Here is a 124,358-nt window from a genome sequence, read left to right as displayed (position 1 = left end):
CAGCGTTGGGGTCCCAATTATAAATTTTATTACTATAGCGATTGCTATTTTAACAAAATTTTAAATTATCTTTCAAATTAAAACAGAGGCATTTGAAAAAAAAAATGTATAATAAAAATAAAATGAATATTTTAAATACATACTAACATTTATTTATAAAATTAAAATAGACTTAATCTACCAGATAATTTCGCAATTTCTCCCTTCGTCTTATATCGTGTCGAGTTTATTTGTAATTTGTGTTGCAAGAAGTGATTTCTTTTTCGCAATGATACTATGCTGTCCTATAACAAATTTTGCACCCTAAATTTCATCTACAACTATAATGTGTAAAAAATTGTTTGATAAAGTTATTGAGATCTGGTATGTATTTATATCTTTATTCATACGATTATAGTATGAAGTACTTTACAGAAGATTATTAGGTCACCTTTAGCTCTACTAAGGTGACCTAACTACGCACGAAAGGCGGTTTGGCTGTCTTAATATGTATTGTCATATATGTATAACTATATCTGTCATGAAATGAAATAGTCAACTGAATTTTTATATTCAGTGATTAAAAACATACTTAAAATATTTAATTTACTGAAGGAGATTGAATTTATTTAAATAAGATAAAAAAAAATTAACATCAATTTTATAAAAGTTTTCGGAGTATAATAGACAATACAAAATTCAAAAGTTAGTAGTTACCTACTAGTAGGTACATGTAGATAAATAAGTACATGTAAGTAAACACATGTCATGTAAATACATGTCATGTAAATACATGGGTATCGTAAGATGCGACTAAGGGAACTTAATGATTGAGGGATGGGCAGCAGTGCCTCTCTTGAAACATGCGGTTTTCAAGCTGCCTGCCAAGCGTAGCAACTACTGGCAAAACTCCTGTTATGACTAAAGCCTGTGTTTTGCAGTGGAGAGTTAACGGCTAATATAATGTTGATGAAGTAAATACATGTGTTTATTTACTTATACAAAGTACAGCAAGACTAGATTACAAAGTATAGCAAGGGCCCAAAACGAGAGCAAATCCCAACAATTGCAAAAACAACTATCAAAATCTGTTTAGAATTAACGAATACCATGTAACATACAAACATAAAAACAGGAAAATTAACAAACTCCTCTTCGAAGTCGTTTAAAAAAATCTCTGGCTATAGATAGCGACAAGTCACTGACATATATTGAGGTACCTACAAAAGCTTACCTCAACATCGTTATCAGATTGCGTGTCGTCATTCCACAAACAAGACTTACGTTGTGATGTATTGTCGTAAAAATGTGCTTATAAATACTATTATTTTAGCATATAAACTCGTTAATGACACGCGACTTTCTTTTCTATGAAAGTACTTTAGGGCAAGATATTAGAAGAAATTGGTGGAATTAATCAGTATTATGAAAGACATCATTGAAGTCATAATAAAATTATAAACTTCTTTGTTAATTTATGTATTAATGTAATATCAAATAATAGGGATATAAAAATTTATTGGACAACAACCTTAATAACAATTGGGTATTATGTTTCCTTGTTGTTGTTGAAAAATGTTCAGTTTAGCTTAAATGGTCGTTTTTGATTTCGATCCACCCTGTAGATATAGTTAGATGTTGACCTAATAAACGGTATTAAAAATATTAGGATCATGTACATTCTTATCATTAATAATCTGTGAACTACGCATGCAATATACATTTTGGTTGTTAAGGATTATCTATTAAGAACGCCTGATGCTACATGAGTCATGAGTGTTGATTGTCAAAGTAAATGAGAGCATGTTTTGAGACAGGATGTGGCATAGTTATAAAATACTAGTTTTTATCTGCAGCTTCGCCCGCAAGACCGGGATATGTTGGTTGAACGGTATCAAATGTTGTTCATGTTCTTTTTTGTTTCAAATGCTACGTGTATTTTTAACAATTTATTTTTATTTTTTGATGAAAACGGATAGACCAAGGTCGTGGTGATATCATAAATATATATTTAATTCGTACTTACAATTCTGATATGAGTCTGTTTATTATGTAAGTAGGTATTTGGACTTGTATTTAGATATGGAATTTCTACTAAGTGCTTAGTTAAAATAGATTAAAACTCGTATTTATTACTTACTTGTTATTCTTTGTTTGGATTCCTTTGTTTAATATTTAAAGGATTATTTTTTAAACTACGCAAATGTTTTATGATGAACTAAGGCAGGACGTAAAAATAGATATGCGGTCAACGTACATTCATACAGGGCATGTGTCATTGTCGCCTTATCACACAGGTGACTACATTAACAATGTTTACAGCAGATATCTTACAACAGTTGTTTCACTTTCATATTATGTCTACCCGTTAGTATTATCAAGAGCATGCTAAACGAATCACGCTATCATACAATATAGCAATATTAATTATACAGATCTAATCTTTCCGATTATCAGTTTGTTAAAGTGCTTATATTGGAGGATCAGTGGCGAATGCAATCTGTCAGATTTGTTTTGCCTTCAAAATGGGTAACACGAAAAGTAAGAAAGTGAAAATCACCTGTGAAACGATTGAGAGTAGGGAGAATGTGGAACGCATAAAGAAAATTAAAACTGAAGGAACAGATGCAAGTGGCCGTTATGCCGATAAACGTGCAGATCGAGGGACGAAACGAGAAAATGATAATGCAAGCAACGCGTCGACTGTGGAAGCTTTGGATTAATTTAAGATTGGACTAATGATTTGGTGATTGTGAAGTCTTCTATTATGTGAATATTTTAATTTTTATTAATATTTATTTAATATATAATTTAAGAAACATAAAAGTAAAGAAGACCTCAATGTTAGAAAAAGTGTTAAGATAGAAAAATATGTCGTAGAAATAAAATATTAAGGTTTATACTTCTGGTGTTTGAATTTTATTTAATATATATAAAATAAGGTGTTTTCATATTTTAATTAAAAATAAATTAGAAATCCTTATATGTGCTGAATACATCTTGACATATTTAATGTACTATGAAGTAGCAGTATAGTAGTAAAAAATACATCATGCTATTAAATAGGACTTGTACTATAGAACCTTGAGTAAAATTACATGGTATATGATACTAAATATACTTCAGCTATCTACAATTGCAATGTAATGTACATGAGAAAATGTGCATTAATTATCAATTAGGGCTCTAATACCATATTATTTATACGTCATAATTTAATAAGGCTAGTTCAGTAACAAATGTTTTGGTTTACTATGGTAAATTCTTTGCTTTGGTTGAGTCATTTATAATTTTTGAACGATTGAAAAGGAGGAAATTTTTAATTCATCTGTAGGTAATTGATTTAATATTATGCAATTCTGTAGCCAATTCTTAGTAGATTTTATTAATTTATTAGAATATCTACAGGGTTTACTTCGTTGTTGTTTTTATATAAATATTTATAACTATTAATGTTGTAGTTTTTTTCTTTTTGGAGATAAAATCTTTTTATTGCAAAATAAAATCTATTTTTAAACCCATGCACCCACGTAGTATTAATAATAAGACTTTGTACAAAAGTCGATTGCTTGGGTACCTTTGTACCATTCGTGTTTCTACCGTGAAGCAGTTGTGATTGCATGGCTGTGTTTCGGTTTGAAGGGTGGGATATGGCGTGAATTTACAGGGTACAGAGGAATAACACCTGATCCCTCAGGAATGGCAACACATGGGGGGTATCATGGGCAAAACAGTATACTTTGTTATGTCCATGGTACTGCTCATGTCTATAGGCGACGGTTACCACTTTCCATCAGGTGGGCCGTCAGCTTGTTTGCCATTCTAAGTTGTAGAAAAAAAATAGTTTTTAATTTATTGTCTTTATAAAAGATCACGTCGTTCATAAATAACTATGTATATCAAAATTTGTATTGTTGAATAAAATATGATTTCATATAAAGTATATACGTCAACATCATATGTAGCAGTATTTTTTGATAACAAATGCATCATGTTATATCTCAGTAATTTTCCAGAACTAAGATTATGCTGTATATATATAATAACACTATTAGAGCGTAGGCATCTGTGGTTATGTGAAATAAATGGGTTTCATAAAGTTGAACTATCATTAAGTCTTACAGCTCTAATAGAACCGCCCAGCGTTACTATGGTTACCATGGACATAACATGACTGAGGGCAATCATAATTCTCTTGTTATAAATCAGTTGTCGTCGAGACTAGAGTTGATATCGTGATTCTACCAACCACCCTGTGTTTTACAAACTGTAAAATTTCACTTTGTCTTTTTATAAAAATCGACTAGCTTTTGTGCTTCTAAATGTAAATAAAAATAATTTAATTCTAAACTGTCTATGTTTATGTAATAAACTTGATATTTATTTATTACTAGTAAATACTTTTTAATTTGCGTGTTAATAGAATTCTGTTCAAACTGGGTCAATGTATGGACAAAACTGTTGTCGAAAAAATTCAGTCCGCAAAGTGAGTTGAAAAATATTGTACGCTTACAATTTTTTTACTTATATATCTATAAATTCGATAGGGAAATGATTTTATATATATATATTTTAATATCTTAAATTGTTGAAATATTTTTTAAAGCTTCCATATATTTTTATTTCTATGATAATATAAGAAATACTTTTAACTTAGATTACCATTGAAATTAATAAAATTATGAAAAACATGATTTATATACATTACTTTTAGTATGTTATTCTATATTTGTTACATACCTAATTTAAAATTATTTTATCTTATAAACTTTACTTATTATTTCAGTAGTAAAAAAAGTAATAAAAATTGAAAATGGCAAGTTATTTGAATATTATTAGCGTGATTCTAATTATAAATAGCATAGGGTAAGTAAAAACATTATAGCTTTATGACTTGGTGGTGGCAATTTGAAAATCATCCATTACTAAATATGCCATTACTAATATATTTTATAATCGCATTGAGTAATTAAATATATTTACTTTAGAATATTTCAATTATATAAAAACTTTTACATTAATTGTTTTCACATATTTACCAGTAATAATAATATTATTAAAATTATTTGACGATAATAATATAACTAGTTACAATTATAATATATAAACAGATATTATAGTAAATCTAATACTAAACTTATGTTAGAAAAATAATGTCCAATAATAATTGAATCATTTATTATTTATAGTACAGATTTTTAAACCAAAATAAAATAAAACTGATTATAATATTCATTGATATGATAAATTAATAAATAGTGACCCATATTGTTTCAAAATAGTAAAAATGTACCAAGTCTATAGTCTAGTTTTATTACAATAGGTAATTAAGAATTAAACGCAATTCAATCAACATGGGGTGGTGTGACCGTGGGATATTATTAGTGGTAGAGATAACAAGAATTGTGGTAGTGTTTATTGATATGTACATCATCATCGTCATCATTACGTCAGCCGTCAACTGTCCTGTATAAGCCTCCCTCTATTAGGGGTTTTGCCAGTAGTTGCCAGGATGGGCAGCTGTGTTGCCAACCGCAGTTAGACTGTGATGTTTTAAGAGGGACACTACTGCCCATCCCTCCCTTCCCATTCTTAAACTTCCTTAGCTGTTTCTTATGACTCCCACTGCAAATAAAGGGATGGCCGATTTTGTATTGGGATCACACCGTATCTGTACATGTACAAAGTAAAATATATTGCGCCTACTCAAAAATAATGAAGAAAAGGCAATGGTACTGTACGAGATCAAGTTTATTCATTACCATTTATATAAAACATACGATATTACCATTTACTTTATTTATCATTTACCTCACTAAACTAGTGACATGCAATTAACTTATATCGCGTGAACGTGAGGTTAGTACATGGTTATTCATAGATGACATTGTAAACTGCACATACTTTCCCATGTCCTTTGTATTAATATTTAAGTATGAAATACTAATACACAAGTGTACTAATGACTAATAAATTTAAGTGTGACTATTTCTCCATAACTGCGTTGTATAAGTGTGATTATTAAACTAATTTGGTGTCATGTTATAATTGAATATTCTATTCCTCTAATTCATATAAGACCCACTTTAAAATTTAGCGTGTCCATTTAAATCTCGGATAACTCTCCAGTGATGATAAATACTCGTACATAGGAGGAGATTGATAGTAATTGGGATCAGCAATCTTTTTGCTAGCAATATACTCTATCAGGTCGACCTTCATACGGTCCCTCTCTGTAAACCATTGTGGTTAATTCCTACAGTATATACCGATAATGGAGGCAGGGTTGCCAGTTTATCATCAGTCGTAAAAAATAGAAGACTTACTCCCTTTAAATTTTTAGATTCAAATATGCTCGACGAAATATGATCACATCCATTGTTATATTAATTTTAATTATAATTATCAAAATTTTCTCCAACCATCTGTTTTAATAATTAGATAAAGAAATATCTAAACGATCTTTTAATAAAATCATAATATTTTGCTTCGTATTTCAGCAACGCGGTTGCCCGATCTAAAAATAGTAGAATGCCTGTCCAGCCTATCAAGTTGTACTACTTACCACCGTCACCACCATGTCGAGCTGTAATGATGACAGCGAAGGTCCTGGGTTTGGAGTTGGATTTAGTGCTCACCAATATTATGGAGGGTCAGCATATGACACCGGAATATATGAAGGTTTGGATTTTCATAAAATATATATTTTAGTTAAAGGGAATGCAAACTTTGTACTGTTTTTGTTTCGCAAGTAGTTTAAAAGGTTTTATTTAGTTTTTATTGAAGAGCATGAGTTTCTTAGTCAGTTTACTACCATTAGTCAAGAGGTAAATCTCATAAATAGTGTAGCAATTAAAAAAAACATGTGCCATTAGAGCAATGTATGAGTATCTTCTTTTCATTAATTAATTTTGACGCCAAATAGCTGTGCGTGCATTACTGTGTTTTAGTTTAAATGGTTAGAAACGCTGGGCCAGATTAACTATAGCGAAGCCCACAGGCAGGCAAGGCAATGCACGTCTTGCTCCTAAAATAACTGCAATAATTCTGTATATATAATAAATTGAAACACGTTAAGAAATTTACTGAAATATGACGATGTAATATAAAGAAAAATAAGAATAATATTGATTTTTATATTTTCAAAGATGAATCCCCAACACACTATACCAACTATGGAATGAGAAACGGCTTCATGTCCACGGTGTTGTAAAGGCGGGGGGAATAGATTGCTGGTAATGAGGTCTAACTATCCCCTTGTTAGCAATATACCCTATCAGGTAAGTATTGATTTTTTAATTATTTCGAGTGACTAAATCTATCATCTCTCACTAGAGCCCAGTCAGTATATACCGATAGCGCAGACGGGATCACTATTCCACTTTCACCCATTAAAAAAAATTTTTGAAGGCAAGAGTCATTTTAAGATTATTATTAATTATATGATCTAAAAATTGAAGTAGTTTTTAAGTTATTGCAGTGATTTGCAGATTGTGATTTTTATTTTTTCAGATGAATCCCCAACACACTATACCAACTATGGATGACAACGGCTTCATACTTTGGGAGAGGTAAGTATTGATTTTATTAGTTTTAATTATTTCGTGACTAAAAGTTTGAACTGTTTTGGAAAATTATTTGTAGAAATTGGTAATCGAGTTCTTTGCCTAATCGTCTTTTGATATAAGATGAACTTTTAAAAAGTATTATAAAGAGGATCCTTCAAGTGGTAAGATTCAGATTTATATAATTAAATATTAAAAAAAAATTCTAGTTCAATAACTATAGCATGACATTATTCAATAAAAATCTTTACTAATCGCCAAAGTAACCAGATGCACTCTTCTTAAAAAACTAACCTGAATTAACTTAAAACATTCAACATCTAACCTCTCTTTATGGGGGAGGCCTATGTTCAGCAGTGGACAGTTAATGAATGATATGGCCAGATTGGGAGTGATTACGGAAATAATTGTGAGTAGAGAAGAATGGAAGAGAAAAACAAATTACGCCGACTCCAAATAATAATTGGGATAAGGGTAGGAAGAAGAAGAAGATGATGATGATTATTCAATATAAAAAAAAATTACATAACATTTTATTTATCTAGGAAAAACTTTGGAAACTAATAACATGGACTGATATACTTATTTTTATGTATAACTAGCTATATCCCACGGCATCTCCTGCATAAAGTATTTTATGTACTAAGTTAGGGATAACCTACCCATGTACCAAATTTCATTCAAATCCGTTCAGCAGTTTTTACGTGAAAGAGTAACACATCCATCCATCTATTTATTCTCATAAACATTCATATTTATAATATTAACAGGATTTAAATTATTCATAATTTGAAAGTATATAACTATTAGATATTGTATATAACGAAGCAGGGTTGTGTCAGCCTGATTTTTTGACATAGTGATGTCAGTATTACTGACCTCACTTTATTTGTCTTGGTTCATCCTTTATTTATTTGTAACTATAACATACTATACGTTTCTTATTTGAACAATCTTTTTTCATTACTTTCCAATTACACTTAGGTATAGCTATCAGGCATCAGTACTGAAGTGTATCGGTCACTATTCGACTGAATATTCTGTTTTTATACTCTTTTATCTATGTTCGATTGCATGAATGCTTTTTCCGTTGAAAATAGAGGGCGCTAGTTTTGCAAATAATTCAAATGCGCGCTCGTGAACTCGCTCATAGTTTCACAACTTTGTATATTTATTCTATTTATTATATTACAACTTTCTAGAAATAACTAAGTATTACAAATTAAATGATTTATAAACATGTTGAACCTTAAAATTGTGCAATTGTTAATTTAATAATGTGTTCTAGTAAAAATACTGAACAGTCATTTGAATACCTTATTTTTCTTTTACATAAGTGAATACAGTTATAATTGTTTAGTATATTGTAAAACATTGATATTGATTAATTTGTTAGTTTCATACATTCAAATACTAAATATCTCTGTTTGTAGCTAAAGGAAATACAATCACTTATTTCATTAATTTAAATAGAAATAATAGTCAAATGAGAATTCTAATTTCTGTTTGTAGCAAAAGGAAATACAATCATTTAATTTATTTTCATCGCGAATTATCTTTATAATTTAATAGAAAATCAATTGCGTTTATGAAAATTGTAAATTGTACCTTATGCAATTGTATCTTTCTTAAATAAATATATTATTATTATTATTATAAAATATTTTACATTTATTTACAAAGACAATATCAAGTTAATTTTTCCTCGTTCACAGCTATAGATAATAACGCTTGCGCCGATATATGTGTATATTATTGGGAGGAAAGGGATTGTTAGTAATGGAGACTAAAAATCTCATTGCTAACAATATGCCCAACCAGGCCGACCTCCTCGTGGTTCCCCTGGAAACTATCATGGTTAATTTCTGATGAATTCATCATGATGGGCTAACTGGCCTGTTTTCATTCTCATCAATCACCAATCACTGGTGTTCCGCCAGTGTATCCCGTTAGCGCAGGTGTCCATTTTCACCCATTAAAAAAAATATGTATATTATTTAATACGCATTATTAAAAACAAATGCTATTTGTTTTAGTCGTGCAATAATGGCATATTTGGTCAATGCCTACGGCCGGGATGACTCTTTCTACCCCAAAAATCCTCGGCAAAGAGCTATTGTCGACCAACGGCTCAATTTTGATATCGGAACTTTGTTTTTAAGATATGTGAACCTTTATGTAAATATGAACTTTTTATATAATTAATATTTTTTATATTTTAATATCGGGCATACTTAACAGTTAATGTTGTTGATAAAGCAGCACTTAATTTTGCATGTTATAGCATGGTTCGTGTGACAGGTGACTTTTGACCATTGAAAGAATTATTAATACGTAATTTATAATTAATATAATAAACGTAAAATAAAAAATAGTTGTATTTACATGTTGATCATGAGAAAGTATGAATTACGTTTATTAGGGTGACTTCTGATATAAAAATATCACTCAATACATAGGTACTCTTCTACAACATCTAAAATATATGTGATTTTACGTATTATTTATTAACGATCCGGCCCGGTTTGCAAGGATAGGTAGATAGAAAGATAAGTTCATATTCTATATTAGTTTTAATAGGCAATTTTTTTGATATTTTGGGTTACATTATTGTAATTTTTATAAGAAAATCTATTTTTTTAATAAATAATTGTAATTTTTAAGTTTATCAATTACAAAAAAAATAATACTTACAGATTACAAATCTGTAACTTTGTATAGTTATATATTACTCGCTGGCTGGATTGAATGAAATTAGATACGCAAGTGAATAGTATAGTATAATTAAAGTACTTTTTTTACTAGATTAAGCAGGCAAAGCCACTATATATAATCTGTAAATAAAAAAAAATAAGCTTAGATACATTGCACATTATATATTTTTTAATCTTGTTTTGCAAATTTAAAAATATAAAAAAATAAGACCGCCTTTTATTGATAAATTGTACATTTTTTTATGTTCGTTATTTCATAACTATTTTTTTTTCTTATTTTGTCTGAAAGAATATGTTTATCTTGTTTGTTGTCAAATTTAAAGTTTGTTTAATTTGTTATCGGAAAATAAATATATATGAAACAGACTTTTCATTAAAAAAAATCAAATTACTAAAAGGCTCTATAGACTTACCCATTCAATGGATATATGCACATTTTAGTTTTATTTCACATCTAATTTTGGTATACATTATAAATTTTATCATTAATTATATATATTTTTTATCTTCTTTAAAACAAGATATTTTTTTAAGATAGTTTGCTTTCATTCAGGTACCGGTTCTGTTTAAAGGAGATGAAATGGAGCAAGAGAATATTGATAAAATGAATGAGGCACTTGGATGGCTAAATACAATGTTAGATGGGCGCGCTTTCGTTGCCGGTGATAACCTTACCATTGCTGATATCTCTATTATTGTAACTATTACTAATTTAGATGTAAGTATAAAATAAAATATTTTTTGAATTAATCAGGTAACATAATAATCACTTCTTTTATCTTAGGTATTACATGTTATATAACAAAAAGATCTTTGAATCTAAACTTTGAAAAAAAATTGAGAGCTAAAATTTAATCTATATTAAATTACAAAAGACTTGTTTTAAAATATTAATATAAATTATTATGTTTAAATATATTAATTATTTATTGTTATGGATGATTACTTTACCATATTATCATATCCAAAGTACCTTAAAGCTTGAAGATGAAGCTCTTTAACCAGTACGTGTTGCCGGTGATGACCTATGGTATCGTAACATGGCTCTACACGGGTGCCTGTACGTAAAGGTTTCGCTCAGTAACAGTGAGATAAAAAAAGGGTTATGTTCGAAAGTTTCTTTGCGTGGCAGAATCAGGAATGAGGATATTTGTAAAATAATCAAAGTGACCAACATAGCCCGAAGGATAAGCAAGCTGCAGTGGCAATGGGTTGGTCATAAAATATTCAAAAAGCACGAGACCTTCTACAATCTGATGTCAATGTCCTTCTTGAATGGTGTCATGATGCCGGATTGATATTAAATCCAATTAAAACACAACTTTTGATCATAAAATCACCCTATTTAAAATTTCGTCCTCTATATAAACCTATCATTGCTCACAACCACAAGTGTCTACATATAACTAATGAAAGGAACTTTTGCAGCTGCCCCGCTATAACGGTCAAAGACAGCCAAACATATCTTGGCTTAACTATAGATAGTAAGTTTAATTGGAGTAAACACATCGAAAAAATTTGTAACAAATTAAGACAATTTTTGGCTAATATAGTCATCCTTAGACACCGAATTCCCTTTAAGGTAAAATTGATGTTGTATAATTCATTGGTCGAATGTTCAATATGGGTTGTCAAGTATTTATTTAAATGATATTTTTAAATAAACGTAGAATTTTAAGAACTATTGTATCTCCCAAAATTAAGATGCAGTATTATGACGATGATACTGGTCTTTTTCGACATTGCAATATTTTACCTGTACATCTACAATTTAAATACACATTTCTTAAGAAAACTTTTTTAACAAAAAATATTGGAATGAAATTAATCATGCTGTATATACGAGGGCGGTCGCACGGAAGCAACTTTGTACCAATAGCGCTCGCGTAAATAACTGTTATGGTGAGCGTACGGCTGACTACCTGGTTCCTCGATTTATTAATGAACTACCCACCGATGTAAGAGATAACATTACTATTAGCAACATCAAGTGTAAATTAAAACGATACTTCTTGCATGGTTTTAATACAGTTTAAATAATTTTAATGTATTTAGTATTAATATAAACCTACGTGGTTTCCAAATGCTAATGGAACATAAATTCTGTAACTTGTATTTTTATTGATAACAAAAGAAAAAAAAAATATAGCTCGAAGCACCAACAGTCGATGGGGAAGATAGGTTTTTAAGTGGCGGCTCCATAAAGGCAAACACAGTGTAGGACTATACCTCACTAGATCGATAAAGATATAGTAGATGCAGGTGGCTCAGGATCGTTTCTTAAGGGAGTCTATGGGGGAGGCCTGTGTTAAGTAGTGGACTGATAATGGCTTAAATGATGACGATGATTATCATAATTATTTGTTTTTATGGATAGCGTATATATTTTAGGTATATATTTTTAAAATCGATGCATCATTAAATAAATAAATTATATATATTCTTCCTCATTCACCAATACATTATTTAGATAAGTCTAAGAACTTTGATCAATGAATCACCATAAAATATTCCATGCCAGGGAAAGTATATGGTGATTTGTGATAGAGATTCTTGGAATACACAATTCAGGCACTAGTCCTTCACAACTTTGTAGTTTCTATGGTATTAGCTTAGGTGTCCCATTATACGCAGAAAGCTGTAAAATAAATAAATAAACATTATTATTATTAATTAAAAGTGTTAATTTATTTTCAGGTATTTGGATATGATTTCAGTTCATATGAAAATGTGGTGAATTGGTTTGCAAGGGCAAAGAAGACCTTGGAGCCATATGGATATAATGAAATTGATCGAGCAGGAGGAGAGATCCTGAATTCGTTCTTGAAAAAGCAATAAAATATTTAGTATAAAACATAATAGTATTTTAAAAAGTTGGCGGGAATCATGGTCACAGTTATGAATAAATATATTTTCAACACGTGAATTTTTGTTTATTATCGATAGATTTTTAACAAGTTTATAGATAATATAAAAGTCAATAATAATAGTTATACGAGTATACAAGAAAGCTAAATAACATTATGCAATGTCGAAGGTCGGAATACGAAAATAATTATCATTTTAACTATAAGCCGTGCAGTCATTTTATCTGTTTCATTTTTCATTCCACGTTATTTGAGAAATGTATTTAGGTTTCATAAAAGTCTAGCATTAGATATCGCATTATTAAACGATATATGAAAGATTACACGCCTTGCTTAATATTACTCGAGGCGTACTGGCAATTTTTTAAAACACAATTATGATTGTATTTTAAAAATCTTTAAAAAACCAATCGTCTGATCCTTAAACTAAGATACCCTATGTTATAAGTAACCATGCAACGAATATCTGGGCATATAACCTACTATACCAAGACTTGAATCAAATCAAAAAAATAATTTTTTTAAATTGGGCTAACTGGGAGTCGATTCCGGGAACTTATATGGATAAAACAACATATTTTCCACTGCGCCATGGAGACCAACTGTATAAGTGTATAGTATACTTTGTAGTAAATAGTCCGTACTCTGTGATAGATGTCGTATGTATTTCAGTGAAACAATGTGGACAAACAATAGCTCTATAGTATAAAGTGACTTATATCCATGGGATAAGACAGATAAGGCAGGATGGTGTATCAATTACTTATATTCTCATTCTGATATTACATTAGCTTTTGCAAGATAAATAAATTAAGAATGTACACTTATTTTGTCCCTTTCTGTTGCCCTCTTATTGAAAATAATATTATAATGAGTAAGTAAAGAATAAAAATAATAACAACATAACAAAAATTACTAAGACAAATCTATTTAGCTGACTAAGGCAATAATATTCTCTATATAAGCATAAATATGATACGAATTTTAAAAGAAATATAATTATGATGCGGTATAGAAATGAACAAAACAAACTGAATTTAATTCTATTATTATAAAGTTTATTTATTATTATCTTGAAATCACTTCTTCTTTTTGTGTCTCTTGTAGTGTAGGTAAAGATAATGAGTGCTAAAGATTTAATTCTTTCATTTTCTTAACTCGTCTCATTTACAGGTTTTCAAAATCTCTTGTCTTTTTTCTTATTTCTATATTAGATATATGAAATGTATTACCTACTTGTATAAATGTATTTTATACTAAATAAATTTGTAAGTATTTTTTTATTTCTATTTTTAGATAATGAAAATAACAAACAAGTTGATCTATTTATTTTCGCAACGGATGCAAAGCGTTTTACACTCTTGGAATTCAAGGTTTCAACATTTCCGTTTACGCACTAAACAGTATAAAGCTACATGATTCCTGTTTTAAAATAGGTTAATCAAAGACTTATATGATACAGGATGATAGTAAGGTGTCAGTGAGCATCCGGTTGCACGAGTATGTAATGCTATTGAATAGTCAGGCATTTCGTTGTGACACAACAATGCGCCGGCGCACGCAGGCGGGTCGCGCAGACCGTTGTACGTTTTCAAAACAAACCGTTCGATTGTTATTCGAAAAATCTATCACAAAACGATTAAACAGTACATAGAATTCGCAAACAACGAACAAGTGTTGGAAATTGGAGGAACATTGTCGGTGGGCAAGTTTTCGTGAAACAATATCGCTAATGTACCTGTTTCGTACGTGATTAATCGAAGATGTAGTGTTGTGCTACAGTTGTTTTCATATTTATCTGTTGTTTTTACGTGTGAAACATGATGAAACCATTAGTAGGTATTTTCATCTTTAATGTATTGTCCTGTAAAGTTTTTTTTGGATAATTACTTTGTAGAGATTCACACTAAGAGTCAATCGAAAATTATTATACTCGGTGCAACTGTGTAAACACATTGTGACAACAAATTACATATAGGTACCTGAACATTGGGTCTGTTCTCTTAATCACCTATCACTAATGTTATTTTACATTTAGCCGGCCGATAAAATGTGCCTAATGATATAATGTTTAATTTAGAGTTAATTTCGATCTCACTGGTAAATATATTTAAACGTTTCACAAATAATTTTAAATATTCCAATTGAATCAAATATGTATGAATTTTTATTTTTAATTAAATACTTCCCGTGACTTTACCTAAGTTAGTTAGGGAATAAAGTTAGTTAATTTAGTATGTAACCTACTTGTCACCAAGTTTAATTCAAATTACTGCAACTGTTTAAGTGTGACTAATTAACAAACGTACAAACATCTGTACATCTTTACAAATTTTCACGTCTATATTAGTAAGATTAAATAAATTTATTATCTGAACATATACCATTGTTTCAGTTTTATGACATGATCATATTTGAACTCTTTAAAATAACAATAGCTATCTATACATATGATACCTACATAATTTTTTTCTTTTGTACGATTTTATAGGCAATTCATTTCATGAAATCAAAATAAAATTCACAGAACTATCCGGAATTGCTGATAACATTGTCGATCGTAATAAAACTTGTTCCATTTTCATTCTCGGGTTTCAGTTATGTAAAAGTATCGTATAGCAATAAAATTTGTATTTGTAATTAACAATAGACTGTTAATAAGTTGACATTTACGAGTATGTCACGTGGATATTACATAAAGTAAAAGTAAAAAAGGATGTTTAGGCGTTTGAGCATCGTCGCAGTAATGTCATTGTCTATCCCAAAGATTCTTGAGTTAGTCTAATCGATAACGAAAATTTAAAAAAAATATTCAATTTAAATTGACATATATGAAATTTGTGATACTTAAGCATCCGATTAATTCTTTAATGGAAATGGTAGACTCATGGACTTTCCTATTATGTCAGATATAAATATGTTTGGTGATGTGTAGGCATTTGACATGCCCATGTGTTACATTCTCCATAATAGTTTTTTTATGCAATTTAGAATGGTATACAAGCTGACGGCTCACCTGATGGAAAGTAGGAAACCGTCGCCTATAGACATGAGCAGTACCATGGACATAATAAAATTTCACCCATGATACCCCCCATGTGTTGCCATTCCTGAGTACTCAGATGTTATTCTTCTCTACCCTGTAAATTTACTGCCATACTTCAAACCGAAACACAGTCATGCAAACATTTGTTTCACGGTAGAAACACGAATGGGGCAGAGGTGCTCAAGCAAACGACTTTTGTACAAAGTCTCCCTCTAGTATAGCTTGTTGGTAATAACAGCACCCTATCTGGAATGCGATTGTGATCATATTTATTATTAAAATAAATAGATTTTATTTCGGAAAACTGGAAGCCATATTATCACATTTACACGAGGATACTAATCTTACATTTATGAATATTTAAAAGTCTTATCAATCTAATTTTAAGTTTTGCATTTTGTTATTTAACTATTGGTATAATAGCTACTTTAAATATTTAAACTAGTACATGTATATATATCTTATAACACTGAATCCATTCAGTGTTATAAGATATATATACATGTACGACCTAAAACGCGTTACAGGAAGTAAAGAGGAAAGCAGCTATGAATGTTGAGTAATTGAAATGATACTGTTATAAAATATTAGGATCATTACATTATTATACGACCGTCATAAAAATTTTAGACCCGATTTCGTTGCATATCATCTCTGGTTTGATAAAAAATAGTCCAGACTGTTCATTAGGATTAGATGTAATATATTATATTCATATTACAATGCATCAAGCTAGGTTTATTCGCTTATTTCGGAAACGAAATGAACTTATGTTAGTTCATTTCATGGATCTATATCATATGTAATGGATCGAAATATTTTTGATAAAAGAAAGTGCATCACTAATACCTATTATTGGGGTGAAAGAGATTGTATTGAAAGTATTGGGGTTTAAGAATTCCATTGCTAGTAATATACCTTATCAGATCAACTTCCACGTGGCACCCTCTGGAAACCATCATGATTAGTTCCTATGTATCATCACGATGGGTTAACTTTCTTATTTTAACTTTATTATCTTTCACTGGTGCCTTGATAACGTATATCGATATTGTAAGCGGAGTTACTATTTTTACGTTAAAGAAATATCTGTTACTAAGTCTGGTCATATTGTGTTAATTTTTGATAACTTTTTCATTATCCATATTGGACTACCGATGACATTGACCATAATATGGATTAAAGTAAAGGATAAATGATTATTTAGGTATTGAATGGAATATTCTTAAATTGTTTTCACGTGGCCACAAGCGTTATGTTAGTTTCATTGTCCTTACATTTATCATTCTTCGTATCGGGATTGTTATAGTGTATTATTGTGCAGCATCCTGTCATTAGACAATTACCTATGTATAAAACTGTAATTGGAACTGTGAGTAATTTGCATGCATCAAGGATTTGTTACAAATATGTATAACTAATTTATTGTTACAGCATTTAATAGTTATAATTGGGTTAGTTACAATGGCCAAAGGTATTCGTTTTCGACCGAATCCTAGCTCAGATATATCTGCAGAAGATACAAGTTTGCAAAAGGGAAACAGAACATTAGACCAGTCTGAGGAAAGTGGCCACGAAATTGAGACAGATATTGATAACACAGACAAAAAGTTTTTAGACGATGCAATGAGAACTATTTTAGATCCAAATTCAGTAATAATAAAGAATAATGATTTAGTAGATAGTTTCAAACAACAATTAGATGTATTAGAAAAAGAAAATATTACTTTGGAAGCTTTTATGGATGAAATGGATAAATTGAGTCTAGATGTATGTAAAACATCTCAAGAATCATTATGGGCATATGTTACTGACATCAATAACGAAATGAAAAAGAACAAAATGGTACATGTATATATGAATTTTATTAATACCATATTATTATTATATTATGCAGTTGAAAGAAAATAGATATTTGTATGTTTTTCAGATTCGTATTGCCGCAGAAGAGGATGAAATTAAGAAACAGTATTGGAATATAATAAAGAAAAAATATTTATATGAAACTCAATTCACATTTGATCCCAAATTAAAGAGAAAATTAAGAATTATAAAAGAAAGAGGTACTAACGTTCAAATGCCTCAAAGCAAGGTAATTTATAATAATAATTTTCTGACATTATGTTTTTAGTAGGTATATATATTTTCTTAGTTTAATAATATTCAGCCTATGGTACACGAATGTCAATTATAATAACAGCAATATAAGTTGTGATAAGAGAATGTAAAATTTATTACAAATGTTTACAAAACGGCAATGTGTCTGAGATTTTGTACCAATTATTATAGGTTTTTTTATCCACAAAGATCCATAAAGACTATGGAGTCTTTACAAGCTGACATGAGTCTATACGTATACGATTTTTTTAAATATTATAAATAGTAGCGTCCAGTGTACTATATGTATGTGATATACAAATAATTAAGTATTTAATAATATATTTTTTTATTACGTGGCAAAGCATGAAGAATATTGACAACATTACTTTGTGAGTTAAAATAAGAAAGAAAATTATGTCTAAAATATTTTCTAATTATTTTATAAATTGTTCATATCCCAGTGTAAATAACTTAATTTATGAGTATTTATTTTTATATAAATTGGAAAAATCATTAATTTATTTTTGTTTTTTCAGCAACGAGAAGAAATAGATATGATGCAGCGTATATGGAGTCGAGTGACCGTATGTGCATACAATGCAACGGTATGCAATACGGATGAATCTGTTAAAACTATGAACGGTCAGTTATAACTATCCTAAATGCTTTTTTTTAACTGAGATAATTATTCATTTATATATTACTTATTTATATACATTATATATTTATTTATATATATTATTTTTTATTATACAACAAAACTTGAACAAATAGCGAGTTTAATCTCGTATTGCATTTTCTACCAGCTAACCATTAAGTAAAAACAGAAAATATATGACCTGATTTATAAAAAAAAAGGGATTTTAAATTTAAAAATTATATTATTAAAAAATGTAAAATATAATGTAATGCAAAACTATGCGTTAATCACTTATATCTGAGTTATTTTATTATATTAATTTTGAACTTACAATAAATTTTAAAGGTGGTTTGTCTTATTATTAAACTATTAAATAATAATTTAATAATACTTAAATAATAACTTAATTTCATAATTATTTAATTCATTAAATAATCAAGTAAAACTATTTATTTTAATTACAGATGTTATTTCTATTTTCAAAACTAGTAACGATACAAAAGAATTATCGTATTATTGGAAAGCATACCGTGATACGACTGGAAAGAAAATTAGACCAGTCTTCAAAGACTATGTAACAAGAATGAATAAAGTAGCAGAATCAGAAAACTTCACTGATGCCGGCGACATGTGGAGATATGCATTCGAAGACGATAACTTTGTACAAACAATTAATAGAATATGGCATGAAATTAAACCTCTATATGATCAAATACACAAATATGTGAGAGCCAAATTAAAGCTTTACTACAAAAATGATTTGCTAGATAACAATAACACAATTCCAGCTCATTTACTAGGTATGTTATGAATTTTTCTTTCCATTCTATATTGTTCCTCTAACTTACAATCTTACGGTCTTGCAATATAAATAATGCATGATAAAGCAACTAGTAAGCAGACATAGCGGGATTAAGCGGTGAATTAGGTTTACCTAGCTTATCGGTTGCTCATATTAATTGCTAATTTCTTTAATTTGTCAAGTGCATTATAAATATTTCATTATATATATACACTACTGATATTTAAAGTAAAATAAAAAAAAAAAGAAATATACATTAAAACAAGTTATTTAAGTTATTATAGATAATGCTCAGGCTAGGGTAGGGTAGGCTGAGGTCCCTGCTGAGGTTTTCCCTAGAGAACGCAGTATGGGGTTTATCAAAAATTTAATTCAAGATAAGGATACTTCAGGGTCGGCAATGTGCACGTGACACCCCTAGTGCTGCATTCCTTCTTCCATAGGCTAAGGTAACCGTTTAGCATTAGACGGGCTGTATGCCTGTTTCCCAACTTCATGGTATAAAAATAAACAAAAATTCAATTAATGGGAGATCTGTATTCGGTGTTGGATAATGAATAAATTATAACGATGATGATATAATGCATTTATATGCATTTTACTTATATCTATATAAAATATAATACTTTCAGGTAATTTGTGGGCGCAAGAATGGCAAGCAATATACCCAAAAGTGGTAGCATACCCAAATCATATGAGACTTAAATTACAGAGCAATGAGAGTATGCATTCTAAGGATTTATTCGATATAGTTGACGAGTTTCATCAGTCACTGGGATTCGATAGCGCTAATGACTCCTACGAAAATATTAGAGACACAATGACCACTGCGAACTGTTTGCCTTCAAGTCACGATATGTGTGACGGAGTTAACTACAAGTAATTTTATTCTTTTGTTTAATATGCAATAGATTTATTTTTATGTAATATTTAATTTTAATATATATATATTGTATTAATATATATTATATTAATGTAATATTGTGTAAATTAAAAAATATATATATATTTCTCTATCCTATATATAGGAGATTTATATTAAATTTTATACCGATTGGTCAAGCTGTTAAATAGGCAACAGAGAAATGAACTTACTTTCACATTGATTTATAATATTTGTAAGGGTTCACTTTTCATTAAAATGCTTTTCGTATACTTTTATTGCATTCTAACGTTACGCCTGTCATGTTAGGAATACTTATACTATAGTAGTTAACTATACATATTTTTTGCATTTACGAATAAATTAAAACTGTTTATATTGTTGTTTTAAAAAAATAATACATTTTTCCAGGATAAAATGGTGTGGGGAGAAAGTCACTGACGTAGTGGTTGGTTTGTCACGAGCGGCTCGGCTTTTAGGTCACGTTCAATATTTTAAGCATTATCGGCACCTGCCTCCACTTTATAGAGATGGCCCAAATCCAGGTACGTATTGTTTATTTAGGGTATTTTAAAATTATTAATTTAATTGTGATTGTGATTGAATAATAAGGTAATTAAGCCTTATATTTAATATTATGTGAAACCCAGTGTACAACATTTTTAGAGAAACAAGCATAATTAAATTTATTGGTGTGTAGGTGCATATTTTCATTTATATTAATTAAATATCTTACAGTTGATTTCATCTTTTCTTTTCTGATTTTGTAGAAACGTGCCATAGAAAGCAATTGGAAACTTTAAAACAAAATATACTTAGGTAAAAATATAGTTCCATTATTTTCAATTTACAGCGTTCCATGATGCGATATCAGATATTGTTGCTATACAGTTGACTATTCCTGAGAGTCTCAAAAAACTCGGTTTGATCAATGAAACTGGACCGGAGGTGACTGTGAATCATCTACTTTGGATTGCTCTTGAAAAATTTCCGTTGATGGCATATGCCTATGTATTAGATAAATGGCGATGGGATGTGTTTGGTAATAATACTTTAGACAAGTGGAATCAACATTGGTGGGACCTCAGGTAATAAATATTTAAACAAGAAATAACGAAAAAATGATACACATATTTAGTGACTAGAAAGGACTTAAAAAAATACTGTTGTAAAATTTTTAAAATGGCAAAGAAAGTGATGCGTCACTAGGCCAGTCTATGATTAATTTATTTATGTCTATATCTATATATATAATAATTTTTATAGTCTATCTTTAGTATTTGTGAATAGATAGATTTTCTTTCTCATTTATATATTATTAGATATATACATTTATCACGCACCATATGTTTTACGTATATGACAGTAAGTACCGGTAAATGATTACTTCAGTTCAATGAACGCCTGAAATATTAAGAATGCTACGTGCGCGTGCGTCATATACCTACATTATAACTTTTTTTTATTACTAATTTAATATTTTTAATGGCTTATATATCACATAATATTTTTTAACGTAACTAAAATAATCTGTCGTTCAATCTTGTCCTTTACATATCATTTGCTTCTCCTTGATCTTGCACAGAAGTGCCTTGACCTACAATTTCATGCAAATTGATTAAGGCTATTAAAATTTTGTACAGTATTTAACTACCGTATATGATTTTGTACTTATTATTAATTTATCTAACATTTGATATACGAGTATAACTTAAAACTAGCGCAAAAAGCTTTCTCTTCTCGTAATTTTATTTCTCAACAACATATTTTTTTCATTTTTCCAGAATTAAAGAAACCGGAGTGTCTCCTCCTGTTCCTAGAAATGAACCTACATTATAACTTTTTTTTTATTACTAATTTAATATTTTTAATGGCTTAATATCACATAATATTTTTTAACGTAACTAAAATAATCTGTCGTTCAATCTTGTCCTTTAGAATCATTTGCTTCTCCTTGATCTTGCAGAATGAATGTCATTTCATGAAATACATTGGTCAAAATAATAGAACAAATTTTAATAGATTATTTAAACTATATATTTAAAATATTATGTGCATTGAACATTTATACTGACATTCTAAAGATAAAAAAAATTATTCGTTTGTAATGGATTAACTTAAGATTATTAAACCGATTTTAAAAAAATATTCTATCTATAAAAGGCTACATTATCCGCGAGTAACATAGGCTATTAATCATTCTCAAAAATTCTATTAACTCCTGTGAAACTGGGCGGATTGCTAATATCATAGCACGTAGCAATGTTATTATATTAAATCCACTTATTGATTAATATAGCTAAGTATTGAGTATATTACAATAAAAATAAAATATTTAAACGAGACAAAGAATTTAAAATTACAAACAGTCTGGATCGAATATTAAGTAATAATATTTATATTTTCTATTTGCTCAGTTACCTGATCTCTCATGTATTGGAATTTCAAATTATGTCCTCACTTTGCAAGCGAGCTAATCATACGGGACCTTTGCATCAATGTTCCATACACGGCGTGAAGGAAGCGGGAAAATTACTTAGGTAATCTATAAATAGATCTGTCCTTACAACTAAGGTTACAATATTAATAAACAAAATAATTTGAGTCAGGATGTTTTATAATCACTGTTAGCATATGCTTCGGTGACAATTTTGTATGTATTTTAACCATTCGACAAAGAAAGATGGGTAATGTATTACACATGTTTGTATGTTGATTTTTATTATAGCATATATATAGGTTAGGCTGTCATCATGATTATGACAACAGTCGAGATATATCTCTGACTACTCCATTAAGGATTAGAGTTGTGAGCATATACATTTTCTTTTTTATTGCATGATGGATTTAAACAAATGAGGATGTCGTCAGATTCCTCTTAATTGTAGGTATGCTTTATGTTCTATGACAACAGTATATACAATGGCGGTCATATACTATATAATCTTAGATTGTGTTTCACAAAAAAATTCAATGTGACAAATCCAACTATTTTGATTTAAAAACTAAGCAACTGAACAAATTGTGTTAAAATTTCTATGGGACCAATCAGTATGACCTTTCAGATAAGAAAAAAACAAATCGGTGAATAATTGACGGAGTTATGAGGTAACAGACATAAAAAATATATACAACCGAATTGAGAACCTCATTCTTTTGAAGTCGGTTAAAAAACTTATTTTACAATAATGTTTTTTGCTGCTTGATCAGGTCCTGTATCTGATGTATGTATAAGGTTTAGCCGCTGCTTGTTTAAGATTGATGTTATCGTACATTGCGCTTTATTAATTTAATTAATAAATTATTACCAGATATTGTTTTTTATCGGTTTCAAAAAGTATATATATATATATTCTTTATTGCACTTGAACAAAAGTACAGCGATTTGTTTAACAACTTGTTAGCAAAGGATTTATCTCTAAAAGTATATTGTTTTTGTTCCATTCATATATTATGTTACATGATGCCTCCGCTAGTTTTTCACCCGACATGTTGATAATTTTTTGCTAATTTTATCCTAAAAAGTTGTTTTTTTTTGGGGAACATTATAAAAGATAAAATGTTTCATAAATTAAATAGTAATAATTTTTGAGAGGTATCTGTAGTTGTGTCCTTGCAAAACATACAAAATGCACATTTATTACCAATTTATTATTGCGTAGATTCGCAGATAAAAACTAATTTTCACCGGTATCACTTATTCAGTACACACATAGATTAGTTTCTTAAAAACATATACAAGTGGCAGTTGACACTAGTCAGTGATAAGATATATAGCTAACTCTACAGTATTATGAATGAAAACTTAAATATTGAAATGGTTATAAGACTTACTGATGATTTTAAATTATTCTAGATATATACGTAATTAATGAGTATTTTTTAGATTGAACACTTTGTATCTATATAGTACATATTAAAATAAATATTTAATATTTACAGCGACGGAATGGCATTAGGAGCAAGCGAGGACTGGAGAACAGTACTAAAAATTATGACTGGTGAAACCGAACTATCCACAGATGGTATATTGGAATATTTTTCGTCCCTTCAAGAGTTTCTTAAAGAAGTAAATTCAAAATTAATCAGTGAAGAGTCCCAAGATATGGATCAGAGTGCACCTATTATTGTAGGGATGATTGTTTTGTTTTTGACTATATTAATTATTGTTTTATATTGTGTGAAAAAATATAATGTAGGCATTGGAGTGTTGGCAGTGTGTGGATTGAGTAAGAACGGTTCTTTAGATATTGTGACGAACGAGATACCTCAAGCTAAAAATAACGAAGTAGATGGTATTCACGAAGAAAAAGTTTGATTTAGTCGCTATTAGATGTCAAGACTTATTAAAGAAATAACTACGATAATTTTAATGCCAAGGAAAAATTCTTAAACGCGGGATAAAAATAGAATAGAAATAGTGGCAATTTGTGAAATAAATATAATTATACATCTATGAATTTTTTATGTACCTATATAGTTACATTTTTTTTTATAAATAGTATCATTTTAATATTATTTTATTCATTAAAACCGTTGTAGATATTTGGATTAGCGATACAATATATAAATAATATTTTTTTTAGAATCCTTACAAAACTTAAAGAAAGAAATATGTTTTGTAGAGAAGTTTTTTTATATGACCTTTTTTCTACCGATTTTTTACCATTAAACGAGTATTTGTATAGTTGTAATTTGGATTGAAGGGTGACTGTGAAATTATTGGATAATGCCATAGTTTTCAGGAATTGCAACATGGAAGGTACTATATATGTATACAATATATTTTGTTATGTCTGTAAGCCAATGAGGCTGTTCGTGTAGTTTGAAATTGGTAATGGTAATAATGTCCATAGACATGAATCGATGTTTATGAGCAATGGTTAAAACTTCTATAAGAAGTGCGATGTTTTTTATTTGAAAAAGAAGGAAGAAGGTTTTTAATTCGTCAGTTTTTATGTGTGTATTTTTTATATCTCTGTCAAGTTTTTAGATAACTTGGAATGGCAAACAAGCTGACAAGTAGAAAAATGTGACAACGCAGTTGACTACAAAAAATATTTGAACACTATTTGTTTAGAGACTGAGAGAAGTTTTTTCTACTAGTACTGTTTAACCAAGAAAAAAACCCATCAAATTTTATAGTGATAGAACCCAGCGATGAGCGATGAATAAAACACACACACACACACACACACACACACAAACACACAGCTGTCAAAAAATTTATATGATCAATATAAGTCTTATAAAATGCAAAAATAATCTAATATAATAATTTGGATTAGTCGATGAAATAAAACACACACACACACACACACACACACACAAAATCAACACACAGCTGTAGCCTTTTTGTCAAAACTTGGTGAAAACATTAATATTCATTTTATGTTTTATATGTTGTTTTATATTTGATGTAAATAATCAAATTGTATCATTTTATTTATTAAAAAATGCAAAAATAATCTAATATAATATAATTATTTAAATCGAACTCAGAATTGATGAAATAACCGACCATAGTCGAGGTGGCATTTGCTAGCTGGGCCCAGCCTGCGTGGCCTCCACGGGCCTGGCTTTTTTTTAATGGATGATAATGGAATGGTAAGCCCACTGCGCTAACGGTATACGCTGGCAGGGTATCAGTGAAGGATGATAGATGACAATGAAAAGGCACGTCAGTTAGCCTGTCGTGATGAATCCATTTGGAATAGAACACGATATGTTTCCAGGGGGAACCGCGAGGAGGTCAACCTGACAGGGTGTATTGCTAATAATGGGGCTACTAATCCCCATTTTTAATAATCGATTATCCCCCAAAGGCCTGGCTTGTGGGATTTGCGGTGCCGTTACCAACTGGTACAACTACTATCATCTAGTCTCGGGCCTCGGGCTTGTGGTCAGCCACTCGGACCCTTTCGGTCCAGTGCAACTCTGGAGAAAACTCATTGTACTAGAAAAAAAGAATTTCTATGACAATGGTTTATTTTTTAATCTGATTGCTTATATCAGATTTGTAAGAGTTACCTGCAAAGATACTTCTGACATATTTGTGTTTTCTGCAGTGATATGCCTTTGCCTGCATGAATATATTTTGTTCAAAAGCATAACATTTGAATCCTAAATATTAGGAATTACAGCAGATCAGGAGACTTCATATAATATTATTATTCGGTCAATATTCATGGTGCAGTTCATGTTTGTAGGCGACGGTTACTACATTTCATAGAATGAGCTATCAAGTTATTTGCTATTCAATTTTATATAAAAAAAGAAAAGAAACAGGCATGCATCAAACTGTATTTGCGTATAGTTACGGATATATACACAATTAGACATAATTTATCCTTTAAAGAAGCCGTTACCAATATTTAATCTCTGTCTACGCCTTCTTGAAATTACGCATGTGAATTTAAAATATGTTATCATATTAAACTGTTTAGATAATGTGTTACAGTAAGGTGCCACTTATGATTTATCTAGGACATAATTAAGTAGCTAATATGTCACGGCTTTCTGCTAAGGTAGTCTATTATAAAACCAACTCTTTAAGTAGACATATCTATTGTATAGGCTTAGATTATATAGATAGAGTGTCTTCATACAAATGCTTCGAGAAAATCAGGTCAACTTTTTCATACAATTTTGTGTGATAAATTGTTATGGGTAATTCCTTTATAACATCTATATGTATTTTGTTTTATATTGTTTTCATCTTTTTAATGTGTAAATACTGATTTTATTTATTAAATAATTATATATAGATACATCAAGAGACTTTGTGTGCGTAAGTATATAGATCATTGATAAAAAACGAGCCGGCTAGTTTGACAAAAAGTTGATCCGTTTTTGAAATTCTAGGCTCTGCCTATATAATATAAGCATATAGTTAAGTAAGAATATGTCTATATTATTGGATTTTATATTATAAAGGCTAGTGTGAAGACTTATATGAGAGATAATTTATAGCCCGTTATTTTAGTATGTGGCACTCTTGACCTTGGATCTCATCCTTGTGAATGTCTTACTATAGAAAAAAAGAAAGAGAACGTGTTCTTACTACTCGTATAATGTTGTTCGCACGTTCCGAGGATTCTCTAGGAAGTACTGCAAATATACTTAATCTGCTATAATTATCAAGAGTGATACTAATCTATACTATACGCAACTTAGTTCTGTAAAGTTTACAGTGCTATTCATGTCCATGAGCGATGATTAATACTTCCCATTATAGTGAAGTGCCGGATTGCTTATTATATCCACTAAGAATTACAAAAATTGATTGTAAAGGATACAAAAGAGCTATCAACGCCGATTCTAAAGCAATAATGTGATTTTTATAATCTGTTTTCTTAATTTTCAATTTAATTTTCAACTCAGATTTAAATAGCGTCTATTGAATTGACAACAAATTTCCATTATAACTGCAATTTATTACATACTACTATTTATAAGTTGTTAAAATTTATTTTTTACTATTTATTACTTATTAATACGTTTGTATATAAAATCTGAAAATAAGAAAATTAACAAGAATTAATACATGGCACTTCAGATCAACATTATATCTGGGTCATTATACTTAGTCACTATACATTAAATATAGTGGTCTTAATAATATATTTTAAGCATATGACCCTTTGAAGTTCTTATAGTAGAAACTGTATTAGTTTTCCTATTCTTAATATCAAACTATAATAGAACATGCTTTAAGATAGAGAATAAAATTAAATCGAAAATAATCGAGCTTATATTATTATTTACTTATTTCTCAGTAAACATAATCGCATAAAAGGTAAATTTTATAAATACGTATCCACTGATCACCTATACTAAACGACTATGGCATACAAGTAAATATCGAAGATTTTAAAAGAATTACATCTTTTAGGTATGAAATGCTAAAGTATTGGGGAATTGGGATTGTTAGTAATAACATCCAACAGACCTGTTACTAGCAATATACCCAAACAGGTCGACCTCAACGCGGTTCCCCCTGGAAACCATCGTGATTGATTTTTGATGGATTCATCACGATGGGCCAACTGACCTGATTCATCTTCACATATCATCCCTCACTGGTTCCCCGCTAGCGTATCCCGATGACACAGGCGGGGTTACCATTCCATTTTCATTCATTAAAAAAAATGCTAAAGTATTATGAAAAGATCAGAACGTTATTGTTTGTATATGTAACAAATAATAGCGATAGGTGCAAATTGCATGATAATTCGACTGAAACGAAATGTCACCATCAATGGTGATCATACACTGTTTTGTGTGAATAATAAAAGTATAATCCACACATCCGGTAAGTGACTTTTTTATATGACATCGGATGACAAACAAGCTAACAAGCTACCCGTTGGATAATGGTAAAAATTTTTTTAATGGATGAAAATTTAATTGTATACTATGGTTTATGCTCGCATAGTCTCAGGGAAAGATGATAGATGAACTTATAGTTAATTTGGCAAGAATTAACCATCTAGCGGTTTTCTTGTTATCAATTACACTATTTGCAATAGATCCACTAATTTGCGAAACTAATAATTATAAACAGGAGCAAAGATATTACAGAATCTATGACGGTGATAGTATGTAGTAATGTGAGACTAATTCTGAAAATTAAGGAATTATCACTTGCTATTTTAATGCCGTTCAACTGAAAAATCTGCTTGCCAGCAGTAATATGCATTGCAACAGAGGTGCCCATACACACTGCTTATTTTGAACAGGCAAAACAAGTTATAGAATGTAGTCCTTCCAATCCAATGTAGTAATTATCCAACATACTCGTAGCAATATGCTCTGTCAGATCATACTTTACGCAGTTTCCTCTGGAAATTGCAGTGGTTAATTCCTGGTGAATTCATCACCAAGGGCTAAGGATGCTCAATGGAAACCCACCAGCAGAAATCGAAGCAGCCACAAAAGTGCAGGCAAATTTGCTATTCTACTATAATCCTTTAAAAAAATCTACTGTCTTAATCACTCAAATCAAATTGTTTTAAATGTAGTTTTCTGTTAATGAAGTTTTTTAAGAGCTTGCTCAGTTGCGGCTTGTCGAAATGTTCAAGAGTTTAAGAGTAATAGGTCCGTATAAACTGTACACAATCGCTAGACCATCGTCGACGGTGACAAACGTCGGCGCATGCGCATCGACGTTGCGTTTATACGTTACACTTACAAATTACGAACTTGAACTGTGAAGATATGTGTAGTGATAATCGTTGGTTGTGAATTCCCTTAATAATTCTAAAAGGTAAGTAAATTCTTTTTTCATTATTTTATTTAAAAATATTTTAAAAATTTGGTGATTATCATATGTAAAAAATTATATATGTTGAAAATAGGAATTGTGGTTCTCTACAAAAATATAACTGTAATAGTATAAATAATAAATGGTAATAAATAAATAGTAATATCAAAAAATAAATTAGTTTAAAGGTAATCAAATTTATATATAAACTGGCTGATCCTGCAAACTTTACTTTGCTCCCTTTTTTCACTTTCTGGGTACTTAACATAAACTTTATTTAAAATTATCCTATATTTCAAGTTGAAGCAAATAATACACTTTTATAGATTTTAATTAAAATTGGATTAACGGTTTTGGAAATTAATGTGAATTAACGCTGTGACACAGGATTTTAATATATTAAATTTTATTAGTCACCTATATAGATGATATTTATAATGTACGTATATATATAAATAAAAAGCATTGCATGCGAAGTATTTGGCGTTCCATTGTTTCTACCTACCCTAATGGGAGACAGGCGTGATAAATATATATGCATGTATGTAAAAAAAAAAACAGATATATATTCAGAGAAAGCTAGAAACTAAGACACCTAGTCCTCGGTTACAACTCATTGCATTTCAATACTACGTAAGTGGACCTCATTAATATTCTAAAAGTAAATGACGAAGTTATGACAAGACTAACATATTTTTTACGCTTTCTCTTGACTAGTTTATGTTTTTTTTTGCGTCTATATGTCATTTACTTGTTAGACGATTAAAAATTTTGTAGGTAACGATTATTTATTTAATATAATAGAAAAAAAATTTATAAAAATTAAAATATGTTCTTGTATTGTATATATTTACATACACATGCAATTACAATCATAGATGAGGTAGCCAAAGGAATTGCCGAACTCATGCAAGTGTACATACATGGATTTTTTAATTTTTTTTTGGTCTTTGGGTTAAAAATGAAATTTACAAAATTCTGGCGATGATTAGATTTAAAATAACAACAACTAACATGTCAGCTATTAATCCAAAATATTTTCGTTCTTTATGACTGTTTTTGTTTATTTCTGTGAACGTTTTTTATCTATTTTTTTATCATTTGATTGAAACTTGATACATGGATCGTATCTTAGATTAAAAGAGAACTTTTTATCTTAATGTACGTAGAAAAAGCTATGACTACAATAAAGTGCAACTAGTAAATAATAGATACAAATTGCAAGCAATACATTTAAATATATTTAAGCTAACCGTATTTCTAAGTGAATGCCAAAATAAAATCTTAATTCAAATCTGAGGCCTCGGTTTCAGACAAAGTTATATGTAAGTAGATTGTAACCGTGTGACCGAGATACGTTAGTTAACCGGGATAAAATACGAGTATAACGTGTATACCGAATTTCATGATGAATGGTTAGGCCGTTAAGGGGACAAGAGTTAACATATAAGCTCATATATTTAGTACTTCTTTTCGCCTGCCATGTTTATAGTACTAGTAAGATAGGGTAAGGAAGTAAGACCTCTAAAATAAGAGTAAGCATAGTATTATTTTATCTTTATATATTTTATCTTTATATATATTATATTTACATAAAGATAAATATATAGTATTTGTAAACAACAGTCATTACGAATATGAAAGTTAACGTGTTGCAAATTTGTGTGGTAACAAGTTATTACTTAACAAGTCTTAATACGAGTTTACAATATTAAATTTTAGCGTAAAAATGTAAATTAGGTGCCAATAAAATTTATTCATTCAGCTGTTTATACATACCCCATATTTTCATTGAGTGCAGTCTTCAACTTAAGTCGGTATCGAAACTTTATGCTAATTTAAATGTTTGACTAACTCTCTGGCGATGTGCATAACGTCAACCATTCGATAGGATGGTTTCTTATAGTAGATCTGATTAATGAGCTGTTCTATTCTATGATTACCCCAATTCAATAATATTCAGTGATAGTAAATTCGTTCCTTGTTGGCAATAAAATTCTTTGTTACTTTTATATTTCAGGTTATATTTTATTCCCAGTATATGTATCATTTACATTTGTATATCCTACTTCTGACTCTAGTTATGAATTAGGATGGTTAGGGCGTTTTTTGAAAAATGATTCATAATAAAACTTATTATAAATAATATATTGAATTAAATATCTAATTATATTAAATAATGGGTAAGTATGATTAGGTAATAAAATAAAACAAGATTATGTATCTTGTTTTATAAAATTAGGTTCTACGTGTTAATTTTTATTGTGATTGTAGATTTGTTAATTTACAGTTTGTTCTTAGTCTTTCAGCAGTAAATATATATCTACATATACAGGGCAAGGAAAAGTAAAATAACATCCTGTTCGTGGACGTTCTATTTGTAAAACTTAGTACTTTTTTCCATAGAAATATGATTGTAATATAATTCCCTGTCAAATATTTGAAGATTTTTTCATATACATTAAGATTTATTTATGTATTTTTCTATAAAACAAGCCAAGAGTTGAACACAAAATCTAATTTGAATTGTTATTTATTCTTATGCGTAAAAAGATTTGTATAAAAGGTTTTGAGTAATTTTTAACAGATTTCAAAAAGGATGAGTCTCTTAAATTTATTCGATCCGGCCATAAGATAGCCTGCTAATGTTCTGTAGTAGTACAAATAAAAAAAATTATTAAATGTTTGTATGTTTACTTAGATACTGTTTCAATGATAATTCAAATAAACTAGGGTACTTTTCCATGAAGTTCTGTTTAGTTGAAACAAACTATAATGTACGAGTATAAACTTGTCAATTTGATTGTCACAAAAACTAAAATTAAGTATTGAGGAAGTAAAAGTTTGTAATTGCTAATTGAAATAAAATGTTCAATTCTTTTTTTATGAATAAGTATGTGAGGTCATTGGTAAAGCAGGTATCATATATGAAATTTTAGAGTATCTACGTATATATATATATATATATATATATATATATAATAATAATATAGCATTTTCAATTTAAACATGTATTAGTTTTGAAGTGAGATTTAACAAAAACAACTGTGAACACCGCATTAAATTTAATGTTCATATGTGTTTGTAAGGATAAGCAAGCTAAAGTGGCAATGGGCTGGTCACATAGCTCGAAGAATCGATAACCGATGGGGAAGAAAGATTCTTAAGTGGCGACCTCGTACGGGTAAACGCAGTGTAGGACGATCCTCCACTAGGTGGAGTACGACCTGAAATGCATTGCAGGGAGTCAGTGGATGCAGGTGGTTCCGGACTGTTCTTTATGGCAGTCTATAGGGGAGGCTTATGTCCAACAGTGGATGAATAATGGCTGAAATGATGATGTGTTTGTACAACAATATAAATATAATATAAACAAAAATATAAATATTTAGACAGATACAATTTTTAAATGTGTTGGCATCAATGGTCTTATCAAGGCCTTTCATATTAATTTTTCCTAATACTAACTGTACACTTAAGAAAAGTGTACAGTCATCGTCTAGTTACAATTTTATTATATTAGTAAGATACAATGTATCTATTTATATACGGATTTAATTATCACATTCTTGTGAAAAAGGCAATAAATGGACTGTCATAGATGGACTGTCCGCTTATTTGCCATTCTCCTTGTAAGTTTTTTGTACTTGATGGTCATAAAACTTACCCTATTTCTGTTACAATGTAGTCTAAAACCTAATAAGTAATTATATTATAATTTAAACTGGTTTAAAGTAAAACTAAGAACGTGCCTAGTAACACCATTTAACACTTAACAGAAACAATAAGTGTTTCTGTTAAGTAAAAGACACTTTACGTGTTTTTTTACAGATAGTACTAATATTTGTAAGGTTTATAAATAGATATATGGGAAGTGAAGTATCCTTATTTGTTAATACTTCTGATTGTTTGAGTAATTTGATTTTAATAAGTGTTTTTGTATTTAAACAATCTCCAAAATCAATAAATTGTCACTTGCTTCATGCTTCGGATAGCATGTACCTAAAGCTGTCCAGTAGGCCGTGTCAGAGAGCTTTAGTGTATAATAAATGCGGCCAAGAAACTTGTCACCAGGGGGCGATCAGGATGCAAGAAGGCTCTTGATTCTTTACTCGATACTATAAATAATATTATCTCTTTTAGAAATTTTTTATTCAACTTAGAATGGCAAACAAGCTGACGTCCTTCCTGATGGAAAGTGGTAATCGTCGCCTATAGACATGAGCAGTACCATGGACGTAACAGAGTATACTGTTTCGCCCATGAAACCCCCCTTGCATTGCTATTTCTGAGGACTCAGGTGTGATTCCTTTGTACCCTAAATTTACTGCCATAGCCCACTCTGCAAAGCGAAACACAGCCATACAAACACATTTGCTTCACGGTAGCAACACGAATGGGACAAAGGCGCCTAAGCTAACGACTTTTGTAAAAGTCACCCTCTGGTAATATATCAGATTATAAATTATTTTTACACTAGACTTATAATTTTTGTCGATGTCCATTGTCTATTAAAATTTTATATTCAAGAAGGTATGCGACTGAAATATAACTTCCGTGTTGTTAGTAGAGATGGGCAATCCATGGGTTAAAGTCTGGTGGGTAAAAACCGGTGTTTTTTTATATAAACCCCATAAACACCCAAATTTTTGAATGTTTATGATTTTGTACATTATATTCATCTCAGACGTCCATATACTGGACATAGACAATATTATTATGCAGAGAATAAAAAACTTTTAATTTGATTTTGAGTTTATTAAGAAAGAGATGAAAGTAAAATGTAAAACTACAGTCAATCACTGTCAGATTCAGAGTTATTACAAACGATGAATTGTATAGGTTCGATAATTTCAAACTGTTACTTCATTTACAAGTCAAATGAAAGCTTCTAAAATTTTCTTCATTAAACTGAATGTCCTCGCATTCAGCTTTATCTATCTAAGTTCCAATAACAAATGAATGAAATTTTTTCAGTTCTTTCAGTTGTAAGTCGATTTCTTTTGTTATTATATATGTGTTGGATACTAAAGGAACGTTCAGTAAAACAGGGAGCTGATAGAATTTTCGCTACTTTGCTTAACTCAAAACCACAAATATAACTCCACCATATTAGGGGCTCAATGCTATCTAATGAGCTCCATACAAATCCTCTGGCCCAAAAGTTTTCTTTAGCTTTATAACACGCCAAATCTGCCATTACATTTGACAAACTTAAGTGTTGGCTTAAATTGTAGATAAACTCCATACCCTTAAGTTCTTCCTCTTGAGTAAGTTCGACTCCTAGAGTCCTGGGAGAGAATATATGCTGCAAAATGTATTGGCCTCATTGCCATATTGCATCTTGAAGATACTGATGTTAGAATCTGCTGTTTGCTTTCTTCGCTCAATGTCGAAATCTCATTTAATGCAAAACGTATCTTAGCTTGTACATCTCTAAATGTAATGTATTATTAAACGATTCTGGTCGCTCTCTAAGTAAAATATGCTATACTGGTTCCAAAATACTTATACATTCCCCTGTCTTCGTCCAGAAATCATCACTTAGATATATTATCTTTAATATCTATATATAAATTACCACATCTTCTCTAACTGTTAATATTTGCAAAGCTATCTTATTTGCTTTCAAACTTTTTAACGAAGTAACATGACTTCCCCATCTTGTAGCACAAGGCAATTTTAGTGTTTGTGTAGAATCTTCACCCTGCCTTGATTTTATCAACAAGGAACTTAATCGTTGACTCCTTTTAACAGTTTTTATTATATTTATGGCTTGCATAATAAACACAGTTACTTATTGTATCTTTACAATATCTTGGCACAACAAGTTAAGGATATGTGCACAGCAACCGAGAGGAACAACATTTTTTTGAGTTTTGTTAATATTTTGTATAAAAATAAGTAAAAAACTTATTTGCTCCATACACTTTCATTACTTTTTCAACTTCTTGGCTAAGGTATTCACTAAAGTGAGGATTACTTTCTGTATTCAAACTTTTAACGATTTTGAGGTTTTGATATAAGAAAGTTTATTATTCCTTCATTTCTTAAATTAGACCAGTTATCGCATGAAGGTGTAAAACTACAAGCATTTAGTTCCTCATTTAACTCAAAACGCATTTCTCTATATATTTTATCTAAGTATTTTGTCGCTAAAGCTTTACGTGAAGGTATTTTAAATTTTGGTTGCAATTTTTCGAAAAATTGTATCCATAAAGGATGTTGCACCATCGATAATGGCGTCCTGTTACAAATATAGCTTTAATTCTGTTTTTATATGATCATCGGTGTCTTGAAACTCAGCATTTATTGTAGTGTTAGCAGACGACGAGGTTCTTATAAAAAATCATTTTCTCTATCTCTGACAGTCCAACATTTTGGTTTTGGACGAGCATCTATAAGTTTCATAGTCTTTTAATGTTTCTGGAGATTTTGGACAAGTGATAAGATGTTGAAGCATTTTGGCAGCATTACTGAATTTGTAGACCTTATTACAAAGCTTGCAAGAAACAGACTTGTTTTGTAAAGTACGGTAGTGCTCCCATATGCAAATCTTTATTTTTGAACCTAAAAAAATGAACGATGATTAGTTGGTCTATATATTCAACAATAGAGTGCCTATTTTTTTACAATGATTATTTCTTGTTATTTACAATAAATTTATTAAAAAAATAATAAAATAAATACAAAAAATCTTTGTAAAATTACATCTCCTCGGAGGATTAAACGCAGACGCTAGTTTATTATCGTATTGTTCTGTATTTTTCTCAGCAACTTCTTTAATTCGATTAGGTACTTACGCATATTATGTTAAAAATAAATATCTAGTACACATCTTAGGCTATCCACCATTATTATCCAATGACGACTCTCAGCTAACTATGCACTATCATCCAAAATAAACGTGTATGGAAATTTTTATCCCAGTCGGTTGAGGATTGAGGATAATTGCATCAACATACGAACATACCTACATACTTTTATTTACATAACGCAAGCTAAATAAAAGCTTGTAATAATACATCTAATTTTAAGTTAAAATTGTTAAGTGATCATGATATAATTGTATCATTCAAAAATCCACTTACCTTTAATTATTTCTTGTTAAGTATAAATATTATTTCAAATCTGCTCCGCTTAATATGCACTTTTTTACTGCTTTTCCTACCTAACACGTTTTTTGGAAGTCACGTTACCAGAGTCAGAGTAATAGTGAACACGTTTGACAGTGATTGTCGTCGCCTCATATTCAGCGTCGAAGAATAGGGGAATCCCCAGTCATAATGTATTGCATGCGTGGCGGTCTTACTTCAAATCCATAAACAAAGAGATAATTACAGAACTCGATACTAGATGGCGCTGTTTTTGTTTGAAGAAAGTTTGCGGGATAAAATACATAGAATTTCATCAATGACTTCCACAAAGAACAACATTTCTGTTTTTTCTAAGTCCGTATCTCTTCCGTATATTTATAAGCTAAGGTTTGTTATGCAACGTGATATTTGTCGCTGTCTTGCTAGCAGGGTTGACAGATATACGATTTAAATCGTTACTCATACTATTATTTGTCTATTTTTTAATGTACGATCGTAAAGATTATGATCGTAATTCGCACAAAAACATACGACTTTTTGGTTACCTAAAACATTTTTATTATGATCAATAACATGTCATCAGTCACATGCAACAATTTATTGGGGATTTCCCCTTCACATCTTTCAGTCCTGCTTGCTAGAATATAGGTAAGTCAGACACTGTTACTGACGATCGATATTTAAAGTGTATTGTTTTTGTTCTAAATATTTCATAAAAACGTTATTTAATACTTTGTGGATTATTAATTTAGTTGATAATCACTGGAAGTAAAATGGATGCTAATTTGAGAGATCAAGATCTTCGTATAAAACAGTTAATAAAAGAAAATCTACGTAAGTACTCTTTTTATACCTAGGTAAATAATATTATCTCTGTGTTCGAAGCATTTATTCTAATAAATTTAATTTAAAATTGTAGAAAGAAAAAAATGTCTGCCAAGCCTTAGCCTGATGGATCTCCAAATATATTTGTCGATAGTGAGACCCAGTGTCCAGATGATTTACCCATCGTCGTAAAGTAAAAGAAAATTTACTGAAAGAAGAAACAAACTGTTCTAAATGCTTAATTTATGGAGAAGAGGATAAAAGAAATGAGTATTTCGGACTGTTAGTGGCTCAAGAATTTAAATATATACGGCCATGTGTGCGAACGAGGTGTTATGAAGAAACAAAGTATCTATACAAACAACATGTTGATCAACTGCAACACGAAAACACTGAAAATTAATTACTGTCATTTTATTATATATAGATTTTTAAAATTTCCTGAAATATTATTAGTTAACGTTTTATTTAATATTGTAGAATTGATCAATACAATTTATAAAAATAATTTTTGTCGACTGTCCACTTGTCTATTAAAATTGGTTCTTATATGAAAGTAAGAAGGTAGTGCGACTGAAATATAACTTCCGTGTTGTTAGTAATTAAATTCTTTTTACCGTGTTTCTTGTAACGCTAACGTAGTAACAAATTCAACCTTCTATTTTTTTGTTTATAATTTATTTGCAAATAAATATATTAAAAAGTTTGTTGTTTACTAAAGGCAACCTACAGTCACAAGTCAGTGAGGTGAGAGTTTAATTCGACAACGGTTGACTGCACGGGACCTATTCGGGTTCCTAAGATCAAATCTTAATTCGAAGCTCTGAATTTTCAAAATTATATTTGGATTATTTAATAATGACTATCACTTGCTTCGTACTTTGGAAAGTATGTAAAAGCGTCATCTGATAAGCCAAGGCTTTCGAGTATTACTAAGGTAGCGTAGAAATACTTGACATTAGAGGGTAGCCATATTCATGTTGTACAATTAGGACTTGCATTCGAATATACGATATTTAATACCTTATTTTTCAGTAAAATTTTATAGATTATGGATTGAGTATTATTACAGAGTTAGCTCATAAAAGTGACTTCAATAAATCTTTAAAGTTTAGAACTCTTGAAAGAAGTAGTGACTCTAAGATACAAAAAAAATTAAACGCAAGAAAATAATAGGTTACATTTACATTCGCATTACTACATAACATGCATTATATGTATTGTATAAAAATAATATAATAATTAACATAATATATAAATAATTTATGTTTTTCAAATAGATATCTATATAATTATTTAAAAGTAGTGCAGATGAATAAATATTTATAAATACCTATTATAATACAAAAAATAATAAGAAATATAAATAAAAGAATACTAAAGCAAAGTTGGCAACGGGTAAGTATATTAAAATGTGATTAATTGAGGGAAACATTTTTACATCAAACAAAGTGGAGTTTTCTGTTGTTGTAAATTGTTGATGTATATTTATTTTCTTTATTATATAATGGAATGGTAACCCCGCCTACGCTATCGGTATACATTGGCGGGACACCAGTGAGGGATGATAGATGAGGATGAAGCACGTTAGTTAGCCCTCTGTTATCAACTTAAAAATAAATCAATCACGATGGTGTCCAGGGGGAACCACGAGGAGGTCGACCTGACAGGGTATATTGTTAACAATGGGCCTACTAATCCCTATTACTAACAATCCCTTCTCCCGATGGCTATTTATTAGGTTCCATAAAAGTCTACTCATGATTAGAAAGAAGGTATTTGTTAGAAATCTGGAAAGGAATCTTTTTCGCAAATACATAGGAAAATAATTAAAAGGGTTGTACACGACCTAAAAATAAGGATAATAGTTTGAAGAATGAAATGACAGAAATAAGTTAGTTGAGCTATTTAGGTACGATAAATCAAAAAGACGAGATGTAATGCAACTATGTATTTATCTCTTTGACGTTTATTTGAAATCATTGTGCTAAAGATTACATCATATTTTCATATGTACTTACGTACATAAGTATGTACCTATACCCATATATTCGTAAAGTAGCCTTTTATTTCGACGCAGTTGAATAAAACTTTTTCAATGCAGTCTCAGATATTCTCTGTCTGTTTGAATCGAACTTGTGACCTTAGTCTGCGTAGTGAACCTCTCGACTGTGACGGTTATTCAAAATTGATGTAAAATTTTAAATAAGTAGTTAATTAACTAAGTAAATAATTTTACCTCTCGAGGCTGGAAAATACATTTTGTAAATTAATTTCCATGGCGTGTTTATAGGTGCATTCATTATTTTGTTCTGTTTCTATCTCATGCTTTTGATTGCATAGGTTAAAATGCGTACAACAAATTCATACAGTAAAGTGTTACTCAAATATTTCTTGACTTAAAATTTTCGTTTTTTACATATTCAGTTCCGTCATAATTTTTTTTGTAGCATTCATTATGTATATAGAGGAAAATTGCCTATAAATGTAAAAGATAATGTAGAGGGTCACAGTGAAAAATAATATTCTTTAGAACAACAATATATATATAAAACGTGTAGATACAAGACAAGACAACCATTTGAATAGAAACAAAAACCGTGTAGAAAAATAATATCAACATATATATGTGGCCAGACTTAAATTGACAATATGGCCACAAAGAAGTTTCAATAGATAAATGAAGAACCTACTAAAAAATTTATCTATTTATACATTACGTAAAATCTTTAAAACAAAATTACTAATGGTTAATTAAAAATACTATGGTCTAAGAAAGGATCAGTTATCTAGTAATTTTATTTTATAGAACTTGCTGTAAGTTCTATAAAATAAAAGAAGGGCTATCGTTTTGTTTTTATTGTATTCCCATCGCAAGTTACATATCTAAAGAAAAGTTACCACTCTTCGCACCGGTAACAGTTGGAATAATTACAATAAAATATTTGTCATGATAAATTGTGGGCAAATTTGAAACTTTTTGTATCGCCTGTTATTAAAATAATTTTAGTGATTTTGTCGTAAAACGGAGCTATTATTATGATTCTACATAATTTTGTTGTGAATTACCCACACGATTGAAGTAACGGGTAACTATAACAGATTATTACTATTGCCATGTATTCATTGATTATCTACACGAGTATTTGGTAGGACCGTGTTATCAAGGTTGACCGTATAGTTCGTCTCTAAACATTTTGTAATTGAATACAAGTTTATACTGGTCTAATCATCATAAAAATGATTATAATGGTGAACAAAGTATCTGCGACCTTGCTTATACTTGGTAATGGGTACATTATTATTTTTTGTACCAACCATCTTCAGCAGCTTTGACAGCGCCAACCCACTCATAAGAGATTTTCGGGAAGTCAAATGAACTTAATAATCTCATCCACTACGTTGTATAGAAAAACAAAGATTCTGTGCAAATAAATTCTTTAAGATTTACTTATAAATTGTGTTGTTATAATATAAATTATAATAAAAACAATAAAATCAAGCAAGAAACAGACATAAACATAAGATAAAAAATGTACTTCTAGTTAAATTATAGATTTACAATTTGTAGGTATATTTTTATATATTATATCTACAGTTTCAGTAGTAGGCATAAACATAAAATTTACTAGTAGACTTTTAGAATTTCTTTTGAGATCCCCTGTGTATGAGGTGATATAAAAATACTTACAAAATAGACGACTAGTAGCAAGTAGCTCTTAAGTTGCTACATAGTCACACAGTAGGATGCTGTTAAAATACGACCTTCTCACCAACAGATGATTATCGTGTGTTGCAACATGCTTTATTACAATACAAATTAGTGAATTGTAGGTATATTTAGTAGCTTATAAATAATATACATACCAGCTATCAGTGGCTTTTTAATAAAAAAAAAATACATAAAAAGAAATACAAACAAAAGAGATTAAAATATTTTTTAACTACCCAGGAACTTGCCTTAAGCTAATAGCTAAAGAAGCTTGGGTATATCTACCCTATTCGTGTTTCTGCCGTGAATCAGATGTGTTTATTTAGCTATGCTAGGGTTTGAAGGGTGGGGTATAGCAGTTAAATTAGGGTACAGAGACGTACTACTTTAGTCCTGGGCAATGACATCGCATTACGGGTATTATGAGTAACACAAAACACTCTGTGATATTCATGGTATTGTTCTTGTTTATTAGCGACGGTTACCACTTTTCATCAGTTATATCGTTTACCATTTTGAATTGCATAAAAAAATGCTAAAATCATAAATAATCAGGATCATCTGCGTTTCACGAAAATACTGTTTTTAATATTAATCATATGTAACTGTATGTATGTATACCTACAATATGCCTTGTGGTCCTAGCATAGAATATGTCACCGTCTACTGACACGTGGCTGCCATGGTGGTAGGATAAGAGATGGTAAGGGAATTTAATAGTCGAGGGTTAGTCAAACAGTGTCCCTCTTAAAACATCACTAAAGCCTAATCGCGGTAGCCAAACTACATGTCAAGCGTGACCACTATTGGCAATACCCTCCTTTTGGGGGAGGCCTATGTCCCTCATTGGATAGTTAGTGACTGATATAATAATAAAATAACTATCTATATAGTCATCAATTCAAATGTGTATTCCATAGATGGATCTTGTATTCATAGTGAGATATTATGGCTCCCTGAACATTGCTTAACTTCCTTGATGGTCATCAACCAATGCGCTTGATAACGAGCTCTTGATTATGACAATGTATCTTATGGAACGTAATTACCGGCAGCAGTCACAAGAACACAGGTAATCATGGTATAATGGTTTAAAAAACAGAAACGTTGACCTTTGTTTTTTTATTATTATTTCGCAATCGACGGTTAGAATATTCGGAATGTCTTCATGCCAAAAGAAAACAGTATCTAAGGTTAATCGTTATTTTAAATTTCGAATAAATTGTGGAGTAGCCATTTAACGCACTGCCTTATCTTCCGAGAGTCGTAGGTTTGATCCCCAGACAATACCAACATACTATGTATTCATGAGTATTTAGGTATATTTCTATTATTCTGGATATTTTTTAGATATGTATTTTAATATCTATAAAAAAGTATTGTTTTATATCTAACAATTCTTTAGTGACTACGTAATAGCAACGTTGGTTTGTATTTAATTTATCTCTGTAATATTGATAATAGCACCAAAATAACTTTGAAAAAACATCAATTTTTCTTATAGAAACTGAAAAACTCCATAGGTATTCAAGAACGGCATGTATAATGATCAAATTATAATTATTGAAATTTAAATTTCATGTTTGTATATTCGACAGATTTAAAGGTATTATTAGATATTAAGGTAACAATATTGTATGTAAAGTTTATCTTACTAATTTAATAAAATTAATAATAACAATGAGATCAGTAGATGCCGAAACAACAATTTTAGGAAATTTGGCGTCTGTGTGTCTGTCTATTTGTATGTTTATTTCGATATTACGAAAAATTATCGTACAAAATTTAATTGGTTTTCCTACTTCTGAAATTTACACGTACGAAGCAATGGGGAAAAGCTAGTTTCTAAATATATTAGTGCGTCGGACTTTACAAATGATAAGGAAGTTAGGACACCAGTTTGTCTCGTCACAGTCTGATTTGTAAGATTATTTTGTAACATGTAACTTACTCGTTGTAAAAGTATCGACCGGATAACTGTAAAAAAGTGACATAGATATGACAACAAAAGAAACGTGTCAACGGACCAAGCTTCTCATTCTTAACATATTTCTTGCAAATATGTATGCCAAATTTTCAATGGCGCATTTTTTATTGTATTAAAATAGCGCCCGTTACGTAATTCGTTAGATAGGTTTCACCATTTTATTACCGAAAAACTTTTCAGGAGTAATGGTACATTCCTTAACTAATCCAGATCTTAAATAATTCAGACTTAATAAACCAAAGAGAGAATTCATATACAGTGTCGTTTTCTTGGAATTCCTATTCGATTTTCTGTCACGAATCAGTTGAAACTGCTTCCTTTTTCTGCACTAGTTACAGCAGTAAAGTAGTTTCTCTAAACTTTTTAAATTATTCATTATTAAACCACAGTAATGACACTGAATTTGTGTTTAACTTACAATATTGTGAGTAAAGTTTTTTATTCATTGTTTGCATCCAATTATTATGCACAAATAAAATAATTATCTGCATAAACCTGTCGGCTACTGTCACAGTCAGTATCCACTTAAAATTGCTAATATCGCTGAGCTTGGATAAAATAAATGTTTGTGCTCATATTTTTTTTTTTAAAAAGACGATTTATAAACTTCATTCCATTTTTTCTCCCTTTCCCTTGAAACTTGATCTTGCTGGTTATTCTATTTGTTTGAGTTATAGATTGTTTTAATTGCGTTTCTAATATGATCAATTATTTGTTATAGTAATATTTTGAGTATTTATTTATGAATGTATTTATTATATGTGATTATTTATTTATTTAACATATTATGTGCATATATAAGTTTAGTTATATGATTATAATATATAAATATATTAAATATTACTTTATATTTCTATAATTCAATAACGCACCGCCTATTTATTTCTTGGTTTGTTCAATGATTGATTGGTAGAGAACACCGTCCAGTGTTAAGTCCGTCAAATGTACTGTGTATTAAAGTTTAAATAAATAAATAATCCATTCATGTCTAAACGAGGCATCTTCAGGCAAATTATTACTCAAACTTCGCTGTTTGGATGCCGAACGGTTAAGACGCTTCGAACAACGATCCAATAAATTGCCTCAAGATAACTCGTTTACAGATGAAACACTTGTCGTAAAATGTGCGTGAACAAAATGATAGGCTGTAATTGATGGCTAATATGGAATGTTCTGGAACTTCTGGTAGTGATAGTTGTGATTAAACTTCGAATATTGCCAGTCACACACATACTAATGTCAACGAATTTAAACAAAATAATTTTAATCAAATAACCAGTGTAGTGTTGTCCACAAACTTATTTCTCTTTTTCTATAAATAAGTTTAAATTTTTATTTGTTTTTATGTGGCGGACATTTGCAATAACTAGTGGTAAATGCATTTAGATGATACACTGTGCTGTACAGATAGTAAGATATATTTAATGACCTATAATACTAGTGACCTTGTGTTCTCTATCATTCCATTGTTCCCCTACTGAATATACCCACATAGTAATTGCCGTGCATTGTGTCCTGTGGAACACAATTTGCACACAGTAGGTTCTGACAAACTCATTATATATTGTAAGATATAAAGGTAATTCATTTTTGTGCATTAAAATGCCTACACACTGTAAGATGAAAGCTTGCATGAAAACTTTATACATCTATAACGCTACACCATACATACATAAATGCAACCGATTACAATTTTTTCCTTCACCGTACACAAAAAAGTAACCACCATGTTTTTTTCTCTATCCAAAATCTCCTGTCAAAAAGAAAGGGTTGCCACACATCTATAAAAGAATAGATATCTACTGATATGTTATATAAACAATTTGTTTAACTATTTTTTTTTTACGTTTCATTGCATCAATTAAAAAAGTAATGATTATCATAATTATTTAGAGTAAAATCATACACAAAGCGGTCTTATCGCTAAGAAAAGAAAAAGGACATTAGTAGTAGGTGTCGCACGCATACGTATTCGTATGCAAATAGCACACATATATCTAAAGATAATGAAGAAAGAGGGCGATGAGAGTAAAATAGGAAAACAATTGATATATAAAAAAGTGTCTTTTGTCTTTTTCTCAATGTCCTCTACGCAAAGGTTGTCTGGAAGAGATTGCTTAGTGATAAGGCCGCCTTTTGTATCACTTCTCATTAATATTTACTGTATTTGTTATTTCTCTTTTTACTTGGTGCAATAAAGTGTAAAATAAATAAAATAAAATAAATAAAATAAGTGATGTGTTCAACAGTAGGTAGACGGCTGATATGATGATATATAAGTTTGACCATTTAAGTTATTCATACTATACAGTTAACATAGTCAGCTTGTGGGTCAACTACATACAAGCCTACTATGTACAAAGTTGAATATTGCAAAATAGTACACCCATGAAGCAAATCAGTATCGATCTGTGGTCAGTCTTTAACTATTTACATACATCAACTAAATTGTTGTTTTGACAGTTAACCCGAAACTTACTAGAGTTTTCGATTTTGTTTCGATTAATTGATCTTTTAGAAGGTCTTCGATTTTTTTATAGACAGCTCTTTGGTCTTTTCAAGACAGATCAACCTAAACATCCGTAAAAAATTTAATAGATTTTAATTGATCTATCCTATTTCATCTATGTATTATAAGTTTTGTATATTAAGGTTCTTTTTTCTAAATTGACATCTACTGTATAATTGTTTAGGATTCCTTTTTATAATTGCTCATTGTTTGTGTAGTTTCGATTTTTAGTCATAATTATACACATGAAAAGATCAAGATTGATTTTCATGAGATTGATCCTATTTAAACGATTTCCTTATGGATAAATCTAAATGTTTATCGATCTTATTCATTCAATAGATCGATATTTGCCCAAGGTTGCAATCCCTAAAACTTATTTCCTCGAGATTAGTTTTGATGTTTGTGTAATATACAAAAAAAATATTAATGTCTTCAAGATGAATATATATTACAATAACATAACATTACATACTGTTGCTAATGTGTAAATACTTCTCAATATCACGCGTAAATATAACGAATATATATATATATATATATAATATATATATATATATATATATATATATATAAGAAGCATGAAATTTTTTATAACATTCTGGTTATAAAAAAGTATACTACAGTGTTTTTATTTTTCTTTGCACACTTATATATATATATTTATACAGAGTTCTATTATCATTATTCCGGGGATGCTATTGAGACATTTAATATTTACATTTAATTATTTGCACCTGATGTATGAAATTTCCTTTGGCGATTTTGTCCAAATAAACGTGTTATTCTTTCAAAATAAAAATAAATCTTTGAAGTATAAATTTATCAGTTCAATCAAAACATTCAAATAGTAAAATTTAAGCAGACTTTTTGCATTTTTCTTTCTTTAAAATGATGGACTGTTCATATAAGTTTTCATCCCCTATTTCGCCCTCTCAAGGGACAGATTTACAAAAACCTTTAAATAATAACTTATTTATTTGTAAATGCTTGTATATATAAATTCATGATTCTAATTTTGAAAATGACGGGTTGGAAACCCATATAACCGTTCTTCCCTTATTTTATCCCTTTAGAGGTGTAATTACCAAAAATTCTTTCTTAGTGGATTACCTCATAAAAAGTATCAACTGCCAAATTTTAAATTTTTACCTCTGTGGTTTAGGCTGTGCGTTCATAAACCAGTCAGGACAATCAACTTTATATATAGATTGTAATTATGATTATTATGAACCTAAAAAAATAACAACAAAACAGTAAATAAAATTAATCAGTTTAATACGATGGATATTCTTGTTAGTGCGAACCACTTTTTGTAACTTTGGGATTTTCGTGAATTTATAAATAGCATCTTGAATAACATTTGTAAATAACGTAGAAGGAAAAATTAACAGCTGTAGTTTTTTTAGTTGCTTTTTCAGACATATTAGGTAATGGGGGAAGCCCAAAATATTATTTATTTCTAATTGGATTTGAAAATGAGGTTGGTAAATATTGAAACAGGCCTAGTTATGAACTTTGTTGGGCACAATAAGTAGAAGAGAGGAGGACAACATTTTTTACTTTATAAAAATAATCAATATTATTCAATCATTTTTTTTTTTGTTAATAGATGCATATTGTCTGTGTCATTATTATTTATGTATTGATATGTATTTATTTATTCGCCGTGTAGTCCCGGCATAGAATGAGCCGCCCCTTTTTTTCTCGTGGGTGTCATAAGAGGCGACTAAGGGAACTTAATAGTCGAGGCAAGGACAGTGTCTTTCTTAAAACATCACTAAATCCTAACTGCGATTCCCAACCCGCTTGCCAAGCGTGGCAACTACTGCCTCCCTTATGGGGGAGACATATGTTCAGCAGTGGACAGTATATATATATATATATATATATATATATATATATATATATATATATATATATATATATATATATATGTATTTATATAATTTTCTTAATACAGATTTATAGTGTGTTATGTCATTTTTATGGGATCAATAACTGATAAGAAGGAAGTCCAAAAATGAAATAAAAATTAACGATTCCTGTGAATTTTAGAAACACTTTTCACACCTTTATTTCTTCATATCGCGTTCATTTTCAGGATATTTACAATTGTACGGGCCCGGGCAGTGCAATCTGTAAACACAAAACACAGCGAGACGTTTGATAAAACTGTTATGGAAACAATTGTTCTTTGTCTCTTGTGACTATACTAACAGACATCAGAGTGTGGAATGTGTTAGTATATTTTAGTTGGAAATACGAATCATCTGGGGAAGAGAGGATTATTACTAATGGGGATTAGCAAGCCCCACTGTTAGTAATATGCCTTGTCAGTTTAAAATCCACGCGGCCCCTTATAGAAAACATTGTGGTTAATTCTTGAGGCATTTGTCATCCTTGTTTGGCATATTTTTTTATTTAATTATGTACTTTATTTGTGTGTAATCATATAAACATTTTTAAATATTTTTAATCACTTGTTAATATAATACATATGCATACATATAATATAGATATTGTTTATTGCGAGAATAACAAAATGTTAGTGTTAGTCGCCGTGTAGGTCCCCGCACAGAATGGACTAATTCTTCCTATGTCGTGGGTATCGTAACAGGCGACTAAGAGAAGGCGAGGGATGGGCAGCAGCATCCCTCTTAAATATCTCCAAAGCCTAATTTCGGTTGCTAACCCGCCTGCCAAGCATATGTTATCTATCTATCTATCTATTTGCAATTATTATTATCATCAAATTTACTATTTTTCGTATAAGGTTATGACTGTTTTGTATTTTGTGATTTCATTTTTTTATAGACTATATTAATAGAATGATAGCTCCGCTTGTGATATTGGTATATGCTAGCAAAACATCAGTGAGAGATGATAGTTGAGAATAAATTCAGGTTAGTTGACCTATTATAAAGACACCATTATGATTTAACCATGATGGTTGTTAGAGAGGATCCGACTGTGATCGATTTGAAAGGTACTCGTATATTTTTGGCTCACCATTCCACCATAATTCTTTTTCTTACAGTATGTACTGAATTAAATCTAACGGATAGAATTATGTATTATTATGTACAATAAAGACTTTACAATTACAAAATGCTAATAGCTGAAACTGTCAAATGCTACATCACTGTTAGTTTCAATTATTAAATTGTTAGCAATTTCGCTAAATAATTCACCTGTTGGTATTGTTTTTGAAGTATATATATACAATAATTATTGAAAGGTCACAGATTGACGGTAAGTCATTGTGCCTTGACCAATGAGTCAAGGTAACATGCATCCTATATCTCATTGAAACTTTTTCTATTTACCTTATTAATTTCCTGTCCTATTAATAACTTATTTATTGGTTTTAATAAAGAGGTGTATTATGTTTAAAGTATTATTCTAATATTTACAACTATGTAGTAACTATACTGACCGTAATAACGTTAAGACGGCCGCATATCTTATAGAACCGGCCAGCCATGGGCAAGAAAGATGTTCGAGTGAGGATCTTGGCATAAAGTAGGATTTTTCAACGTTTGTGATTATAAATATAATTAGACATTGTACCTACAGACTATCTTATAGATAGTCTTACTTATATTTCCATTAAATTTGAAATATGTCTGACAACTTGGTCGGAATATTAATAAGTATTGCGTTTAGAATCAAAAAGTAGATCACATAATATATATTATGTGTTGATAGACTTTTCTGGAAGATAGTCATACAAATTACTAATTACATTTGTTTTAAATATGTTACTGCATTTCTTAGCTGATCGAGGAAATATCATTTATAATACGGATTTGAGTGTCAAATAATTTATTTGTTGGCTGATTATAGACCTATTCTTAATATTCATTTATTAGGAGATTAAAGGATTTGTTGCAATCAAGTTCTTTGTGATGGAACCTTTGAACACTTCTATTTATTTGTAACACGGAAATCAATAGTACAAGGTCAACGTAATGACACTGCGTTAAGCATTAACTTTTTGTAGTCTGTCCGTTGTACAGACGTCCTCAGCTCGTCTGTCGTCACGTCACACAATGGATATGTAGGAATGACATACCTACCAATAATTAATTACTATAATTTATACCTATTTTTTATACTTCATTCTAACTAATGTCTCTGCAAGGTCTTTGGTACTTGACTGTAAAAGAGATAAGTTTTTCACCCGCATGAATGTATGTAGTTAGTATTCTTTACTTCCTCCTTAATAATTTTCTAATCAAATGGTTGGATGAATTTGTTGTAACAATAGTATAAGACAAAGTAAATATAAAATCGTAAATCAGCGTTTTGTTGTCTTTAATAAAAAAAAAAAAAAACTGCTTCTCTTAAATAGATTTTATTAACAAAAGAAGATATAAATAGTTTCTAAATTCAATTATTCATTAATTCGTATCCAAATTCATCAATTGATGAAATAAAATGTAATTTCCTGAATCACTGAAATGGATCGTTACCTGTATAGTTCATTGTGAGATTGGTAATCACAAGTACACAGACCATTCGTGTTCTATCTCAGTTGTTTATGTAGACATACCAATGTACATTAATCATAAAAAAATTAAACATGCCTTTAAAACATATAAAGATAAAATTCTCATGTAAATACACATAACAATATAAGAAGCAAAAAATATATTTTACGTGACTTAGCTCAAAACAACTATGCTTCTGTGTGATAAAATACTGTGTAGGGATAAAGTTAATTTTATCTAACAGCCAGTGATGATTACGTTAAGTACGTAGGCAATCATGATATGATTACAACGTCCGGCAGTAGTATATTCACCAATCAATTTTAAAAAGCTCCATTATTAGGCTAAATTAGTTCAGCTAATCCTGCAGATTATATTAAAAGAAATATTTGTTTCAGATTCTTGTGATGCAATTATGGCTGTCGACGGTAAACGAGATGAAAAATCACTTAATGTTACTAAAGGCAATAACTTAAATACAAATAATATAATTAGGAATAGTATAAGAAAAAGCAAAATGGAGAAAGTGCAAAATGAGAAACTGGGACAGGACGACACAGATAATTGGGAAGAACTAAATTTTGTTCAAAAAACTAAACGAATGATGTCTCTTATTACAGTAGAGCCAATTTTGGCATGCTATGTGATGCCGTCGGTTCTTTCTGCATTAGCTACGCAAAATTTGTACTTAGAGAAGGCCTGTAGAGTTAATTTGGCATATGAACACCATATATGTGATGCTTTAACTCGAAGAGAAACTCAAAATTACACATTCGAAGAAGAAGCTGTTCAAAAACTAGTAGCTTCAGTGGCAGGATGGAAAACAGTATTACAATCATTCCTGCCTTGTGGAATTTTAATATTTCTTGGCGCCTACAGTGATAGAGTGGGACAACGAAAATTTTGCATGCTCCTGCCAATTATTGGAGAATTTTTAACGAGTGTTGGTCTCATTGTGAATACTTATTTCTTTTATGAATTACCAGTAGAAGTGGCAGCAGTAACAGAAGCAATATTTCCAGCTTTAACAGGTGGCTGGTTTACTATGTTCATGGGAGTATTCAGTTATATCGCAGATGTAACTACAGAAGAACAAAGGACGTTAAGAATCGGAATAGTCAACCTATTTTACTCTTTAGGAGTACCAGTGGGTGCAGCTCTTAGTGGAATATTAGTGAGAAAAATTGGTTTATATGGTGTTTTTGCTTTAAGTGCATCTTTGTATCTTATAAGTTTTTTCTATGGATATTACAGAATCAAAGAAGTCAAGAAATCAACTGACATCGTAAGTATATCGAATGATTGACTTAGTAATATAATTATTAACATACCATCATTGGGTACGGGTTGATATAACATAGTTGTTCTTCTGTATACAATTTGTTAGAAATTGCACGAATTGCACCAATAGGGTTTTCACCGATATCATTTAACTAGCAAAGCCATTCAATTGAGTTTGGCATAATGACCTTCTATCGATATTACCCTCATATAGTTTCCTGAGGGTTAATACAAATTGATCACTAGCTTTCTGTTTAGCTTTTATGCATTTAAACCCTGGTTGACAGTAGTTGCTTCGATAGCATGGATATTAATATCAGCGTCTCGCAAGATTCTATGTTGTCCATAACTTTATTTATGCTATGTATGTATCAATAATTTCCTCGTTAAAGTTGAGAAGCATTGTTTTGCGGATCATATGACCGTGTGAATATCCCGCGTTATATCGTAGAGACTAACGATTAGCTTATGTCTGAAATCGAGAATACTCATGCTAGTCTCCGATTGGGGACGACTAAACTTAATCCGTTTAAGGTACAAATTTGCACGTTCACCGTTAAAAAATCTTATTTACTTCTAATTACTTATTTACTTATAATCTTATTCACTTTATAAACCGTTAAAAAGCTCAGTAATTCCAGAATGCATCCATTACTATTTTTAAATGTATTGAGACCATAGGTGCCGACATTTCGAGTTTTGTGATCATCTTGAAAACAGGGTAAAGCTGCAACTTTTTCAGTAAATTCTACTGCTTGTATAACGAATTGTGTTCTGAGGAATTGACCAAAATGATTCTTCCAACTAACTTTTATCATCGCACTGCTCGCCATCATCAGGGAAATTAATCCTCAGACGGTAGAACCTCAATGGTCACGTACAGTGCAGTTTTAGAGAAGTTTTTTGCCACGAATACTCAGGCTGTGGAATAAGCTTTTTGTCGAGATTTTCTCTAGAGACTACAGTATGGGGTACTTCAAAAAAAATGAATTAAGATTTCTTCAGGGTCGGTAACGCACACCTAACTCCCCTAGTGTTGCAGGCGTCTATAGAATACAATAACCAGGTTGTATGCTTGTTTGCCAACGTTGTCGTATATGAAAAGTAACCTAATTTGAAACTCGAAAGCGTAAAAGTTAAATACTTTAATGTGTTTACTTGTTTATATATATCAGCGAGCATTTAACTAGCTAAGCTGCCTTGTTGTGAATACAATTATATGCTTCATTGGAAAGGACAACAGGTTGTCTATATTTATAGCAATTATTGGATCGAGATGACAGTTGCGGTCCAATTCCTGCACCTAATTAAGAGATAAAATAACTTTGATGAGAGTTTGTCATTTTGTATCTAATTATGATAAAATATATTCATTGATGACCTTTGGCACTATGTGTTGAATAATCCTATTATGTATTAATTAATATTTAGCTTCTTGTTGACATTCCAGTTAACATTACAGTTGTTTTAACAAAATAGAAGATATTATAATATTTATATAGACAGCTACTTGAGAAGGTGAGTGAGTCTTTTCTAACACACAATATATAATATTTATATAGTTAGAGCCATTATGAACGACTCAATTGTGTCAATAAAATTGAAACAGGTAATTGAATACAATAAATAAGAATATTAGTCATTCAAAACTATAATAATGTGCCATTCATTTAATAGAATTACTAATTGTAATTTTTAGTATAATTAGTTTTTATATAATTAGTCAAGCCGAATCTAAGGTTAAGAACATAGATCGCAAGATAGAACTGCAACCGGGCTCACTGCGGTTGCAATTCTGCGACACCGCAGTTTTGTACATTTATATAATCACTGTGATTTCAATGCTAGTAAATATGATGGAAGATGATCACAACATGATTGGTATAGAGTATATAAATTTTTGTCACAGATAAATTTAAAGAAATTTGGTAATAATTTATTAATTAATTTCTGGTAATGGATCAGCTGACTGATCTATTTTGATCCTCACCTATCAATTATTTACTGTTGCCCTATTAGCGTATATGTACCTATTTATAGTGCAAAAACCATAAACCAATCGTGCTCGTTGCAGTTAAAAATTGCTTTATGCTTTGTGTTTTGAGTTTTAGTGGAAAGATATATGGTAATAAAATCTATATAAATAAAAACAACTTGTTGTGAAAACGGCTGTACTTATGTGCGTAATTACGTATTTCTTTTTTGTTGAGTTTGTAATTGTCAGAATAAAGTCTGTATGAAAGAAAATGATTGCAATATTGTACAAAACAGTAAACAATTGGGATTAAAAAATCTCCATGATGAGTGAGAGAAATTTGGTTTCATTTTTTTCATTACTATACTGGTACGAAGTCGGCGCGGGTCAGTCAGTTAATAATATGAGTAAATACGCAAGAATTAAAGTTTTGCGTAACACGAATGCATAAAATTAAACTGTAATAAACATTTATTAGTAGTACTTTTGCTGTTATAATTTTATGTCTATATAATGATTGTGATCTACTGATTTGGTTAATAAATCTTTAGGAACAATTATTATTGAAATAGTTATTTTTAATAATGCTTGCAAAATTTTGTGTCTTATCAATATTATAACATATTTTAACCATTGTTCAACTTAAAATTAAAAATATTATATATATAAAGTTTATATTTACAAATTTATGTCACATTAATTATTGAAAAGTATTCGGATTTAATAGGATTAATTTTATTTAAGATTAATTTTTACTATTTTTTTTTAATTCGTTATTGTACACACTAGTTATAAGAATATGACAGAGGTAATCAAAAGTACAAAGGCGAGGATGAATTAATATGTAGGTATAAAACGTAAAGTTAATCTATGTACAAATATAAAGTAGTACTTTAGTATTTTGTGTCAATAATGACATGGACATAGCATCTCTTACGCAATGTGCTAAATATGTTTATTATTACGTGGCGTAATAGATGTTAAATAATTTTTATATTTAATTTTCCATTTTAGTTCTTTTCAATTGCTTTTCAAATACTTATATTATATTTTGATCCTATATTACATACTTTGTAATTGTGATAAATATCTAGCACTATGGGAATGAGCACCTTAGTAAACGTAGAGTTCATTATTTAAATGAAATTTTGTAAGAAATGAATTGAAGACTGACATATTATACATTAGTTAATTTCAAACTATCCCATTGTTTACACATATTTTAAATACATTATCGGGATTTAAAGCGATTTATAAGCTTTTACAGGTAAATAGTACATACATAACTGCTTCTTTATTGGCGACGTTACGACCACGTCATGGTGCAATTTACATCGAGTTAAGTCCCGATTATGCATTTAAAATATGTTGCATTTTACTGAAGTTTATATTTAAATAAGTAGTATCGGTATTTCATAATTTAAAACTATCTTTTTTTTTGTCAACTTTGAAAAAGCCATCATGAACTTTATTAGATATTCATTTGATCATCAAATCTAGAACATTACGGTACTAACCTTCGCGTTCCATGTTTTATAGATTTTAAAGTCAGCTTTTATATACGGTCGATATAAGAGTAACATGATTAAAACATAGAAATAGCTTTTAAATGAATAAATAAAATAAATACAGCGCCATTGATTTTCAAATTAAATGGAGCTTGTATTATGGATTTTTCAGAAACTAAAGATTGCTTGTTGTGAAGCAAAATCTTGTAGGCACCCGCTTGTGTGTGTTAAATTATCAGAGGGAGATTTTGTACAAAATTCGTTTGCTTGGTTCTGTTCCATTTGTGTTTCTGCAGTGAAGAATTTGTTTTTTTTTTAATTGGTGATAATGGAGTGGTAACTCCACCCGCGCTAACAGTTTACGCTGGCGGGGCACCAGTGAAGGACGATAGGTGAGGATGAAGCAGGTCACTTAGCCCATCGTGACGAATTCAACAAGAATTTTTACAATGGTTTCCAGGGGGACCACGTGGAGGTCGACCTGATAGGGTATAATGTTAGTAATTGGAATAGTAGTCCGCATTACTAACAACCCCCCTTCCCCCTACTATCTATATATTAACATAATATACAGGTCCTAGCAACACCAGTTGCTGTCTTTTTTATAAATAGTTTGTATGAATCCCTTTCCATTCTCCAAGGTTACTTTTGTACTACAAGTAGGCACAAATTGGTTAGGTTCATACTTAGTGACCTTTAATATTGATACCTATGTGCCTCTCACATACTGTTATTCAGTTTCGTTATTGAAACCGAAGCGTATTATGTAACAGGTCATGATTCTTGACCAATAATTGTTGCTGTCAATGGCGAATCGATTGGATATATTAATTAATTGTATAATTACAATACTTTTTTTAAATATTGTTTATTGTTAAAGCGATAAAAAACTGTGTAGCTACTTTTTTAATGGATGATAATGGAATAGTATTTTCGTCTGCGCTTACGGTATATGAAGGTGAAAAGGCAGATCAGCCCACCATGATGAATATACCTGGAATTCAGCACGATAGTTTCTAAGGAGACCACGTAGATGTCGAGATCGACATCTACGTGGTCTCATTGTTACGTTGTTTACGTTGTCAGATGACAAGGTATATTGCTAGCAATGAGATTGGTAGTTCGCATTACTAACAATCCGTTCTCCACCCCCCCTCTCACGCTAGCTATTTATCACCATGATGTTTTAATGGTCTAATACTGAGATGAATTGAATATAGCTTCTTGATTCACTTGGAGAGATTGTTTATTATTATATATAATAAATACTAATTACATTTAAGAAGACTTGTAATTATAAGTTTACATAGTGTTTGATAAATTGATTCGTGTATATATAAGCACCATTTATATAGTGCCAGGTTCGGACGGGACGGGACAGCCGTGTAGGGCTGAGTTGGACAAGGATATCGCAAATCTGCAATGTGTACACGTATAATTAATATGTTGGAATACATTAATACCGTTTCCTTGACATGTGTATACCGCCGGAATACACAATACACATTTTGTATTCCGGCGTTATAATATTCATAAATTGAGAATTTACGATTTTCTTGTTTGTATACATCGACACTATCGACGTTCTATGAATGGTGCTTAGTCTTTAATATTGCTACAGACACATACGGAATAGGCAAATCAAAGTATAAAAGATTAGCCGAGTTAATAACGTCCCATTTGCAAAGCTCGGATTTTTTAATAGTTGAAGATTGTGTTTTTTCATATACATTTAAGATATAACTATACGTCGAACTTATTGAACTGTTATATCCTTTTGTATTTACTATTTAATTAGATAAGATGAATTATTTGTGTACTGTTTTTAGTTCGTGAAGGGTTATTTAGCGATGTCACATTTCGTCATAGTCGTAAAATACTGACGGATATGTATATCTAATGTTTGTCAGATCCGTCAGTATTCTACGACTATGACGATTTGAGCTCAGTTTAGTTATCAGCCTTTATCTATATACATATAAGTCTGAATCTGATAGTTTCTAACTTTGTAGCAAAATTAAGACTGAAACATTATTAACACAGTCCTGAGCCCATGAGGGACAATATAGTAGAGCGTAGTTATTATAATTTGGAATAACACTGTAGGTAAATCGCTAATCTGCCTAATTGACAACGAGACAAAAACCTTTCCTAAAATAAATTACAGAAAAAAGTATCCTCTTCACGCTATTCAAATACATTTTTTTAATGTACAAGAAATATGTTTGTTTTGAGTAGACCGCTAATGAAACGGCCGTGGAAACTATCCGCGCTATAATTATGAAACAGATGGCAAGTTCAATGACTAAATCAGGTTATTCGAGCGTGACTGCATAAAAAGTCCGTCAACTTGACCCAAATTGGTGTCACAGTCGGATGAAGGGAGAGCCTTCAAAATTAGTGCTTATTGGTTACGATATAAGCTACTATTTAAGGTATTGATTGCTTCTGTGATTAGAGTTTAATTTCGTGTGACTCGTCTGGGCAGATTATTTTTTCCCGACTAAAAGGTAATGTTTTCCGGGTTATACATTACTATGCATATTATGTATTCCACGGATATCGCAATGCGTAGTCTATTGAGCTTGACGGACAGTGATGAATTACATTTGTCTTAACTGTGGGTGCTAGGTAGGATAAAATATATGAAAATAATCTAAATACCTACTACATTACTAATACCAGCTTAATTTTATTTTATAAATTTATATAATTATATATATCTTTTATCATCGCCTCTTAGACCGGTACACATATAGGAGTATCAAACTTACAATCATTAGAAGGCAACGAGTGTGCTAAATCGCTACACTACTGAGTTTTGTTAATGTAACGGCCATACTTGTTTTATATAATAATAAAAATACGTCAATATAAAAAAATAAAAAAAAAACTACCGGATTTTTTGTCCAATTGCTCATTATTTATAAGTAATTCGACATAATATTTACCCGTATTTGAATGTGTTCGTTTTTATATTGTATACATTCATTTTCAGAAAACAACCAGTTGCTGCCAATGGCTGAAGGTATTCTTTGATGTACGGTATGTGAAGGAGACACTGATGGTAGCTTTCAAACAAGGCCCGAATAACAGAAGATTGCGAGTCATTATGCTGGTAGTCGTACTATGTGTCGTTATTGGACCTATTTACGGTATGTTCTTTACTGCTTGAATTATAATCACATTCTGTACATTTACTACTAATGACATGCTCTGGCTTTGCACGATTTTTTTTAATAAAATGAAATATATCCTATAGTTACTCGCAGATAATGTGGTTTTCTATAGATAAAGGATTTTTGAAATTGGTTAAGTATTTTTTGAGTTTATCCATTAGAAACAAAAAGTCGAATTTTTCTTCTTTATAATATTAGTTTTGACTAGTTTTTATCCTTGACTCTGTCTGCGTGATCGGATATATTGATTGACCAAGTTAAAAAGTAGCCTATGTTCTTGTAGGTACATTTTAAATAATACGCGTATATCAAATTTCGTGACGATTGAAAAACGATGAAACTTACTCAACAATTACAATATTAAGCTATTTTTATTCTAAAATTCATTCTAATCCATTCAGTAGTTTTACGTGAAAGTTTAAGAAACATGTCTTCATTCTCATAATCTTTCACGTTTATAATAGTATTCAATTCTATTCAATTCAATCATCTATTGCTATTTCATGTTTCAACAATATAGGTCTTAAGTTATTAAAGGTAAAGAATCAACATGAACCCTGGAAGGGCACAGCAATCACATTAATAAATATTTCATAAAGTACATAACAAAATTTTTATATTATATATATGTATAGTCGATTAACATAAAATAAAACATTATTACATTAAAACAAGGTACAAATACAATTAAATTTTCCCATTGAAAAATTTCTGTAGTGTATAGTATATAGTAATAAGATTAGTAAATATATTAAGGGTGAATTTTAAATTTTATTTATCTACACGTCAGACGTTTGCACCCTATTTATTTATAATAAAATAGACGTCAATAAAAGTGACTGATTACTTCATTTACTACTCTGTATGAAGTGAGTTTTAATAGGTTAACGGAAGGTTTGTATAAAAATGATTGTAAATGCATAGTTCATTGATTGTCAAAGTTTATTATTGTACCGATTTCCAGTATGTTCCACTTAAATTAACACGCAATGAACGGTAGCTAGCTCTATAGTTATTTTCGTACTGGCGCATTGCGGCCTTGCATCGAGTCGCTATACTCAGTTGCAGTTATGTCATTTATGGTCTTATGGAATTGCTTTCTCTAACAAGGTTTCACTTTCTATAGAACTTGTCACGCTTGTTCAGCGTCGATGAACTTCGTTCAGGATTAGTTAGTAGCTACTTATGTAGCTACGAAAAGTGTTTTGTAAATAATATATACAAAAACACACGTTTCTTGTACATATTTTTTCGTTTATGGTCTTGTAAAAAAATACTATTTTCATTCTGAAAATTGTTGCAAACAATAACTATGGTAAGTAGATATATAGTGATTGGACTATGTACACATTCTGAAGTAGGTACGTATGTATGGTATAGCAGAACGAATTAGATTATGAGGATAGTGATACGAAAAAAATTTAGGTTCTTATTGCAAACATACGATTCCAAGTATAAGTTTATATAATTCCAAATATTCAGAATTTTTTAAACTGAAATTATATTACGTATCTACTCCAATAAATTAAATGGCATTAGGTTTGTACATAATCTTAGTATATAGCTAAGATTTTAATAAGTCAAAAGAAATCTAAATTTTTCGGGATAAAATTAATGTGGAACTAATACAAAACGATATAGACCATAGGAAAATATTGGTTTGTATCAATTAATTCAATTAAAAATAACGATACATTGGTATTATTACAGACAATAGTAGTTAGAAAGGGAATGTCACAATCTTAAGTCAATAATAGAAAAACAAACCAGTATTTGTAAAGAGTGTCGTATACTACAGGAACCAACACGAAATTACTTTCGTGTTCTGGATAATAAAATCTAATAGTCTTCTTTAAAATCAGTTCTTAATAAACACATTAATTTTCAGGTGAGATGTCTGTGATGTACTTATTCACACGATATCGATTCAATTGGAACGAAGTTGATTTTAGCATGTTCTCTACTTACGCAATGTGTACATCATTAGTTGGTAAGTATAAATATCGGATATTTTATTTATTTATTATTGTTAGTTTTTATTTTATTAATACAACTATATGACTTAATTTCTTCTTAAACACTATAAATTGCTATACATTTTCTCTAATATTTCGAAAATATAGTTTTGAGTCACCTATATCTGTGGATTCCTTAATATTTGTATTGCCATTTCATCTTGTATAGCACATCGATTTATCACAGTATAAAGAACTAAAAATTTCTTACATTTATACTGAGTTTATTTATTTTAATTCTTAACTTCTGCAATTAGGTATATTGATTGTTAAAATTAAATATAATATCACACAGTAAAACTACATAGTCATTTTAAGCTCATGACTTGAAGCGTCCTCACACAGTTAGCAGACTAAGAAAATTGATAATACTTACATAGCCCTTCGTCACAATATCATAGCTTGTAAGCAATTATTTACTTTATTTGAAATACAGAAAATTAAGATTGGTAGTTAATGCTTTAATCCACTCAAGATTTGCTGGAAGAGAACTCTTACAGAGTTAAGCTCGCCTGTTGTATATTTTCATTTAATATAGATTTTAACTGTGTAATTTTTGTGTATAATAAAGTATAAATAAATTAATAAGATATATATTATTTTATTTATTCATTATTATTTTGTTCTCTCTAAAAATTATAAATGAATAATTTAAGAATGTCGAAGTAGTTTACTAAAAGTCAAATGCCACTTGAAGCTAATATTAGAAAATGACTAAGGTATTTAGTGCTTGCCTTGTATTAATTGGCTATTTTTCAATTAGTTGACGATTAGTCGCATTAGTCTACCTAGTGATGGGCGATTTAATAGAAAAATCGTTGTTCCTTAGTAAGTTTAAATATGATCTAATAGGTAAAAACGTCATATAGAGTTGGAGTATGCACGGAGATTATAAAGATTGAGTACCATAACATGATATTTAATTAGGTGCAGTTTAAAAAAAAATTGCATCGACAATCTCCAAATGACGTATCAGAAGTATTTCTATTATATAGTTTAAAAATATGTCTGTTAAAAATAGAAATTTTTAATATATATCGACTTTTTATTACGAGATAACAAACTCAACTTTTTAATTCAATATTATCAATTTAGTTTTATATTAAGTAACATTATTAAGGCTGATTAAAATAGTCTGTGTACGAGTGTAGGTACAACTGTACATATGGAGTCCTAGATGTATGTAAATATCTTAAATATATTTCTTCTATTAATATATGTCTTAAAAGTGAAAAAATAGGTCATCATGTAGTTTACTAAATATAAAAAAAAAGATAATATCAATCAATCGATCAAAGGAAGATTTTTTAGAATAGTTGTACCTATACTTAGATACCTTTGTCGTATTTCTTCCACCAAGCAGTTGTGAATTTACAGAGTAGGAAAATAACATAGTACGCAGGAATGGAAAAAGGTGAAGTGATAGGCTTTAAGTTATACACTGTGATGTAATATATAATCATCACCTATAGACGTCATAAGTAACTCATGATGTATGTAGATGATGATTCTCAATTTTCATCACATGGCCCATTATCCAATTTGCTATTCCATGTCACATAAAAAAATCACGGATTTAAATATGCCCCTTACGTAGGTAACCTACCTTTGCTTTTTTACCTTTAGGTAAAACTCTTAGATTATGTATATAGTGTTTCCATACAAATGCTTCGAGAAAAGTGGGTCATCTTTTTCATACAATTTTGTGTAATAAATAGTTATGACTGATTCCTTTATACCTTCTATATCTATAATTTCTGCATCTTCTTAATACGCGACAACTAATTTTATTTAATAAATAATACGTCAAGATAAATTATGCGCGTAAATATATATATATATAAAAAAAAATGAGTCAGCAAATTTTACAATTAGCTGACAAAATTTGGCCCGTTTTTAATATTCGATGGTGGGTCTATATAATCAAGGTACAAGGTAAAACTATAATATTAGATGCAATGTCAACATTGAAGGCAAGTAACTGGGTAACAAACGTAACGTTTATATCATTTCAGGAACTTTGTTTTCCGTTGGAGTCTTTAGTCATTTGTTAAAGTTTGACGACGCAATTATTGGAGTAATATCTTGCACAAGTAAAATTTTATCCGGATTTATGTATGCCTTTGCAACAAAAACTTGGCAAATCTATATTGGTAAGAAAATATAATAAGTAATAGATATATACACATGTGATACAAACCCCTATGCAAGTATATATTAACATTTTCCTTAATTATATACATACATTTATAATATAGTATATAGTGGTAGGGAGTATGCCAGCATATAAACTCCCAGATTCAAAAACACTTGAATGCAATGAAAAATTGCTTAGTTGGTCTAGATTGTATGAATAGTGGAAACACATATTTGACACTAAATATAAATTTTGCTAGGCTTAATTGTTATCCCATTTATTTATTCTTTATTAACCAAATTACAAAAAAAAAGTCTGGCAGAAAGACGGAATCAATACAATATAGCATTCCGTCACAGTCAACCATTGGCAAAACAGAAATGTAATTATGCGGTAAAATATAATTATTTAAGTATCAATTTTGAAAGACATTAAAGTAATAGTTATTTATCTAAACCTTATAAAAAGGAAAATTATATTGCATTATAAACTTAAAAGCAACCGATGTTATCTCACAATATAAAAATTTCTAATATTTTTTTTTTTTTATAGCTCCATTAGTTGAGATTTTTAATGGAACATCGTTTATAGCGATGAGGTCTATGGTGTCAAAATTGGTAGAGCGGGATGAATTAGGTAAGTACAGGTAACTCATTAAAATATACACATATATGTATAATAATCCATAGACATTACTAATGGTAATGAATGAGTATCATGAGCGTCAGTTTATTCTGTGCTATTTATGTGTATAGGCGATGGTACCTAACCATTTTACATTAGGCGGGTCGTCAGTTTCTTTGCCATAATTTTACTTGTGCGATTTTTTTACCGGATAAGGATGGAATAATGCACTCATGTATGCCTAACGTTATATAATATCGGGGGAATGAAGACAGTTTAGAATTCCTTAAACATCCATCATGGAATAACGCGTGGTGGTCGACCTGATAAGCTACATTTATCTATATTTACATAAAATGGTTACGTTACTATGAATTGTTATTAAAACATCGCCTATCTTTTTATTTCAGGCAAAGTGAATTCATTCTTTGGTTTAGCTGAAGCTATGATGCCGTTGGTGTATGCGCCCATGTACACAACAGTATACACGGCGACTATAAAAAGTTTCCCGGGAGCATTTTTCCTTCTCGGTGGAGGACTTACTGTACCAGCAGTTGTCATATTCTTGTTAGTATTTTTTCATAAATAATCAATTAAAACCAACTTAAGATATAAATACTCAACAAAGTAAAAATATTACATACCACAACAATAAACGGTGTAACTCCAACTCCGTATCAGGAATCCAAAATCCCAGCTTATAACTCTGATCATTTAGAAATGATTTGGCAATCATTTCTAAATGATCAGTTCTAAGCTGAGCTTGTTTGGTACTGCACAGGGCACGTAACCCAGAGAATTCCGATAAGCCATGTTGGAAGCCTTCGTGTGTAACAAAGGTCGCCTAGAAACTCTTGACACGAGCGGCCGACGCTCTCACAAAATTAGTAGTAGTAGTTCCTAGCGTAAGTTTTACAAAGTTTTACGTTACTGATAAGTGACAAAAAAGAGTTAAAAATATCAGTTAAATACGTATATTGGTAGGAACCAATTCTGACAATGGGGCCGATTGAGGCACCATTTCTCTAAATCTATCTATTAATCTACTATTTTAATTTGATGATTTCGCAAAATTATTGTTTTATGGACCACGGTAAACAAAAATAATAACAATTTTGACTTAAATCTATGACAAAATTAGTTCATATTTTGTCCTTTCAATAAGAATACTTTAATTTTAGACATAGGTTTTAGGAAAATACCACCTCAGAATCGATTCCAACATCACAATTATAAATTAAAGTTTAAAAATAAAAGTTATTTACATCAATTGATTAATATATAACCATAATTCAATTAAAATAGTCTACAAAATACGACCTTAAATCTTAATTAAGTAATTTTACAGAGGCACAAAATTAGCCCAGTTTATTTTGTTCATTACAGATGGTTGTATTTAGCAAACAAAAAACAAATCAACGCAGAAGCGGCTGCTGCCGTCAAGGAAAACATGGCTAGAACAGAGGAAAAACAAGAAAAAACAGGACTCGAGAATAAAGCTTTCGAAACTGATGAAACTACATCGAGTGACACAAAAAAAGTACAAGATACAAATCAGACACAGGTAATCAATGAAAAGGCAGACGATAACATAAATCAGTCTCAAATAGAAATGGGTTTTACTGAAAGCATGCTATGTACTAGTAAACTTTAGTATTAAAATTTAAACAAGTTAGATAGCCTTTGTAGGCTACCAACCTCTTTCAAACCTATATAGTGACAGAAAAATAAATAGTGACGTTCTTGACAATCTCCTTGTCTTAGCAATTTTTACGGAACTATATTTTGTATCGCGACTTATTATATCTGAATTTATTTACTGTAAATATTATTAATTATACAATCTCGTACTAAATCTTTCTTTCTTTCACTCCTTCTGAATGTATATATATAAATATCATCAAGCACACATCTACATTTCCACACTGGTGACTCCCTTTTGAACATTTTCATTCATCGATTTTTGGAAGAAAAAATGACGGAGAGCAGCACCGTTTCCACAGTACGAGACGACACGTCATCCGAGGTATTTAAAGTCGCAATTAAAGTTCCACCATTTTGGCCAGAAGAGCCAGAGATATGGTTTGCTCAAGTCGAGGGCCAATTTGCTATTTCAAAAATTACTAGCGATCTAACAAAATTTAATTATGTAATCGGACAACTCGACCATCAGTTTTCTAAAGAAGTTAAAGACATTATTATCAGTCCGCCAGCAGAGGGGAAGTATGAAAAGCTGAAATTGGAGTTGGTTAAGCGCCTCAGTGCATCCAAAGAGAAGAAGGTGAAACAATTGCTAATGCATGAGGAGCTAGGCGACCGCAAGCCTTCACAATTTTTAAGGCATTTGCAGAGCTTAGCCGGACCAAAGGTACCAGATGAATTTCTTCAAACAATTTGGACCAGCCGTCTTCCTGCTCATATTCAGACCATCCTTGTGGCACAACCTAATGCAGATTTAGATGTGTTAGCGGATCTAGCAGATAGAATTATGGATCTCGCACCACGTTCACCTCAAGTTGAAGCGACAGCTCGTGATGATGCAGCTGCAGGACCAAGTTCTAGCAATCATATGGCGAATGAAATAGCCGAGCTGCGCAGGCAAGTAAAGTCACTTACCATGCAACTAAATCGTCGCCAGCGCTCCAGATCTAGGAAGTGTCAACGTAGCCGATCAGCATCAAGGTCTCATTCTAATTATAAGAAATTTCCCGTTTGTTGGTATCACCATAAGTTTGGCAGTAAAGCTAACAATTGTATCAAGCCATGCGATTACAATCAGGAAAACTAACAAGGCAATCGATAGCGGCGACCAGCGATTGCCCAACCTCCTGTAGTCGCCTTTTCGTTATGGATCGGAATACAAAGACTCAGTTTCTCATCGACACCGGAAGCGATCTCTGCGTCTTTCCACGATCACTACTACGACAACGTCGGCCCAAGACCAATTATCAACTGCGTGCTGCTAATGGTAGCGTCATCGATACCTACGGTTACGCACATTTAAACCTAGACTTAGGACTACGTAGACAGTTTCCATGGCGTTTTGTAGTCGCTGATGTAACAAAGTGTATTATAGGTGTAGATTTTTTATCCTTTTACAATTTAATGGTTGACTGTCGCAATCAACGTTTAGTAGATAATACCACTACACTCACTGCTACAGCTTCACTTTCACATCCATCCAACACAATACAGTCTGTAAAAGTTTTGATAGGTGATTCTAAATTTCATAATATTTTAATTGATTTTCCTGAAATTACACGACCAGCAGGGGTACATAGGACTATTTCACACAACACAGTTCATTACATACGCACAACACCTGGCCCACCCGTACATTGCAATCCCCGGCGTCTTGCTCCGGACAAGTTGAAAATTGCCAAACAAGAGTTTGAGTCCATGTTAGCTAATGGCACAGCTAGGCCTTCAGAGAGTCCGTGGGGATCGCCATTACATTTAGCACCGAAAAAAGATAACGGTTGGCGTCCTTGCGGAGATTACCGTATGCTAAATGCACGGACGATTCCTGATAGGTATCCGATTAGACACATTCATGATTTTACTCATTCCATTTCTGGATGTAAAGTGTTTTCTACTATTGATCTTGTTAAAGCCTATAATCAAATACCCGTAAGTGTTCAGGACATACCGAAGACTGCCATTACAACCCCATTTGGTCTATACGAATTTCCGTATATGACCTTTGGTTTAAGAAATGCAGGTCAAACTTTTCAAAGATTTGTTGATGAGGTGACTAGGGGATTGGATTTCTGTTACTGTTATTTGGACGATTTCCTCATTTTCTCCAAATCTGAAGCTGAACATGAGCAGCATTTACGTATTGTCTTTGCCAGGATGAAAGAATACAACATTGTAATTAATACTGCAAAATCGGTCTTTGGCGTATCGGAAGTAACCTTTTTAGGCTATCGAATTTCCGAAAAAGGTACTAGGCCCCTGGATACTAAAGTGCAGGCGATCAAGGACTTTCCTCCACCAAAAGATGTAAGGCAGCTTAGAAGGTTTTTGGGCATGATAAATTTTTATAGGCGTTTTCTGCCTCATGCTGCCCAAATCCAGGCTCCAGTTAATTCTCTTTTGGCAGGTTCAGTTAAAGGCTCTAGTCCTATTAACTTAACTGGAGACACATTAAAAGCCTTTGAAGCCTGTAAAGAAAGTCTCTCGAATGCTGCACTGTTAGCTCATCCAGATTGTGAATGTAAGCTAGCTTTAGTCACAGACGCCTCCGATACTGCTATTGGTGCAGTACTTCAACAATTTAAGAATGGTGCATGGGAACCTTTAGCATTCTTTTCCCAGAAACTCAGCCCTTCTCAACAAAAGTACTCACCATATGACCGAGAGCTATTGGCAATATATGATGCAATAAAATACTTTCGTCATATGCTTGAGGCTAGACATTTTACAGTCTATACTGACCATAAACCGATCAGTTTCGCTTTCCATGAACGGAAAGCCAACTGTTCGCCTAGGCAGTATAGACATTTAGATTACATTTCCCAGTTTACCACTGACATTCGTCATATTTCGGGTAAAAATAATGTTGTGGCTGATACGTTATCACGTGTTAATGAATTGCAAAAACCAGTCAGTTTGAAAGCCATAGCTGAAGCACAGGAAACTGATCCTGAATTATCTAATTATCTAGACGAACCAAATTCTTTACGTCTAGAGAAACGAGAATTACCTGGGAGTTGTATCTCATTGTACTGTGATATCAGTACAACAACTCCTAGACCATTTGTTCCTAAAACCCTCAGAAAGGAAGTTTTTGACAGCCTTTATTCTCTGAGCCACCCCGGGTCTAACGCGTCTGCTAAAATGGTAGCTCAACGCTTTGTATGGCCCGGCATCAGAAAGGACTGCAGAGTGTGGGCTAAGTCTTGTCTAGCTTGTCAGCGATCTAAAGTAAGTCGTCACGTGTCTGCTCCGTTGGGCACTTACGACTTACCTCGAGCACGATTTAAGGTAGTGCATATTGACCTTGTCGGTCCCATGCCTCTGTCTCAGGGATATCGGTATTGTCTCACCGCCATCGACCGTTTTACAAGGTGGCCTGAAGCAATACCGATAACCGATATTTCAGCTGAAACTGTCGCCAAGGCTTTACTTTCAGGCTGGATTTCTAGATTTGGCTGTCCTGAGCAAATTGTTACGGACCGTGGCCGCCAATTTGAATCGGCGCTGTTCGAACAATTATCTCAGATTACAGGGTTCGAACACAAACGAACTACAGCCTACCATCCAGCGTCTAACGGCCTTGTTGAAAGATTTCACAGGCAGCTTAAGACTTCCATCATGTGTCATGCGAATAGTACTTGGACGGAATCTCTTCCGTGGGTACTATTGGGCATACGAAGTTCTTTTAAGGAAGACTTACAAGCTTCTTCAGCAGAACTTACCTATGGAGAACCTTTAAGGCTTCCAGGCGAATTTTTCGACCGCCATTTGGAAGGTTCTACTGATGTCACTGATTTTATGGCTCGTTTACGTTTATTCGCCAATAAAATCAAACCTGTTGCTGCTTCTCGTCATAGAAGTGACAAAATATTTATTTTCAAAGATCTTGCCACTACCAATTACGTTTTCCTTCGCGAAGACGCATTGCGTAGTTCTCTCCAACCAGCATATACAGGACCTTATCTTGTATTGCTCAGAGGTGACAAAACCTTTAAATTGCTAATCAAAGGTAAAGAAGTCACTGTTTCGATAGATAGGTTGAAACCTGCCTACATTTTAAACGATCACACTACACTTAACAACCAAGACACGAACAATCCTGTAGCTAGGACTACTCGTTCTGGACGTCGTGTCCGATTTCCAGATTTCTATCGCCCTTAACCAGGTCTCATGGGGGGGAGTGATGTAGGCTACCAACCTCTTTCAAACCTATATAGTGACAGAAAAATAAATAGTGACGTTCTTGACAATCTCCTTGTCTTAGCAATTTTTACGGAACTATATTTTGTATCGCGACTTATTATATCTGAATTTATTTACTGTAAATATTATTAATTATACAATCTCGTACTAAATCTTTCTTTTTTTCACTCCTTCTGAATGTATATATATAAATATCATCAAGCACACATCTCTACATTTCTACACCTTCATAAATTTTGTCAAGGATTATTTACGTATATTTTTTCTCCTCTAATTCTTGTAACTGACAGAGATAATTTCTAAGTTACGTTATGTTAGAGATTATGAAAAATGAATAAATTACTATAAAATACGTTCTAGACTAGATAAATAGAAAATATCAACTTTAATTTTTTTTTAAAATCAATATCTACAAAGCCAGTCGTAAAATAACTTGGGACGTGAACAGTAAAAAAAGTCGGTTAATAAATGAGTGAGAAAAAAATTGTAAAAACCCGAAATGTAAATACTATTGTTATATCAGATAGAAACTGCGATATGAAGCATTGTGATAATTATTTACTTCTAGCTATTTCCCACGGCTTTACCAGTGTGAATCAGTATATAAAATATCCTATATGCTTAGTTACGATATAACTTATCTGTGTATCGAATTTCATTTAAATGTGGTCAAGTTTTTACGTGAAAGAGTAACAAACAAACATTCATCCATCCATCTATCTTTCCTTGTAAACTTTCATATTACTATGTAGTAATATGAGTTTACTCAAATATTTTTCAACTTTTAATCCTATATATATGTAAGAATATATCTACATATATATTGTTTGTAGTGGACACTGAACTTTAGCTCAGTCTTATCTAAGTTGTCGAAAACAATCTACCATCGACTGTACACAGTAATCAATCAGTCGATTGTTTGATGAGGAATGAATAGGTAGTTGTCCATATTGTTGAAGGTTTAATACATTATTTAGATATTTATATGGTATCGAAACATTTTTAATTATATATGCAGATATACTTTTTAAGACTTAATTACGACATTGTTCAATTCACTATGAAACAGTCCGGGTCTTATGACGTTTATTCTACCGAATTCGCGATTTAATTGACACGAATTTTTTCATAGTAAATTATTCTGATATTTATGTTACATTGATATTAATGACGACTTATGAGTAATTAGTAATTAAATGTAAGAAAATTAATTAAGGACTGATATAAAATGTGATCAGAGTAAGGTTGCTGCTAAACTTATATATACTTTGAACACGTATAGAATCTAAAGAATAATAATAGAAAAAAATGTAATAGGTCTAGTGAATATTAAAAAAAAAATGATAAAAAACTAATTCTTTAAAGGACCTTTGATTGGATCACCTTGGTAGATCACAAGATATTTGTATTAAGGTGATCCAATCAAAGGCTGATTCAATACGCGGTTTTTGCAACCTTATTCTAATAATAAATAATATGTATGTTGAAAATGTGATACCAATAAATTGTGATTTGATTTAAAAATGTTTTAGTATAGATATTAAACGTAATTATATATAGTAATGTCGTAAGCCATAAACCATATAAATAAAACTCCTATATATTATATAAGTCATATAAAATTATTGCATAGTTATCAGTGTCGTTTAAACTACTTAACCAATTATTAAAATGATTTATTTTACGTCAAATAAAGTATTTAAATAACTCTAAGACCATCATCATCATATCAGCCGTTATTCATCCACTGCTAAATATAGGCATCCCCCATAGACTGTCAAGGAACGGTCCAGAACTACGTGCATCCATAGACTTCTTGCAAACTTTAAAATTTATTCTAAATATGAAAGTATAACATTAAAGTTTGTATATGGGTTTCTACTACAGGCTGTAATAAGGAACAGTCCTTGACCATCTGTTATTCACTTCTTCAATCTAATGGGGTAATACCCTTCGGTTCATAGATATCATAGCTATCCATGTAAAGACATTTAAAAATATATTCTGTGGGAGAGATATTCAGTGTATTATTAATGATGGTAGAAGTGATAATAAAAATAATAATAAGCTATTAGATATATACTCAAATATTATAAAATTATATTTTATAAAGACAAAATATTTAGTTGAAACAATAAAATTATTAATATATTAATTAGACATAGATATACTTCATTCTGCGTCGACCATTACATTATTATAGACGTAAGATTTTTATTGTGTATAATTTCCTACAAAAATAGTACTTAAGCAGTATTTATCAGTCTATGTGAGTAGGTAGGTACTTAGAAATTTGTTTTATTGTAAATAAATAGAGAATATAATACCTATTTATATTTTTATTTACTTGCTCCCTGTCACGTTACAATTAAAATAGAATGGCAGCTTTAATCGTCACATTAAGCGTATGGGTGGGCAAAGATCTCCCCCCAGTGGGTGTCTACTGATAGACAGCGTCATTGAGGCCGGCTCAGTAACCGAAGCAATGACGAGATGATATATTTTTGAGAAGGTGCTTTTTGTATAAAATCATGCAATAGATAGATAGAATTAATCGTCACAAAATCAATATGAACCAAAGAAAATAAACAGTTTCGATTGCAATCGGTTCAGTCGTTTAAAAATGTTATGTTCTCGCCACAATCAAAACCATAAAGGAAATATATATTTTGCTTTTTGTATAAAAAGCAGCAAAACCAAGCAAGCAAGCAAAGCAAGGAGTATATACTCCTAAAATAAAAAATGTTAAGGGTTTTTAGCAATTAAGAGCTTGGAATTTAACTTTTAATTCCTCAGTATGCTTATTAAGAGAAATGGCAAAAATTTAATAAATAATAAGAATAGAAAATAAATATGTTTATTACAATTTATTGATTGAGAGTAAACATTTGGAAGAATAATAAAAAAATATAATAACAATATAAATCAAAATAGTAATAATTTCACCTCCCTTAAATACACATTGCCAGTTCTATACATCTTCACGCTAAGTATCTTACGGGGTGGCAGAGAGTATCGAGTGCTATAGGTTTCGATCGACATGTTTGAACTAATAAAACACGCCCTTTCTTATAATAACACCGATACTTCCGTTTTAATTCGGACGTAAGTATATACTGCGTTATGCTTGCATACATACTAAAATTTAACAACTGTACAAGTTGGGGACAACTATGGAATTACACGTGGCCAACTGTACCTTTTGGCTTAAACTATATTTGTCGAATATGGTTTCCCTATCACACCATTCATTTTATTCCCAACATTCGCTCTTGTTTCTATATCAGTGTGTTTCCTACCCTCACTCAATCTGCGATCTAAGACATATAATTTCATCCACATGTTCTATCAAAACATTATTATACTACAATTCTCGCAATGATTTTGGAATTCACCCATTCAAAGATTAGTTATTATTTTCATTTTCTATTGCCCCCCTCAGCCCATGGAATCGTATTTCATTACAGTGACTAGGGTTCGTAGATCAGTTTCAAATGGAGCAACTAGGATTGCACCATCTCACAGGGACAGTTAACTACTAGATCCATACTTCCACATTTATACTACTCAATCTTTTGAGATATTTGTCCATATATAAGAGAACAATTTGGCTGACGGTATGCAAACCTATCTGACGCTAGTTATATTGCTACCCATCAGCACATATTCACTGTTACATATAAACTGTACAGCGGAAAATGGAGCACCTATGATCTCATATTTAGAAAGAATGCCCCAAAGTTTATTACATTTAACATTGTTAAAAAAAATCCAAATCCACGAAACCGTAATGTTGCGGAGGGAAATATTGCCAAATACATTAATTAAAATATCATAATATTGTATAAACAGTGTTTCAATGCAGCATGATAACATAAGACGATATACATAATATAATATGAGTAATATAAGTATACACCTTTATACCTTTTAAACGGTGCATAACACTTCATAGACATGATGTGGTATTTCCTTTCCATCAAAAGACATGTACATCGATTGATGGCTAGGTTGGACCTGAAAAGGAAATTAAGTGTACATGTAAACCAAATTTCACAGTGGTTATGATTATCCATATTATCCTCTTAGCGTCTTAATGGCTTAAAAAATCACTATGACAATACAAAATTGTTAGCAATGGGGTCCAATAGCCCTATCGCTAGTAATATTTTATTTTAAGCCATTAAAAAAATTATATTCATTCATTGTTATCTACTATCGCATAAAATAAAGTATATAGCTTTGGCGGTTTTAGAATCTTACATCATAAAGACATATTCATACCTTGCCTGGTGTCAATGAGCCCTGCTGACTAGCTCTGCCTATATATAAAACTTCTCCAGATGATGTTCTGCCACCTTCAATAGCATTAGGTGGCACTGTACCACAACTGCACTCTAGCCATTGCACATCTTCTGGACGAGCACATAACACCTGTAAAAATTGCATTTAAGAAAGGCAATTTAATATAATCATTTTTACAAATATTTTATTAAAAAATTCAGTCATGGTAGTGGACATTACATTGATGTTTTGTGTTGAACCAGATCCATGGAATAGAAGTGTCTTATACAATTTAGTTCCCTAAATTGCTTAATGTTGCTTACCGTATGGTAAATCTAAAAGAAAATATTTAAATTTATTAATTTAGGACAACTAAAACGTATTATATAATTTAAAACATTGTTTATCTGGACAGGTCTATTGCAAATTTTGCTTTTATGTGACCAGGAGAATATTTTTACAAGTAGTTGCTACCACAGATAAAAACATTTTTTATTTATTTATCAATAGCTCAGTAGTTATTCTATATTAATATTTAAGATATCAATATTTTTTAAGGGTTTATACATTATTTTGTTCCCTATTTCATATGAGCGTACTTTTTATTCTTCAACCCATTAGGGATTGGTGGGGGGAAAGGGATTGTTAGTAATGGAGACTGAGAATCCCATTGCTAGCAATATACCCAACCAAGTCGACCTCGCGGTTCTCCCTGAAAACTATCATGGTTAATTCCTGATGAATTCATCATGATGGGCTAACTGGCCTGTTTTCATTCTCATATAGCACCCATCACTGGTATTCCGCCAGCGTATATCGTTAGCGCAGGCGGGGTTACCATACCATTTCCACTCATCAAAAAATAAACCCCATTAGGGATTATCAAATACATATTTATGTATATTAGTAGATTGTGTTCGTAGGTATATCCGATACATTCTGAATCGATTATTTTAGTCGGTTTTTTTTTTGGGTTAAATCTATAAAGAAAAATTATTATTATGTTATTAGTAATGGATGATACATGATTTGAGTCAGAACGATAAGTAGCGGCCGACACTATTTTAAGAAATACAGTACATATAAAACAGGCGTATGAGTAATGTCATTATCTAATTGAGGTTTTTTTTTTTCGGAAACCAAAACAAATTGCAAAGTTCCACAGTTTAATTACAAGCATGAGATAATTAATAAGATCTATATTAATTAATAAAGTTCAATGAGCGATATAAAGGAATCAACCTTTATGAATGCTGAAAAAACATACTTCAACCGTTACTAAATTAATACGGAGCCAATACGAAGTAATATCGATTATAAAACGATTATCAAAATCGACTTAGAAAATTAGAGAAGATAAATAGATATATAACTTATTTGCATTACTTACAGCACATAAATAACAATAGACATAGACATGGACAAAAAAAGGGAAAAATATGAAAAAAAAAATAGGAAAATATATAAAAGTAACGTAATATTTATTTTCGTGTTTTACGTGCGTGTGTATTTACTGAGTAATATGCGATATTTTCCAATTCAGACAGTTGTTCAATAATATAATATAAAATAATGTCGTACCTCAATACATTGTACTGCGTTTTCTAGACCACCCCAAGGAACATAAGCGGCACCATGTGCAACGGCCAGTTTTCCAGGTATCAAATCCTCTGCATGCCAGGCTCTGATCACCCAAAGAGGGCTACAATCATAACCTTCATAACCTGCAACGACAGCTCTGTCCGAGAGTTCGGGCGCATCGCATGGAGTTGCTTGAATCCACTCGAACGCTAGAATGTTTATTTATCCTTATGGGTCCGATTCTCATACTCAAAAATTAACTAATCAAGTTTAAATGAACACCTTGCTAACTAGTACAAACAATTATGAGTCCGATTATTGAAATTGTTTGAAGTTCAGTTCACTTTAGATGTTATAATGAGTGACCTATGAGTCAAAGCATCTATAAAACAAAGAAATTTTATGCTATTTGAATCCACAGACATTATTATGCATTGCACTAAAATATAGTTGAAAATATTCAAAGGCTATTTTTTTACTTTGGTGAAAGTATTATAAAAGAAAAGCATGAATAGTAAAGATTAATGTAAAATATGCCAGTAAGTTAAAAAGGTGTTTAATAACTGCGCCTGAGCACAAAATACCAACAACAAAATACCATCGAAATATAAACATGGGTAGAGCACTTTAGAGACCTGATTAAAAGAGAATTTGAGTGTATATTTGTAAAAAAAAAAAAAACAAAATTAATTGCAATAAGAACAAACGATTTTTTTAATTAAGTATATTATCACGATTTAAAAATTATATAATTTACAATATTTAGCATTTCAATTTAGGTATATTTGAATAATTATAAACTATTATTTCAATAAAAATTATCAATATCGTACGCCTCAGGAAGGCAGAATTATGTTAAATAAGATCAGTGCATACTTACCCATAATATATATGAAAAATTATAATTAACACACACAAGAATGTACGTGTACGCTTCAAATTCTCGATTAGAACTGAAATATGTTTTAGCATAAAGCTGATCAACTTGTTTAATTATACAGATATTAGCGTCAATCGACTTTAGTATGACAAATTGTCATATAAATATAATTTATGGTTAACCACTAACTTGTGTACTAGATGGTTAACAATAAATATGAACACATATTTATTACTAGCGATCTGCTGTCTTCACACTGAATGCACATTATACACACACAAACCTCCCATAAAACAATATTTAAAAAATAGTCAAACACGTACCAAAATTAATTATATGGTTTAAAAGAAATAAGTGAAGAAACCGACAGACGCGGATAGACAATTTCATTTAATTTTACACCTATGACTAAAGATTACTTACTAGTATTTAATATTATTTAGCGTGCATAGCATTCTTCAAAAAATCTTTCCTCCCAACTTTTACATAAAACAGCCAATAACTCCATTTCTTACAAAGCTTCATCCTCGTCATCATCTCAGCCATTATCCGTCCACTGCTGAACATAGCCCTCTTTCATAGACTGTTATAAAGAATGGTCTTGAGCCACCTGCATTCATTGACTCCCTGCAATGCATTTGAGGTCGTCACTCCATCTAGTAGGGGATAGTCCTACACTGCTTTTGCTCTACAATGTTTGTTTATATTTAATTGTAACAAAATAAAACTTCATGCAATAATATTAATGTTATGACAGTTACAGTTTAGTTTTATTTTTTTTTTCGAACTAAGAATCTAGTTAAGTTATAAAATAGGTATATGAAGATAGAAATTTAAAAGGCTCTAATATACCTTTAGGAAAATAATTCTGTTTCACAGTAAGAACACTGATCTTGATATTACCTTGTATATATAATTTCAGGATTTCTTTTTATATAGGATTGTAATGTTGTGTTACAATTGTCACAAGTTTGTTTCTTAACAATTTCGTATCATAGATACCTACTTGTCAATTCATCATTAGCTTGCTTTCATCTCATTATTAGTATTGACACTGTGATGTTTGTGGGTACATCATTAATGTATGACATTTGTAAATGTGTACCTACCTCTCAATCGGGATTTGTCAGTCGGTTGCCGGCCTTAAAACGTATAGCTGATTAACTGTGTATATATTTGAAACGATATCCCTAAACAGTATATTTTGGCGACGAGGTATTGAACTCAAGCGTGCATTTAGTCATTTAGTGTAGTGGAAGTAAAATGGCTAGTAGTGGAAGCATGTTCGGCGGCAGTCTCAGCTTCGATCATAGAACGCAAGAATGGAGCATTTTTCAAAGCCGTTTTGTACAATATTGTGCAGCGAATGATATCGACGATAACACAGACAAGACAGGGATAAAACGCCGTGCGTTGTTACTCACGGCGCTGGCTGAAGATACCTACCGAATAGCGATCGATTTGACCTTCCCGACCTCTGTGGAGGTTATCGACTACAAAGCGTTGATTAAAATTTTAAATAATCATTTCAAAAGTAAAAAAAGTTCCTTTGGCGAGCGGCTCAAATTCAACTCGGCACAACAACGACCGGGTGAGGAGTTAGCGGAATGGGCAGCTCGAGTGCGGAATTTGGCTAAACATTGTGGGTACAAAACTGAACTGGAAACAATGCTTCGAGATCGTTTTGTTCTCGGTATGGTGCTTTCGAAGGAGAAAGAAAAGTTATTTGCTGAAAGTGTCGAAACTTTGACCTTTAACCAAGCTTTGGAGATCGCTCAAGGTGTGCAGTGTGCGCGGCAAGCATTGCAAGGGGTGGACATGGATGCAAGTGGAGGAGTGCTGGCGCAGCCGGTGTTCTCGTTGCGTACAGAGCGCAGTGAGCGCGGCGGCCGCAGCGGCGACGGTGGCGGCGGCGGCGGCGGGACCGGCGGCGGCGGCGCGCCGCGGCCTGGCTCGGCGCCTGCAGCAACGGCGCGATTTTCGTCGCGAAATGGTGCGAATCGATGTGATGTGTGTGGTTATAAAAATCATTCAAAAGATAAGTGTCGATATGCCGAGTTCACATGTAGGAAGTGCAATCAAAAGGGACATTTGTTACGGATGTGTAAATCGAACGTAAAAAGTAATTATTTTTTGGCTGTGGATGATGACGACACTGTTAAAGGTTATGATATGTTTAATATAGAATGCATTAATGGTGAGCCGATGCGGCAGGCAGTCGAGATTGATGGTTGCAAAATAATGAGCGAAGTCGATAGTGGTAGCGCTGTTTCTGTCTTGCCTTATAGTATATATCGGTCCGCGTTTGAAAAGAAAAATAAGCTTAAACCGTGTGAAGTTGTTTTGAATTGTTATAACGGGAGCAAAATCTCACCTGTAGGTTACATAATGACTTCAGTCACTTTTGAAGGTCGCATTAAACCAATTAAATTGTTTGTAATAAATACACAAAACAATCAACCAGCATTATTAGGCCGGGATTTCATTAGCGCATTTGATTTACATTTGTGTAGGGTCGGTTGCAATAATTTAAATGTTGAAAATATTAGTGATTTATTAAAAAAAAAGTTTAGTGATTTATTCAAAGATGAGTTAGGTACTTTTAACAAATATAAAATAAATTTAAAATTAAAATCAGACTCGCAATTAAAATTTTTTAAGCCTCGCCCGGTACCCCTTGCTCTTCGAACAAAAGTAGAAAATGAATTACAACGTCTTTTGGAATTAGGAATTTTAGAGAAAGTAGAATATTCTGATTTTGCCACTCCTATTGTACCCGTTCTTCGGTCAGATGGTAATATTAGAATATGTGGTGACTTTTCAGTGACATTAAATAAGGCTTTATATTCAGATAATTATCCATTGCCCCGCATTGAGGATTTGTTTGCTAAACTGCATGGAGGGGTTGAATTTTCTAAATTAGATCTTTCTAGAGCCTACAATCAATTAGTACTAGACGATTCAAAAAAATTTACATGTATAAATACACACAAAGGTTTGTTTATATACAACCGTTTAGTTTTTGGATTGTCAAATGCGCCATCTATTTTTCAACGGACAATGGAACAATTATTATCAGATATCGAGGGTACTTGTATATTTTTGGACGATATTTTAATAACAGGGGCGACTAAAGAGGTACATCTTAAGAGGTTAGAGGAGGTGTTAAGTCGACTGCAAGAAGCTGGCCTACGACTAAAATCTGACAAGTGCGAATTGTTCAAAGAATCGGTGGAATATTTAGGATTTAAAATAGATCGTAACGGCTTACATAAATCGGAAAAAAAAGTTGAAGCAATTTTAAACTGTACAAGCCCAAAAAATGTAAATGAATTAAAATCTTTTTTAGGTATGGTTAATTATTATAGATGCTTTATTCCTAACACTTCTAGTTTATTAAATCCACTGCATACTTTATTGAAAAAAAATGAGAAATGGAGGTGGGATGCGATACATGACGAGACATTTAATATGATTAAAAAGCAATTGGCATCGGAACGGGTGCTGGCGCATTACGATCCAGTGTTAGCCACTGTGGTGACATGTGATGCCGGTCCAGCAGGACTGGGCGCTGTGCTGGCCCAGCGGCAAAGCGACGGACGCGAGCGGGTCGTTGCTTATGCGTCTAGGTCACTTTCCAAAGCAGAACGTAATTACGCACAGATCCAGAAGGAAGCGGCTGCTATTGTCTTTGCTATAAAAAAGTTTCACTACTATTTGTACGGTCGTATGATTCCATTTACGCTTCGCACAGACCACAGGCCACTTTTATCAATTTTTGGAAGTAAGAAAGGGGTACCGGAAATGGCGGCCAATAGATTACAAAGGTATGCCTTATTTTTATCGGCCTACAATTTTAACATAGAATACATTAAAAGCGATCAAAATGTTGCCGATTACCTGTCTAGATCGGTATTACCGGATCAGAATTCCAGTAATAATGTAGAGGACCAAGCTTTATATATAAATTTTGTCACGGATACAATTTTGAAACCAGTGACTATAACAGATATTAAAAAAGCTACAGCTAGCGATAAATTAATTAAAAAAGTAATGGGTTACATCGAAAAAGGGTGGCCTACCAAGATAACCGATCCAGAATTAAGGCCTTACTATAACTGTAGATTAGAACTATCAGTTGAGAATAACTGTTTAATGCGTGGCCATAAATTAGTTATTCCGGCTATTTTCAGGGAACAGTTATTAAACGAATTGCACAATTCACATTTCGGAGTTGTTAAAACGAAAACGGAAGCTCGGAGTCGTATGTGGTGGCCTCAAATAGATAAGAATATTGAGCAAAAAATCGGCTCTTGTAGTATATGCGGCGCGCTTCGAAACGCGCCACCGCGCGCTCCGCTCGCGCCGTGGCCGTACCCTTCGCAGCCATGGGAACGTATACATCTAGATATGTTGTATATAGATGGAAAATATTTCATGGTAGTAATAGACGCACACTCTAAATGGTTAGAATGTTTTTTAATGACGACCACTACTACTGAAATGATTATTTCTAAAATATGTGAACTGTTTAGTAGGTTTGGGTTGGTGAAAACTATAATTACTGACAATGCTCCTAATTTCTGTTCAAATCAATTTGATGAGTTCTGTAACAAAAATGGAATACAACATTTAACTATCGCACCCTATCATCCACAATCAAATGGGCAAGCAGAAAACAGTGTAAAAACTATAAAAAAGGCTTTAAAAATTATATTACAAGAAAACAAAACACAGAAAACTATATTACAACAATTGAATAAATTTTTATTTGATTATAGAAATAGTAGTCATTGTACTACCGGTTTTTCTCCAGCCCAGTTGTTGTTGGGTCGGTCTTTACGTTGTAGACTCGACCTCCTGCTGCACGTGCCAAATGCGGATAGGACAAATAATTTAACAGAGTCAGTAGCAGCTACAGCCAATTCTAATGTTAAAAATAAACAGACCTTACAGAGTAAACAATACGGAGGACATCGCAGAACTGATTTCAAAAAAGGAGATAAAGTTTTAGTTAAGCAGTATTATAATAATGGTAACAAACATATTTGGCAATTTGGGATCATATCTAAGGAAATCGGTTCTAGGATGTACAACGTGTTATTACCGGGAAGTAAACAGTATGTAAAGAAACATGTGGATCAAATTTTAGCTTATAGAGGCTCGGATAAAACTTATGAGGTTGATGATGTAAGCATTATTGGAAGCTTTGAACAAGAATATGAGAAGAGCACAGAGGGCCAAGAAGATTTCATATACGAGCAACAAGATCAAAACAGCGATTCTTCATTTCAATCATTACCGGAGAACATCCATAATAGTATGATGTCCAAATTGGGAGAGGAGCGAGCTGGTGGGGAGGAGAGAATATTAAGTGATAACAGCGCGTCGAGTCCGATACCTCTAGGTTCGGATCCAGTGCAGCCTCTCAATGTGCCATCAACTGATAATAATGAACACACCTTGCGTCAAAGACCCCTTAGAGCGACTCGAAAAAAAAAAATAAATTATAAATTGTAATTGAGATATTTTAGGCTGTTCATTGTTTTAGATAATTTTATACTACTGGTGGAGGGATGTGATGTTTGTGGGTACATCATTAATGTATGACATTTGTAAATGTGTACCTACCTCTCAATCGGGATTTGTCAGTCGGTTGCCGGCCTTAAAACGTATAGCTGATTAACTGTGTATATATTTGAAACGATATCCCTAAACAGTATAGACACGGTATATTTTTCTTTTATAATAGTCTAGTGGTCTTACTTGGGATTAGTCTTAAGGATAGCTCTTCATAAAAACTTTTACTTAATAGCTACTAATTATTACCGGTCAGAATCTTATGAATAGAAAGGTGCGCTGAAAATATAAATATATGTTGTACTTACACTCAGACATTTACAGCAGATTTACAAAGACAAAAATGATTAGCTTTTAATAACAAAATATACTTTAAAATGAGGGATAGGTCTCGGTCACCGTATAAGTTTGTTTTGATATAAAACAAGAAAAAATAATACAAATTAACTGTTGTAATAACTTATCATCACAAAATGTATCAAAGTTTTATCGATATAAAAGGTAAATAAATTAGTAAATAAAAGCTTGCATTACACTATAAACTACAGGATTTTGTAAAAGTAAATGATATTGCAATTTTTAATATGTCAAAATATCCTATCTTATGTTTTGTATGTAACATAAGTTTTGGTTAATTCGGGCATGAAGTGTGTAGGCATAGGGAATCATAAAGTTTATCAAATATAGGAAAGTGATCATATTAAGAATCCAAGTCCCTTAGGTGCCTTTTTACTTCGGTACAATGTTAGGTAGTTATGCAAAAACTATAGATATTAAACTTTTAAGTGATTTTTTTATTATAAAGTTTTTTATTAAACGATGGCAAACTCGACAGCTTCTTAATTGACAATCGCTATATCAAATTTTATATTAAGTAACTATCTAAATTCGAACTGCATGTATCTTCGCCTGTACATACAAAATTATAGGTGTATCAATGGAACTCCAGTAATTAGGAGCTCTAAATATAGATTGAAATACTATTATACATATAAATAATATTCATGATAATAAGACATGCAAAGTGAAAAAAACATATTAAAATATTTAAAATTATTTATTTAACGAGATACAACGCTACAAAAATATACCTTTTTTTAAATTCAAATTTATTTTATTTACCTTACCCTTACACAAAACGTATAAAAAATATTCGACGTATAAATATCCAAAAAGTATAATATGCCCATATATGCACATATTATCAGATCTAATAAGTTATAATCTAAATAGTAATAACATTGGTATAAACGGTGCCTCTATACAATATAAAAACAAAACATAAGTAGGTACCTTTACAAATTTAGACGGTACACAATACTTCATATATTTTATGTGGTATTTCATTTCCAGCGAAAGACATGTACATCACTTTGTGACTGGGATGGACCTGAAAAGGAAATTAATGGAATTAAATTATTATGATGAGTTAATGGGCCAGCTAGCTATTATATATATAAACCAGTTATTTTGATTTAAAAACTACTGAACCGATTTTGGGAACATTTCTATGGGACTAATCTATATCTTCTTTCGAAAAAAAAAAATCCGTTTATAACTGACGTAGTTATAAGGTAACAAACATAAAAAAAAAACAATCGAAATAAGAACCTCCTTCTTTTTGAAGACGATTGAAAATATTTATTTAACGAAACCTATAAAATAGCCAACAGAATACCTCTAATTATTTTTATGCTAACATATGTGTCTTCATTAAACTATACCTACTTTATAATATTAGTAAAAATGTAAATATACAACAGTCTAACGATACATCGTTACATTAACGGAATGATGTTATCATTAAGAGAAAATTAAAAGCATTCTCTTTATATATGTAACATAGTATGTCAAATAAATAAAATAGATAGCCCGTTCGATGAAAAGTTATAACTGTCACCTACAGATATGAATAGCACCGTAAACATCACGGAAAACACTGTAATAAACTTTTTTTTATGCAACTTAGAATGGCAAACAAGCTGACGGCCCACCTGATAGAAAGTGGTAACCGTCGCCAATAGACATGAGCAGTACCATGGGCATAACAAAATAATAAACATATGGTAATTTTACTGTCATATTCCACCTTTTCAACCGAAACAGGTACGCAAGTACGTATATAACATTAATTTTAACAAATAATAAGTGCCACACACACCAATTGCTTGATTTTGTTAAGCTTTTTTCGAAAATGGAATGGTAACCGCCTGCGCTATCGATATATGTTGGCAGGGCATAAATTAAGGATAATAGGTAAGGATGAATTTAGGTCAGTTAACTTATCAGGCATTGGGCAAAGTGTAGGACATCTCCTGCCAAATGAAGTGACGACCTGAAATGCATTGCAGGAAGTCAGTGGATGCAGGTGGCTCAGGACCATTATTTATGGCAGTCTACAGGGAGGCCTATATCCAGTAGTGGACAGATGCCTGATATGATGAACATGACGAATGTATCAGTGAGAACGGCGTGGAGATGCCTGACGGAGCATTGCTAGCAATAGCAACGAGGTCTTTTAATCTTATCACTACATAACACCTAGTCCTGGTTCTCAAGCTAGGAAACCAGTTTTATAAGGAATCAAGCAATGAGCAAAAAAAAAATAAAAATATAATATGCATACCTTGCCAGGTGTCAATGATCCCTGCTGTCTAGCTCTGCCCACAAACAAAGTTTCTCCAGAGTATGTACTACCAGCTGCAATAGCGTTAGGTGGCACTGCACCATCTTTGCTCTCCACCCATCTCACTTTTTCTGGGCGAGCACATAACACCTGTAAATTTTTGTATTTAATTAAAGCAATTTAATATAAGTTTACTACAATAGTAGTTTATTAGTAGTATAACATTTATTCTATGTTACAGTACAAGCCGTTCCATCAGTCAGTATTTGATAATATTGAGCCAGATTAATCAATGAAAAGTATTTCTTAATTTTATTAATATAATAAAATTGAACTAGACGATGTCTTTATATATTTAAGAAAAAATAATATGTATAGATTAAATAAGACCAATAAATTTCAAGACAATATTTTTTACAATTTTTTTCTGTTTGTCAGTATGTTTGCTCCAGTATTACATAACAACTACTGCACCAAATTGTATGTGGTTCACATAGTGTATTCCTGGAGGTCTAACTTAAAATTTGATATATGTTTCGTCTTGATACGCCATCTAGAAATGACCTATTTTATTGGTTTTCCTACTTCTATTATCCACACGTACAAAGTAGAGGGCAAAAAGCTGGTATATAATAAAGGCAACTAAAAATATTGTTTATTATCAACTATTCTAAAATAGGGTAGTTTCACAAAATACCTTTATAGATACTACCATCAAATATAATACAAATGAACAAAAAAAATTTTATGGTATGCATTTTATCCCCATTGTTCTTTATGCCATAGTTGTTTAATGCATATGCAATACATACTCGTTTTACTAGTTGATCATATTTTCGTCTTCGATATACGTAATGTAAATTGGTTGTTTTACTTTAGTCGAATTTCCTCGATTAAAACTATTAATAGAAATCATTATTAGCAATGGATGATGAAATATGTGCTCAGATTTAAAAGAATCCATTCAGATTTTTTTAGCAATGTAAGAACTATTTATCCTGTCTAACAAGTATAACAATATGCGTAATATTTTTTATCTCATAAAAATTTCTTCATGAACCAAAACAAAGTGCAAAGTTTCACAGATGTTTAAATATTAGCAGGCGATAACGATTCAGAAAACTAAGCGAATGATACATATAAGTTTTATGAATTACTGATGAATTGTATACTTTTATCTATTGTCATTAAAACGATATGAATTTAGAAGACACCATGCCGTATATGAAACAGTTAGTTACCTAAAACTTGATTTACACATATCCGGCGGGCAATTTACTTGTTGAATTTAAAATTTACATTATAATTTACTATGAGAATAAAACTAACTTCAAGGTTAATTTCATAAATATGCTTCCTTACTAAACTACTTAATATGGCATAAATACGAAATTAAAATCTACAGATAGTAAAAGAATTATCAAAATCTTGGTGAAGATATTATATTTGTTACTCACAAATAAAAAAAAAAAATTAAACGAATTGAGAATCTGCTCCATTTGTAAGTCACTTAAAAATTATAATGTACCTATTAGCTGACCTGGCTAACTTTGTTGTGCCACCAGCCGCCATCTACCTCTCAAGTTAGAGCAAACAATTCAATTTATTTTCACTTACGTTCATTTTTAAATTTCATTAAAATAAATTGAGTGGTTTTAAATATTAGCATGAACGAATGATAGTGACACGGAATTTTTATATATAAGAAGATACGATACAGATGTAGTAAACCTTAATATAAATAGTAGTTACTTGCCTCAAAATTTTGCACAGAATTTTCCTTGCCACCCCAAGGAACATAAGCGGCACGATGTTTAATTGCTAGTTTTCCAGGTATTATGTCTCCTTCATGCCGAGCTCTGATCACCCAAAGAGGACTACCATCATGACCTTCATACCCTGCGACAACTGCTTTGTCTGTGAGAGCGGCTGCACTGGATGGAGTGGAGTGAATCCACTCGACTGCCGCTGGAATATTTATAAATTTTTTTTAATGAGAAAAATATGAAAGTGCTGAGCTGGTCTCGAAGAGTAACATGACTAGATAAGATTAAAAATGAATTTATTTGTGGTAGGTTAAAAGTTGACCCTGACTGAAAAAACTCACAGAAAGTTTTAGATATATATATATATAGTCAGATAATGAGGAATTAGATAAGAAAAAATTTTGTGAATACCCAAACAAAAAAGAGGTAGAGCATGACCCCTGCTACCTTATGCACAAGTATGGGAAAACATTAATTAGAAAAGAAATTACTCGATACGATGATCCGGGTCAGAAATACCTGGCCTTGCAAAATTAGGAGGGCCAACTAACATAAAGTAATAATGAACAAAGTGCAAGCAGAAGATAATTAATAATAAAAAATACAATTTCTTAATGAGAAATCTTTGAATGTGAATTATTTAACAGCACAGTGTAAAAACGATGACTAAGGATAGATAATATTTATACTAAAATGTTAAATTCTGAAAGCTGGTAAAGCGATTTATTGTCACACAGACAAATTAATAATATATTGCTCTGCTCCACAGCAGTGATATAAATAGACCTTTGATGTTAAAAATTATATGCATAAGATTATCCATAATTCATACAAAATTTCTATGTCAGTTTTATGGGTTGTCTAAACAGAAAAATACATTTGAAATGTTTTCTTTTTTTATTATATTTAAGAGTTTCCTATCAAACCTATGAGGAGGAATAGAGCAAGATGCGAGATAATGTTGCTTTATTCTATTTTAGACAAGTGGTAGTGAAATTATATATTTTTAGTAAACAGTTTTACAATTAATCGTGAACATCTGGAAGGGTGTGTAACTGCACACAGAATAGTTACTGCTACAGTAGAATGTTATTCTCTGCACATTAAAACTGATAATATCTAATATACCAAAAAGTAAAATTCATTTTCATTAGAGTTTCCTCTTGTCAGTGCAACTAATTCATGCATCTTCCTCCAGCCAGTTCTATCCCAGGCCATATCCTTTATCTCCCTTTATTTTTCTATCGAAAAAGTAAAATATGTTATCTATAATACAATTAACTTAGAGTCTTTAAAATGTGGTGCTGGAGAAGGATGGAGAAAATTAGCTGGACGGATCAAAATAGTAAAGAGGAGGTCCTACTTAGGGTTAAGAAAAAGAGACAAATTATAAGAACTATTGAGGTCAGTAGGAAAAAAATGTTAGGGCACTTTATAAGACATGATAAATTTATGAACATTCTAATTGAAAATAAGATAGAAGGAAGGAGGGGAAGAGGCAGATCAAGGCATAGTTACATTAGGTAGATCAAGGACAATATTGGTATTGTGTTGTATCAAGAGGTGAAAAGACTCACAGAAAATTGTAGTGAGTGGCAAGAGTTCTACCAACAAAAGCCCAGCTTTTAAATATGATAGATAGATAATACAATTAAACTGTATAATATATTTGCACAGAAAAAAGAAGAATTACTATAATGACAAAATTTATAAAAGAAATTGATATTGCTATTTGGTGTTTTGATTATATATTCATGTTTTAATATGATAATTTAAATTTCTTTGAATGCAACATAATTTATGGTAAATTAAAAAGAAAATTGTTCTTTTAACAAGAAAATATTAAACATATATACTTACATGTAAAACCTTGCGGTGTCACATTTGGATATCCTGGTTGTGGTGGGGTTACATTTGGGTAGCCCATGTGCTGTGGAGTTACATTTGGGTAACCAGGTTGTTGAGGAGTCACATTTGGATAGCCAGGGTAAGCATATCCAGGTGCCGATGGTTGTGGTACAGCAGGATATGACATTGCACTGGGTGGAGGATTATTAGGTGCAGGTTGCCCTGGTTGATTTGGGTATGGATTGAATCCAATAGGATATGGACCCTGGTTAATACCAGGATAGCCTGGCTGTCCAGTTGGTGGAGCATAATAACCAGGTTGAGTTGGTGTTGGATTAATTGGGGTTTGTCCTGGATCTGAAAAATACAATGCAATTTTTAACAAAACAATCATATTGTAAAATTATTTCTTTTAATAGTTTATCTATTAGATCATTCATCTATAGAATGGTAAACCATACAAAACAATACTAGAAAAGCTAACTAGTTAACTTGATAGAAAACATTAACTTTATATCAAGTTATATATTTTTTTGTTTTTTTATGCAACTGAGAATGACAAACAAGCTGATAGCCCACCTGATGGAAAATGGTAACCATTGTCTATAAACACAAACAGTAACATGGATATAACAGAGTATACTATTTCACCCATGATACATTGCCATTCCTGAGGACTAAGTGTTATGCTTATACACTGCGTAAATTTATTGCCATTTATTGCCCTTTGTTCCAAAACCAGCTATACGAACAGAACAGTGTCACGGTAGAAATACGAATGGGACAGAAGTACCCAAGAAAACTACTTTTGTACAAAGTCTCCCTTTGGTAATCGTCACATTAAGATATTATAAAAAAAATACTATTGATATACTGCAAACTCTATTGCAAACTATATGGTAAGATAAACCAATAACATATTATTCAGTTAGTGAATTTGTTTGTTACCCTTAGAACCTTAATGATTAAAATCAATCACTATGAAATTATAAATTATTGCAACATATGTATAGGAGATGAGATGAAGAAGTATATTATTTATCTCTGTAATGTGGTCAGTCACTAGTAAAAGTAAGTTATTATTACTATTACAGCTGGCCTCTTAAAACTGTGCATAGTCTCAGACATCTTTGTGAAGTTTAGTTTGCTTGCTTGTTTAGGGTATATACTAGATAATTGCCTATGGTTAATTTTACATATTTTTATTATTATTTTGCTTACACAGCAAAAGCATCTTCTATTTACAATATCTATTCATATTTAATTAGAAATTAATAAATATTATGCAATAATATATTTATCATGACAATTACAATATAGCTAGAACTAGATTTTCCTGTATACTATGTGTATTATAATTAGTATATAGGAAAAATAATATTTCTTAAATTATTACTTGGTAATGAGCCATTTGAGAATCATTGTAATGTTGTTTCCAAAGTAACAAAGTCCGTTTCCCAACAATTTCATAACACGGATAAATAATTTTCAATGATTCATAATTAACCTGTACATATCTCTTTATTAGTACTAACAGGGTATATTTTAATTCTACAATGATTATTATAAGTCGTTTATAAAGTTTTATTTATTATTAATTATAATTATCGGTTAGAATTATATGTATAAACAAAAGGGTGCGATAAAAAAAAGAAATATTTTTAGTACTTACATCCAGACATTTTCACCGATTTACAGAAAAAAAGTGTAATTAAATCCTCTTTACAACAAAATGTATTGGAAGACGATAGGTAGATATTGGATACACTAATTTACTAGCAAATAATCTAATAAAAGAATTGTTGAGTATTTTTATATAAGTATTTCATGTACACAAAAGGTAATCAGAAGTAAACAAACCAAGACAAACCATATAATGACGTGTCAATGACGCATCTATGACGTCATTTGTCAGATAGTGAATATGTTACCATATATTTGATGGTACTCGATTCTATTAATTGTTTAATCGATATACGATAAAATAAATCATTAACTATTAATCACTCATAATTGGGTGGTATACTTACGGTTTTCACAGATCTATTAGGTATTTATTGTTATATAGTCGATTAATTTAAATTAATTATTAATAATTAATGTATGTATGTTGTAAGTTAGATATTCAATAGTATTTGGAGTAAATTATTTAAATCTATTTGGAGTTGGTATGCGTCTCTATTAGATGGATTGTGAGGGCTTGTATTTGACTATGTCTGACGAGCCCTGCGTTAAGACAGTAGACTCATTGGTAATATTGCCATATAGGGAAAGACCTTGTAACGAGGATGAGATCCATAGCAAACAGTAAATATATTTTGTATTAACATTATTATTACGGCAGTGTTTTGATGGAATATCGAGTACAATTAACAGTTCGCAGCATTATTCATAAAATGCAGGCAACACAATAAAATACGAGATCATACGTTATGTCTGCGACTGAAGGACTTGTATCCATGGTCATGAATAAATTTAAAAAAAAAGGTCATACGGATACAAGCCTGTACTTATTCCAGACAAATCGTTATAGTCGTAGAATACTGTCGGATCTTTATATGTAATATTCGTCTAATCCGTCAGTATTCTACGACTATGCCGAAATTATCATATTGAAGACTAGGCAGCATGGTCTCTGACCTTAGCCTGTTCCACAACAATACAAGCAGAAGTGTTAATACAAGCAGAAGGAGGCAAGTCACCCATGGTTTCTTTAAAACTCGATATCTGAATTTAAGAATTGAGGTGATGTGGTATTTTTTTTGATGGGTGAAAGTGGTATGGTAACCCCGCTTGCGCTAATGGGATACGCTGGCGGAGCACCAGTGAAGCGTGATAGACGAGAATAAAAAAAGAATGAAAACAGGCCAGTTAACCCATCATGATGAATTCACCAGGAATTAACCATCGACTTGGTTGGGTATATTACTAGCAATGGGATTCTCAGTCTCCATTACTAACAATCCCTTTTCCCCCTGTGATGTGGTATTCGTGTAAATGACACAAAATCGGAAAAACAAAAATAAATTTTAACATATAAAGGAATAGTGTACTTCGTTCTGTTATTTAGGTATTATTAATTTGTATACTGATGTTGGGTTTATTATTTTGCAATAAGTATAGGCTGGCATTTAGGACACACAAAATTTACAGTTTAATGCGATGCCCATTGAAATTGGTCACATGGGTCTTCAATTATAAGTTTTGAGAGTTTCACATAACAAGGCGGATGTCTCCCGAGACTTGAGGCGGCGACAAAATAGGGTTGCTTACCGTTTATAAATACACCTAGAACACTTTAAATTATTTCCTACCGAACTTACTTATGGCAACGATGGATTGGATATAAAGGACTTTTTTTTAATTGATGATAATAGAATGGTAATTTCGCCTGTGCTATCGGTATATATTGGCGGAGCACCCGTGAGGATGAAAAGGCACAATGGGCTAACCTGTTAGCCCATTGTGACGCATTTAACCATGAATTAGTCATGATAGTTTTCAGGGGGAACCGCGAGGAAGTCGACCTAAAAGGGTATATTGATAGTAGTAATATGGACAAATCTTCTTATTATTAATAATCTCTTCCCCTCAATATGGAGGATTACCCCTTATAACAAGTTATGGAAGTGAGTTAGGTTAAACATTAGGTTAATAATGATTGAATTATTTGTTTCCTGTGGTGTGTTATTTTGGTTTTAATGGAAGAAAATGAAATAGTCATTCCGTTTCGCTATTTATTGGTTTACGATGGCAGGATACCATTGAGGGATGAAAAACGAGGATGAAGCCAGGTCAGTCAGTTGGCCCATTGTGACGAATAAATACAACAGAAATCTACTATAAGTTTCTAAGGAGATTATGTGGACCTTGACCGGAAAGGCCATATTACTAGTAATGGGTCATTAACTGCGTTACTAATAATACCCTATAGTAATGTATTAAGTAAATTAAAAATGCTCAAATTTTGAGTGACAAAATCAAAGGTTACATATAAATATGCAAGTTATATTGTACTTTATATAAATTTTATTGTAATTATGTAGCTACGACAGAAGTGATTTTAATCTACTGACAATTTAAAAGCAATAATAATCAAATGGATATTAATTCTCTGAAAGGAATTATAAAACTTAGTTTTACGTTGATTTCATCAAATGTCTAATCAATTTAGATAGCCGTCGACTTACATTATAAAATATAATTTAAAATATGGCCCTCGAGGTTACTCAGCTAAGGGCCGGTTCGAAATTATGATTTAAAAAAGGAAATTCTAGATTTGACTCCAATTGTGTATGTTCAATTGTAAATCGATTTTAATAATAATTTTTATTAACGGAATATTTTTAAAGCAATTTGGGCGCCAATGTATTTACCAGAGGGAGACTTTGTACAAAAGTCGATTGCTTGGGTACCTCTGTCCCATTTGCGTTTCAACCGTGAAGCAGTTGTGTTTGCTGTGTTTCGGTTCGAAGGGTAGGATATGGCGTGAATTTACTGGGTACAGAGGAATAACACCTGAGTCCTCAGGAATGGCAACGCATGGGGGTATCATGGGCGAAACAGTATACTTTGTTATGTCCATGGTACTGCTCATTTCTATAGGCTACGGTTACCACTTTCCATCAGGTGGGCCGTCAGCTTGTTTGCCATTCTAAGTTGTATAAAAAAAAAATGTATTGGGAAATTCCATCCTATTTTCGTCAAATTTGATGTTATTGTATTTAATCTTAAATTTATATAGTATTTCTTATAAGATTATTTTATTATGCTCCTGTTGTATATTTTCTTTGATTTTTTGACCGTTGTTTGTCTCAAATATTGTATCTACTTTTTTCTTCTAAGTACTTGAGAGTTGACTAAACGAAAAAAATAAAATAAAATAAATATAGTCGGTTAAATTTAATTTCGATCGAAGATCGAGATTGGCCTGCATAAATTACGATTTATTGGAATAGTTCTAGTAACTGAAAAATGATGCCAAACTTTAACATAAAAAGAGCTTTATTAGGTTATGCTATTTTTTTTACATCCATCAATTATTTATTTATACGTAATTTTATACAATAATAACCAGATATATGTTTATAAATTACATATGTAATAACTTATGTCATAAAATAATAACAATTATCTAGTTAAATAAATACTTTCTCGTAGGTGGGTATATGAGTATTAAAGCTTAGATATATGGATACAGGTAATATACGAATATCAAACCATTTGCAAAATTTATCACAATGCAATGATGTTAGAAGGCCAGAACTTAGAATAAGAAGTTGCAGTATTTGGCGGTGCTTTCCGGTACTGTGTTCCATTGTTTCATAAACAATTGTACGAACAGGATTTTTGCTTATCGAGATAGTTAATATTAACCGCTAAGGTGCCCTTTCTTCATAACTCTGTAAATATATATAGTATTTTTTGTGGGGCGAAAAGTTTTCTATGATAATCTAAACAAAACTTAATTATATTTTTATTAAGTTCTATTAAACAAACTATTGTAACCACTGAAAATTATATGAAGGAAATCTTTTCCTGCGATATATCCGTTAACTACTTTTCCTGTTTTAATGTATATAAATATCCCGTGCCACGATTTTCCTTCACGCATTGTTGGTTTAAACTTTCTGAAGTTGGGTATGGGTAGTGTTTATCCCGATAAGAAGAGATACACCCGGTAGGTGGCGGTAGGGCAAAATAATGTATGCCGGGTCGGCTATAAGCAGTATTATATTTTTTTTTTATACTATTGAGGTGGCAAACAAGCATACGTCCCACCTGATGGTAAGCGGTTTAATATATGGTATATATATGATATAGGTTGTCAGTTAAAAAAACCTATACATCCTAATAGTCATACTTAGTTAATTTAGTAATTACTTACAATTAAATATTATTCCCAGAAACCATAAAACAAGTAATACTAATAAAATTATAACAATCAAACTCAGGGCCAGGCAAAAGAGTTGAAAAAAAATATTGCAAAGGCAACTGGAAAAAAAAAGAAACAAGAAAATTGTTGTCAATAAATACTAAGTATTACGAGTACGTGTATTTAGTGAATATATTATCCTGAAACGTACTGTATAAACATTATTAACTAAATGTTTTAACTTAGTTGAGAGATAATTATATATTTAGGGGGCTAGGAGACTCACTTAACTAGCACTAAAATCAGAAATAATGTATATTATAAAAACTTAAGATGAAGTCCGTTTTGCTGTCTACATATTAGGAACTATTTAATTATCGGCTATCTAACAATTATTTTTGATTATAATCACAATTATGTCTCTCTGATGTGCGATGATAGAGGATATGAGAAGGATCATATAATTTCAATTATTTATTGTCTATTTATCTTAAGTTTTTGTCTAGAGGACAGCAATTTAATGAATTTTCTATATTTGTCTTTTCCAATAATTGGTTCGACTTCATCCAGAAGTCTTCTTCATGGTACGTCGGAACTTCACGCCTCGTAGTAACTTGATTATAAATTCATTAAATTCCCATTGTCTAGTTTTATATACATATTTTGTTTATTTAAACTTCAATGCATAGTAAAATTCTATGTACATTTGGCAGACTTTGTTAAGTCGGACGGTGTTCTCTACCAGTCAATCATCGGACAAACCGGGAAATAAGTAGGCGGTGAATTATTGAATTGAGGAAAAATAAAGCAATACTTAATATAATTATATAATTAGACTAACATAAACATACACCTAATATATTAAATATATAATAATATACATATAATAAATACATACATAAATACTCAAACTCAAACAGAGTAACCACCGAGATTAAGTTTAAAGGGAAAGTGATTTTTCTAAGAAATGAGAGAGGTACGCAATTTGTATTTAAAAGCTAGCTTGCTTAGGGTAGATCTTATGTCAAGTGGGAGTGTGTTTCAGTGTTTAATAGTTTGAAGAGTAAAATAATAGGACATGGAGCTAGTACGATGAGTAGGCATGTGAAGAAGAAGATTCCTGCACGGACGAACAACGATTGGTAATGTCTCCATGGAATTAAATTTACATTTAGTTATTTACAAGGTAGTCGGGAGAATTTGGATCGAATAACATTTTATTATTAAATACATATAATATAATATATGAAATATACATAGAAATATATACCACATTGTATTTTAATTTACTTAGTCTTCGATTATTCTAATGAAGTTTTCTTAATACTGAGTATTCCGATATTTTGCGTCTTTAATAACAAAATATTTACGTCATTCTTCTGTATTTCTGAAACTGAAGTATTTTATTAAAATATGTAAATTAAATTTAATATGTATTTTGTATCTTATTGCCTCAAATATTTATCTTAAATTTTTTTAATTACAGTCAATGTAAATAATTATAATTCATAAATATAGCTCAGGACAATAATTATTTTATGTCTATTTAGAACAAATTTCTTTCCGGGTAGCCTGTTGTTTGAATTCTTTTTCCTTCAGTTCATCTAACTTTAAACTTTTTATTATATTACTCATAATTGCACATATAACAATATTTTAAATGCCCCTTCTGTTGCTGGTGTTTCATTTTTATCTTTCTCTTCTGAGAATTGCTGGATCAATATCATCATTTAAGCCTTCCATTATCTACAAATAAATTAACGGCCCTTCTGGAAATTGGTAACCGTCATCTATGTGTATGGTTATCATAAAACATAAAGATCATTTGATGATAATATAATATAACATAGGGAATAGTGGTCAGGAGAAGGAAATGAAATCAAAATGAAAGAGACCAAGATTATATAGATACTCAATATGTCTTTAATTGATATAGTATCTCAGCGGATAGCCAGAGAGATTGAATAAGCAAAATATCCCCGACTTAATACGAGTAAAATTCTTTGAATATTAATGTAACAACTACTTAGAAACATGCCACTTACCAACTTATTTACAGTTTGTACTTGTATAATATGGTATTTACATAAAGGTTTTATGCAAATGAAAATTATGGATTTGATTCTTTTATTTTCATAAATAGTAGCAAGCTTTATTTAATAAGAAGATATTTTAAATTTATATATCAGTTGCTTTTTTCTATGTAATTTTTATCTAAAATATACATTAATTACTTAAGATCAGTCTATCGTTTAGGTATCTAATTGAAACTGTCAATGATCTGTTTAAAAAAGAATAATGAGAAATTAATAAAGAGGCTATAATTGTTTCTGAAGATGTTGTTTAATGTCATACAAAATTGTTGTCATGCGATTTTTGCTTCTAAAATAAATATTATATATATATACAGAATGTGTTACAGTATTTAATAATTACAATATTTTTAATACTAATTAATTCATATAAGCTATTTATTCATAAGTACATTATTCAATTAAAAGAAGTATCAAAATAGATACTTACATATTGAATAAGTAATGCAATGATAGATTAAAATAAAGATAAATAAAAATAGTTCAATGAATAATCTTTCATTGAAATATTTTCTATTGACTCAAAAAAGAAGGAATTATTGTATTTAAGCTTGTTACGTGAAATCTTGAATCGACATTGATGATTCACCTTTAATAAAGCTTTCAAAACAATTGATTCTATACAATGCCAACACTTCATGTCATGACAAAATATACAAAGTTTATAATTAATTTTATTTCTTCTCTTTGGTGCTCTTTATATATTATTAAGTAAATAATACCTATGTATTTATATACCTCAAAAATATTGTTAATCAATGATGTAATTTATGAAAACAATATTTTGCGTTACAATAAATTACGTTTATGAATAACTTTCGTATTTTGATAATTAAATTAAATATTGGTAACATTGTGTATTACAAAATTATTAATGAAAATTCATAAATTCATAACATAAGTCTCCTTGATACATTCACAGAAAATAGAATACGATATGTTCTTTATTTAAAATTACAGATTTGATACTAATTGTAAACTTTTGTATTGTACTTTATTGATTACATATAAGATTTTGTGTCAAAAAATTACAAAGACGAGGTTTATTTAGAGTATAATAAAATACATTTTTTTTAAATAATATTTACATATAGGTAATACATGAATTAGATTAAATAAATAAATATGACGATAGCTCGATTCGACAGGATTCGAATTCACTTTCTCAGCAATGCGTGCGGAGTGCTTTTCTAGTTACACGATTGAGCTATTAGAAAATTGTATCTAAATATGTATATTATTTTATGATTCTCAAATATAAAATATTTTCAAATACTGGACTAACTGGACTGATTTCTGACGTGACAAGATGCGAAAATCCGGATAATTAATTATACGAAGACAAGTGATTTTTATACATATTCATAATTTTAGAAAGATAACTTACCTCTATGTACATGTTTTTATTTGAAACTATTAAAAAAATGTTTATTAAGAGATTAGAGGTACATTTTTGTACTTACGAATATACCTACATATTTTCTACAAAGTTATTAGATTGTGATGGACGATCCGGATAATCGAGAATCCATTATAACTTATGTCCGGATAATCGAGTACTGTAAATATTATATTAATGAGTTTATTATAAATAAGTAAGTAATCTAATTCACATCTGCCATGCAAATTTAGGTGACCGGATAGCCCGCTGCAAAAGCTGCTCATTGGAGTTGGTATCTGGAAGTACATTGAATTTGTTTTGTTATTTTATATTATCCACTACTAACTTTTTTTAAAATCAATTGTATGTAAGCGTAAAACTTCAGAATTGCTGCACCTATTAGACTAATTCTTTTTTGTTGTTTTTACCATTGCTTCATTTCTCTATACTTGAACGTGTGGGAACCACCAACATTTAAAGATTGAGTACTATTATAATTATATATACTAGCCGTATGGTCTCGGATATTGGCTGTATAGTCCCGGCATAGAATAGGCCTCCTCATCTTTTCCCGTGGGTGTCGTAAGAGGCGACTAAGAGAGGGTGAGGGATGGGCAGCAGCGTCCTTCTTAAAACATCTCTAAAGCCTAACTGCGGTTGCTAATCCGCCTGCCAAGTGTGGCAATTACTGGCAAATCTCCCCAAGGGAAAGGCTTATGTCCAGCAGTGAACAGTTAAAGGTTGATATAATAATGACGATGATTATTATTACACTTTAAGTTCTACGACACGGCCAATAATGAATCATTTGCGGTTTAGGAGCCGAACGGTCAACACTAGGCTCCGAGCAGGGATTTATTAATTTTCCTGAAGTTACCTCGTTAAGAGGTAAAACAAGTGTGGCCAAATTTGCCTAGACGAAATAACGGTCGTATATTGATTACTAATATGGAATATCGTAAAACTTTAAATAATAATAATAGTAGTCAATCATTAAATATTAGCAGTCGCATGTATACTAGTGGTAGCAGAATTACACAAAGTCCTAATAATTAACTAGTGACATTCAATATAATATCTATTTCAGTAAAATAAAATAGGTAACTTACCATTATCAGACTTGTCAAATACTTTATAAACCCATAGTATAAGAAGAATTATAGCTCCAATTACTATTATTGTGGACACACAACTGATGATCTTGCACAGCAAATCACACACGCAACTGAAACAAAGTATACATATACAGAGGGCAGGGAAACACCAGAGAAAAACTTTATAAAAAATTGTTTGCATGGATATCCCTGTTTCATCAATGTTTTTGCTGTAAAGCAGGTAAAACAGTTTTGTTTGCATGGCAGTGTTTCGATTAGAAAGGTGGCTTGTAGCAGTGAAATTAAAGAGTACGGAGGCATAATACCATAGTTTCAAGAATGGCAACACATGAAGGTTACTATGGATTTTATAGTGTATTTTGTGTTATCCTTGGCGCTGTTCACGTCTATACTCGTATGCTACGGTTATTGCTTTCTATTAAATAGGACATCTGCTTATTTTGGCATTCTAAATATTTTATAAAAGGTTTCTGTGTAATGTTTCTTATATCTCTGAAAACAAAAATTACAATAATTAAATTTTAAAATTTTTTGTAGCATTTAAACATTACGAAATTATATAATAATAAAATAACATTAATTAAAATATTAAGGAATGTAATACAATTTAATTTATTCAGTCGATTAGTTTAAATAGTAAAAATAAATAACAATTGGATACCACATGGTCAACAATAAAAATGAGATGTACTAATAAAAATAAAGAAGTCAATAAGCAGGACATGTATTAAATATAACGATAATACGTACAAATCTCCACCCTTTCAATCCGACATAAAACCCCTAACAGAGTAAAAATACGATTCAACTAGCCATTCATGCAATTTTTTTTTAAATGTCACTCCAGAGAGGGTTCTTACATTATCTGGAAGATTATTAAAAATTCTCACCGGCATATTATATGGACTTTTTTGCGTCAACGTTAATTTTATTGTGGGTAATTATATTTTATTTAGGGGTCTGTTGGGTAATGATTTTAATGTAGTTGTCTGTTTCAGTGGAAAGTATTTTGGATGTTCTTTAACAAAAATACAAAATTGTTTTATATACATACATGCTACAGTTAGAATATTGTTTTTTTTTTTATAAATAATGGACGACAGGATTCCAGGAAATCAGCATCAAATACAGATCGTATTTCTTTTGTGCTTTAAACACTCTATCAATATCTGTACAGTTTGCCCATAGTATTAAGCCATACTGTATGACTGATGCAACATGTGCATGGTAAGCAAGTAATGCATAATCGATGGGAGATATTTCAAGGAGGCGTCGCAAAGCATAAGCAAATCTGCTAAGTTTATCACTGACATTTGTTACATGTAGTTTCCAATTACAATTTTCATCAGTCATTATACCTAAGAATTTGGTAGATTCTACGGTCTACATTATTTGTCCATCATAGTTAATATTTAAATTTAATTTAGTTGTGCGATATGTTTCAAATTGTATAATTTTAGTCTTGTTAACATTTGCTTTTAGGTTATTTTTATGCATCCAATCTATATCTTTTTTACTGTCAAATTTATTATATAGTACTACTTGTGTTAAAATTATACAGTTCACATTTGTAAATTGAATCCGGGTAATTTATGTATGAAGAAATATTAGATCAAAAAGTCTGTATAAAATGCACAAGTCTAATGGATCTCTGATCAAATAGGTGTATATCTCAAAGGCCTATATTTGGCCCTCTTTTTATATACGACTGCAAAAAAGAAATGTAAAAGTTTTATTAAATTAATGTGGTATGCGAGTGAGTTTTTTTTATTTCTTTTTATTTTAACATACCTTGTAGTCAGAAGTTTTATAAACAGATTTGACTCATCAAAGAAGGATCTTTAAAAGTTCGTTTTTTATTTTTTATCTCATATACCTAATGACAAAGAATGCGTATTGGTATTATTAGAAAAACACTAGTATTCTTTCACAAAAAAGTGTTATAAAAATGCCTGATCGATTTTGTCGTTTTAACACAAGAGTATTTAAAGTTATTTACTAAAGGGAGCCTGGCCTCTTAAACAAGGCATATTATATACTCAGACTTGTCTTTGCGCATAGTTAAAAGCTCTGCTCGCATCCCCCCCCCTCGCCGTTGCCGACTCTATATTATTGGAATAAGGAAAGGAAGTTTATGAATTCTTTTCCGTAAATTTAATTGTACAATGATTAGAAATTAATAAAGATAAGGTGGAAGATTAGTGTTATGTTATTAATAATAAATTATTTTGCTAAACAAAATAATTGAATTAAATTGAAAAAATTACATTTTAAAAATAAATATATGTAGATAATAATAATAAAAATCAATGAAACGAATAATTGATAGAATATTTACGTGATCAAAATACACTATGTTAATTGTTTATCAATTTTGTTTCTATCAATACTTTGGACTAAAAAAGAAATATAACCGAGACCATCCTTCTTTATGAAGTCGGCTGAGAAAAAAGAATTATCTAGATCGTATCAGATACGCACTCAAGAAACGGTCGAATTCATAATTTCCTCTTTGAAACCGTTTGTAAATTTAATATTGTTTCACTCACCACATTTTGATATTTTATTTTATCACAAAGAATATTAGAAATGACACATATGTTCAATACACTGATTCACGACCGCGTTGAACATGAAACAATATGACTATCTAACATAAATTAGTTTGCCGCAACTCATAGAGGCTATTGCCTTATCTATACTTATCGCAAAATCAATAAAACGATAACACACGTAGTATAGCTGGAACTTGTGTATTTTTACTTATATTGAATCGCAACAGGAAGTACATTTTTGTGTATTAATATTATTCTAAAAAAGTATTTTTAACTAAGAATACAGCGTCAATACACGTAATTAACAAGAAGACTATTGCTTATAGTACAGCCTTCCCTATATTAATTATATTGGCATACAAATGGTAATACCCTAATGTTTCTTTAATAGAAAACAAACACTTTAAAATAGATTAGTAAATAGTAAATATTCCTTTCCAAAGTATTACGTTAACTCTACAGTTAAACTTCCTTATTATCAAGAGTTGTTTAAAAAGACTGATAACTGGGTGCGATTGGTCAAACATATACATATGACTGGATAAACTCATCTGTATTTTTTTAATGTAATTTAGAATGGAAAACTAATTGACGACTTACCTGATGCAAGGTAGTAACCGGCGCTTATAAATAATGTCAGTATCATAGACATCACAAAATACATTGTGACGCCAATTGTTACCATTTTTAAGCAATATGGTGTTACGCTCTTTAAACAAAAAAACAGCCATGCTAATACAGAGTTATTTTAAGGCAAAAACATGAATGGGACAGAGATATTTGTACAAAGTTACCTTGTGATAACATAATATTGACATACATGAGAGTGAATTGAACTAAATGCAGGATATAGCCTACATTGTGCAAAATTGTTCGTTGCGGAAGTAACTACGAATGAGTTTTCACTCTCAGGAATGAACAGCCTGATGTGAGTGTTAATTTAAAAAATAATATAAAATAATGCAATCAATAATTGATAAAATTATTATGTGATTAACATACACTATGTTAATCACTTATTAATTTTATTAGTGACTGAACTCTTTTTCAACATTTTCGACTAAAAAAGCAATGTATCTGAGAACATCCTTCTTTTTGAAGTCAGTTGAGAAAAAAGAATCATCTACATCGTATCAGATACGCACTCAAGGAAACAGACGAATACATAATTTCCTCTTTGAAACCGTTCGTAAATTCGAAATTAATTCACTCACCACATTTTGATATGACTGATTCTCGACCGCGTTAAACACGAACCTACAATGAACACTGAATACAGAATGAACAATGGATGCAGAAATTAAAATTAAAGTTATAATAGAACGTTTGAAATATAGTAGAAACTCGTTTAACCGAACATCGATTATCCGTATATTTGATTATTAGAACTTATTCTTCACGGCTCTAATTACAGATTTAGAAATAATTTGAACCAATCCGAAATAAACTAATTTATCCTTTCAGATAAAAAATAAATATTTAAAATACTGGTTTAAAAATAACGTAATTCTGAGGTAAAAAAAAAATACGACCGAATAGAAAACCACCTCTTGTTTAGAAGTCGCTTTTATATATGTATATATTCTTTATTGCACTAAAACATACAGTAACAACAAGAAGTTAATAACAATGTTAGTGATTTCTTCCAGTCAACCTAACACATTTTAGGTATTTATTAACAAAGAGTGTAAGTTATATGTTTATAATTTATTTATTTATTTACCAGAGGGAGACTGTACAAAAGTCGATTGCTTGGGTACCTCTGTTCCATTCGTGTTTCTACCGTGAAGCAGTTGTGTTTGCATGGCTGTGTTTCGGTTTGAAGGGTGGGATATGGCGTGAATTTACAGAGTACAGAGGAATAACTTCTGAGTCCTCAGGAATGGCAACACATAGGGAGTATCATGGGCGAAACAGTATACTCTGTTATGTCCATGGTACTGCTCATGTCTATAGGCGATAAGAATACATATATATGAGACTACATTTATAAATACTATAATATTAAGAAGATTAAAAATAAAAAAAAGATAAGATTATTAGGAAAAAAAAACATATTAATGTCTAATCACGATTAGATAAATCGCTGTATTCTGTGTGAAAGATTAATTATGAGTCTAGGACTAGCTTGTGTGGAAAAGATGAGTCATTAAAGTAGATTTGAAGATATATATATATATATATATATATATATATATATATATATATATATATATATATATATATATATATATATATATATATATATATAACAGGAAAATTATTCATAGGATTTTATTTACATCCTATCATAAGATGATCAGATCATTAAATTCATACTTTATTTTATATTTTGTACAAAACAAAAATGAAATTTATTGTTAAGACATAGACTCGAAGTTACGCTTAGGTATTAAAAAAATATAAATGAAAATCATATTTCTGTGATATCAGCTTTATGTGGCATATCAAATGACCAAATTATTTATTCATAGACAAAGTCTACAAATTTATAATAGCATTATTTATTTATAACATCTAAAATATTTAATTATTTTTGTAAATATCATCAGACCCTGGTTACTGTTGATGTGTGTGTGTTGAATTGTACAATATTTTTACTATTTCTGTCACTAAACGTAGTAACGCCCATATCAGTCGTCATGAAGAGAGCCTTGTATGGTACCTAGTAATATACGAGTATGCATATCTATTTTTATAAGTAGATAACGTGTTAAAAAATAGTAGGATTTTAGAAGTGTAGGTAATTAGTTCACCTAAGTTTAATCAACACTTCGACGCTAGCAATATCCCATCGCCCACTACATCTACGCAAGTTCGACGTGGCGTTCGTAATAAAAAAGTTTTGTATATTTTTTTAACTTTTTCCATTAGGGTGGATTCCCTGGGTGGGTCGTCGGGCGCGGGCGGTCGCTCGCGTGAGAATGAGCAATTTCCTCCCAACCGCCACGATTTCGATCTGACTTCCTGTCTGTGCAGCGATTTTAAAATTTATAGAATCGCTTTACATGAAATTGAAAATAAGAACAAACAGCTGAGAGTGCATCGGATGAAGCGATATTTTTTAAACGTATCGATATATAGCAAAAGCGTATATACAAGGCTCAGCTGTGCCAATGGTCAGATAATTCTAGATTGTCATCCAGAAATTCCGAGATTGAATTCCAACCTAATCTCGGAATATTTTCAATTATTTACACCATTACTTATTTACACATTTATTTATACTTTATTGCTTAATAAAATTATGTACAAGTGGCGAGACTAATCCCACATGGTATTCTCTACCACCTAACCTATGTTTGGATAATTGAAAATAGATTATTATTAGCTTAGTATTTGGGACAGCACGTCAGAGGCAGCCTAGATATTTTTGACATTAGAGGGTGTCACTTCCATACGAATGGACAAAATTGACATAGCACAGAAGTCACATTAATGACGGTGTATTATTTTTATAGACGTACTATAATGTACTAATATTTCAGTGTAGCAATTAAATTACTTTGCATTGCAATATCGTTTTCACATGCAATAGAACTCCAATTATTACAGAATAAATAAAACAGTGACCGTAATACGTCTTTTTATCCATTTAAATACATGTATATAATCCTTATTGGCACTTTTATTATTTACAATAGAGCGGCACGGTTTGTTTTTATCATCATATAATAGAGGATTAAAATGTATGCAATTACACGAGGACGCTTTTCATTTTCCGCGACAATCTCGTAAACGTGTAAGGCGTGAAGATAACGTCAAAGAAAAATTAAAGCATCTTTATATATTTATATACATGCTTTTTTTAGCCTATTATATCACGATGGTATGTGTCATACCATGCTATGTAAAATAATAAAAGTGCAAAATTAGCATCATTTTTTTCTGTGAATTGGAATGTATCCTACACACTAATAGGTAAAAGTTTGAATAGATTGATTTGGTTTTTTTTGCTCATAATGGGATTCTAAATTAATTTAGTCATTTCGATACAATTTCACAAATTAAGATATATTTTTAAATTATCGATGAATTAGAAATTACTCATTACATTTATGGTATGTCTGTATGTCTATGAACTCTGCAAATCTGCTTCTGATTGCGGATCGCCGTAAGTCTCTATTGCTCGAACAATGCGCTGGAATAACGAACTCAATTGTGTTAAGTCGGCTGCAACTGAAGCATGCTTCAATACACCGCTGTCTTATTGAATGATAAATTGTCCTAGCTTCGTCGCCTGTCTTTTGTTTCATCTATGGAGTTCCATTAATAAATGACTTAGCATATTACGCAGTGAAAATGGGGATGACTCGCTAGGTTATGCTGTATATGATATAGTATAGGTAATTAAATATATAAACATATGACAGAAACACTCTCAGAAAATCTGATTGTTGAATATTATTAAATGTTTAATTCATGGCTGCCATGTTTACTTCACTACATTATTACACTACACTACATTACTTCATACTACCGTCATGTATATATAACTAGAACTAGGAATATCGATGATATGATATCAGTTAAAGTATTGAGAATTAATCTGCTTTTCGGTTTAATATTATATTAAATAGCTACTCTCTTTGTTAGTGAGTTTTTCATACACATGCCATAAATTCTTCAAAGACTCGAAGTATCTGTCATATCAGCAGAGATCTTCATCCTTAAGACAAATCTAGTGTTTCAAAGAAATTAATACGATAATAACATTAAAGTAAAAAAAATTGCAAAAAAATATATCCATATTTTAATAACCATTAAATTATTCATTACCTACTTGTAATTGAAATTAGTTGTGTTTCTATTGGGGTGGTATTTCCAGTAGTTGCCATGCTTGGCAGGCGGGTTAGCAAGTGCAGTTAAGCTGTGGTTATGTTTTAAAAGAGACGCTGTTGAACATCCCTCAACATTTAAGTTCCCTTAGTCGGCTCTTACGACATCCACGGCAAAGAAAGTGGTAGCTCATACTATGCTGGAACTACGCGTTATTTTCTGCATAATCAATTCCAATACCAATTAAGTTCAAACGATTATTTTTGATTGATTTGAACAAAAGAGTAATAAATCATAGGAGAAAATTATATATCTATATGCATGATTTGATTAAATATGCGTTTAATATATCGAGTCATTAGGTATACTGTATATAGGTAACTGTGAAATCTTAATTATTATTACATTGTTATCATAGATACATAAAATTTGAAACATGTAGTCGCCAGCTATCAGCATCAACAGTCGATTAACACATTAAAATTTCCAAAGCTTGTATTTCATTGCACACATAAATCATAGCATATATTCAGCTTTTGACTTATTAAGATGATCATCTAATACTCACACTAATGCATTTGAACAACTTACGTATAAAACAGCCTGATATGATAAAATAATCCTAAGGTTTGGAGAATTTGTTTTATCAATCGGAAAGTAGTAAATATAGATATATTTTCATATCTACATATATTTACAGGGAATGTACTTATAATCAGATAATATACAATACATAATTCCTTAATCTTTTCTGATAAACATTATATCTATTGATGAAAATGTTAACATAATTCGCGTATATGTTTAGATATAATCGGTTAATTAATTTTCACCTCAGAAAAAATTAACAAAATAAATTGTATTACATTCTTTAAGATTTTAATTATATATAATTATAATTATATCTACTTTAGATATAATTTTTGATAATATTTGACATTTTAATGCTACAATAAATTTTAAAATTAATTTATTCTAATTTTTGTTTTCAATATTTGCACGCTTGACCTAACTAGATTTTGTAAGGTACTTTTAATTCAAATGTTTTGTATTCAAAATCATGGCAAATAAAATTATTATTATTATAATGAAGTTATCGAATAAATAGTCCATTTTTTTGTATATAAAGTATTTCTGTATTTTTTTAAATATAAACATATTTTTTTCTACATAAATTTAGTTAAATATTTTATATACGAAAAAAAAATAGTCAAAAAAGTAAACTTTATTTACTTCATCTTTGGGCATAGTTTAATTAAATAAATAATTTTCTACTAGATGACAATGTGTCTTATTAAACAGTGTTATGGATACACTAGATAACTATCTAACATATACATATTATTATCATCAACATATTAGTTCTTAACCATCCACTGTTGTGCCAGTACTTGCCATGCTTGACAGGCGGACTGGCAACCGCAGTTAGGCTTTAGAGATGTTTTAAGAAGGACGCTGCTGCTTATCTCTCGCCCTCCTAGAAGGGGTGGCCTATTTTATGCTGGCCACACGGCCCCATACATAATATATATATATATATATATATATATATATATATATATATATATATATATATATATATATATATATATATATATTACTTTTTAATTGATAGGATTTAAGTAATATTGTCTCTACTGAAATCGTTTTTTCAACAAAATCTTATCTAATTTAATTAAATGTTATCTAAGGAAATGAAATGATAATAATGAACAATGGATTGTAAAGTAAACAAAGAAATAAAATAATGTTAAGAAGATGTTGTAAAAAATATATAGAAAATGTTATTAATTTTTTTTTATACAACTTAGAATGGCAAACAAGCTAACGGCCCACCTGATGTAAATTGGTAACCGTCGCCTATAGACATGAGCAGTACCATGGACATAACAGAGTATTCTGTTTCGCCCATGATACCCCCCCATGCGTTGTCATTCCTGAGGACTCAGGTGTTATTCCTCTGTACCCAGTAAATTTACACCATATCCCATCCTTCAAACCGAAACACCATCATACAAACACAAATGCTTCACGGTAGAAACACAAATGGGACAGAGGTACCCAAGCAATCGACTTTTGTACAAAGTCTCCCTCTGGTGAGGAGGATTTATGGAAGGAAGTATGGAAATAATGCCACATTACAGTTGCTATTTAATGGTGTATATTTTTTTTAAATGTAGATGTGAAAACTGATAGGAAAGCACTGATATGAAAATTATCCAACATGTTGGTTATGGTCTCTTTATTATTTGTAGGTTACAAGTTGGTATATTCAACATATACATTATAATATACTTCAAATTTTATAATTTTATTGTACTTTATATGTAACTATATAATGAAATATAAATCCAAATTTGCTTTATTCTATAGGGATTTGATGATAGATTGTATATACATGTTGTATTATTTTATTTCACTATCAGAAGTATTTCCTTGCGAAACTTGTCTCGTAGAATTTTCAAGTACTTAGGTATGGCAAATTCAATATCCTTGTGAACTTTCAAAATTTCATCAGAGCGCGATGAAGATAAAACCTCGCCACGGGTCACAAGTTGGACTTGAAGACGGAGTGCAATCAAGAACTGTTCAATCGCAACAAGTTCCAACTTTTCTGTCTTGGAAATTTTCAGCAAATACCTATATACCTTCGTGGAGAAAGTTTGAGGAACTTCAGATGAAAATTGAACAGAAATATATTTAGTTTGATTTTGCATTGCAGTTTCCGGGGTGTCATAGCTCGTTTTATTGTACGTTATAATACGAATAATCTGCTGTATAAATATGAACTTCTTAGGTTTTTGGTAAACTAATAATTGTTATTATAAAATCTTTATTATACATTTGTGTAATAAAGTATTTTACTTTACATCGGAGACGTGAAAGAGAATCTTTATTTATTTATTTATTGTTATTCTACTTCATAGATGTACTGTACGTACTTAATATAATAATTAGTCCTGTAGAATTGATAGCTATCTATCTACAACTATATTTATTCAAGTATCTAAATATCGACACTTTATAGATAATCATCTTTATTAATGATTAAAGAATCGATAAGAAATGATAAGATCTACATATTATTATTACGCATTGTGAGAATGGCATAATTATGGTTCGTACCTGGACACATAGTCAGGATGCTATTAGTTACCAAACTACTTGAAATGTTTTGACTTACAGTATATATTATTAGTATTAAGAAAGCTGAATAACTTTATTGACACTTTATTCTTTTCTACATATTTGAATGACACTAAGTGAAAATAAATATAGTCAATTACTCATCATGTTCTTTAAAAATAATATCAGCAGTGTTATTATATAATAGAGACCTTATTGCTGTCAGGGAAAACTGTTAAACATTCCAGAGATAATTTAACATAATTAGACCAAATTTCTAGTCCTCAAACTGGGATATCGTATTATTAGACACCAGATGTCTAACATTCGGAGACAAAACCCAAAACACGCACAGCTGAGGCTATTTAGAAAATTCCCTTTCCTAATTTCGCTTGACTGAGAACTCGCAACGTCATTTACTCAAAATAACTTTCCATATACTGCTTTATGGATATTTATGTAGCTATAAGACATAACTGTATTATAGACAATTTAATCAGCCAGTTCACATTAAAAATAGAACTTTGTGCCCGACAGCTATTTTTCTCTATCTACTCATTAATTTTATTAATTGACATTGCACTCACTTCCTTTACTTGAGAAAGAAGTAAATTTAATTATTTCTTTCTCTCTTATTTTTTATTTTTATTTAAGACTGTTGGGAGATTTACAGACGGCTTTTAGCTTCCGCCCGATGTTAAGCCTCAGTGCTCATTGTGTCAATTTGTTTTTTCTTGAAAATAGTATTCTACATAAGCTACAGTGGTTGTTTTATTTTTGAATTGTACGCCTTCATAATCTAAAGGAATGTCTGTTCAAAATTTAAAGTTGTTCAAAATATAAAGGATTTTATCTTCAATAATTTATATTTTTTTTTACAACACAGGGGGCAAACGAGCATGCGGCTCACCTGATGGTAAGTAACTACCGCCGCCCATGATCACCCACAACACCAACGGAATTGCAGGTGTGCTGTCGGCCTTTTAAAAGGGAATATGTTCTTTTTTTGAAGGTTATGTTGTCATATCGGGTCGAAAATACTGCTGCTGGAAGTTGAATCCAAAGAGTGGTTGTACGTGGAAGAAAGTGCCTTGAAAACGCACGGTAGAGGACCGCCACTCGTCCAGATGGTTGGGATAAAATTTTAGTTTATGGCGGGTTGTAGGATGGTGAAAATCAGCAGCAAGTATCAATTTATAGTATTTATTAATATACCTATATCTTAATATTAAAATTAAGTAAAGACAAAAGTATTTATAAATATTTTTATCAGTTATTATATTATGCGGTGTACAAATATTGTTTTATGTTGGTATTATATGGTACAATCTAATATATGTACGTAACAAGATTCATATTCGTACTTTAAGTTTCTAATACCCTCCCAAACTCAAACTACAAGTCATCTCGTAAGTAGGTATTTGTCTTTGAATAGAGTTAGGGAACATACTGCTTTAAACTTCTCTCCAATTAATATTTGCTAAAAGTACTTTAGTAGTTTCCAAAACTTAGTGCAACTCCGAACTTACGGAGACACTACACCGCAACACGAATCTAGTGTCGAGATCTCTAATTAAATGTGATCTTGCAGTGTATCAACATATGCTGCTGGTCCTACTTCTAAAGTTACAACTAAGGTCTTTATAAATACCTATCCTCGTAACGAGAAGGAATTGAGATCGATTATATCTTATCTATTCTCGTCATAGATAACTATTTATATATTTTTTTTCTATTTTTAATCGACTTGGAAAAAGGAGGAGGTTCTCATTTCGATGCTATTTTTTATTGTTTGTTACCTTATAACTCCATCAGTGATACACCGATTTGAATTTTTTTATTCGAAAGGATGTACTTTCAAATTAGTCTCATAAGTATTTTATTAAAATAAATTCAGCAATTTAGTTTCTAAATTAAGGATTTGCCACGATTGAAGTCGGTTTTTTTTTTGGATCACAATCTTAAATGTTTTGTTATAAATTAACTTATTTATTCTGTTAGTCGCTAATAGTCACTTTAGAGGTTTTTATGTATGCCTAGAAACTTTTGGTGCCAACCCTTGTACGAATAGCAATGAAAATATATATAAAGAACAATAATTTGATAGTTTGTTTGTAATGGATAAACTTAAAAACTACTCAATCGATTTTAAAAATTCTTTTATCTATAAAATTTTTTGTTATAAACGTTTTATATTATTAAAAAAATACACTAAAATAAATCAAAGTATCTTTAATTTGTCTATTAAACTTATAAAATTAAATTAAGTTACGTTACATTTTATATTAATTTTCAATAAAATAACACAAAAAAAACTGACTTCAATTGTGACAAAACCAGTTATTTTAATTTAAAAACTAAACTATCGAAGTAATTTTAATTGAAATTTTTATAGAACCACTATCTTTTCTTTTCAGGTAAAAAAATGATTTTCCAAATCGGTTTAGTGTTGACGGAGTTATGAGGTAACAAACATAAAAATACAACCGAATACAACAGAAAAAAGTTATCAAACTTTTTTCTTTTTGAAGTCGGTTGAAAATTAATGGTATTCGTCGTTATAACTTACTTCGAAATATGGTTCGAAACATTTACATTGATGTTAGAGCAGGAATAGTAGATTGATTTTTTTTTATTTACTTACATAGTATTAATATTAATTTTATTTGGCTGGTTCATTTTAGGATACGAAAGTGAATTCGTGCCTCAGATACTCTAGAGAAAAAACTATATCGTTTTAGCTGGTAGGAGACTCGTGTCCACTGGAAAGAATGAGTTTCCACGATGTTTCGTCGTGTTAAAAAAGAATTCTTTAATTTACTCGAAAATAAAAACCGTTATTTAAGTAACAGTAATTAATGTAATTTATAATTAATAATTCATTTACGTAATAAGTGTGTGGGTAGAATTTCTAAGTTGATTTAGGATTTTCAGTCTAAATTCTACTAATTGGTATTACTATGTAATAATTGTAACATAGTTATAGATTACATATAAATTTACTACTTACCTTCACAGATAATAGTATACATACATATCTTCTAGAAAGAATAGCGAAAAGATAGTAGTACTGAACAGGATGCGATAGAATAAGATAGGATAAGAATAATATTTTTATATTTAGTTATTCTACGGTATCTTCGTTGTGTTAGTCATAGTACCTTATAAAACCTTTTAAAGATATTTTTTTTATATCACTAAGGTGGCAAACAAGCATACGGCCCACTTGATGATAAGCGGCTACCGTAGTCTATTAACGCCTGCAATACCAGTTAAATTAGTTCAATAAGTTTGTATATAGTGAATTAAATTTAATTAAAAAAAAAGCATAAAATTGACGTGGAAGTAAACCCTTTCAATTAAAAAAATGTCTTGTCAAAATCGGTTCTCAATTGCTGAAGACACACGTAACATTAGTCCTACTAGAATTTCCTTTTATGAATCGAGTAAAATTTTAAAACTTTAAATTGATTTTGCGACGGAAAAATATTTGATCACTGAATTAGTTTGATCTATGTATATACTCTTAGGTCATTACCGTGTCAATAAGCAATATCTGGTAGCTGTTGTCCTATTTACGTAATCATATCTTCATACATTTTATATACATATATAGAGTTAATAATAGTTGTAGTACCTACTAATATAATATCTCTCGCACTCCGCTCTCCGTCCGGCATCCGGAGGAAGCGGTCCTTCGGCGGAGGCGACGGAAGCGTCCGCTTAAGTTGCATCTGATAGTAGCGTTAGCTTACTGTCTCCGAACTCGCAATTATTACTCCAGTGGCTATTTAGATTCTAGTGAAAACAAACAATTGAAGTTGAAAATGCGTTCTATTGAAATCCTATCCAAAACTGTATAATTAATTACCATTCTCTAAAAATGATAATTGACTGGTCTAATTCTCAAATATTTATAAAATTATATATTCGCAGATATTGGAAACAAAAACGTTTATATATTATACAGATAATATACTTGCCAATTATAATGAAGTAGGGTATTTATAACGCTACATAATGGAACGCTATTCAATGAAATCACTTTTAAAAGAATTACGCTATAATTCTTTTAAAAGTCATTGAAATATTCAAGAAAAGAGTATATTTTTTCCTTTATATGTGCACTTCTTTTAATACTTTTTAAGATCGGCAACGCATTTGCAATTCTTCTGATATTGCGGGCGTGTATGGGTGGCGGTATTTACTTACCATCAGGTAAGCCGCATGCTCGTATTGTCGTGCTCTTGTGTTATAAAAAAATAGATTGAAACGATACGATAACGTAATGTTTTCCAGTATGAGAATTGAAGCATAGTTTATTTTCTAAAACATAAAAGATAATCTATAGGTATGGTATTCTATGTTGTTTCTATATACATAGTCAACAGTCAAATGGATATTGCCAGTAAAAATCTAGCGATAAGAGTGTAATAAAAAATAAATATGTTCACGACTTCGCTTCGAGTACGTATCTCTATGAGGTACTGTAAACGTTATATTCTTTTTCCTTAGAAAATCAAACTACAAAATATAATCGATCAATCAAAAGTATTATTGACTGGTTAGTCAATAACCTAAATATCAGCCTTACCTTGTGGATATTATAATAGACAAGGATTCCATTATCTCAAAAAGCACCTTATAAATAAGAATAAATATTTGTAGAAGGTATTAGAGGCCACTTCTCGCTAAAATGTTGAAGGCTTATTCTGATTAAGTGAATTTATAAGAATAATCCATTACGAATGTGGAGGAAGCGTAATTCGTTTGAATCTGGGTTATTGGGGTTCTGTTATTTCTATGTACTTCAATAGGATTACTTATATATACCCTTGAGTATGTAGCTTTTTTATTAATATAAAAACGAATTTTCATTGGTTTGACCTTATGAAACCATTAGAAGATACAGACTCTTGGGAGGTTAAAAATTGATCCGATTTGCTCGACTCGTAATACGATTAATTTTGTATTATTATAATCAACCGAGTTTAATCGGTACCTTACTTTGTGGGCGTAATATTAACAGACTAGCGCAATTTATGCTTTACGTGGATTTTTAAGGTCATATTCTCGTGTTTCCAAAAAAAAAAACATAATTATTTCTTATTTGATTACATTACCTTTAAATTGTATTTGCTTTGCAGAATAGTCAGGACATTATAATTATTGTATTTATTATCTACTGACTAATAATCAGGTATTTTATATTAAAATATTTATAAATAAATGTACATGTAAAAGTAAAAAGTAAAGCACTCAAATCAAATCAAAGCTATTTCTAGATTTCTCATTAAAGTGCTACATTTTATAACTCTCTTCAAACAGTAAACCTTTCCGAAATCGGAGTGTCGGAGTTCGATGTTATAGATATCCAAGAAATGAGATAGTTTCCTTGAAACTTGTTGGTACATTGTTGCGAGATAAGATTTCGAGAAATATATAGTGTGAAATCAAATTGTTAGCATTCTTTAAGTATGCTGTCAGTGTCAGTCATAGTTCAATGTCTTAAAACAATCATATGAACTTTTTAAATTATAAAAAAAAAATATATTTTCTCGCATGACGAGACCCTAGATGAAGTAGAGAGTTAGTTATTGTGCTGTTATAGTAAAGTACATTCAACTTCTTACGTTTTATATGTTTTAGCAAAAAAAAAAAAAAAAAACTATTTACTACCGAGCAAGTATCTACTATTACAAATCGCGAAGAAAAAATAACACTATCCACTGCTATACGTTCATACATGTACGTTTGATAATCAAATTTCTCAGAATTCTCTAGGTTGATTTTGCTTTTGTTTTCTGACAATTTTTATCTAAAATTGCGACATAAATATCTAATGTAGCAACAATGGACTGTAGCGACTGTAGTTTCGTATATTTACAATGTAGGCGTGTGACCATATTTATATAATGATATACTGTATTAATTTCCGTGTGGTCCCGGTATAGAATAGGCTACTCATTCTTTTAGCATGGGTATCATAAGAGGAGACTAAGTGAACATAATGATCGAGGGATAGGCAGCAAAGTTCCTCTTAAAACATCACCAAAGCCTAACTGCGGTTGTCAATCCGTCTGCCAAGGGTGGCAACTACTAGCAAAATACCCCTTTTGGGGGTGGTTGGGGTTGGGGGGGCTGAATATGATGTAGAATTATAAATAACTCATTTGTCATAACACTTGATAATTCTTAAAATATCAAAATAGATAATTAGAAATATTTATAATAGAAATATTTTTTTCCTATTCCATATTGTAAGAGAGAAAGAATAAAAAATAATAAATTACCTACGCCGGGTTTAATAAAGTCATGACTTATCGTGATAAAAGAGTAATTTTGATCATAAGGCGAGAAACTGAGAGAGTATTAACTCGAGATCATTATTTACGATATCGTATTACCGAGTAAGGCAAACGAGGGTCTGTGCACTACCAATCATACCTATTTGTCTACGCATTCGATGTCTTCCAAGCATAAAAAATATATATGGGAGCCATACATATTGTTGCTACCGGTAAAAGCGTTTTACATTGTGTCCGATTTATTTTGTTAGATACAAAAAACATACATTTGTCTCATCTATAGATACATTATAATAGAGATGAAATATAACTTCACGTTTTTGTCCAGTGTCATTTATCAATGCCACTTTATAATTAAGTTGCAGAAAGTCGCTGAAGTTATTTAAACGAGAAATGCTGGTATGTTCTTATCGCGATTATTAATGTTTATTTCAAAGGTTTATGATTTAAAGTTTGCACAACTTCTCTAACCAGTCTCAATATAGAAAACTATACTGAAGGCACTTTTTTATGCAACTTACAATGACAAAAAAGTTGACGGTTCACCTGTGGTAACTGTTGCCTTTAGACATGAGCAGTACTAAGGACATAATAGAGTATACTGTTTCACCCATGTAACTCCCCATGCATTGCCATTCCTGAAGACTTAGGTGTTATTCTTCTGTACCCTGTAAATTCACTGCCATATCCCACTCTTCAAACCGAAACACAGCCATGCAAACATAATTGCTTGACGGTTAAAACACGAATAGAAGAGAGGTGCCCAAACAAACGACTTTTGTACAAAGTCTCCCTCTGGTATATAAACTATAATTAAAAAAGGAGAACATTTTTAAATCGTATATTTTTAACTTTTCACAATATCTTTCTTATAAATTTTTATCCGACTTTAATAATTATTTTTAATATTAATAGAGTTTACACCAGTATTGATCACATATATTTTTTTTACTGAGAATACGATTTTTTTAAATTATTTTAAAAATAATTTTTTTTTGTTTAAAAACCAAACTAATATTTTGTTAACTTTCAAATTCTTTATAAAAGCGCAAAGTTCTATAAACAAATGTTTAATGAAATTCCCACTGGTGTAAAGTGATAAGAGTTCAGCGTATCAGCTTGGTCACTCTATAAGCTGTTGCAGTGACAGTTTGTATGTTTTAATAAATACGTCACCAAAGTTTCGAGTTGAAATCCTTAATTAAGATAACGTCTTTGGTGGTGTAACAGTATCTAAACTCAGTTCTAGTGTTGTATATTACGATTTTAATGCATCTTATTTAATTAAGAATTTCTTCTAAAAACAGATATCAAGACTGCAATTGGGCGAAAAATAATATGGAAACAACATAGAATTTAAGTGATATGAAAAAAAAAATTAAAAAAGGTTCAAAACACAAGTTTTAAAACACAAGTAAAAGCAAATGTAATCACTTTTATAAATCAAATTTTCAAGTTTTGCTACTTTAAAATATAAAATTGAAACTTTACGGGATCAAAGACTACCTAGCAATTGGATTATTAAGCTGAAATTAAAAACAAGAGTTAATGCTCGTAATTTAAAAGGTTTTACAGAAAGTCGATTCGAATGAGTTTCAGGACGCAAAAAACTTGCAAGTCGTTAGTGAAATCGATTAATTTTCTTTTTTTTCTTTGTCTTTGTTTCTATAATTTGTTATTCGGGGTAGTCAATGTTTTTAATTAGTTTTCATGCGTTTCATGTATATTATATTTTAAACAGTTTCTTTCTTCTTCAGTTTCAGACACTTTATATATTGAACAGTCTTAGATCTTTAATTCTTTATTCAAATGATCGTGCAGCATAGTTCTGAACACATGCCTTTTTACTATGTTTAAGTTATGAAGATAGATAAATATATTTTACTCATAGAATAGTGTTTCATTGATATAACAACATTATACGTTGCCTTTATCTTATTATTTGGGGACTGTATGTTTTTCTTTTCTATTTTCATATACATACTTGTCCTATTTTTATGAAGCCTTTTATATCTATCTAAATAACATTTCATTATTCACATCTTGGGATAATGTTAATTTATTACAAAAATATTGTACGTAATCTCATATATATGTAACATACTAATTAATGACTTTAAGTGTCGAAGTAAGGTATCAAATTATTACAAACATGTATATGTAATTTAATACTTAAATTCATTAACTCATAAGCTTAATGTGTTGATTAAATTTTTTGACCCTTAACATTTACAAATATCCCAACACTAGCCTGCACCCTAAGGAGGAACCAGAAGTTTAGCAGTTTGGTGTTTGTCTTAGACAACTTGGGCAGTGAAGTAACTAGTCAAACAAACCAACCTCGGACGCGCCGCTGCGATTTAAGTCCGACTTAACAACCAAATTAAATGCTGGTACACGTTTCATTTTAGTAAGCTTATGGAGAGTTAGCATATTGTATGAACTTTCTATTTGCATGACGTCATTCATGTAGATAAATCTCTTTTAATGAGCACAGTATATTTTAGTTTTAACTGTGTCCGCTTATACAATTCTATAGGTATTGCGTGGTTTCCATCCGTGATCGTATCGTGATGTATAATATGAAATAAGCTATCAAATGGAAAATATTTTTTCAAATCCGACTGGTAGTTCCAGAAAGTAGCGCTTTTACGCGAAAAACGAACTCTTTGTTACATTAGTATAGATTTCGATTTGCGTTTAGCTAGCTAGCGTATTAACTATAGTTTCATCATTTTTAATCTCTTTTAACTTTGTTAACTAAGAACGTCATTAATTAAGAGCACTGGTCCAGGCATAGCATCAGAGAGTTCAAATCCGGCTTGTTTCGAATTTTTTCAATCACTTAACAACGATTGAAGTATGATTTTCATATTTTAATAATATTTCTTTGTTAATAGAAATATGCAGACTGTTATCTAGTAAAAAAACCTATTCATAGCAATATTAAAACAACTAAGTTATAAATAGCAACTGCCTGAGAAGGAATGAGACCGTCAACTCACAACTTAAACATCAAAGCGTCCAAAGTTCAGAACTAACGCCTTACCTGCAGACAATTTCAATAAACTTACTCCATTGTAATATAACGTGTTATCGTGACAAATACTTGTTGCGAATAATGAACTCGGTTAGTTTGCTAACTTTGTACAAAGGGCCTCATAACTTATGCTTACGACAGTAAAATACAGGAAGCTCCTAGTGTTGCATTAATTAATTTATCAGAAATTGTTAATTCTCAGACGGATCTTCCATCCGACACAATGATATGCAAAATATATTAATCAGTTAGGATCTATTTCACAGGTATAACTTACATGCAGTTACCGTACAATTATCTAAAGCACTAGCTGTTTCCTGTGGCTTCGCTTGCGTAAATCAGTATATAAAAGGTTCATTATAGCTTACTTATGTACCAAATTTCACTCAAATCCATTAAGCTCTTTAAGCGTATTTGATTAAAAAGCATACCAACATCTTTACAAACTGTCATATTTATAATGTTGGAATATCTACATTACTTTCAAATATTAGAATTATTTTTTGTTTAGTTAAGTCAAAGCTCTATATTATTGACTATTTTTTTAAGTCATTTAAATTAATAAAAAGATGTAATTTTTTATACGTAGTACTTTAAAACCATGTGTGTGGTTTTGAAAGTTCCGTAATATATTCGCTATTAAATCATGAGTGTAAACGGGTTGTAAAGTGTGAGCGAGCCCGTACCAACGGATTAACTGTGCGAGAAATAAGTAATGAAACGATCTCTTTGTTGGTAGCGTTCATTAATTCTCTGAAAGCTTCAAGGCTTCGCTGTCTTTAAATAAGTTCACCCTTCAAATTTAAAATAAATTTATAATTTCAATGGCGATTGTAAAGTGGTAGTGCAATAACCTTGGCAGTTGAATGAAGTCAGCAATGAGATGATAATTGTTTGCCTTAATCGGTATTATACCTACTCTTAACAAAGAGAAAAAGGGAAGGAATTATATTGAACAATAATTGTCATATATCTATATATAGCATATGTCTGAATAATATGTACAATTGACATTGACTTAATTTAAAATATAATTAATTAATTATATTTAATTAATTTTTGTTTAACAAAGTACATTATCGATTTATATCTATATATTATTTTTTATTATCACTATAATTTGCAATATCCGTACCTTCATAATAATGTTGTGCACCATTTGGTTAGTGATGACTCTTTCAATTCATTTATCGCAATTGTTGATAGAGACCTTATCTGTGACGTAATTTTTTTATTAGGTTATTTTGTCTTTATTTTATATTTTACCAACAGCACTCCCTGCCTTCGAAGAGGTATAAAGAAAATGAAACCAAATCCTCTCTTATTTTTAAACCAATTATATCATTTTCAAACATTTTCAAACCGTGTCCTGATAAAAACACAAAAAAAAAAAACAAATAAACAAATAGGTACCAGAGCCACTTTGCAGTGTTACGTTTACGTACATTCGGTAACTGATTTTGATTTATATATACATTACTAATTTTTACCGACGACTTCGTCTGTGTAACTGGTACATATTCACTGACTAAGATAAACAGTAGTCTATAACCTTCTCTGTGCCATAAAATATATGTTTTCGAAATTTCATGGTAATAATAATACCTTAAAGCGCTATAAGGTAAACAAACAAAAATAAATTCGTGATTTACATTAATAATATAATTAAGGATTACCATAATAGAAATATCTTTTGAACAATCATCTATATTAATTTGTTACAATATTCGTAAAAGTTGTGTATTATTTTGAGTTCATATTATAATGGTGGATTTAAACAAATCAAGCAATATCTTTTGTTACTTGCTTGATTGCATTTACGATTTGTGTTTCTTGCATTGTTATTTTAGTATAAATGTACTTGTTACTCTATTATGGATCTTGCTATTTTACAGTTTTTGTATTATATCATTGTTTTTCTAGTCTAATAATTTAAATTCAATATATTAATTTGTCTTGCTTGGCAGGCGGATTGGCAACCGCAGTTGAACTTTAGACATGTTTTAAGAGGAACGCTGCTGCCAATCCCTCGCTGTCCCTTAGTATTATTACTAAGAGAGGGAATTAGTACAATTATTGGTAAAACCTCCCAAGGGGGAGGCTTATGTTCAGCAGTGGAGAATTAAAGGCTGATACGATGATGATGATATTAATTTACTCCACAGAACTCGGCAATATTATTGGGTAACACAACCTCTTCTTTTTTGATATGCAATCTATTTCAACAATTTTTTTAAGATTATTATAACATTCAAGATTATTCTATTTCAATTTAAGCTTGTTTGTCATTCTAAGTCGTATAAAAAAACGAGGAGGAAAATATACACTTTTTACTACACTACGGGCATTAACATAAATATAAAATTATATGTACAGGATATTAATAAATGAATAAAAACTGAAAAATATTTATGAAACTTATCTCTAGAGACCTACAAATAGAGTACAGTATAAAGTTATCGCAATAATTTTTGTTCAATACAGAGTACGTGGTAATATTAATATGAATATAAAGTTAAATTTATGCATCCGGGCAATAACGGAACCTAATTTTAATTCCAAAAATTTCAATATTAAAGTAAATATATGCACACGGGGATAGCGGTTTAAAGCGACAATTTATTATGTATGCAAATTGTGGTGCTTTAGTGAAATATTACGGTTAATAGTGTGCGATTGGTGGGGTGGACAGATGTTGATAACATTAATATTGTGTCGGGTAATATTCATCATGCCATTGTGACATTGGTATGTACGTACGTAATATGTAGTCGGCATGCGAGCAGTTCCTTCCGTTGACATCCTCAGTTCAGTTAATTCCAGTTGGCTGATATTTTAGCTACAAAATGTCGCTTCAACACACTATTGTAATTTATTATTTTAACGGGAATGTGGTTCTTTTATTTATCTGATTTACATACATCTTAATAATGGCCAGAATTCTTATTAAAGAAATTATCTTAATTAATTTTTTATTATATATCTAAAACAACTACTTTGAATAGTAGATTTGAAATAGCATTCAAAGTTTAAATTCAAGAGTATTACATGATTTAAATGTAATGTCTTATATTTTTTACTTCTTATTACAAAACGAATCACAAAAATATTAAGAAAAATTTATGAAATTTTTATAGTAATATCGGAAATAACATGGAAAGCGATCAATTTAGTTAAGGGACCACCGAGCAAATTCTAATTCAACTGATACAGTCAACTATTTCGTCAGCAATATTCAAATAGGATCCACTGCGGAAATATTGCTCCGTAGCCTATATGTAAATTCTATTTGAAATACGGAAAGTTTCCACAAGAGCGTCGACGGTCGAGTCTTCAATCGTCAACGCAAACAGTTTCTATAAGATTAGTCGCGAGATGCTCCGCCCAGTGTCAATATTGACTCAGTCTGCTTTCTATTGCTTGGTTTCTTCAGGCTCTTGACTTATTGTCTAGTCGACGTTGAACTATTTGCTGTGTGGATATTGCATTCTTGTAGTTTTAAGTCTCCTGACATGTTTGTTCTATGTACTAGTAAGTATTAGTGGCAATTTACAGTTAGTACTAAAATCGATTCACAATACAATGTTGTGAATCAATTCAATCTTCATTCAGCATTATTAAGTAGATAAAACTGAGTATCAATATCTTCTAAGTCTATACATATATCTTCTGAGTCATTTACTTTCTTATCTTCAGTATACTTTTATGTCTGTCTCTGGCATGTAGGGTTTAGGTGTCTCTTTCAAACACTATACCTACAATCTGAATCTGGATTTGTTTATATCTATATTTATTATTACATGCTTTAATTTTATAGAGAGTTGTTTTTTCTTTGTAATAAATAATTATTTTTAAATTAAACAATCCACTACAAATAAAAAAGTTACATTAGGCCGCTACTTACCTATATTAACGTGGTTTGCTGAGTATACAATTAGCCTGGCACTGCCGCATTCGGATAACGAAGCACGACTCCACTCATCACATGCAACTTGACTTTATCTCTTTATTAGATTATCAATCTTAATCTATTATGTAATTAATAAATATTGAACCCTGCCACTCTTGACATAGAGTTGAGAAATTGTTGTAGGTAGAAATGGAATTAGGGCTGTTTTCCCTTGACAAAAATTTCGTTGATGCACTTCCCCATCGTGATAGTGGATAAAGACGAGGGTTCTTGATTTCAAGTATATACGGAAGAGGAAAAAATTATGCTTCACCATGATCCTAGTGTTAAGATACGGTGAGATATATTTAAATAGTTTTGCTAGTAGTATTTCGCTACTTTTGACGTTAAATAGAGTACTTGAAAACATTTTATTATTTTTGTACTTTGTAAGAAATACGGTAATGTAATATTATTAGAACTTTCCTTTTTCTGTATAGAGTTGTTGTTTATCTAGATTTAATTTTAATTAAATGCAAAATTTGTGAATAAATATTTTTTAAGATTATTATTTCAGCCGTTAACTACTTACTGCTGAAACATAAGCCTTCCCCATAAGAACAGTTTTGCCAGTAGTTGTTACGCTTGGCAAGCAGGTTAGCAACCGCAGTTAGGCTTTTTAAAGATGTTTTAAGAGGGATGTTGCTGCCCATCTTTCGCCCTTCCTTAGTTATCTCTTACGAGACCCACAGGAAAGGAATGGGTAGACCATTCTATGCCGGGGCACACACGTTATAAATGAACGGTTTATAAATATACTGATCATAAAAAAATGTTTAAAATAATTAAAGATTTTGAAATTTACTTCGATTATTATAAATTCGTTTAAATTGATATCCGACTCAGACGTAAAAAGAACTATCAAAATCAGTACAGACATGGCGAAGATATCATGTGATATAGCTAATATATATACATAAAACTATTTCTTTTTTTGAAGTCGGTCGAGAAACTTTAGTATATTTTACAAAGAAAATATTGTGGAAGAATTAAGGCATACTTTGGCAGTACTTTAGAATGATAAACACGTTTGAAACGAGAAATGTAATGTTTGATTCATTGTGATCAAAATAATGCTTGTTAAGTTAAATAATAAAATGAAGTAGGTAATTTAAAGAAAAAAAAATAGGTCAATGACTATATAACTGACGATATTAGATACATAAAGACGTCAAAACATAAACAGAGTATTTTCAAGTAGGGTAATAATACTATATTTGTCAACCAGTTTGACCGACAGAACATTTTGATTCTTATTACCTGTAACGTGTGAATGTTTCTAGGTATAATGTAGGTAGCGCATGGTGTTAGCGTGTTGATAAAACGGCCCCTATCTAAATATTTCTGCAACAAACAACTTCGATGTGTCATAATATCTATAAAATTAATTCGATAATAATCAAAGGGTTATTTATGCAGCATGTATGTTACGCTTTATATACAAAACCTATAGTTATTTTCTCCTTATAGGTTTTAAGGTTGATTGGAAGAAATCTTTTCAAGGGATAGGTAGATTGCCTGTGTTCCTTGTCACTTTCTTCATAATATGATGTCTGTATTAAATGTAAATATATAAAAAAGCTTATATAAACAAACAAATAAAGCGATAAATTCACAATTAATTTCTTTTGTCAGTTTAAAGATAAATTATTGTAATTTTAGTGAGGATTAACAGTATATTGATAATAAAATGAATGTTATATAGAAAATATAGTTTATAGATATCAGTTTACTTAGACGTTAAAGTTGATGTAAATGAAAAGTGCAGTTATTTCTTTTAGGTAGAATTTAAAACAAAATAAAAAATATGTAAGCATAAACAAATTTAAAATATAATAAAATTGTAAAATTTTATGTATAATAAATATAAACTTAACAATAAATTAAAAAGCCATTGAAAGTAAGTGTTTAGATAGTTAATTATTAAAACTCAGTATTAAAAAATAACCAACTGGTTCATGTTTGCGAAATTACAATTTAGTTAGTTGGTTATAACCTTCTATAGAAATAAATATCCTACTAAAATCTATGGTATATAGGTGTAATCTTAAATTTGTATGTAATTTTTAAGTCTATATATAAATATTATTCGTAATAATGCAATAACATATATACTCGTATGTAGTATTATCACAGATTGAGAATGCACGTCTATAAAATTCTAATTGAAAATCCAAGATCCATTCTACTAAGAAAATGGGAAGGATATTCAATTTTTAACTCAATTCGCCTCTTTGGAACCTCGTTTTAGAACCATCACAAAGGCTAGCTGCACCACTCTCTACGCATTCTAATGCAAATTTCATTGAAATGCCCTCTCATTGTTATCACTTCCAGTCTCCAAGGAAAACTTCGTATTCATATATCTGCGTTCTTTTATATTAAGCATTTTATGACCTTATTAAAAATGTTTCATAAAATATATTTATAAAACATACTTTAGATGCCAGTATTGTGAAGTG

General features: G+C 30.8%; 6 protein-coding genes and 1 long non-coding RNA gene across 11 annotated transcripts; 4 read left to right on the top strand and 3 right to left on the bottom strand.

Annotated features, from left to right (window-relative positions):
- The first annotated feature begins 4,054 nt into the window (after positions 1 to 4,054).
- On the top strand, positions 4,055 to 13,184 carry LOC113518778 (glutathione S-transferase 1-like). Of its 3 annotated transcripts, none has more exons than XM_031908255.2 (7): positions 4,055 to 4,465; positions 4,769 to 4,845; positions 6,480 to 6,660; positions 7,492 to 7,550; positions 9,581 to 9,722; positions 10,812 to 10,976; positions 12,956 to 13,184. In XM_031908255.2, the coding sequence occupies exons 2-7, from the start codon at positions 4,793 to 4,795 to the stop codon at positions 13,094 to 13,096; spliced, it is 741 nt and encodes a 246-aa protein (XP_031764115.1). In that variant the 5' UTR covers positions 4,055 to 4,465; positions 4,769 to 4,792; the 3' UTR covers positions 13,097 to 13,184. The 3 variants fall into 3 exon arrangements, with proteins under 3 accessions (XP_031764115.1, XP_031763814.1, XP_026759566.1); XM_031907954.2 differs by having other exon boundaries at positions 4,766 to 4,845; XM_026903765.3 differs by lacking the exon at positions 4,769 to 4,845.
- A 149-nt stretch (positions 13,185 to 13,333) lies between these two features.
- Positions 13,334 to 25,050, top strand: LOC113518907 (angiotensin-converting enzyme-like). Its single transcript, XM_052894137.1, is given in 11 exon segments — positions 13,334 to 14,960; positions 17,606 to 18,016; positions 18,102 to 18,263; positions 18,808 to 18,913; positions 19,376 to 19,711; positions 20,346 to 20,592; positions 21,008 to 21,141; positions 21,450 to 21,684; positions 22,381 to 22,436; positions 22,959 to 23,136; positions 24,539 to 25,050. Coding segments are annotated over 11 exon segments (2,256 nt in total). The 5' UTR covers positions 13,334 to 14,945; the 3' UTR covers positions 24,915 to 25,050.
- Positions 25,051 to 29,699: 4,649 nt separating this feature from the next.
- LOC113518885 (solute carrier family 46 member 3-like) lies at positions 29,700 to 64,860 on the top strand. Of its 2 annotated transcripts, none has more exons than XM_031907188.2 (8): positions 29,700 to 29,864; positions 50,886 to 51,772; positions 58,250 to 58,406; positions 60,319 to 60,420; positions 62,461 to 62,598; positions 63,135 to 63,218; positions 63,617 to 63,773; positions 64,593 to 64,860. In XM_031907188.2, the coding sequence occupies exons 2-8, from the start codon at positions 50,903 to 50,905 to the stop codon at positions 64,858 to 64,860; spliced, it is 1,776 nt and encodes a 591-aa protein (XP_031763048.2). In that variant the 5' UTR covers positions 29,700 to 29,864; positions 50,886 to 50,902. The 2 variants fall into 2 exon arrangements, with proteins under 2 accessions (XP_031763048.2, XP_026759711.2); XM_026903910.3 differs by lacking the exon at positions 29,700 to 29,864 and adding an exon at positions 50,653 to 50,750.
- On the bottom strand, positions 48,011 to 76,007 carry LOC128200510 (uncharacterized). 2 transcript variants are annotated; one of them, XM_052894136.1, is made up of 5 exons: positions 75,856 to 76,007; positions 74,976 to 75,184; positions 73,395 to 73,544; positions 73,038 to 73,127; positions 48,011 to 48,130 (listed from the first exon to the last, which is right to left on the bottom strand). In XM_052894136.1, exons 1-4 carry the CDS (start codon positions 75,857 to 75,859, stop codon positions 73,041 to 73,043), a joined length of 450 nt encoding a protein of 149 aa, XP_052750096.1. In that variant the 5' UTR covers positions 75,860 to 76,007; the 3' UTR covers positions 48,011 to 48,130; positions 73,038 to 73,040. The 2 variants fall into 2 exon arrangements, with proteins under 2 accessions (XP_052750096.1, XP_052750095.1); XM_052894135.1 differs by lacking the exon at positions 48,011 to 48,130 and having other exon boundaries at positions 71,952 to 73,127; positions 75,856 to 76,006.
- LOC128200512 (uncharacterized) lies at positions 65,182 to 65,994 on the top strand. The gene has a single exon (XM_052894138.1). It carries the CDS (start codon positions 65,182 to 65,184, stop codon positions 65,992 to 65,994), a length of 813 nt encoding a protein of 270 aa, XP_052750098.1.
- A 6,470-nt stretch (positions 76,008 to 82,477) lies between the features above and the next one.
- Positions 82,478 to 89,569, bottom strand: LOC113518756 (uncharacterized). The gene is made up of 5 exons (XM_052894133.1): positions 89,348 to 89,569; positions 87,688 to 88,032; positions 85,818 to 86,029; positions 84,062 to 84,211; positions 82,478 to 82,825 (listed from the first exon to the last, which is right to left on the bottom strand). The coding sequence occupies exons 1-5, from the start codon at positions 89,355 to 89,357 to the stop codon at positions 82,739 to 82,741; spliced, it is 804 nt and encodes a 267-aa protein (XP_052750093.1). The 5' UTR covers positions 89,358 to 89,569; the 3' UTR covers positions 82,478 to 82,738.
- Positions 89,570 to 95,450: 5,881 nt separating this feature from the next.
- On the bottom strand, positions 95,451 to 100,841 carry LOC128200511 (uncharacterized). Its single transcript, XR_008252743.1, has 3 exons — positions 100,689 to 100,841; positions 98,134 to 98,249; positions 95,451 to 97,320 (listed from the first exon to the last, which is right to left on the bottom strand). It is a non-coding gene; the product is annotated as an uncharacterized LOC128200511 (long non-coding RNA).
- Positions 100,842 to 124,358: the final 23,517 nt, after the last annotated feature.

The sequence above is a fragment of the Galleria mellonella genome, unplaced genomic scaffold (assembly GCF_026898425.1).
Source record: "Galleria mellonella isolate WM207_F2 unplaced genomic scaffold, CSIRO_AGI_GalMel_v1 utg1914, whole genome shotgun sequence".
In the NCBI taxonomy this organism is placed as follows: domain Eukaryota; kingdom Metazoa; phylum Arthropoda; class Insecta; order Lepidoptera; family Pyralidae; genus Galleria; species Galleria mellonella.
The sequence above is the reverse complement of the archived record's forward strand: the minus strand, read 5'-3'. Positions and strand labels throughout refer to the sequence as shown.

Excerpts from the sequence above, each read along its gene's own strand:
- LOC113518778 (XM_031908255.2), top strand. The coding sequence starts at position 4,793 with ATGGCAAGTTATTTGAATATTATTAGCGTGATTCTAATTATAAATAGC. Across the intron at positions 6,661-7,491 it reads TGACACCGGAATATATGAAG|ATGAATCCCCAACACACTAT; the intron begins GTTTGGATTTTC and ends TTATTTTTTCAG. Across the intron at positions 7,551-9,580 it reads GGCTTCATACTTTGGGAGAG|TCGTGCAATAATGGCATATT; the intron begins GTAAGTATTGAT and ends TATTTGTTTTAG.
- LOC113518885 (XM_026903910.3), top strand. Across the intron at positions 58,407-60,318 it reads CGTTATTGGACCTATTTACG|GTGAGATGTCTGTGATGTAC; the intron begins GTATGTTCTTTA and ends ATTAATTTTCAG. Across the intron at positions 60,421-62,460 it reads AATGTGTACATCATTAGTTG|GAACTTTGTTTTCCGTTGGA; the intron begins GTAAGTATAAAT and ends ATATCATTTCAG.
- LOC128200512 (XM_052894138.1), top strand. The coding sequence starts at position 65,182 with ATGACGGAGAGCAGCACCGTTTCCACAGTACGAGACGACACGTCATCC.
- LOC128200510 (XM_052894136.1), bottom strand. Across the intron at positions 73,545-74,975 it reads ACGCAGTACAATGTATTGAG|GTGTTATGTGCTCGTCCAGA; the intron begins GTACGACATTAT and ends CAATTTTTACAG. Across the intron at positions 73,128-73,394 it reads GCTCATTGACACCAGGCAAG|GTCCAACCTAGCCATCAATC; the intron begins GTATGAATATGT and ends TTTCCTTTTCAG.
- LOC113518756 (XM_052894133.1), bottom strand. Across the intron at positions 84,212-85,817 it reads ATTCTGTGCAAAATTTTGAG|GTGTTATGTGCTCGCCCAGA; the intron begins GCAAGTAACTAC and ends AAAAATTTACAG. Across the intron at positions 82,826-84,061 it reads GATCATTGACACCTGGCAAG|GTCCATCCCAGTCACAAAGT; the intron begins GTATGCATATTA and ends TTTCCTTTTCAG.